The sequence below is a fragment of the Daucus carota genome, chromosome 6 (genome assembly GCF_001625215.2).
Source record: "Daucus carota subsp. sativus chromosome 6, DH1 v3.0, whole genome shotgun sequence".
Taxonomy (NCBI): Eukaryota; Viridiplantae; Streptophyta; class Magnoliopsida; order Apiales; family Apiaceae; genus Daucus; species Daucus carota.
Window position 1 is genome coordinate 18,175,001 of NC_030386.2, and position 144,179 is coordinate 18,319,179.

General features: G+C 34.0%; 3 protein-coding genes and 2 long non-coding RNA genes across 7 annotated transcripts; 2 read left to right on the forward strand and 3 right to left on the reverse strand.

The window, feature by feature from the left end:
• Positions 1-56,656: 56,656 nt before the first annotated feature.
• On the reverse strand, positions 56,657-57,136 carry LOC108225981 (zinc finger CCCH domain-containing protein 39-like). Its single transcript, XM_017400933.1, has one exon. It carries the CDS (start codon positions 57,134-57,136, stop codon positions 56,657-56,659), a length of 480 nt encoding a protein of 159 aa, XP_017256422.1.
• Positions 57,137-67,548: 10,412 nt separating this feature from the next.
• Positions 67,549-69,531, reverse strand: LOC108213276 (uncharacterized). The gene is made up of 4 exons (XR_001805253.2): positions 69,229-69,531; positions 69,095-69,136; positions 68,478-68,561; positions 67,549-67,832 (listed from the first exon to the last, which is right to left on the reverse strand). It is a non-coding gene; the product is annotated as an uncharacterized LOC108213276 (long non-coding RNA).
• An 11,698-nt stretch (positions 69,532-81,229) lies between these two features.
• On the forward strand, positions 81,230-87,941 carry LOC135147233 (uncharacterized). The gene is made up of 3 exons (XM_064080111.1): positions 81,230-81,412; positions 87,724-87,797; positions 87,839-87,941. Exons 1-3 carry the CDS (start codon positions 81,230-81,232, stop codon positions 87,939-87,941), a joined length of 360 nt encoding a protein of 119 aa, XP_063936181.1.
• A 26,492-nt stretch (positions 87,942-114,433) lies between these two features.
• Positions 114,434-116,610, forward strand: LOC108227976 (uncharacterized). Of its 3 annotated transcripts, none has more exons than XR_001808150.2 (6): positions 114,447-114,609; positions 114,871-115,193; positions 115,286-115,419; positions 115,495-115,595; positions 115,684-115,930; positions 116,207-116,610. It is a non-coding gene; the product is annotated as an uncharacterized LOC108227976 (long non-coding RNA). The 3 variants fall into 3 exon arrangements; XR_010284720.1 differs by having other exon boundaries at positions 115,149-115,193; XR_001808151.2 differs by lacking the exon at positions 114,871-115,193 and having other exon boundaries at positions 114,434-114,609.
• Positions 116,611-117,864: 1,254 nt separating this feature from the next.
• Positions 117,865-118,767, reverse strand: LOC108227975 (protein BPS1, chloroplastic-like). Its single transcript, XM_064080112.1, has one exon. It carries the CDS (start codon positions 118,765-118,767, stop codon positions 117,865-117,867), a length of 903 nt encoding a protein of 300 aa, XP_063936182.1.
• Between the last annotated feature and the right edge of the window lie 25,412 nt (positions 118,768-144,179).

Genomic DNA, 144,179 nt, shown 5'->3' on the forward strand with positions numbered 1-144,179 from the left:
ACGTTAAAACCAATTACACTCAACTACTATTAGACACGCGCTAGCTAGTCCTAGATTCTAATTAGATAAAACAAACTGAGGCATAGAATTCAGAAGAAATATAATTCAATTATTCCGATGAAATTTTCAAGGCTCAACCTAGGGATGGTGCAGCAAGTCAAGTGTTAGAGATTTATAGTATTATTTCAAGACATGTCTTCTTGTATAACTCAATCCCCCCGTCTACTAATAACACACACACACACACACACACACTTAGTGTTAGAGATTTATTGAACTTATTTCAAAACACGTCTTCTCGTATAATTCTATCTACTCGTCTTCTAAATAGCATAGATATGTTCTGTGTTAGAAGAACTTATTTCAAAACACGTCTTCTCGTATAATTCTATCTACTCGTCTTCTAAATAGCACATATATGTTCTGTGTTAGAGACTTGTTCAGTTTATTATGTATTAAGTTATCTTTGTGATTTTCAGACAATTTTTCCTATTTACATTATGCCCCTCCTTTCATCAAATCCTCCTTCAGCCACTGTGATCGTGTATTGCGATTTTGTTTGTCGTTTATTAACGATTGTGTCATTTTTGATGACTTGGTTTCGGTGCCTGGCATTCTTTCGTGCTTGTTTCTTTCTTTCTTTCCTCCTTTTTTCCTCTCCCTCTTTAGTTTCTTCCTTTCCGCGGACTTTTGTCTTTCATTCGGGTTTTCTTTTCAGTCTTTAAAGTTTTATTGGCTAAATTTCCGGGACCATCTTGCATAACCTTTGGTTAGTCAGTAGACTTTTTGAATGAAAGTTTTCCTTTCTTATTAGTTGCGCGGATTTTGCTTTTTTTTTCGAGTGTTTTTCAGACATCAAAACTGTTATCTAATTTTGCTAGGGTTTTCGACATGTCCTTTGGTTAGATGAAAGTTTTTCATGTATGAAAAAGCTCTCCGATTCTTAAGAAAGGACCCTCACTATCTAAAACCGGCTTGATTCTCTCCTTATCTTGTTTCGTGGCTTCCCTGAAGAATATTTCACTCCAAATATGATCTTCCCCCACAGTTCATCAACCACTAATTTTGTTTCAGCCAAAAACTTGGGATAATCTGCAAAATATGCATCGCTAAATATTATAAAAGGACTGGTAGCAGAGAAGGCACGAGTACTATTAAGTAGATTAATTTTAAAAATTTTGTTGCCATATATATGCACCAAATTGTAAATGCAGCGTGCTTTTCATCGACAAATATAATGCATCTTACTCTCTTTATGCTAATGAAGTTGCCAAAAAAACCAAAAAGGAAACGTTACAGAGAAATGAGGGAAAAGTTGTGAGGACGGGATATCTCTCTACTGTAATCGAATACAAGTTTACAGCAGATAAAAGGGTTATATATAAAAATTGCGGTGTTAGGGTTTGGCTTGGGTTCTTGCATATTTTAATGTGGGAAATGGCAATTAGTTTTAATTTCGGAATTTTTTGAAGGTGTCTGGTCCGCATTTGCTTCGTTGCACAACATATAAAGATTCATAATCATACTGACAAGAATAATCTTACTATTTAGATATACTTGTAACTCACTTAAGTGACCAATTTGAGACCGTTTTGAGTTCGTTGACCAACTTGATATATGGAGCTCAATTTAGTGACCTACTTGATTATTAACCATATATATATATGTATGTATATATATGTGTGTATACATACATACATACATACAAAATAAAATAAACCTTTAGCGTCGGTATTGTAAAATATAACCGACATTATAAGGTATAACTTTTATTTTAAAGCGGACTTTAGGCAATGGCATTCTACAAACCCGATGTCATAAGTCAACCCTTTAGCGTCGGTGTTTTTCAACCTGACTGTATAGGCCAATCCTTTAGCATCAGTTAACAAGTCTTTTGCCTCGCAGTTTAGCCGTGATAAAGTAGACTTTAATCGTCGGCTTTTTAACCGAAGCAAGAAGAACATACCTATTAAATTTTCACCTTCGAACTGCAAGGGCAGATCTTGATTGTTCTTGGAGCATCTTCTTCATTGTTTACAACATCGAAGAACCACATACTGTCCATTTGAATAAAAAATTCATCTGTAAAATAAAGATAATACGAATGAAATCTATGTTCTATATCTAATTTTGATTTTAGTTCAATTTAAATATAATTCAAAATTTTGAAGATGATGAAATTTAAGATTTATGTATAATCACTTCTAATCATATCAAAATGAAATAGATATCCATGGTGTATGTGTGTATATAAGAATGCTTAAAAAACTTATTTAGGCCATCACCTACCAATTTAATATGTGGTTGAAAGTTACGTATATATCATTCATATCAGGCAAACAATTTAATCACTTGTGAAAATAAGACATATATGGAATGGGACCATAAAAAAAAGAGAAAAGAAGATAGGAAAGATGATGGTATGGAATGAAAGTGAAGAATATAAGATTAGTTTCTTTTATACAGTGGTATGGAAGGATGTAGAATTATCTAGAAATTTCCCGAGTATGTGAGTGTTGGATATAAAGAAATATATATATGTCACACAAATGTTACAAAATAAAACGCTGGCAATTAGAATGACCTCGAGTGTTTCCTAAATAAAAATTAAACTATGTTTTATTTTACTCAAACGCATTACGTTTCTCTTTAATGCACACTTAGCGAAGGCAAAGGAAACCGAATTACGAAAAAAAAAATATAATAAAATTAAATTTACTTTTGCATACATTCTAAAAAAGACTAAAGTCATATATTCTCATCCACCAAAAAATCACTAAAACATGACCTTGGACAATGAATTAAGATAATAAATGTAAAATTATAACATGCAATTGAAGAAACTGAGAATATAGACCTACATAAAAACGAGAAAAGAAGATGTGTTATGAAACCCCAAAATCCAATTCATCTATTCAAAACCCTAAAATCCAATCAAACCAATCGGGTTACAAATTCACCCGGGTCAAAGCTAGGTCCCAAAGTTGTGATTTTTCAATCCAGGTCTAAGTTGAGACTCCAATAAAGAATAGTTCTTCAAGCTACCAATTGAATTGAGCTATAAACAGGACGGACTCAAAGTCACGTAAGATTGTGAGGGAATCTAGATCTAAGTTGGGATTCCAATAAATGTTAGTTCTTCAAGCTACCAATTGAATTGAGCTAAAACAGGATAGACTCGAAGTCACGTAAGATTGTGAGGGAGGTTAGATGGTTAGATGGAAGAGAGAAGGTTATAGAGGGATGGTGAAAGGGATATGGTTATAGAGAGAGATGTTGCGGGGAGAGAAACTATTGCGAGAGAAATGGGGTAAAAGAAAATGCGGAAATTAAATTATTATTTCGTTATGTATGTGGGATGTTTTGTGTAGGGGGCCGGAATTCTATCTTTTAACAAAGTTGTAGTAAGATATATATTGTTTTAATAATTAATGTCGAAAAATATATTTTAACACGGCTCTTATAAATAAGTATATATGGTGGAAACACATTTAACATGAGTGATTTGTATAAGTGATGGTAAATCCCTTTATAATGAATATAACTAGTTTTTTCATTTATTTAATATATTAATGAATCTTTTTTGTTTACGAGATTTCTCTTATAAATAATTGAAAAAACTAGTTATATTCATTATAAAGGGATTTACCATCACCTATACAAATCACTCATGTTAAATGTGTTTCCACCGTATATACTTATTTATAAGAGCCGTGTTAAAATATATTTTTCGACATTAATTATTAAAACAATATATATCTTACTACAGCTTTGTTAAAAGATAAAATTCCGTCCCCCTACACAAAACATCCCACATACATAACGAAATAATAATTTAATTTCCGCATTTTCTTTTACCCCATTTCTCTCGCAATAGTTTCTCTCCCCGCAACATCTCTCTCTATAACCATATCCCTTTCACCATCCCTCTATAACCTTCTCTCTTCCATCTAACCATCTAACCTCCCTCACAATCTTACGTGACTTCGAGTCTATCCTGTTTTTAGCTCAATTCAATTGGTAGCTTGAAGAACTATCATTTATTGGAGTCCCAACTTAGATCTAGATTCCCTCACAATCTTACGTGACTTCGAGTCCGTCCTGTTTTTAGCTCAATTCAATTGGTAGCTTGAAGAATTATCATTTATTGGAGTCCCAACTTAGATCTAGATTGAAAAATCACAACTTTGGGACCTAGCTTGCACCCGGCTAAATTTGTAACCCGATTGGTTTGATTGGATTTTAGGGTTTTGAATAGATGAATTGGATTAATTTTGGGGTTTCATAACACTTCTTCTTTTCTCGATTTCATGAAGGTATATATTCTCAGTTTCTTCAATTGCATGTTATAAGTTTACATTTATTATATTAATTAATTGTCCAAGGTCGTGTTCCAGTGGTTTTTCAGTGGATGAGAACATGTGAATTTAGGGTCTTTTTTAGAATGTCTACAAGATTAAATTTAAGTTATCATATTTTTTCCGTAATTCGGTTTCCTTTGCCTGTGCTAAATGCATTTGAGTGAAATAAAACATTTTTTAATTTTTATTTAGAAAACACTTGAGGTCATTCTAATTGCTAGTTTTTTATTTTGTAACATTTGTGTGTCATATATTTCTTTATATTCAACACTCACATACTCAAAAAATTTCTAGATAATTCTACATCCTTCCATAGCACTCTATAAAATAAACCAATCTTATATTCTTCACCTTCATTCCATACCATCATCTCTCTTATGTTCTTTTCTCTTTCTTTTATGCTCACATTCCATATATGTCTGATTTTTGCAAGTGATTAAATTTTTTGCGTGATATGATCGATATACGTAACCTTCAACCACATATGAATTCATAAGTGATGGCTTAAATAAGTTTTTGAAGCATTATTATATACACACATACACCATGGATATCTATTTCATTTTGATTTGATTAGAAGTGATTATACATAAATTCTTGAATTTCATCATCTTCAAAATTTTGAATTATATTTCAAATTGTACCAAAATCAAAATTAGAATAGAACAGAGATTTCGTTTGTATTATCTTTATTTTATACATGAATTTTTTTTTTCAAATGGAGTATATGTTGTTCTTCGATGCTAGTAAACATCCTTCTCGTTCGAAGGTGAAAATTTTACAGGTATGTTCTTCTTGCATCTAATAAAAAACTGATACTTAAACTCTACTTTATCATGGCTAAACTACGACGCAAAAGTCTTGTTAACCGACGCTAAAGGATTGGCCTATAACGTCGGGTTTGACCTATAGGATTGGGTTGGCAGAATGTTGTTGCCTAAAGTTTGGTTAAAAATACTATATGCGTCGCTAGTCAAACAGCCGACGCTAAAGGTTAGCCCTATAGTATGGGATGGTCAAAATGCCTCCTTAACTTAAAGTTATACTTTTAGTGTCAGTTATATTTACGAAATGCCGACGCTAAAGTTTTTTTTAATTTATATATATTAGCTATTGAGCATTATTGAATTATACACAGACACACACACATATTAACATGCACTTTCTTTAATCATGTAAATAAATCCAACAAGAAATACCCCAAGTCAACAACACTAAATTAAACTATCAATTAGGAATCATATTAAAATTAAAATGTATCCATATATACTTGCTTCTAGACAAATAATATTCCTACAAACCGCAAACACTTTTCTTTTAACATAAATCTAAATCTTCAAACTATTATATCTGCGCAAGCCAAATAAAAGAAATCTTTGTGTATCAGTGCACCTCCGGAGATGAACCTTGCACATTTTCTTCTTTAACAACATCTGGTTGTGCGTCTCTTTGTAATATTAATATAGATGTTTACAAAAGTGAACTCGAGCACCGCCTGCATTTAAACAACTGAAAGATATAGTCAATTATAATCAGTCACAGGTACACAATTATTGAGCATAATTGCAACTTTGATTCGAAACAAAATCAAATATAGTTAACATGTTATAATAATCCCACAAAAAATGATGGTGACTCATGAGCTGCCTTCTCATTCTACAATCTAGGCCTATCAGTAGCCTCAGCTTTCTTCAGCTGCTGATCCACTTCCGTTAGTTTCTCTTTTTGCTCTCGACAGATCAAAACCGCAGTTTTAGTTCATTCATAATCGCTATGAAAAGTGATGAGCTACAATCAATTGCACCATCTAAACTCAACATTATGATTACAATTGCACAATATAAGTACTAGAAATATTAAACAATCACCTTTTACACAGCAGCAAAACTGAGTCATGAGTTCCCCTGCGAGAAATGTGGAGAGCTCCAAGCTTCTATTTCAACCGGGTAAGGAACGTTCTGGTTCTCGTTCAGGATCTCAGCATGGGCCTTCTCCCTTTAAGAGACCAACGTTCCAAGACGAGCAAAGGATAAGCCAGTCTACAAAAAATCCTCTGATAAATAAAGAAACTAAAAATATTTTTTACAAGACCCGGTTGTGCAAGAAAAAAATGCAGGGTAATTGCCCAAAAGGGGAGAAATGTACCTTTGCTCATGGCCTGGAAGAGCTGCATGATCCACCGTCCAATTGGGAAGAATTGGTGCATGCTAAAAGCAAACGGGCATTGGATAATTATCCAAAAACACCATGTGGGCTGGAAAATACCCGTATGGGAAAAACTGCTCTTACCTACATGAAAGTCCAAAAGAAACTAAGATGGCAAGGTCCCCTGCCTATCAATTAATTTGCACCAATCAATAAAGCCACCGGACCAATGTTGGAGATGAAAAATGATACTGGGAAATCAGGTATGTGTTTGTTGTTGAAGGAAGTGATGGCCTAAATATGTTTTTTAAGCATTCTTATATACACACATTCATCATCGATATCTATTTCATTTTGATTTGATTAGAAGTGATTATACATAAATTCTTGAATTTCATCTTCTTCAAAAAATTTAATTTTATTAAAAATTGAGCCAAAATCAAAATCAGATATAGAACATATTCCATTGGTATTATCTTTATTTTATAGATGAATTTTTTTTATTCAGATGGAGTGTATGTTGTTCTTCCATGCAGTAAACAATGAAGAAGATGCTCCAAGAACAATCAAGATCCATAAAAAACCCCTTGTATAGTTCGAAGGTGAAAATTTTATTCATTTTAGGGGGTACTTTTGATGTTATGTTTGTCTGTATTTTATCATGTAGCTAGCATGTTAATATTGTAGCATTAGTTTTATTCATACTTCCTAATATATGTTAAGCTCAAATATACAATAAACATAAAACTTGAGTTTGCATCCATGTACATGTGTTTGCTTTTATTATGTGGCTGCTGAAGTGCTCTGCTTTAATGCTCCAAAGAGGGTGTGACCAAGGATATGGTCAACATGAATGAAAAACAATCATTCATGGATGGAAGAAAGCTAATTGCTATTATTTGTGTGGCTCAATCTGCTGGCGAATCATTGCAAGCCGATAGAAGGGCAACAAATGAGCTATAAAATAGTTGACAACTTTATGCCTGACATGCCAACTGTCTTTTCCGTTTGTATAAATTGATAACTTGTTATATCAGTGCAGGGTACATTTCACCCTAGAATTACCCTGAAGTGTTGATTGCGCTATTCAGCAGTTGGGAAGACCTCACTGTTCAAATCAAGCTTCTGCACCAGAGTATATATAGGTAGAAATAAATCTCTTTTGTAGACATTCATGTATAGCAGTAATTGTTGGAAAAATAATCTTAAACTTTTTTTAATTGTTTTATTTGTTTAATTATTTTAAATAAATTGTTTTGCTTATTTGTAATATAGTCAGGCATCGGTTAGATCGTTGAGCTGGTCTTTGGTGTCGTGGAGTCAATGTAGAAACGGAAGAGATAAGTCTCAGACGTGTAGTTGGATTAGGAGAGTTAGTTTTCAACATGGCCCTTGTTTTTAGCCACTTTAGTTGATCACCTTCTATTTATTTGTATTGCTTCTGCATTGAGAAAATAGAACAATACGCTGTTAGAATTTCAAACTCTCCAGCTAGCAATATATTAATTATAACAAATGGGTTTAAATAGTAAACAAGTGGCATCAGAGCTAGGCTATTTCGGAGAAGAAACAATGTCAATTATGATGGCGCAACCACAAATCCCGATGTTGACGGCAACAAATTACGGGAACTGGAGTATCCAAATGAAGGTATTACTCGGTTCATATGATAATTGGGATATTGTCGAAAATGGGTTTGACGAGCCCGATGATGAAGATGTTCTTTCTGATGCGGAGAAAACGGCGTTTAAAGATTCCAAGAAAAAAGACCAAAGGGCGTTATATACAATTATTCAAGGAGTTGATGAATCAACCTTTGAAAAAATTTCAAATGCAAAAACGGCGAAAGACGCGTGGGAGATTCTGCAGAAATCATTCCAGGGTATCGAGAAAGTCAAAAAGGTGCGGCTCCAAGTTCTACGTGGAGAGTTCGAAAATTTAAAGATGAAGAGTTCAGAAAATATTGGTGAATTTGTTACGCGTTTGAAAACGGTGACAAATGAGATGAAAAGAAATGGAGAAAGTGTCGATGATGTTCGGGTCATGGAAAAGTTGCTCCGTTCATTAACAAGAAAATTTGATTATGTTGTGACATCCATCGAGGAGTCAAAAGACTTGTCCACAATTTCTATTGATGAGCCCGTAGGTTCTCTTCAAGCCCATGAGCAGCGAATGAACCAGTATGATGATGCAAGCCATTTGGAAAAGGCGTTGCAAAGTAAGGTGTCTATTGGTGACAGTTCTGGCAGTAGCAATTCTGCACGTGGAAGAGGTGGTTACCGTGGTGGACGAGGACGTGGAAGGCAGTCCTTCAATAGAGGCCAGAATTCTGAAGGCTATCAACCATCTGGTCGTGGTCAAAATTTCAGAGACCGAGGACGAGGCGGATTTCAACAACAAGGTGACAAGTCTCAATATCAGTGCTATAATTGTAATAAATTTGGCCATTTTAGTTATGAGTGTAGAGCCCCAAAGATGGAAGAAAGAAGCCATTTTGCTGAAGCAAAAGAAGATAAAGATGTTGGCTCTGCTATGTTTCTCACTTACAAAGGAGATGAAGGAGGCAAGAAAAATACATGGTATCTTGACTCGGGAGCCAGCAATCACATGACCAGTCTTAAGGAATTATTCACGGAGATAGACGACACCATCAGCAGAGAAGTTACTTTTAGTGACTCGTCAAAGATTCTGGTCAAAGGAAAAGGTACCGTCACAATCATGTCAAAGAAAGGTGAAAAGAAATATATAAATGATGTTTATTATATTCCTGCATTGAAAAATAATATCATCAGTCTTGGCCAACTTGTGGAGAAAGGATATAATATACAGATGCAGGACAATTCCCTCATATCAGAAATCAAGCTCGTGAATTGATTGCAAATGTGGAGATGTCAAAGAATCGTTTGTTTACGCTTGATATGCAAACGAAGGTTCAGAAGTGTTTAAAGCCGATCATTAAAAATGACTCGTGGTTGTGGCACTTGAGATATGGCCATCTTGGATTTTCTGGCTTGAAATTATTGTCAAAGACAAAAATGGTGAACGGTTTTCCAGAAATCAACGAACCAGAAAATTTGTGTGAAGCATGTATAAGGGGGAAGCAACATCGACAAAGTTTTCCCGTTGCAAAATCATGGAGAGCCAGGAGGCCATTGGAGATAGTTCACACATATATTGCTGGTCCATTTGATATCTCATCACTGGGAGGTAATAGATATTACCTAACATTTATTGATGACTTTAGCAGGAAAAGTTGGGTGTATATCATCAAAGAAAAGTTGGAGGCTCTTGATAAATTCAAGGAGTTCAAAGCACTCGCAGAAAAGCAAAGTGGTCCTTATTTGAAGGTACTCAGATCAGACAGAGGAGGCGAGTATACTTCTAATCTGTTCAGAAGTTTTTGCTGAGCACATGGAATCAATCATCAGTTGACTACGGCGTATACTCCTCAACAAAACGGCGTTGCAGAAAGAAAGAATCGAACTATTCTTGACATGGCAAGGAGCATGGTGAAAGTAAAGCACTTGCCGAGAACTTTTTGGGCCGAAGCCGTTTTATGTGCCGTTTATTTGTTGAATCGCTGTCCAACAAAAAGCGTCAGAAAAAAAACTCCAAATGAAGCATGGAGTGGTAGCAAACCATCAGTGGGACATCTCAGAATTTTTGGGTGTATTGCATATGCCCATGTTCCTGATCAGAAAAGGAAGAAGTTGGATGATAAAGGCGAGAAGTGCATCTTTACCGGATATGACAAAAGGAGCAAGGCGTACAGACTCTATAATCCCCTTACAAAGAAATTAATCATTTCTCGAGATGTTGAGTTTGATGAATCAAATTACTGGAGATGGAGAGAGGAGGAAAGAAAAGTTGCTAGTTTATTTTTCAACGATGATGATGATGATGATGATGATGATGATGACGGTGATGATAATGCCAACATTAAAGATGGGGGAGATGATGATCCAACTCCTCCACAAAGTCCGAATCAACAAACTCCCGCATCAACACCATCTGATTCAAGTGGAAGCAGAAGTTCAGGGGGAGCACCAAGAAAAATGCGGAGTTTGAATAATATCTATGAAGCGACAAGTCTGGTACAATCAACCTTTGATTATTCATTATTTTGTTTGATGGCTGAATGTGATCCAGTTACATTTGAGGAAGCTTCTGAAGAAAGCAAATGGAACAGAGCCATGGATGAGGAAATTGGTGCAATCAAGAAGAATGATACTTAGGAGCTCACAGATCTTCCACAAGGACACAAAGCAATTGGTGTCAAATGGGTCTATAAGACCAAGACGAATCAGGATGGAGAAGTGGAAAAATACAAGGCGAGGCTGGTGGCTAAAGGCTACAAGAAAAGATACGGAATTGACTATGATGAGGTGTTTGCTCCAGTTGCACGAGTTGACACCATCAGACTTCTTACAGCAATTGCCGCTCAAAATGAATGGAAGATTTTTCAAATGGACGTGAAGTCAGCATTTCTAAATGGTTATCTCGAAGAAGAAGTCTACATCGAGCAACCTCCAGGATATGTTCAGAAAGGCCAGGAAGATAAAGTCTACCGGCTAAAGAAAGCATTGTACGGTCTAAAACAGGCACCAAGAGCGTGGAACACAAGGGTTGATGAGTATTTTCAGAAAAATGGTTTTGTGAAGAGTCCGTACGAGCATGCACTCTACACGAAAACAAATTCAGGGGGAGATATTATGATCGTATGCTTATACGTGGACGACATGATATTTACCGGAAATAATCCTGGTATGTTTGATCATTTTTAAGAAAGTTATGACTAATGAATTTGAGATGACAGATATTGGTCAAATGTCATACTTTCTTGGATTCGAGGTGAAGCAAAGCAAAGATGGGATTTTTATGTCTCAGAAAAAATATGCCGAGCAGATTTTGAAGAAGTTCAGAATGGAAGAGTGTAAGCCAGTAAGCACGCCAGCAGAAGCAAGCATAACGCTCAGAATTGATTCAACAAGGGAGTCGGTAAATGCGACGTTGTTCAAGAGTTTGGTTGGAAGTTTAAGGTACCTAACTTTTACTCGTCCGGATATTATGTATGCAGTTGGACTGGTTAGTAGGTACATGGAGAAGCCGAAGCAAGATCATTTAAAAGAATTTTGAGATATATTAAAGGTACACTTAATAATGGTTTGTTTTACACGCATTCTCAAGATTCAAAATTAGTTGGCTATTCAGATAGTGATTATGGTGGAGATTTGGATGACGGGAAAAGCACATCGGGATATGCTTTTCATATTGGATCGGCGATATTCTCATGGTCATCAAAGAAGCAACAGACAGTCGCTCTCTCAACATGTGAGGCAGAATACATTGCAGCAGTAGCGTGCGCATGTCAAGCTATTTGGTTAAACTATATTTTGAGCGAGTTAAATCTTGTCAAGGAAGAACCGGTTACTATTTACGTGGATAATAAATCCGCTATTTCACTTGCGAAAAATCCGGTGTCACACAGTCGAAGAAAGCACATCAATATTAAATATCATTTTCTTCGAGAACAGGTGAACGACAAAATTGTGGAACTGGTGCACTGCAGGACAGAAGAAAATTTGGCGGATATTTTCACGAAGCCGTTGAAGCCGGAGATGTTTTATAAAACGAAAGAGAAGTTTGGAATGGAAACTCGAGTTTGAGGGGGAGTGTTAGAATTTCAAACTCTCCAGCTAGCAATATATTAATTATAACAAATGGGTTTGAATAGTAAGCATGCAGCAGAGGTAAATGCAGCAGAATAGATTCCAGGTCTTCTGGGATATAAATGGAAGCAAGCAGCAACCTAGTCAAATACAGCTAGCAGGATTAAAACAACAGATGTACGTGCATGGGAAAGTTAAACCATAATATATATATATATATATATATATATATATATATATATATATATATATATAGCTAGATAAGAATGAAGCAGGATAATATTAATAGTCTAAGCTTGTGAAAGTCAAAAACGGCATATATATATATATATATAGCTAGATAAGAATGAAGCAGGATAATATTAATAGTCTAAGCTTGTGAAAGTCAAAAACGGCAACAAGGTCAGGTGTATATGCATTGATGCAACCCTGAAATAAGGTAGGCTGAAGTTAATATCTTTCTTGGATATTAGAGTCGCTGACCAGAAGGTCTGCCGGGTGTTTATTATGTTGATGTAAGGAATTAGGTCAGCTGTGTGTATTGTATCCTATAAATACAACCTCATGCATGTACGTTAAATAGACGCAAGTAGCTTGTTGTAACAAGATAGAAAAAGGGAGCAGAAGCTCTGTGTTTGTGAAACAAAAAAAGGCTGTAGCCTAAGTACTCTGTGTAAGGCAAAATTCAGCCATAACCTTATTTCACATATATATAATAGTGTGCTTGTGTTTAGATTTCTGTTTTTATTTCCCACCATACAGTAAACATATAAAGCCTATTCACGTTTCCAACATCGCTAGTTTTTGTTCTCCCTTCTCAGGTTCATATTTTGTTTCTCTGTTATATATAAATATAGGTCCATCAGTAATTAATGACTTCTCATACTAATTTTCACTTCTTTTCTCAAATTTGCTTCCACTGCTATTCTAATCCACGAAGATCTAGGCAGCCATTGATATATGAATGGAACAGTTAAATATGTTGCATTTCATGTGCTTTCACCCGAGGGTGACCGGGGTCTTACAATATTCGAAGTTGCAGACAAGATTCAAGTAAGTCTACATGGTTTACATAGGTGGTATTGAACTTTGTAAGTGCAATTACTATAATAGACTGCTGGTCTTCCAGATCTGACAACAAGCATGACACCAGAAGCCTCAATTGCTGCTGCCTTTTCAAGGGTTCCAAGCTTTTTGAGAGGACAGCTACATCAACTTGTTACAAGAATGGAATCTTAGGTGGAGAAGTTGAGGATTTTGATAAAGATGAAGCAGACAGCAGAGATGGAGACTGAAGGTGATAATGAACATATATATTCTTAAGTTGATAATAAATATATATACCAAAGTTGGGATACACTTCATTTCCACCCTTTATATTTTGTTTGTGTATATATATATATATATATATATATATATATATATGTACAATGACTTGATATAAAGATTAGTTAGTGATGGTACACATATTTCATTTCATTTCGCAGAGACAATGACGTATATGCTCCAAGACGGATCAAGACCCTCCTCAGATGAACCTTCTAGTTTAAGTTAAGTAATATTTGCCCTGTATATATATATCTCTTGTACTAGCTAGCAATTAAAATATTAAAATTTATTATCATGTCAGTGTTTGATATGTTTTACGGCCTCTTTATTTTAAAAACTATTTTGAAGGACGTGTTATATATATGATTACTAAAACGTATTTATACATTCGATTTCAAATACACCTCTCATTAAGATACCCCCTCTCCAGGCAGAAAACCTCTCATTGAGTCATCAAGTAATCTATCTAAACCACTAAATTTGCCATAATCTTTAGTTGTTAACAATAGATGAACCCTCAAAACATTCTAGCTAGGAGTGAGCAGGAATTCCAATCCCCCGGTCTGAATTCAAGATGATGTTTATCATAAAATTCAATACATTGGAGGGAAAAGCTTGAAAGAAAACAACAAGGCTTCAAACAAGGAACTTGAAGTCATTTTTGAAGTATTACTACAAAATGTATGTGTGTATAATAAGTTAAAAATCGACTTAATGAGTCAAAAACCGACTTCATGTTATAAATATAAGCAAAAAACGACTTCATGTCACAAGTTGTTTTGAGTCATGTCCTAGCTTTTAGTTTTTTTTGTTTTGGAGTCTATCTATATATTGTACTGCTCTCAGAAATAAAAGACAAGTTTATTGACAAGCATATATTATGTGTTCTATTTCTATACCTTTCCAGTTTAATATTTAATAGTCAATACATTTATATCATATAAATTACTAACGAGCTGATTTGGTAACAGTTCCTAGAGGTTCTCTTGTGCCAAAGATATGGATGATGATTGATATGAATAAGATCAACGGAGAGTCGATTAGCCTGAGTTATCAGATGTTGGCTAGAAGTAATTATATAGCTTTGGCTTTCAAGATGATAGTGTTTGTGCTAGCATAGGGAATTTGGAGGATGGTAGAACCGAGTGATGCAGATTCACCTGTTGAATAAAAAAGGGACAAAGTTGCCTTGACCATGATTTACTCATACTTGTTGATACTGTTGGATAAGTAAACTAACTCTTGGACTTAGAGGAAGAATCTGGAACTCTGTTATATTCAGTGAATTTAGGAATATGTGAGAACACAATAATTATGATTCATAGAACTTGGAAGATGTATCTATTTTGATTCATGTATGATGTTTTATATTCTCCTATTATATAAAGTAGAAGATTGTATTGTTTTGAATAAGATTAAGAATACAGAGATATTTAGAAACACAAAACATTTCTTTGTTTGATTCACTATTCTGTTCTGCACCTAGTATACTGAAATTATACCTAAATTTTATACACAAACTCAACAAATTGGTATCAGAGCCAACAACCATGAATAATTCTTTTACTGTTCAAAAACTTACCAAAGAAAACTATGGCCACTGGTGTATCCGAATGAAAGCTTTGCTTGGATCGCAGGAAGCATGGGAAATTGTTGATAAGGGCTATGATGAACCTGAGAATGAGGGAGCCTTGAATCAGGCTCAGAAAAATAATCTACTGAAAGCACGGAAACAAGATCAACAGGCTTTGTCAATTATACACATGGGCTTAGATGAAGCCATGTTTGAAAAGGTGGCATCAGCATCAAAAGCAAAGGAAGCCTGGGAGATTCTGCAGAACAAAATTTTAAGGGTGTTGATAAAGTAAAAAAGGTACGATTACAAACCCTACGCGGTGAGTTTGAAGCATTGCAAATGAAAGAAACGGAATCAGTCCCAGATTATTTCACAGGGGTTTCTTCTGTTGTAAATCAAATGAAGAATTATGGAGAAAAAATTGAAGATGCTCGTGTTAATGAAAAGATACTGAGATCTTTGAATACAAAATTGCAACTTGTTGGAATTTCTATTGAAGAATCAAATGATACAGAAACCATGACAACTGATCAACTCATGGGATCTTTGCAAGCATATTAAGAAAGATTGTTAAAGAAGGAAGAGATAGAATCTCAAGTGCTGAAATCTAGTGTTTCTATGGAAGAGAAGGATAAGGTGTTATACACACAATACACTAGAGGAAGAGGACGTGGCCGTACCAATCAGAATTTCTCTCGAGGCAGAGGACGTGGTCCTGGAAGCAACAGATATGAAAATGTGCAAACAAATCAACAAAATTGGCGCAGACAAGGACGTGGTCGCGGCAGAGGTGGTAGATCAACCCATGGCAGAGGTGGCAGATCAAATGAATGCTACAATTGTGGAAAATTCGGACACTTTGCCAAAGACTGCTGGTTTAACAAGAAGGTAGAGGAGAATGCAAATTTTGTCGAAACGGAGGAGCAACAAAATAATGGTGTTCTGCTAATGGCCTACAAAGATATGATTCCGGAAGATAATGTTCTTTGGTATCTTGACAGCGGTGCCAGCAACCATATGTCAGGACTCAAGCATCTCTTTACTGATTTAAAAGAAATCGATTCTGGATTTGTTTCTTTTGGTGATTCATCAAAAATTGAGGTTAAAGGAAAGGGTGAAATATGTTTTTCTCAGAAGGATGGCAAACAAGGCAGAATTGAAGATGTTTATTATGTTCCAGACATGAAGAACAATATTCTTAGCCTTGGACAACTGGTTGAAAAAGGATACTCAATTTTTATGGAAGAAAAAGCTATGTTCTTGAAGGACAAAAGTGGCAGAACAATAGCTCGTGTAGGAATGTCTCAAAATCAGATGTTCAAATTAAACTTGAGAAATATACAGGAGACATGTCTGCAAGTGAAGATGGAAGACAAAGCATTTTTATGGCATAGGCGATTGGGACACTTACACTATGGTGGTTTAAAGGAGCTGGCAAATAAAGGAATGGTTCATGGAATACCAAGCATGGATTATACAGGAAGGTTTTGTGAAGAATGTGTGCTAGGAAAACAAACAAGAAATTCCTTCGAGAAGAAGGCAATATATCATGCTGCAAAGCCTCTCGAGTTGGTGCATACGGATATTTGTGGTCCTATCACACCCATGTCATGCAGTTCTAAAAGGTATTTCATTACCTTTATTGATGACTATTCTCGAAGAACATGGGTTTATTTCTTGAAGGAAAAATCTGAGGCCTTAAAAGTATTCAAAAAATTCAAAGTGTTGGTGGAGAAAAAGACTGGAATGCATATCAAGGCATTGCGTTCAGATAGAGGAGGAGAATATACATCAAATGCTTTCACGGAATACTGTGAAGAACATGGCATTAGAAGATTCTTAACAGCTCCATATTCACCACAACAGAATGGTGTGGCTGAGAGAAAAAATCGGACTATTCTGGACATGGTTCGAGTGATGTTAAAAAGCAAAGAACTACCAAAAGAATTCTGGGCAGAAGCTGTGCAGTGTTCTGTCTATATTCAGAATCGCTGTCCACATTCGAAATTGGGGAATAAAACACCTCAAGAATTATGGAATGGAAGGAAGCCCACTATATCACACCTAAAGGTTTTCGGGAGTGTGGCATATTCACATATACCAGATCAAAGAAGAACAAAGTTGGATGACAAGAGCAAGAAGTACATTTTCATCGGATATGATGAAAAAACAAAAGCTTACAGGCTTCTAGACCCGGTTACTATGAAGGTAGGTGTAAGTCGGGATGTTCAAATACAAGAAGATGATGCATGGAACTGGAGTAAAGCACCAGAAGCGGAAACACAAGAAGGTGTATTTCCAATTTCTAAAATCTCACCTGCAAATATTGATGCTCAAGAAGATGATGAAGTAAATGAGGATGAGCCCCAGAATCCTAGAATACGAAGTTTGCAAGACTTATATCAAACAACAGATGAGGTGCATCTGGTGTGTTTGGTGGCAGATGCAGAGAATGTTAATTTTGAAGAAGCAGTGAAAGACAAGAAGTGGAAGGATGCAATGGATGAAGAAATCAAAGCAATTGAAAAGAACAAAACTTGGGAGCTAGTGGAACCTCCAGAAGGTTGTAAGCCCATCGATGTTAAATGGGTTTATAAGAAGAAGATGAATGCTCAAGGAGAAATAGAAAGATATAAAGCGCGGTTAGTTGCAAAGGGCTACCGACAAAAGGCTGGAATAGACTATGATGAAGTTTTTGCACCCGTGGCCCGAATGGAGACAATAAGACTTCTGATCTCTCAAGCAGCTCAATGTGGGTGGCCTATTTACCAGATGGATGTAAAGTCTGCTTTCTTAAATGGCATGCTCGAAGAAGAAGTGTACGTGAGCCAACCTCATGGATATGAAAAGGCTGGAAAAGAAAGAATGATGTTAAAATTGTATAAGGCATTATACGGTTTAAAACAAGCGCCTCGAGCATGGAACACCCGTATAGACACCTATTTTAAGAAGAATGGATTCATACAATGTCCTTATGAGCCTGCTCTATATGTCAAAGAAAAGCAAGGTAATATATTACTTGTTGCACTTTATGTGGATGATATTATTTTTATGGGCAATAATGAGGAGATGATTACAAATTTTAAAAAGGAGATGACTCAAGAATTTGAGATGACTGACTTGGGCTTGATGAGATTCTTTCTTGGCATTAAGGTGAAGCAAGACAAGTCAGGTATTTTTATTTCACAAGAAGCATATGCAAACAATATTCTCAAGAAATTTCGAATGGAACACTGCAATCCAGTAGGAACTCCAATGGAACTGGGCACAAAACTTTCTAAATTTGAGGGAGGAAATTCAGTAGAAGCAAATTTATATCAGAGTTTGGTTGGGAGCTTGAGATATCTTACATGCACAAGACCTGACATTGCATATAGTGTTGGAGTAGTGAGCAGATTCATGGAGGCTCCAAAACAATCACATTGGAAAGCAATCAAAAGGATTCTGCGGTATATTCAAGGAACAAAATCACTAGGATTGTTCTATTCTAGAACAACAGACTACAAATTGTTGGGATATTCTGATAGTGATTGGTGTGGAGATGTGGATGATCGTAAAAGCACGTCTGGATACTTATTTTTTATGGGAGACACAGCATTTACGTGGTATTCTAAGAAGCAGCCTATAGTTTCATTATCAACTTGTGAGGCGGAATATGTAGCAGCTTCTTATTGTGTCTGTCATGCTATTTGGTTAAGAAGGTTGCTTAGTGAATTGAATTGTCCACAGCAGAAATCTACTGAAGTTCGAATTGATAATAAGTCAACAATAGAGCTCGCCAAGAATCCAGTACATCATGAAAGGAGCAAACATATTGATGTTAGATTTCATTTTATCCGGGAACATGTGAAGGAAAAGAATGTCCAGTTGCGTCATGTTGTTAGTCATGACCAGATAGCACATGTGCTCACCAAACCACTGTCCAAACCTATGCTTGATACATACAAAAGGCTGATGGGAATGAAGGATCGGAAAGAGTTAGTTTAAGGGAGGAATATGTTGGATAAGTAAACTAACTCTTGGACTTAGAGGAAGAATCTCGAACTCTGTTATATTCAGTGAATTTAGGAATATGTGAGAACACAATAATTATGATTCATAGAACTTGGAAGATGTATCTATTTTGATTCATGTATGATGTTTTATATTCTCCTATTATATAAAGGAGAAGATTGTATTGTTTTGAATAAGATTAAGAATACAGAGATATTTAGAAACACAAAACAGTTCTTTGTTTGATTCACTATTCTGTTCTGCACCTAGTATACTGAAATTATACCTAAATTCTATACACAAACTCAACAGATACGACAACGGCCAAACAGGCCTGGGATGCAATCAAGACTCTTTGTCAAGGTGTTGATTGAGTAAAACCAAGGATTCAAACGTTAAGACTGAATTTTAGTCGCTGAGTACAAAGATAGTGAACAACTAGATGATTTTTGTATAAAGTTGAATAGGTTTGTAACAAACATACCAGCTCTATATTATTTATAAGAGAAATCTCGTAAACAAAAAAGATTCATTAATATATTAAATAATTGAAAAAACTAGTTATATTCATTATAAAGGGATTTACCATCACTTATACATATCACTCATGTTAAATGTGTTTCCACCGTATATACTTATTTATAAGAGCCGTGTTAAAATATATTTTTCGACATTAATTATTAAAACAATATATATCTTACTACAGCTTTGTTAAAAGATAAAATTCCGGCCCCCTACACAAAACATCCCACATACATAACGAAATAATAATTTAATTTCCGCATTTTCTTTTACCCCATTTCTCTCGCAATAGTTTCTCTCCCCGCAACATCTCTCTCTATAACCATATCCCTTTCACCATCCCTCTATAACCTTCTCTCTTCCATCTAACCATCTAACCTCCCTCACAATCTTACGTGACTTCGAGTCTATCCTGTTTTTAGCTCAATTCAATTGGTAGCTTGAAGAACTATCATTTATTGGAGTCCCAACTTAGATCTAGATTCCCTCACAATCTTACGTGACTTCGAGTCCGTCCTGTTTTTAGCTCAATTCAATTGGTAGCTTGAAGAATTATCATTTATTGGAGTCCCAACTTAGATCTAGATTGAAAAATCACAACTTTGGGACCTAGCTTTGACCCGGCTGAATTTGTAACCCGATTGGTTTGATTGGATTTTAGGGTTTTGAATAGATGAATTGGATTAATTTTGGGGTTTCATAACACTTCTTCTTTTCTCGATTTCATGAAGGTATATATTCTCAGTTTCTTCAATTGCATGTTATAAGTTTACATTTATTATATTAATTAATTGTCCAAGGTCGTGTTCCAGTGGTTTTTCAGTGGATGAGAACATGTGAATTTAGGGTCTTTTTTAGAATGTCTACAAGATTAAATTTAAGTTATCATATTTTTTACGTAATTCGGTTTCCTTTGCCTGTGCTAAATGCATTTGAGTGAAATAAAACATTTTTTAATTTTTATTTAGAAAACACTTGAGGTCATTCTAATTGCTAGTTTTTTATTTTGTAACATTTGTGTGTCATATATTTCTTTATATTCAACACTCACATACTCAAAAAATTTCTAGATAATTCTACATCCTTCCATAGCACTCTATAAAATAAACCAATCTTATATTCTTCACCTTCATTCCATACCATCATCTCACTTATCTTCTTTTCTCTTTCTTTTATGCTCACATTCCATATATGTCTAATTTTTGCAAGTGATTAAATTCTTTGCGTGATATGATCGATATACGTAACCTTCAACCACATATGAATTCATAAGTGATGGCTTAAATAAGTTTTTGAAGCATTATTATATACACACATACACCATGGATATCTATTTCATTTTGATTTGATTAGAAGTGATTATACATAAATTCTTGAATTTCATCATCTTCAAAATTTTGAATTATATTTCAAATTGTACCAAAATCAAAATTAGAATAGAACAGAGATTTTGTTTGTATTATCTTTATTTTATAGATGAATTTTTTTTTTCAAATGGAGTATATGTTGTTCTTCGATGCTAGTAAACAATGAAGAAGATGCTCTAAGAACAACCAAAATCCTTAAACAGCCCTTCTCGTTCGAAGGTGAAAATTTTACAGGTATGTTCTTCTTGCATCTAATAAAAAACTGATGCTTAAACTCTACTTTATCATGGCTAAACTACGACGCAAAAGTCTTGTTAACCGACGCTAAAGGATTGGCCTATAACGTCGGGTTTGACCTATAGGATTGGGTTGGTAGAATGTTGTTGCCTAAAGTTCGGTTAAAAATACTATATGCGTCGCTAGTCAAACAGCCGACGCTAAAGGCTAGCCCTATAGTATGGGATGGTCAAAATGCCTCCTTAACTTAAAGTTATACTTTTAGTGTCAGTTATATTCACGAAAAGCCGACGCTAAAGTTTTTTTTAATTTATATATATTAGCTATTGAGCATTATTGAATTATACACAGATATTAACATGCACTTTCTTTAATCATGTAAATAAATCCAACAAGAAATACCCCAAGTCAACAACACTAAATTAAACTATCAATTAGGAATCATATTAAAATTAAAATGTATCCATATATACTTGCTTCTAGACAAATAATATTCCTACAAACCGCAAACACTTTTCTTTTAACATAAATCTAAATCTTCAAACTATTATATCTGCGCAAGCCAAATAAAAGAAATCTTTGTGTATCAGTGCACCTCCGGAGATGAACCTTGCATATTTTCTTCTTTAACAACATCTGGTTGTGCGTCTCTTTGTAATATTAATATAGATGTTTACAAAAGTGAACTCGAGCACCGCCTGAATTTAAACAACTTAAAAATATAGTCAATTATAATCAGTCACAGGTACACAATTATTGAGCATAATTGCAACTTTGATTCGAAACAAAATCAAATATAGTTAACATGTTATAATAATCCCACAAAAAATGATGGTGACTCATGAGCTGCCTTCTCATTCTACAATCTAGGCCTATCAGTAGCCTCAGCTTTCTTCAGCTGCTGATCCACTTCCGTTAGTTTCTCTTTTTGCTCTCGACAGATCAAAACCGCAGTTTTAGTTCATTCATAATCGCTATGAAAAGTGATGAGCTACCATCAATTGCACCATCTAAACTCAACATTATGATTACAATTGCACAATATATAAGTACTAGAAATATTAAACAATCACCTTTTACACAGCAGCAAAACTGAGTCATGAGTTCCCCTGCGAGAAATGTGGAGAGCTCCAAGCTTCTATTTCAACCGGGTAAGGAACGTTCTGGTTCTCGTTCAGGATCTCAGCATGGGCCTTCTCCCTTTAAGAGACCAACGTTCCAAGACGAGCAAAGGATAAGCCAGTCTACAAAAAATCCTCTGATAAATAAAGAAACTAAAAATATTTTTTACAAGACCCGGTTGTGCAAGAAAAAAATGCAGGGTAATTGCCCAAAAGGGGAGAAATGTACCTTTGCTCATGGCCTGGAAGAGCTGCATGATCCACCGTCCAATTGGGAAGAATTGGTGCATGCTAAAAGTAAACGGGCATTGGATAATTATCCAAAAACACCATGTGGGCTGGAAAATACCCGTATGGGAAAAACTGCTCTTACCTACATGAAAGTCCAAAAGAAACTAAGATGGCAAGGTCCCCTGCCTATCAATTAATTTGAACCAATCAATAAAGCCACCGGACCAATGTTGGAGATGAAAAATGATACTGGGAAATGAGGTATGTGTTTGTTGTTGAAGGAAGTGATGGCCTAAATATGTTTTTTAAGCATTCTTATATACACACATTCATCATCGATATCTATTTCATTTTGATTTGATTAGAAGTGATTATACATAAATTCTTGAATTTCATCTTCTTCAAAAAATTTAATTTTATTAAAAATTGAGCAAAAATCAAAATTAGATATAGAACAGATTCCATTGGTATTATCTTTATTTTATAGATGAATTTTTTTTATTCAGATGGAGTGTATGTTGTTCTTCCATGCAGTAAACAATGAAGAAGATGCTCCAAGAACAATCAAGATCCATAAAAAACCCCTTGTATAGTTCGAAGGTGAAAATTTTATTCATTTTAGGGGGTACTTTTGATGTTATGTTTGTCTGTATTTTATCATGTAGCTAGCATGTTAATATTGTAGCATTAGTTTTATTCATACTTCCTAATATATGTTAAGCTCAAATATACAATAAACATAAAACTTGTGTTTGCATCCATGTACATGTGTTTGCTTTTATTACGTGGCTGCTGAAGTGCTCTGTTTTAATGCTCCAAAGAGGGTGTGACCATGGATATGGTCAACATGAATGAAAAACAATCATTCATGGATGGAAGAAAGCTAATTGCTATTATTTGTGTGGCTCAATCTGCTGGAGAATCATTGCAAGCCGATAGAAGGGCAACAAATGAGGTATAAAATAGTCGACAACTTTATGCCTGACATGCCAACTGTCTTTTCCGTTTGTATAAATTGATAACTTGTTATATCAGTGCAGGGTACATTTCACCCTAGAATTACCCTGAAGTGTTGATTGCGCTATTCAGCAGTTGGGAAGACCTCACTGTTCAAATCAAGCTTCTGCACCAGAGTATATATAGGTAGAAATAAATCTCTTTTGTAGACATTCATGTATAGCAGTAATTGTTGGAAAAATAATCTTAAACTTGTTTTAATTGTTTTATTTGTTTAATTGTTTTAAATAAATTGTTTTGCTTATTTGTAATAGTCAGGCATCAATTAGATCGTTGAGCTGGTCTTTGGTGTAGTGGAGTCAATGTAGAAACGGAAGAGATAAGTCTCAGACGTGTAGTTGGATTAGGAGAGTTAGTTTTCAACATGGCCCTTGTTTTTAGCCACTCTAGTTGATCACCTTCTATTTATTTGTATTGCTTCTGCATTGAGAAAATAGAACAATACGCTGTTAGAATTTCAAACTCTCCAGCTAGCAATATATTAATTATAACAAATGGGTTTAAATAGTAAACAAGTGGCATCAGAGCTAGGCTATTTCGGAGAAGAAACAATGTCAATTATGATGGCGCAACCACAAATCCCGATGTTGACGGCAACAAATTACGGGAACTGGAGTATCCAAATGAAGGTATTACTCGGTTCATATGATAATTGGGATATTGTCGAAAATGGGTTTGACGAGCCCGATGATGAAGATGTTCTTTCTGATGCGGAGAAAACGGCGTTTAAAGATTCCAAGAAAAAAGACCAAAGGGCGTTATATACAATTATTCAAGGAGTTGATGAATCAACCTTTGAAAAAATTTCAAATGCAAAAACGGCGAAAGACGCGTGGGAGATTCTGCAGAAATCATTCCAGGGTATCGAGAAAGTCAAAAAGGTGCGGCTCCAAGTTCTACGTGGAGAGTTCGAAAATTTAAAGATGAAGAGTTCAGAAAATATTGGTGAATTTGTTACGCGTTTGAAAACGGTGACAAATGAGATGAAAAGAAATGGAGAAAGTGTCGATGATGTTCGGGTCATGGAAAAGTTGCTCCGTTCATTAACAAGAAAATTTGATTATGTTGTGACATCCATCGAGGAGTCAAAAGACTTGTCCACAATTTCTATTGATGAGCCCGTAGGTTCTCTTCAAGCCCATGAGCAGCGAATGAACCAGTATGATGATGCAAGCCATTTGGAAAAGGCGTTGCAAAGTAAGGTGTCTATTGGTGACAGTTCTGGCAGTAGCAATTCTGCACGTGGCAGAGGTGGCTACCGTGGTGGACGAGGACGTGGAAGGCAGTCCTTCAATAGAGGCCAGAATTCTGAAGGCTATCAACCATCTGGTCGTGGTCAAAATTTCAGAGACCGAGGACGAGGCGGATTTCAACAACAAGGTGACAAGTCTCAATATCAGTGCTATAATTGTAATAAATTTGGCCATTTTAGTTATGAGTGTAGAGCCCCAAAGGTGGAAGAAAGAAGCCATTTTGCTGAAGCAAAAGAAGATAAAGATGTTGGCTCTGCTATGTTTCTCACTTACAAAGGAGATGAAGGAGGCAAGAAAAATACATGGTATCTTGACTCGGGAGCCAGCAATCACATGACCAGTCTTAAGGAATTATTCACGGAGATAGACGACACCATCAGCGGAGAAGTTACTTTTAGTGACTCGTCAAAGATTCCGGTCAAAGGAAAAGGTACCGTCACAATCATGTCAAAGAAAGGTGAAAAGAAATATATAAATGATGTTTATTATATTCCTGCATTGAAAAATAATATCATCAGTCTTGGCCAACTTGTGGAGAAAGGATATAATATACAGATGCAGGACAATTCCCTCATATCAGAAATCAAGCTCGTGAATTGATTGCAAATGTGGAGATGTCAAAGAATCGTTTGTTTACGCTTGATATGCAAACGAAGGTTCAGAAGTGTTTAAAGCCGGTCATTAAAAATGACTCGTGGTTGTGGCACTTGAGATATGGCCATCTTGGATTTTCTGGCTTGAAATTATTGTCAAAGACAAAAATGGTGAACGGTTTTCCAGAAATCAACGAACCAGAAAATTTGTGTGAAGCATGTATAAGGGGGAAGCAACATCGACAAAGTTTTCCCGTTGCAAAATCATGGAGAGCCAGGAGGCCATTGGAGATAGTTCACACATATATTGCTGGTCCATTTGATATCTCATCACTGGGAGGTAATAGATATTACCTAACATTTATTGATGACTTTAGCAGGAAAAGTTGGGTGTATATCATCAAAGAAAAGTTGGAGGCTCTTGATAAATTCAAGGAGTTCAAAGCACTCGCAGAAAAGCAAAGTGGTCCTTATTTGAAGGTACTCAGATCAGACAGAGGAGGCGAGTATACTTCTAATCTGTTCAGAAGTTTTTGCTGAGCACATGGAATCAATCATCAGTTGACTACGGCGTATACTCCTCAACAAAACGGCGTTGCAGAAAGAAAGAATCGAACTATTCTTGACATGGCAAGGAGCATGGTGAAAGTAAAGCACTTGCCGAGAACTTTTTGGGCCGAAGCCGTTTTATGTGCCGTTTATTTGTTGAATCGCTGTCCAACAAAAAGCGTCAGAAAAAAAACTCCAAATGAAGCATGGAGTGGTAGCAAACCATCAGTGGGACATCTCAGAATTTTTGGGTGTATTGCATATGCCCATGTTCCTGATCAGAAAAGGAAGAAGTTGGATGATAAAGGCGAGAAGTGCATCTTTATCGGATATGACAAAAGGAGCAAGGCGTACAGACTCTATAATCCCCTTACAAAGAAATTAATCATTTCTCGAGATGTTGAGTTTGATGAATCAAATTACTGGAGATGGAGCGAGGAGGAAAGAAAAGTTGCTAGTTTATTTTTCAACGATGATGATGATGATGATGATGATGATGATGATGATGATGATGACGGTGATGATAATGCCAACATTGAAGATGGGGGAGATGATGATCCAACTCCTCCACAAAGTCCGAATCAACAAACTCCCGCATCAACACCATCTGATTCAAGTGGAAGCAGAAGTTCAGGGGGAGCACCAAGAAAAATGCGGAGTTTGAATAATATCTATGAAGCGACAAGTCTGGTACAATCAACCTTTGATTTTTCATTAATTTGTTTGATGGCTGAATGTGATCCAGTTACATTTGAGGAAGCTTCTGAAGAAAGCAAATGGAACAAAGCCATGGATGAGGAAATTGGTGCAATCAAGAAGAATGATACTTAGGAGCTCACAGATCTTCCACAAGGACACAAAGCAATTGGTGTCAAATGGGTCTATAAGACCAAGACGAATCAGGATGGAGAAGTGGAAAAATACAAGGCGAGGCTGGTGGCTAAAGGCTACAAGAAAAGATACGGAATTGACTATGATGAGGTGTTTGCTCCAGTTGCACGAGTTGACACCATCAGACTTCTTACAGCAATTGCCGCTCAAAATGAATGGAAGATTTTTCAAATGGACGTGAAGTCAGCATTTCTAAATGGTTATCTCGAAGAAGAAGTCTACATCGAGCAACCTCCAGGATATGTTCAGAAAGGCCAGGAAGATAAAGTCTACCGGCTAAAGAAAGCATTGTACGGTCTAAAACAGGCACCAAGAGCGTGGAACACAAGGGTTGATGAGTATTTTCAGAAAAATGGTTTTGTGAAGAGTCCGTACGAGCATGCACTCTACACGAAAACAAATTCAGGGGGAGATATTATGATCGTATGCTTATACGTGGACGACATGATATTTACCGGAAATAATCCTGGTATGTTTGATCATTTTTAAGAAAGTTATGACTAATGAATTTGAGATGACAGATATTGGTCAAATGTCATACTTTCTTGGATTCGAGGTGAAGCAAAGCAAAGATGGGATTTTTATGTCTCAGAAAAAATATGCCGAGCAGATTTTGAAGAAGTTCAGAATGGAAGAGTGTAAGCCAGTAAGCACGCCAGCAGAAGCAAGCATAACGCTCAGAATTGATTCAACAAGGGAGTCGGTAAATGCGACGTTGTTCAAGAGTTTGGTTGGAAGTTTAAGGTACCTAACTTTTACTCGTCCGGATATTATGTATGCAGTTGGACTGGTTAGTAGGTACATGGAGAAGCCGAAGCAAGATCATTTCATGGCGGCTAAAAGAATTTTGAGATATATTAAAGGTACACTTAATAATGGTTTGTTTTACACGCATTCTCAAGATTCAAAATTAGTTGGCTATTCAGATAGTGATTATGGTGGAGATTTGGATGACGGGAAAAGCACATCGGGATATGCTTTTTATATTGGATCGGCGATATTCTCATGGTCATCAAAGAAGCAACAGACAGTCGCTCTCTCAACATGTGAGGCAGAATACATCGCAGCAACAGCGTGCGCATGTCAAGCTATTTGGTTAAGCTATATTTTGAGCGAGTTAAATCTTGTCAAGGAAGAATCGGTTACTATTTACGTGGATAATAAATCCGCTATTTCACTTGCGAAAAATCCGGTGTCACACAGTCGAAGCAAGCACATCAATATTAAATATCATTTTCTTCGAGAACAGGTGAACGACAAAATTGTGGAACTGGTGCACTGCAGGATAGAAGAAAATTTGGCGGATATTTTCACGAAGCCGTTGAAGCCGGAGATGTTTTATAAAACGAAAGAGAAGTTTGGAATGGAAAGTCGAGTTTGATGGGGAGTGTTAGAATTTCAAACTCTCCAGCTAGCAATATATTAATTATAACAAATGGGTTTGAATAGTAAGCATGCAACAGAGGTAAATGCAGCAGAATAGATTCCAGGTCTTCTCGGATATAAATGGAAGCAAGCAGCAACCTAGTCAAATACAGCTAGCAGGATTAAAACAACAGATGTACGTGCATGGGAAAGTTAAACCATAATATATATCATAATTGTAAACTAAGCCATGAAAATAAAGCTTGAATAGAATCAGAGAGATTTGTATTTACAGAGAAAATGAAAGCTTACAAGAGAAGATAGCTAGTCTATGTATATATACAGATCTAACACTATTCTAGAATCCTCTACCATCTTCTGATACAGCTCAGCAATACAGCTCAGCTCTAACAGACTGCAATTAACTCTAACTGACTCTAACTTGCTTCACGAGCATGTGGTTTGTTTTGATCCTGTGTGGTGATGTGTTGCTCAGCTTCCTGTGTTGCACACTCCTGTTGTGATTCTTCCTTTATATCTGTAACATCCCCCATCAAGTTGGAGGTTTGAAAAAGATTACAAACTCCCAACTTGGAAAGAAGGTGTGTAAGCTGAGATGAAGATAATGCTTTAGTGAATAAATCTGCAGGTTGTTCAAGTGATGCAATGTGAGAAGTTTTAATGATCCCAAGTTGCATTTGTTCTCTGACAAGGTGACAATCAATATCAATATGTTTGGTGCGTTCGTGAAAGACAGGGTTACTAGCTATATGTAGTGCAGATTTACTATCACAGCATAGGGTTACTGGTGTTAAGTTGTGATAGCCAAAAGTTTTGAATAAGCTAAGTAACCATGTAATTTCACAACATGTATCTGCCATGCATCGATATTCGGCTTCGGCTGATGAACGTGAAATAGTATGCTGCTTTTTACTTTTCCAAGAAATCAGGGAAGATCCAAAAAGAACACAGTAACCTGTAAGTGAGTGTCGAGTTTATTGACAGCCACCCCAATCCGAATCACAAAAAGCAGCTAATGTGGGTCTAGCATTGGCAGCTAAAAACAATCCTTGACCTGGAGATTGTTTAAGGTATCTAAGCACTTTATATGCAGCACTGAGATGATCAACTCGTGGTTTAGCTAGATATTGAGAGAGCACCTGAACAGAGTAAGAGATATCAGGACGCATAACTGTTAAGTATATAAGTCTGCCAATCAGTCATCGATAAAGAAATGTATCAGAATCTGCTAATGGCAAACTGGTATTGGCATTGAGATTGTGATTTTGTTCCATTGGAACTTTGGAAGGCCTAGCAGCAGTGAGGCCAGTATCATTTAAGATATCAAGTGTATATTTGCATTGATGCAAATAAATTCCAGAAGTAGAACGAGCGGCCTCAATGCCCAGAAAATAACGTAAATGACCAAGATCCTTTACTTTGAATGCCTTGGCCATGCATTGCATAACTTCCTGGATAATATCTTTGCTAGTTCCTGTTATGAGGATATCGTCGACATACACTAGAACAGCAATGAAATGTGATCCTCTGTGATATGTGAACAGACTATTGTCTGCATGGCACTGGATGAACCCAAATTTGAGAAGAGTGGCCCAAAATTTGGTGAACCAGCAACGTGGAGCTTGACGAAGCCCGTAAATGGATTTGATGAGTTTGCACACCCATGCCCCAATATCTGTAATAGCATTAACTGCAGGAATTGATGATAATTGTGTATAACCAGGAGGAATGCGCATATAGACATCTTCATGGAGATCACCATGAAGAAATGCGTTGGTGACATCCAATTGTGTTATAGGCCAGTTGTGTGAAGCAGCCACTGCAATGAGGAGACAGACTGTTGTCATCTTCGCAACGGGGGCAAAGGTTTCAAAAAAATCCAAGCCATATGTTTGAGTGAAACCTTTGGCCACGAGACGGGCTTTGTATCTATCAATTGTACCATCAGGTAAGTACTTGATCCGGAATACCCATTTACAATCCACTATATGTTTATTTGCAGGTCTGGGAACCAATTCCCATGTATTAGTTGACTCCATGGCATGGATCTCTAATTTCATTGCTTTGAGCCAATTTGAGTCCTGGCTTGCCTGTTTGTATGTATACGGGACAGGAATAGCAGCAGTGGCACATAGAAATTTTGTATAGGATGGAGAGAAATGTTGATATGACATGTAATCATTAAGTGGGTAAGTGCAGTTTGCTGCTAAATGTTTACCTGAAACAATGTCAGCAGATGGAAGAGTAGAGATTGGTAAGCCAGTGTAATCTTTAAATTTCTCAGGTGCCTTTCTGATGCGAGTAGGTCTGGATATTGGAATATTCACAAGCTCTGTAGAAGGCTGCTCTGTAGAATTATGATAATCAGGCTGTGCAGAGTCACTAGACTGGGACTCTAACTCAGGCATGTTCAAACTATTGTCTGTGGGAAATAACTCATGAAATGGAGAGCAGGGAAACATGTGATGAGTACTGGATTTAGGATTAGCATGTATGTCATGAAATGGGAATTGATTTTCGACAAATTTGATGTCACGAGACACATAACATTTCTTTGTGGATAAATCCATGACTCTGTAACCTTTCTTGTTGAAAGGGTATCCTAAGAACACACATCTCATTGTTTTAGGTTGAAACTTATCAGGCATAGAATATAAATCTGAGATGTAACATAAGCACCCAAATGCTTTCAAAGAATTATAGTCAGGAGGTTTTTGAAATAAAACTTCATAAGGAGATTTGTAATTGAGGACTGGAGTAGGTAGCAAATTGATAAGATGTGTGGCTGTTAGTACACAGTCGCCCCAAAATGAAATAGGTAGATTTGCTTGAAAACGAAGGGATCTAGCAACATTAAGTAAATGTTGGTGCTTCCTCTCAACAGTACCATTCTGTTGAGGGGTGTGTGTGCACATGAAAACTGTTGTAGGGTGCCTGTGTTCGAACAAAAAGTTTTCAAAACATGATTTGTGAATTCTGATTCGTTATCAGACCTGATAATCTTCACAGTTTTATGAAATTGTGTAAATGCATATTTCACAAAATCTATGATTAGTTGTGGAATCTGGGATTTTGAAGAACAAAGAAATATCCAAGTACATTTGGAATAGTCATCCACTATAGTCAAGAACTTAGTACAATTTCCATGTGTAGGAAATTTGTAGGGACCCCTTACATCACAGTGAATGACTTCAAACAAAGCAGTACTCTTAGACTCTCTAGGTGGAAAAGGCAACCTAACTTGTTTAGAAAGATGACAGACATCACAACTCTGTAGACTACTAGTAGGCAGAATAGACAAAGACTTAATATGAGACATTACAGTGACTGAAGGATGACCCAAACGCCAGTGCCATTGCTGAATAGTGGAATCCTGAGGACTAGTAACAGTGAGGGCTTGTATAGGTAGATAGGACTTTGACTTGAGAGTAGCAGAACTGAGTTTTTATAATCCATCTGACAAGTTAAAAATCTCTTTCTCCATCATCAACACATGGTCCTGTAAAATACATTTAGCAGCAGAGAAATATATAGTGGCAGATGTGTTATGTGTGAGCTGAGGAACGGATAAGAGATTACAGTGAAATAAAGGCACAACAAGCACATTTCTAAGTGTTAATTCAGCAGTAAGATGAATAGTGCCAATGTGTGTGACTTCAAACTTAGCCCCATTTGGCAAATGTAATTGTGAATGAATCGTCACTGGATTAGTGACTAATTCTAAGTATGGTGTAATGTGGTGTGTTGCCCCGGAGTCCAAAATCCACATATCTTTAGTTTTGCTTATTAAGATAGGAGAAGCAAATATGACAGAATTGGTGCTGTAGAAATTTGAACCTGAGACAGAGTTGGTGCTGTTTTGTATCCATGGAGCATAAGTGGAGGGAGTAAGTTTGGACTGAAGCATGGAGATAATCTGCTGGCACTGTGCATCTGAAAGATTATCTGTGCAAGAACCTGAGGTAGAAAGCTCTGGAACATTGATATCAGATGCTCTTGTTTGAAGAGTATTACCAGTTGTAGCAACAACATTAGCAGATGTAGTTTTAGGAGTATGTTTCACTCTAGGCTTGGGCTGACCATACAACTTGTGCCATTCAGGATAGCCATGGAGAGCGAAACATTTATCCTTGATGTGACCAGATAGATGACAGTAATCACAAACCTGTCCTGTATTCAGTCCTTTGCGATCTTCACGCTTAGGCTTAGCTTTGTTCGTGTTGGTAGTGCTTTGGAAACGTGCATTCATTGCCAAACTGTCAGTAATACTAGTCGTGACATTAGTGCTATTTCTTTGATTCTCATCCTGTAAAAGCATAGCATATGCTTGACTGATATCAGGCAGAGGTTTCATCAATAAGATATGACCTCTTGTGGTAGTGAATTGCTCATTGAGCCCCATGAGAAACTGACTCAGAGTGACTTGTTTCTCATATTCATCTAGTTGTGCATTTATACCACACGGACAGTTACTGATCTTGCATCTAGGTATAGCTCCTAAATTATCCAATTCATCAAGTAATCCTCTGAACACTGTGAAATAGGTAGAAATAGATTGAGTACCTTGAGTAAGAGATACCAGATCCTTCCTGAGATTAAACAAGCGCGGCACATTACTTTGAGCAAAACGTTTGAATAGATCATCCCAGATCTGTTTGGCAGTGTTCATATAGACAATACTCTTCCGAATTTCTGAAGAGACAGAGTTTAGGATCCAAGATATGACTAGATCATTACTGCGTTTCCACAGCACAAATTGTGGTGAAGTAGAAGCAGGTGCTACAAGTGAGCCATCAATAAACCCTAACTTGAGCTTGGTAGAGAAAGCTATCTGGACTGAGCGACTCCATTGATGATAATTCTGATCATTGAGAGCCTCAGTAACTAGTGCAAGACCTGGATGATCTGCAGAACTGAGAAAGTATGGATGATTGATGTCGATCGGTTGAGATTGAGTCGCCATTGTTGATGAGCTTAATGAACCAGAACGTAGTGCGGAAGCATACGAGTGCATTTACAACTAATATATACTTGTGTTTGGCTCTGATACCATATCAGAATTGTAAACTAAGCCATGAAAATAAAGCTTGAATAGAATCAGAGAGATTTGTATTTACAGAGAAAATGAAAGCTTACAAGAGAAGATAGCTAGTCTATGTATATATTCCTCTACCATCTTCTGATACAGCTCAACTACAGCTCAGCTCTAACAGACTGCAACTAACTCTAACTGACTCTAACTTGCTGCACGAGCATGTGGTTTGTTTTGATCCTGTGTGGTGATGTGTTGCTCAGCTTCCTGTGTTGCAATATATATATACAGCTAGATAAGAATGAAGCAGGATAATATTAATAGTCTAAGCTTGTGAAAGTCAAAAACGGCAACAAGGTCAGGTGTATATGCATTGATGCAACCCTGAAATAAGGTAGGCTGAAGTTAATATCTTTCTTGGATATTAGAGTCGCTGACCAGAAGGTCTGCAGGGTGTTTATTATGTTGATGTAAGGAATTAGGTCAGCTGTGTGTATTGTATCCTATAAATACAACCTCATGCATGTACGTTAAATAGACGCAAGTAGCTTGTTGTAACAAGATAGAAAAAGAGAGCAGAAGCTCTGTGTTTGTGAAACAAAAAAAGGCTGTAGCCTAAGTACTCTGTGTAAGGCAAAATTCAGCCATAACCTTATTTCACATATATATAATAGTGTGCTTGTGTTTAGATTTCTGTTTTTATTTCCCACCATACAGTAAACATATAAAGCCTATTCACGTTTCCAACATACGCTAGTTTTTGTTCTCCCTTCTCAGGTTCAGATTTTGTTTCTCTGTTATATATAAATATAGGTCCATCAGTAATTAATGACTTCTCATACTAATTTTCACTTCTTTTCTCAAATTTGCTTCCACTGCTATTCTAATCCACGAAGATCCAGGCAGCCATTGATATATGAATGGAACAGTTAAATATGTTGCATTTCATGTGCTTTCACCCGAGGGTGACCGGGGTCTTACAATATTTGAAGTTGCAGACAAGATTCAAGTAAGTCTACATGGTTTACATAGGTGGTATTGAACTTTGCAAGTGCAATTACTATAATAGACTGCTGGTCTTCCAGATCTGACAACAAGCATGACACCAGAAGCCTCAATTGCTGCTGCCTTTTCAAGGGTTCCAAGCTTTTTGAGAGGACAGCTACATCAACTTGTTACAAGAATGGAATCTTAGGTGGAGAAGTTGAAGATTTTGATAAAGATGAAGCAGACAGCAGAGATGGAGACTGAAGGTGATAATGAACATATATATTCTTAAGTTGATAATAAATATATATACCAAAGTTGGGATACACTTCATTTCCACCCTTTATATCTTGTTTGTATATATATATATAAATGTACAATGACTTGATATAAAGATTAGTTAGTGATGGTACACATATTTCATTTCATTTCGCAGAGACAATGACGAATATGCTCCAAGACGGATCAAGACCCTCCTCAGATGAACCTTCTAGTTTAAGTTATGTAATATTTGCCCTGTATATATATATCTCTTGTACTAGCTAGCAATTAAAATATTAAAATTTATTATCATGTCAGTGTTTGATATGTTTTACGGCCTCTTTAATTTAAAAACTATTTTGAAGGACGTGTTATATATATGATTACTAAAATGTATTTATACATTCTATTTCAAATACACCTCTCATTAAGATACCCCCTCTCCAGGCAGAAAACCTCTCATTGAGTCATCAAGTAATCTATCTAAACCACTAAGTTTGCCATAATCTTTAGTTGTTAACAATAGATGAACCCTCAAAACATTCTAGCTAGGAGTGAGCAAGAATTCCAATCCCCGGTCTGAATTCAAGATGATGTTTATCATAAAATTCAATACATTGGAGGGAAAAGCTTGAAAGAAAACAACAAGGCTTCAAACAAGGAACTTGAAGTCATTTTTGAAGTATTACTACAAAATGTATGTGTGTATAATAAGTTAAAAATCGACTTAATGAGTCAAAAACCGACTTCATGTTATGAATATAAGCAAAAAACGACTTCATGTCACAAGTTGTTTTGAGTCATGTCCTAGCTTTTAGTTTTTTTTTTGTTTTGGAGTCTATCTATATATTGTACTGCTCTCAGAAATAAAAGACAAGTTTATTGACAAGCATATATTATGTGTTCTATTTCTATACCTTTCCAGTTTAATATTAAATAGTCAATACATTTATATCATATAAATTACTAACGAGCTGATTTGGTAACAGTTCCTGGAGGTTCTCTTGTGCCAAAGATATGGATGATGATTGATATGAATAAGATCAACGGTGAGTCGATTAGCCTGAGTTATCAGATGTTGGCTAGAAGTAATTATATAGCTTTGGCTTTCAAGATGATAGTGTTTGTGCTAGCACAGGGAATTTGGAGGATGGTAGAACCGAGTGATGCAGATTCAGCTGTTGAATAAAAAAGGGACAAAGTTGCCTTGACCATGATTTACTCATACTTGTTGATACGAAGACGGCCAAACAGGCCTGGGATGCAATCAAGACTCTTTGTCAAGGTGTTAATTGAGTAAAACCAAGGATTCAAACGTTAAGACTGAATTTTAGTCGCTGAGTATAAAGATCGTGAACAACTCGATGATTTTTGTATAAAGTTGAATAGGCTTGTAACAAACATACCAGCTCTTGGGAAAGACAGTGAATTCTACGTGGCAAAAAAATTGTTGGGTAAGGTTCATTGAAAAATTCTCTAGATTACGTCTATATTTCAAGTCTTTGTAATAATATTATTGGTGTACGATGAATAAGAAATATCGTCAATGAAGGTTAACAGGTCACCTAATAGATTGTATAAACATCAAAGTTCCATTTTGGAACTTTATAAGTGAGGAGACGTAGAAACTGTTGGTGAGAGTATTTGTAATTATAATGGAGATTTCACCTAACTATTCAATTTTAAACAATAATACCTCTCCAAATTATATTCTTTAAAGAGTATAGATTAATATTTAAACTTAATCTTTTAAAGGAGTTTTGGGTAATGATAGTGAAAAAGAAAAAATAAATAAATAAAAAGTAGTGATCAACAAATTTATTATACACTTTTTATATAAAGTGACAAATGAATAAAAAAGGAATTAGATATTTAATCTAATCGATGAAATTAGATTTTACTATATAGTAACAAACATGGATCTAGTGCCACATATCACAAAACACCATATTTAGACCATAAATTAATTTATCATGTTATTCTCTAGGGTGAGCATAAAAATTCTCTAGATTACGTCTTACAAGTTACCATGTTGGTTTAGGTCTCTTGAACTCAGCCAAAATGCTATCTTATACCGTAGTTGTTACGGCGGTAAGGTTATAGTTGAATGCTCACGGAGACGGTTGTTTGGTTATTTGTTGAAGCTGATTTGTACTCAACTACTTATCCTACTTGCTTTTCTTTTTATACTTATAAAAATAGTAAAATTAATCGTGACAAACTTGTTAAATCAGAAAATAATATATATTATTTTTAAAAAATACGGGATCCGGACTACTTGCTTTTCTTTTTATACTTATAAAAAAAGTAAAATTAATCGTGACAAACTTGTTAAATCAGAAAATAATATATATTATTTTTAAAAAATACGGGATCCGGATAATCCATTTTCTGATCCGATTTAAGAGGATATCTGAATATCCGGATATCCGGTTAAACCGGAACCGGAATGAAAATTTAATGGTCCGAAAAACCGGATATCCGGTTTATAATTCACAACCGGACCGGATATCAGGTTTTGCTCACCCCTATTATTCTCTATATGCCATATTTTTTTAATTTAATTATTTTTGTGTTTCTCCTTTGTTTGCTATGCAATTTTTTTATCATAATAGTTTATACCCATCCGAGGCTTGCACCTTATAAATCTTCTGTATTAGTGTATTTGTTCAAATCATACCAAATTTTTCATATAATATTGTATTTGTAACTTCACAAAACTTGATTATTGAAATAGATAAATCATAGTTTTTGATATATATATATATATAGGGGAGGGTTCTGGTACAAACTTACAAAAAAAATTTGTTCAACACGTATATAACTCGAGTTCAACATTTTTTAACATATTTTGTTGAACATCGATTAAAATTGTGTTATAGAAGTACGTAAACTAAGTTTTTAATGTAATAACTAAGTTAAACATATTATATAACCAATATTTATCTTTGTAGACCCTACCTAAACCCAGAGGTATAGTTTAAACATATTTATAGATATATTCAACACAATGATAATTAGTGTTCTACACCCGATGTTGAACCCCAGTTACAAATGTGTTGAATGCACGATTTATTTTATAACACGGTGAGAGAATAAAAAAAATTACAAAAAAAGTTTGTAAGTTTGTAACTTAGAAAATTTTTTATTTGATCCTATCCCTATATATATATATATGTATATATCGGCTCATGATCAAATAGAAACCACCCTTAAAATAAAAACTAAAAACCAATTCATTTATACTCCCCAACAACTCCACTTTATCTCTTTCATCAACCCCACTTCATCTCTCTCCTCTCCTTCCACCTCTATTACCACAACTCTGCCCACACACCTCTACCAACGCCGCCACCTATGTCATTATTTTAGATTTTACCATCATCATCACCACCTTATGCCGATATGTTTCGAAAATCCGTTAATATTCTGATATACTATTTAGTGATATCAGCTATACATTTTAGTGATATTCGCTTTAGAGTTTAGTGATATTCGTTGTAGAAATTAGTGATATTCGTAAAATCTCCATAACTTGATGCAAACTTCCAGATCTGTTTTTATATGTTGATTCTGGTGATGATGGCGGTGATGAATATGGAGGTGGTGGACGTGAAGGGGGCGGGGGCATGGAGGATGCGGGGGGTGAGGGTGGAGATGGTGGAGGTGGAGGTCGAGGTAGAGTTATGGCGGAGGTAGGGGCTGAGATAGCACGCGGATGAAGGTGGTGGCGGTAATAGTTTCGAGGTGGAGGTGATGATGATAGAGGTCGAGATGAAGGTGGAGGTGTGGTGGACGTTGGCGGTAGAGATGGTGGAGGAGGAAGGGAGGGATGGTGGACATGAACGGGCCGGCAAGAGGCGACAAATGTGGAGGGAGCAACGGATATGGTGTTGCCGGAAGTGGAGGCGTCGCCGGAAAAGATGGAGGTTGGTGGCTTGGAGAAGAAGGAGAAAGTGGGGTTGTTTGAGAATTTAGTGATATTCTCTTAGAAATTTAGTGATAGTTTCTAGTTTGTAGAATAAAGAGGTTTGTATTGGAGTAAGACTCTCTCTCTCTCTATATATATATATATATAGTCTTACTCCAATAGAAACCTCCTTATTCTATAAACTGATGGTGGTGGTGGTTATGGAGGAGGCGACGATGGAGGTGGTGGCAGTGGCTGATGTGGAGGTGGGGTTGGTGAAGATGGAGGTGGAGATGTGGTTGTTTAAGAATTTAGTGGTATTTGATTCCAGCTTGGTTTTTAGTTTTTAAAATAAGGAGGTTTCTATTGGAGTAAGACTATATATATATATATATATATATATATATATATATATATATATATATAGAGAGAGAGAGAGAGAGAGTCCTGCTCCACTACAAACTTCCCTTATTCTACAAACTAAAAACCAAACTGAAATATCACTAAATCCTAAAGAAAAAATCACTAATTTCTTCAACAATCGCATCTCCACCTCCATCTTCACCAACCCCACCTCCACATCCGCCACTACCTCCACCTCCGTCATCACCACCTCCCCCTCCATGTCGCCCTCCCCCTCCATAACCACCACCTCCATTATTTATATCACCACCGAATCCGACCCACCTCCACAGCCCCTCCATCTCCGTCTCCACCTCCACCTTCGGCCTCACCTCGGTCATCCACACTTCCGGTAAGATCTGCTACAATTTCGAATTTGTATCTTCGTGAAAAACTGCCGAACAAAGTAAAAAACTCCTTCCATGTCCACCACCTCCTTCTCCACCTTCACCTCAACTATCTCCACCATCACCACCACCAGCTGAATCGGAAACGAAAACAGATTTAGAGATTCTGAGCAGTTTGTAAAACAGATCTGGAGATTCTGAGCATTTTGTGAAACGGATCTGGAGATTCTGAGCAGATTCTGGAAGTTTTCACTAATTTATGTAACACAGATCACTAAATCCTAAAGAGAATATCACTCAATGCTAAAGAGAGTATCACTAAATTAGACCAGTTTTTAGTTTTTATTTTAAGGTTGGTTTGTATTTGATCACTAACCTATATATATATATATATATATATATATATATATATATATATATATATATATAGTCTCACTTAGTAGAAATTTCCTAAAAATACAAATTACAAACAAAAATAAAAAATTCTAAATCATATTGAGATATAGCACATATGGTATGCAAATTAATCGGTTGAAAGAAGAATAAAAATAAAGTGAAGTTAGAGTTTAAAAAAGTATTCTCTGATTAACGGAAAAAATCAAATTAAAAACGGATGGATTGAATGGGAACACATGTAAGAGGGTTAATTATAATTATGGGGGGTGACTTGTAGGGTCCATTAGATTAGATTTATCAAAGAGCATTTTTAATTTTGTTTGTCTATGATCCAACAATATATATTAATTTAATAAAACAAAAAAATCTTAAAATAATATCAAAATTCATAAGAAATGGGAAAATGGTAATTTATGAATCTTTTATATAAAAGTGCGTATGTATCTTAGAATTGCATATTACATATCATTTTATTTTTTATATATCATATATGTATATGTGGTTTTGCAAAGACAAAAATAATCTCACCTTACTATAAATGTCAAGTTTTAAAAACTCTCTTCTTATCTCTAATGATCATTGGGTGATTGGCTCAAATTTTATCTTTTTTGTTTATGAGATTTCTCTTATAAATTAAACATCACGAATTTGCGTGATTCAAAATTCATAAGTTGTCGCATGCGCTACTTTTTCAAACTCTCGTGCACACACATATATCATGAAAATATGTTCTATTTTTGATTTGATCGGATCAAATTATATCTATATTTTGAATTCTATATTCTTCTCAACTTTTGAATATATATGTGTGAAATCAATTGGAAATAAAAATTTGGTCCAAATTTTTATGCTATATATATAATCAAAGAAATAGTTTAATTTGAGATTAGATGTATTACTATTTCAAACTTTGGGTTAAGGATGATCTTAAAATCATAATTACCTATGATATGTATTTAGCTTAAAAACTACGTAGATTTATTATGTTTATGAATATATGTTTGAATTTAAGTGTTAACACCAATTTTATTTTATATTAGTTTAGTTTCTTGTATAGTCTTAAAAATTATATTAGATATTTCGTTTGTTATTTCATATATTATACCAAGATTCATTAATATATAGAATAATTAAAAAAACTAGTTATATTCATTATAAAGGGATATACCATCACTTATACAAATCACTCATGTTAAATGTCTTTCCACCATATATAATTATTTATAAAAGCCGTGTTAAAATATATTTTTCGACATTAACTATTAAAACAATACAGCTTTGTTAAAAGATAAAATTCCGACCCCCTACACAATACATCCCACATACATAACGAAATAATAATTTAATTTCCACATTTTCTTTTACCCCATTTCTCTCGCAATAGTTTCTCTCCCCGCATCATCTCTCTCTATAACCATATCCCTTTCACCATCCCTCTATAACCTTCTCTCTTCCATCTAACCACCTAACCTCCCTCACAATCTTAAGTGACTTCGAGTCCATCCTGTTTTTAGCTCAATTCAATTGGTAGCTTGAAGAACTATCATTTATTGGAGTCCAAACTTATATCTAGATTCCCTCACAATCTTACGTGACTTCGAGTCCGTCCTGTTTTTAGCTCAATTCAATTGGTAGCTTGAAGAATTATCATTTATTGGAGTCCCAACTTAGATCTAGATTGAAAAATCACAACTTTGGGACCTAGCTTGCACCCGGCTAAATTTGTAACCCGATTGGTTTGATTGGACTTTAGGGTTTTGAATAGATGATTTGGATTAATTTTGGGGTTTCATAACTCATCTTCTTTTCTCGATTTCATGAAGGTATATATTCTCAGTTTCTTCAATTGCATGTTATAAGTTTACATTTATTATATTAATTAATTGTCCAAGGTCATGTGAATTTAGGGTCTTTTTTAGAATGTCTGCAAAATTAAATTTAAGTTATCATATTTTTTCCGTAATTCGGTTTCCTTTGCCTTTGCTAAATGCTTTTGAGAGAAATAAAACATTTTTTAATTTTTATTTAGAAAACACTTGATGTCATTCTAATAGCCAGTTTTTTATTTTGTAACATTTGTGTGTCATATATTTTTTTTATATTCAACACTCATATACTCAAGAAATTTCTAGATAACTCTACATCCTTCCATACCACTCTATAAAATAAACCAATCTTATATTCTTCACCTTCATTCCATTCCATCATCTCTCTTATCTTCTTTTCTCTTTCTTCTATGCTCACATTCCATATATGTCTGATTTTTGCAAGTGATTAAATTTTTTGCGTGATATAATCGATATACGTAACTTTCAACCACATATGAATTGATAAGTGATGTACATCATGGATATCTATTTCATTTTGATTTGATTAGAAGTGATTATACATAAATTCTTGAATTTCATCATCTTCAAAATTTTGGATTATATTTCAAATTGTACCAAAATCAAAATTAGAATAGAACAGAGATTTCGTTTGTATTATCTTTATTTTATAGATGAATTTTTTTTATTAAAATGGAGTATATGTTGTTCTTCGATGCAGTAAACAATGAAGAAGATGCTCCAAGAACAACAAAGATCCTTAAACAGCCCTTCTCGCTCGAAGGTGAAAATTTTTCAGGTATGTTCTTCTTGCGTCTGATAAAAAATTGATGCTTAAATTCTGCTTTATCATGGCTAAACTACGACGCAAAAATCTTGTTAACCGACGCTAAAGGATTGGCCTATAACGTCGGGTTTGACCTATAGCATCGATCGGGTTGGTAGAATGTTGTTGCCTAAAGTTCGGTTAAAAATACTATATGCGTCGCTAGTCAAACAGCCGACGCTAAAGGTTAGCCCTACAGTGTGGGATGGTCAAAATGCCTCATTAACTTAAAGTTATACTTTTAGTGTCATTTATATTTACGAAATGCCGACACTAAAGTTTTTTTTAATTTATATATATTAGCTATTGAGCATTATTGAATTATACACAGACACACACACATATTAACATGCACTTTCTTTAATCATGTAAATAAATCCAACAAGAAATTCCCAAAGTCAAGAACACTAAATTAAACTATCAATTAGGAATCATATTAAAATTAAAATGTATCCATATATACTTGCTTCTAGACAAATAATATTCCTACAAACCGCAAACACTTTTCTTTTAACATAAATCTAAATCTTCAAACTATTATATCTGCGCAAGCCAAATAAAAGAAATCTTTGTGTATCAGTGCACCTCCGGAGATGAACCTTGCACATTTTCTTCTTTAACAACATCTGGTTGTGCGTCTCTTTGTAATATTAATATAGATGTTTACAAAAGTGAACTCGAGCACCGCCTGCATTTAAACAACTGAAAAATATAGTCAATTATAATCAGTCACAGGTACACAATTATTCAGCATAATTGCAACTTTGATTCGAAACAAAATCAAATATAGTTAACATGTTATAATAATCCCACAAAAAATGATGGTGACTCACGAGCTGCCTTCTCATTCTACGATCTAGGCCTATCAGTAGCCTCAGCTTTCTTCAGCTGCTGATCCACTTCCGTTAGTTTCTCTTTTTGCTCTCGACAGATCAAAACCGCAGTTTTAGTTCATTCATAATCGCTATGAAAAGTGATGAGCTACCATCAATTGCACCATCTAAACTCAACATTATGATTACAATTGCACAATATAAGTACTAGAAATATTAAACAATCACCTTTTACACAGCAGCAAAACTGAGTCATGAGTTCCCCTGCGAGAAATGTGGAGAGCTCCAAGCTTCTATTTCAACCGGGTAAGGAACGTTCTGGTTCTCGTTCAGGATCTCAGCATGGGCCTTCTCCCTTTAAGAGACCAACGTTCCAAGACGAGCAAAGGATAAGCCTGTCTACAAAAAATCCTCTGATAAATAAAGAAACTAAACATATTTTTTACAAGACCAGGTTGTGCAAGAAAAAAATGCAGGGTAATTGCCCAAAAGGGGAGAAATGTACCTTTGCTCATGGCCTGGAAGAGCTGCATGATCCACCGTCCAATTGGGAAGAATTGGTGCATGCTAAAAGTAAACGGGCATTGGATAATTATCCAAAAACACCATGTGGGCTGGAAAATACCCGTATGGGAAAAACTGCTCTTACCTACATGAAAGTCCAAAAGAAACTAAGATGGCAAGGTCCCCTGCCTATCAATTAATTTGCACCAATCAATAAAGCCACCGGACCAATGTTGGAGATGAAAAATGATACTGGGAAATCAGGTATGTGTTTGTTGTTGAAGGAAGTGATGGCCTAAATATGTTTTTTAAGCATTCTTATATACACACATTCATCATCGATATCTATTTCATTTTGATTTGATTAGAAGTGATTATACATAAATTCTTGAATTTCATCTTCTTCAAAAATTTCAAAAATTTCTCCCAAAAGGGGAGAAATTTTGAGCCAAAATCAAAATTAGATATAGAACAGATTCCATTGGTATTATCTTTATTTTATAGATGAATTTTTTTTATTCAGATGGAGTGTATGTTGTTCTTCCATGCAGTAAACAATGAAGAAGATGCTCCAAGAACAATCAAGATCCATAAAAAACCCCTTGTATAGTTCGAAGGTGAAAATTTTATTCATTTTAGGGGGTACTTTTGATGTTATGTTTGTCTGTATTTTATCATGTAGCTAGCATGTTAATATTGTAGCATTAGTTTTATTCATACTTCCTAATATATGTTAAGCTCAAATATACAATAAACATAAAACTTGTGTTTGCATCCATGTACATGTGTTTGCTTTTATTATGTGGCTGCTGAAGTGCTCTGCTTTAATGCTCCAAAGAGGGTGTGACCATGGATATGGTCAACATGAATGAAAAACAATCATTCATGGATGGAAGAAAGCTAATTGCTATTATTTGTGTGGCTCAATCTGCTGGCGAATCATTGCAAGCCGATAGAAGGGCAACAAATGAGGTATAAAAGAGTTGACAACTTTATGCCTGACATGCCAACTGTCTTTTCCGTTTGTATAAATTGATAACTTGTTATATCAGTGCAGGGTACATTTCACCCTAGAATTACCCTGAAGTGTTGATTGCGCTATTCAGCAGTTGGGAAGACCTCACTGTTCAAATCAAGCTTCTGCACCAGAGTATATATAGGTAGAAATAAATCTCTTTTGTAGACATTCATGTACAACAGTAATTGTTGGAAAAATAATCTTAAACTTGTTTTAATTGTTTTATTTGTTTAATTGTTTTAAATAAATTGTTTTGCTTATTTGTAATAGTCAGGCATCAGTTAGATCGTTGAGCTGGTCTTTGGTGTCGTGGAGTCAATGTAGAAACGGAAGAGATAAGTCTCAGACGTGCAGTTGGATTAGGAGAGTTAGTTTTCAACGTGGCCCTTGTTTTTAGCCACTCTAGTTGATCACCTTCTATTTATTTGTATTGCTTCTGCATTGAGAAAATTACTATAATAGACTGCTGGTCTTCCAGATCTGACAACAAGCATGACACCAGAAGCCTCAATTGCTGCTGCCTTTTCAAGAGTTCCAAGCTACATCTACTTGTTACAAGAATGGAATCTTAGGTGGAGAAGTTGAGGATTTTGATAAAGATGAAGCAGACAGGAGAGATGGAGACTGAAGGTGATAATGAACATATATATTCTTAAGTTGATAATAAATATATATACCAAAGTTGGGATACACTTCATTTCCACCCTTTATATCTTGTTTGTATATATATATATATAAATGTACAATTATGACTTGATATAAAGATTAGTTAGTGATGGTACACATATTTCATTTCATTTCGCAGAGACGACAATGACGAATATGCTCCAAGACGGATCAAGACCCTCCTCAGATGAACCTTCTAGTTTAAGTTATGTAATATTTGTCTTTTGTACTAGCTAGCAATTAAAATATTAAAATTTATTATCATGTCAGTGTTTGATATGTTTTACGGCCTCTTTATTTTAAAAACTATTTTGAAGGACGTGTTATATATATGATTACTACAACGTATTTATACATTCTATTTCAAATACACCTCTCATTAAGATACCCCCTCTCCAGGCAGAAAACCTCTCATTGAGTCATCAAGTAATCTATCTAAACCACTAAGTTTGCCATAATCTTTAGTTGTTAACAATAGATGAATCCTCAAAACATTCTAGCTAGGAGTGAGCAAGAATTCCAATCCCGGGTCTGAATTCAAGATGATGTTTATCATAAAATTCAATACATTGGAGGGAAAAGCTTGAAAGAAAACAACAAGGCTTCAAACAAGGAACTTGAAGTCATTTTTGAAGTATTACTACAAAATGTATGTGTGTATAATAAGTTAAAAATCGACTTAATGAGTCAAAAACCGACTTCATGTTATAAATATAAGCAAAAAACGACTTCATGTCACAAGTTGTTTTGAGTCATGTCCTAGCTTTTAGTTTTTTTTTGTTTTGGAGTCTATCTATATATTGTACTGCTCTCAGAAATAAAAGAAAAGTTTATTGACAAGCATATATTATGTGTTCTATTTCTATACCTTTCCAGTTTAATATTTAATAGTCAATACATTTATATCATATAAATTACTAACAAGCTGATTTGGTAACAGTTCCTGGAGGTTCTCTTGTGCCAAAGATATGGATGATGATTGATATGAATAAGATCAACGGAGAGTCGATTAGCCTGAGTTATCAGATGTTGGCTAGAAGTAATTATATAGCTTTGGCTTTCAAGATGATAGTGTTTGTGCTAGCACAGGGAATTTGGAGGATGGTAGAACCGAGTGATGCAGATTCACCTGTTGAATAAAAAAGGGACAAAGTTGCCTTGACCATGATTCACTCATACTTGTTGATACGAAGACGGCCAAACAGGCCTGGGATGCAATCAAGACTCTTTGTCAAGGTGTTAATTGAGTAAAACCAAGGATTCAACTGTTAAGACTGAATTTTAGTCGCTGAGTATAAAGATAGTGAACAACTCGATGATTTTTGTATATATAAAGTTGAATAGGCTTGTAACAAACATACTAGCTCTTGGGAAAGACATGGTGAATTCTACGTGGCAAAAAAATTGTTGGGTAAGGTTCATTGAAAAATTCTCTAGATTACGTCTATAGTTCAAGTCTTTGTAATAATATTATTGGTGTACGATGAATAAGAAATATCGTCAATGAAGGTTAACAGGTCACCTAATAGATTGTATAAACATCAAAGTTCCATTTTGGAACTTTATAAGTGAGGAGACGTAGAAACTGTTGGTGAGAGTATTTGTAATTATAATGGAGATTTCACCTGATTATTCAATTTTAAACAATAATACCTCTCCAAATTATATTCTTTAAAGAGTATAGATTAATATTTAAACTTAATCTTTTAAAGGAGTTTTGGGTAATGATAGTGAAAAAGAAAAAATAAATAAATAAAAAGTAGTGATCAACAAATTTAATATACACTTTTTATACAAAGTGACAAATGAATAAAAAAAAGGAATTAGATATTTAATCTAATCGATGAAATTAGATTTTACTATACACTAACAAACATGGATCTAGTGTCACATATCACAAAACACCATATTTAGACCATAAATTTTTTTATCATGTTATTCTCTAGGGGTGAGCATAAAAATCCGAAATTTGGATTATCCGATTTTTCGGTCCGGTATCCTATTTAAAATATCTGGAAATTCGGATATCCGATCTGAATAAACCGGACCGGATATCTGATCCGTGTTTTTTCTATAAATTCGGATTCGGATCCAGATCACATATATATATGTAAGAAAGCGGATATCCGGATCCGATCCGGTTTTATTATTTTTAATTAAAAAATATATTTATTAATAATATATTGTTATTTTGTTAATTTTAATATAAAATATTTTAAAAATCTGTTAATATTACTTAGTCTGTTACAGACTTACAAGTTACCATGTTGGTTTAGGTCTCTTGAACTCAGCCAAAATGCTATCTTATACCGTAGTTGTTACGGCGGTAAGCTTATAGTTGAATGCTCACCAGAGAGCGGAGACGGTTGTTTGGTTATTTGTTGAAGCTGATTTGTACTCAACTACTTATCCTACTTTCTTTTCTTTTTATACTTATAAAAAAAATAAAATTAATCGTGACAAATTTATTAAATCAGAAAATAATATATATTATTTTTAGAAAATACGGGATCCGGATAATCCGTTTTCCGATCCGATTTAAGAGGATATCTGAATATCCGGATATCCGGTTAAACCGGAAGCGGAATGAAAATTTAATGGTTCGAAAAACCGGATATCTGGTTTATAATTCACAACCGGACCGGATATCCAGTTTTATTCACCCCTATTATTCTCTATATGCCATAATTTTTTTTTTTGACAAAAATGCCATAATTTTTTAATTTAATTATATTTGTGTTTCTCCTTTGTTTGCTATGCAATTTTTTTTATCATAATAGTTTATACCCATCCGAGGCTTGCACCTTATAAATCTTCTGTATTAGTGTATTTGTTCAAATCATACCAAATTTTCATATAATATTGTATTTGTAACTTCACAAAACTTGATTATTGAAATAGATAAATCATAGTTTTTGATTTATATATATATATAGGCAAGTGATCAAATACAGACCAACTCTTAAATACAAACTAAAAACCAGTTTCTCTACCACTATATATAACTACGGGTATCACTAATTTATACTGCATTAATCACTATTTTTATACAGTATGTAAACAGCGATTTTTATTATCAAAATTGAGAAAATCTACTTATCTAAACTATTGATAATCGATTATAGATGATCAATTTCATCCGTAGAAGGTTCTTGGCGGTCGAAAGTCGCAAGAGAAGTTTTATGATGATAGTAAGTAGTCGTTAGTTTTTGTAAGTTATGATGGAAAGTGTATGTGACTATTGGTGATTGTAGACAATGGTGGCAAGTCATGAAAACGTCTGGTTATGGTGGTAAGAGGTTTATTATTACAGTTTGGGTGAAGATGATGGTCATATACATTGCATATATGTGTGTATATATATATCTATATTCGGGAGATATGTTATATATAAATTAGTGATATTTTATGTACAAATTAGTGATTTTTGTAATTAAAAATAGTGATAAAAACTGTCCAGAAACTGATTTTTAGTTTTTAGGCTAATTTGGTTTCTATTAGAGTCCTACTCCAATAGAAACCTCTTTATCCTGGAAATTAGAAACTATCACTAAATTTCCAAGAAACTATCACTAAATTCTCAAACAACCCCACTTCTCTTTCTTCTTCTCCAACCCACCAACCCAGCATCTGCCTCCACTCCACTTCCGGCAGCTTCACCCCGCCAAGTCTCCACTGCTCTCTCTACCTCCGTGCCGCCCGCCCCGCCATAACCACCACCTCCAACTCGGCCTCCATTATTTATAACTCCACCAAATTCAACCGCCCTCCACCGCCCCTTCCATTCCACCCCCACCTCCACCTACACCTTCGTCCTCACCTCCACCTCGGTCTTCCTCGCCTCCAGCACCGTCTGCCCAGCTCAATGCCGATTTCAATTCCAAATCTTTGCCAAAAACTACCGGACATAGCTAAAGGCTCCTTCCATGTCCACCACCTCCATCTCCACCTTCACCTCCACCATCTCCACCACCGTCTGAATAAAAAACGTGAACAGATCTGGAGATTCTGGGCAATTTCTATAAGTTTTCACTAAAACCCGCGACACACATCACTAAATCCTAAAGAGAATATCACTAAATTATACTGAGAACATCACTAACTTGTATTGGTTTCTAGTTTTTATTTTAAGAGTGGTTTCTATTTGATCATGAGCCTATATATATAAATATATATATAGAGTCTTACTCCAATACAAACCTCCTTATTCTACAAACTAGAAACTATCACTAAATTTCTAAGAGAATATCACTAAATTCTCAAACAACCCCACTTTCTCCTTCTTCTCCAACCCACCAACTTCCATATTTTCTGGCTACGCCTCCACTTCCGGCAACACCATATCCGCTGCTCCCTTCACATTTGTCGCCTCTTGCCGTCCCGTTCATGTCCACCATCCCTCCCTTCCTCCTCCACCGTCTCTACCGCCAACGTCCACCACACCTCCACCTTCATCTCGACCTCTATCATCATCACCCTCCACCTCGACACTATTACCGCCACCACCTTCATCCGCGTGCTATCTCAGCCCCTACCTCCGCCATAACTCTACCTCGACCTCCACCTCCACCATCTCCACCCTCACCCCCCTCCCCCCGCATCCTCTATGCCCCTGCCCCCTTCACGTCCACCACCTCCATATTCATCACCGCCATCATCACCAGGATCAACAAATAAAAACAGATCTGGAAGTTTGCATCAAGTTCTGGAGATTTTACGAATATCACTAATTTCTACAACGAATATCACTAAACTCTAAAGCGAATATCACTAAAATGTATAGCTGATATCACTAAATAGTATATCAGAATATTAACGGATTTTCGAAACATATCAGCATAAGGTGGTGATGATGATGGTAAAATCTAAAATAATGACATAGGTAGCGGTGTTGGTAGAGGTGTGTGGGAAGAGTTGTGGTAATAGAGGTGGAAGGAGAGGAGAGAGATGAAGTGGGGTTGATGAAAGAGATAAAGTGGAGTTGTTGGAGAGTATAAATGAATTGGTTTTTAGTTTTTATTTTAAGGGTGGTTTCTATTTGATCATGAGCCTATATATATATATATATATAGTACTACTCCAATACAAACCTTCTTATTCTACAAACTAAAAACCCAGCTAGAATATCACTAAATTCTAAAAAGAAAATCACTAAATTCTCCTACCACCCCACCTTCTCCTCCAATCCAGCAACTTCATGCCGCCACCCCATCCATGTCTGCCGACCCTCCATGTTCGCCTCCACCGTATCTACAACCAACGAATCCAACCCACTTCCCCTTTCTCCTTCTTCATCTTTTCCTCGTCGACGACCTCCATCTTGTTGCTCCATTCACTCCTTCCATGTCCAACACCTTCATCTCCACTGCCACTACCACCAGAATCAAGTACAAGACAGGATCTGCATATTTTCCCCAATTTTCGGGAGTTTTCACCAAGTTTTGCAACACACATCACTAAATTACAAAGAGAATATCACTAATTTCTGAAACTCATATCACTAAATTTGTACAGCAGAATTCATCGATTTTTGTAAATATATCAACGGGTATATCAAAACTTAACAACATTATTATCCTTGACAGAGTCTAGTCGTATGTCCACGAGATTGAGAGGGAGAGATCGTCGAAAAAAGAGCAAGGGAGGGGAAGGGAAAGGACGGAGGTGGTGATGACGGAGAAAAGACGGAGTTGGTGATGGCGGAGAGAGAGAGAGAGAGAGCAAGGATATTGATGACGGGGAGAGGAAGGGAGGAATAAAGTTAGTGCAGATGATGGTGAGATGATGGTGAAATCAAGGTGGTGAGGAGGTGAGTGGTAGTATTGGTTTCCTGGGTAACATTTGATCGGGGCAGATGAGCTGGGTGGGTGGGCTTTACTCATTAAATATTTGTTTTAGTAGAGTGCATTTAGTAATTATAAGAGTTCAAATAGTGGTTTTTAGTTTTTATTCTAAGAGTGGTTTGTATTTGATCATTAGCCTATATATATATGTGTGTGTGTGTGTGTGTGTATGGGTTGCACTCCACACAAACACTATCATAACACTTTTTCTTTCATAAAAAATGATTTGTTATAATTATAATTACATAGTTAAGCACTAACTAAACTTAATATATGAAATCCAACATCCAAATCTATCCAAATTATTAATATGAAATATTATAGAATCCAGAACTGAATCCAAAACAGAATCCAGAATAGAATCATGTATATATTCTTTACAAGATTAATATCACATAGAATCATGTTATTTTTAATCCATAATTGTTGTTAAACATGCTAGATACTATTATTAATCATAATAGATGGTTAATTAGCTTAAAGTTAGAATTTAATTGAAGTTTTAGATGAGATTCTAGGTTCGATTCCAAAGTATTCTTCTTTTAAGGGTGTTCTATTTTGAGCAATGCCCTATATATATATATATATATATATATATATATATATATATATATATATATATATATATATATATATATATATATATATATATTTTCGGATCGGTTCGGTTTTCTCCGGATCAGTTCCTAGCTATAACCGGAACTGAATAATCGGTTACGGATTCGGTTTTTAAGTTTTTGGTTCGGTTTTATACGGTTCGGTTTTTAATGATTTTTAGTGGTTCTGGTTTCGGATTTGTTCAGTTTTTTGCTCACCCCTAATTTGTACAATTGATGGTAAACCCCTTTATATTAAATATAACTAGTTTTTTCAATTATTCTACATATTGAATCTTAGTATAATATATAAAATAACAAACCAAATATCTAATATCAATATTAAGACTATACAAGAAACTAAACTGATACAAAACAAAATTGGTGTTAACATTTAAATTCAAATGTATATTAAAAAACATATCAAATCTACGTACTTTTTAAACTAAATACATGTCATTGGTAATTATGATTTTAAGATCCTTATAACAAAGATCCTTAACCCAAAGTTTGAAATAGATTGTAATAAATCTAATTTCAAATCAAACCATTTCTTTGACTATATATAATATTTAAATTTAGATCGAATTTTTATTTCGGATTGATTTCACACATAAAAAATATTCAAAAAGTGAGATATTATAGAATTCAAATTATAGGTATAATTTGATCCGATCAAATCTAATTAATACATATTTTCATGATATATGTGTGCACGAGAGTTTGAAAAAGTAGCGCATGTGACAACTTATAAATTTTGAATCACGCAAAGTCGTGATGTTTAATTTATAAGAGAAATATTATGAACAAAAACGAAATAAAATAGAATTTGAGTGAATCACCCAATGATCATTCGAGATAAGAAGAGAGTTTTTTAAACTTGACATTTATATGAAGGTCTGTTGTTGAGGTTATTGTTAGGAATATGTTATTCTTGATGATACAAAGTACTTTAATTTTGTACTTAGTTAATTTGCAATGTAGATGATCAATGGCTAGCATACTCATTGTAGTAGCCATTGATCACATAACTCATCAACGACTGATGTGGTACTATAACAAAACTGTAGTATCCTAGCAGTTGATAGTTGTAATAGTGATCAACCTATATAGCAATTGTTCTATGAATGTATGTATAGATAGGGTGACATAATTGTAAATGTTTGAAGTCATGTAATCAATACAATTAAAGTGAAGATCAATGGCTAGTTAGAGCATCAACGACTGAATAAAAGCACTATCAACGCTGCATCAATCCATTAATGGCTAACCAGTGTAGTTAGCAATTGATGATTCAATAAGCTATCAACGGCTACATTTCATCTAGCAGTTGATGACTATCAATCGACAGCTACAATTCAAGTAAAGGATAAAAATCACATGGGTTGATGTGAAAGCTACTGCACTAGTTTTGGAAGCTAAACCAAAAAGAGTTTAGTGAAATATTCAGAACCTCGAAGCCTACCATTTCCAGCAAAGCAACAATAATTTCAAGTTGCCAATAGTACTATCAAGTCCAAGAAATTCTATATTTGTAAATGTTAAAAAAAGAGTAGGTGTATGGTTTTGGAGACTAGCTTACTTTGTATTAGTATATATTAACATTGTAATTTTCATTTCAATGTATCCAATACACTAAGAACTGAAGAGCAAAGTAGAAGAGATAGCAAGAAAGAAACTGTAAGCTTCTGCTCTTCATTCTTTTGTAAGCAGGCAGCTAAGTAATTTTTATTTGGGAGGTTCTTAATAAAAAAATCTCTCAGGTGGACAAAACAACCCACCTGAAAATTTTAAGATCCTTGTTCCTTTAAATTTCAGTTTAGAAATTGATATCTGTTGTGCTTTGAATATAATCTGTTTAGCAAAAATATATTGAAATTTTTGTAGATTGTATTCAACCCATTTCTACAATCTAACTTATTATTTGCATTGTCAAATAACAGTTATTTCTGTCTTTGCCAAACCACATATACATATATGATATATAAAGAATGAAATGATATGTAATGTGCAGTTCTAAGATATATACGCCCTTTTATATAAAAGATTCAAAAATTATCATTTTCCCATTTCTTATGAATTTTGATATTAATTTAAGATTTTTTTGTTCTATTAAATTAATATATATTGTTGGATTATAGACAAACAAAATTAAAAATGGTCTTTGATGAACCCAATCTAATGGCCGGTACAAGTCACGGCTCATAATTAAAATACACCCTCTCACATATGTTCTCATTTAATCCATCCGTTTTTAATTTGATTTTTCCCGTTAATAGGAGTTTTTTTTAAAAACCCGAACTTCACTTTTTTTTATTCATCTTCCAATGATCAGTTTGCATACCATTTGTGCTATATTTCGATATGATTTAGATTTTTTATTTTTATTTATAATTTGTATTTTAAGGAAATTTCTACTCCTGCCGTCCCATTTTAGTTGTCACCTTTGGTTTTGTGCCAGTCAAATTGACCAAAGTTTGACTGAAATTTATTAATAATTTATCAATTAAAAAAATAAAAAAAATATGTTATTAGAAATAACTTTTAATCTACTTTAAGATGTAATTTTCAGTTTTTCAAAATGATGAAAGAGTAGTTTATAATCTTTGGTCAAAAATTAGTCAATTTGACCAACAAAAATAGAAATGTGACAACTAAAACGGGACGGAAGGAGTACTAGAGTAAAACCATATATATATATATATATATATATATATATATATATATATAGGCACTTGCTCAAATAAGAACTTTCTTAAAATGAGAACCGTGAGAACTTTATTAATTTATCAAAATTTCATTCATTTGAAGGGCCCCGCCAGGGGCACCTTCACAAAAATTGTATATCATTAAGGTCTCCACCTAGCTAACCGAAAAAAAAAATTAAAACAAAATCACTGATGACGTGACAGTGGACTTTTTTTTTGAATTTTTTTTTTGACTAGCTAGGGAGAGACTAGTTTTATATACATTTTTTATATTGGGTGCCCACTAGTTTGATGTTTAAATTAGTCAAAATATGATAAATTAAGGAAGTTGTCACGGTTCTTATTTTAAGAAGTTCTCACTGGAGTAACCCTCTATATATATATATAGGGTATCCCATTATTTCATAGAGTACCACCTTATATAGGCGTGGAGTTGAGAAGGCACAAACAGGGATTGAAGGCGCAGTGGATCTGATGTTCTCATATGTGTTGACAGTGAGGAAAGAATTGATTAATACCCTCAGGCAGCGAAAGCAATAGCAAGAATTTGAGTTTCTTTGTATATAAATTGTACAATAGTATATAAAGTATACATATATTAAGAATATAATGTAATGTAGTGAAATAATGTAATGTAGTGTGACATGTCTGAAATATTTCACAATGTCTGGAATATGATATAACAGAACAAAATATGCACAAACAAGCCAGGGCAGGAATCACATAAGAATCCAACTTTCCAAAATTGGAATAGAGGTTCTTATTCAACACTTTCCTTCTCTGGTTCTCTTTGTGCAAATGAAAATATGTATACAACCAATTATGCTCATTTTCCCGCATAACATAGACTCATAGGTTTCAAACTTATTTATAAATAATCAGCCGCGAACCATTTGATCATTTACATACACACACTTACATAAGGCATCCCTTGTTGATATCTTGTACTAATCAGCACATCAAACACTCTGTATTCCAGAACAAGCCAGTAGTTTTGGAACTTCTACGTGCAACCTCCTCGGCAAAAACTCAGTTGTTAATTTTATTTTAAAATGATATTCTTGGTTCACAAACTTGCCTTCCTTCACCACAGCAACCACCATTCATCATAAGCGTTGTTGTTTTCATTCATAAGAGGCTTTAAAACATATCAAATACTGACATGATCAAAATTTTTGATATTCTAAATTTGCTAGTACATGAGATATAAATATAAATTTATGTACTCGATTGGGATTTAAAATTAATTTAAATTTATTTGCTCCCATTTTACTAGTGTCAAAAACATTATATATTACAAGGCCCAAAAAAGAAGATATACCATGGGCAAATATTGCATAACTTAAACTAGAAGAGCCATGTGGAGGAGCGTATTGATCTTTCTTGGAGCATATTCTTCATTGTCTGCGAAATGAAATGAAATTTTTGTACCATCACCAACAATTTTTGTAGCAAGTCATTGTAGATTTATATATAAACACAAACTTGATATACAGGTTGGAAATGAAGTGTATCATAACTTCTGTATTATATATTTACTATCAACTTAAGAATATGTTTATTATCACCTTCAATCTCCATATCTGTTTGCTTCATCTTTATCAAAATCCTCAACTTCTCCATCTAAATTCCATTCTTGTAATAAGTTGATGTAGCTGTCCTCTCAAAAAGCTTGGAAACCTTTACAAGGCAGCAACAATTGATGCTTCCGGTGTCATGCTTGTTGTCGGGTCTGGAGGACCAGCACTCTATTATAGTAACCACACTTACAAAGTTGAAAACATACATCACTAAGTTCAATACCACCTATTTAAACCATGTAGACTTACTTGAATCTTGTCTGGAACTTCTAATATAGTAAGAACCCAGTCACTGCTGAATCGCGTGATCAGCACTCCAGGGTAATTCTAGGGTGTTCTTGGAGCATCTTCTTCATTGTTTACTGCATCAAAGAACAACATACACTCCATTTGAATAAATAAAAATCATCTCTAAAATAAAGATAATACCAACGAAATCTTTCTATATCTAATTTTGACTTTGGCTCAATTTTAAATAAAAATCAAAATTTTGAAGATGATGAAATTCAAGAATTTATGTGTAATCACTTCTAAATCAAATCAAAATGAAATAGATATCAATGGTGAATGTGTGTATATAAGAATGCTTAATAAACATATTTAGGCTATCACTTCCTTCAACAACAAACACAAACCTGATTTCCCAGTATCATTTCTCATCTCCAACATTGTTCCGGTGGCTTAAATGATTGGTGCAGATAAATTCATAGGCAGGGACCTTGCCATCTCCGTTTCTTTTGGACTTTCATGTAGGTAAGAGCAGTTTTTCCCATATGGGCATTCGTTTCCAGCAAAAAAATACCTATAAAGTATCAGCCCACCTGGTGTTTTTGGATAATTATCCGATGCCCGTTTACTTTTAGCATGCACCAATTCTTCCCAATTTTGCGGTGGATCATGCAGCTCTTCCAAGCCATAAGCAAAGGTACATTTCTTCCCTTTTGGGCAATTACCCTGCATTTTTTTCCTGCACAACCGGGTCTTGTAAAAAATATTTCCAGTTTCTTTATTTATCAGAGGATTTTTTGTAGACTGACTTATCCTTTGCTCGTCTTGGAACGTTGGTCTCTTAAAGGGAGAAGGCCCATGCTGAGATCCTGAACCAGAACCAGAACGTTCCTTAATTACCTGGTTGAAATAGAAGCTTGGAGCTATCCACATTTCTCGCAGGGGAACTCATGAATCAGTTTTACTGCCATGCAAAAGGTGATTGTTTAATATTGCCACTAGGTGCAATTGATGATAGCAACATATTTTGCCACTAGGTGGTCAATTTCTCTGAAGTTCCCAACAAATTAGTGTACGGATATATAGCTCATCACTTTTCTAGTATTTACACATTTGTGCACTAAGCTTTGTGAATGCACAAGAAACAGAATTTCATAGCGAATTATGAATGAACTAAAACTGCGGTTTTGATCTGTCCAGAGCAAAATGAGAAACTAACAGAAGTGCAGCAGCAGCAGCTGAAGAAAGCTGAGGCTACTGAGAGGCCTAGATTATAGAATGTGAAGGCAGCTCGTGAGTCACTAGCATTTTTTGTGGGATTATAACATGTTAACTATATTTGATTGTGTTTCGAATCAAAGTTGCAATTATGGTGAATAATTGTGTACCTGAGACTGATTATAATTGACTATATCATTCAGTTGTTTAAAGGCAGGCGGTGCTCCGGTTCACTTTTGTAAACATCTATATTAATATTACACTTAATCAATTGATTGATGTCGCCATCTATCAAGTATTTTTTACCATTCCAAATATACAAAGAGACGCACAACCAGATGTTGTTAAAGAAGAATATGTGCAAAGTTCATCTCCGGAGGTCCACTGATACACAAAGATTTCTTTTATTTAGCTTGTGCAGATATAATAGTTTGAGGATTTAGATTTATGTTAAAGAAAATTGAATATTTTTTCTCTAGAAAAAGGTATATATGGATACATTTTAATTTTAATATGATTCCTAATTGATAGTTTAATTTAGTGTTGTTGACGTTGGGTATTTCGTAAAATTAAAAAATGTTTTAGCGTCGACATTTCATAAAATATAACTAACACTAAAAGTGTAACTTTAAGTTAAGGCATTTTGACCACCCCACGCTATAGGGCTAACCTTTACCGTCGGATGTTTTACTAGCGACGCATATAGTATTTTTAAGCGAACTTTAAGCAACGGCATTCTACCAACCCGATGCTATAGGTCAAACTCGACGCTATAGGACAATCCTTTAGTGTCAGTTAACAAGTCTTTTGCGTCGCAGTTTAGCCATGATAAAGTAGACTTTAAGCGTCGACTTTTTAACAGACATAAGAAGAACATACCTATAAAATTTTCACCTTCGAGCTAGAAGGGTTGTTTATGGATCTGGGTTGTTCTTGGAGCATCTTCTTCATTGTTTACTGCATCGAAGAACAACATACTCTCCATTTGAATAAAAAATTTCAACTATAAAATAAAGATAATACCAACGAAATCTATGTTCTATTCTAATTTTGATTATGGTACAATTTTAAATGTAATTCAAAATTTTGAAAATGATGAAATTTAAGAATTTATGTATAACCACTTCTAATCAAATCAAAATGAAATAGATATCCATGTTGTATGTGTGCATTAATGCTTCAAAAACTTATTTAGGCCATCACTTACCAATTATATGTGGTTGAAAGCTACGTATATATTGATCATATCACGCAAACAATTTAATCACTTGCGAAAATTAGACATATATGGATGTGAGCATAAAAGAAAGAGAAAAGAATATAAGAGAGATGATGGTATATGGAATGAAGGTGAAGAATATAAGATTGGTTTCTTTTATAGAGTGGTATTGAATGATGTTGAGTTCTCTAGAGATTTCTAGAGTGTGTGAGTGTTGGATATAAAGGAATATATGACACATAAATACAACTGGCAATTAGAATGACCTCGAGTGTTTCCTAAATAAAAATTAAAAAATGTCTTATTTCACTCAAACGCATTTATCGAAGGCAAAGCAAACCGAATTACGAAAAAAAAATATATGATAATTTAAATTTAATTTTGCATACATTCTAAAAAAGACCCTAAAGTCACATGTTCTCATCCACTGAAACACCAGTAAAACATGACCTTGGACAATTAATTAAGATAATAAATGTAAAATTATAACATGCAATTGAAGAAACTAAAAAGACATACCTTCATAAAATCGAGAAAAGCGGATGTGTTATGAAACCCATAAATCCAATTCATCTATTCAAAACCCTAAAATCCAATCAAACCAATCGGGTTACAAATTTAGCCGGGTCCAAGCTAGGTCCCAAAGTCACGATTTTTCAATCTAGGTCTAAGTTGGGATTCCACTAAAGGATAGTTCTTCAAGCTACCAATTGAATTGTGTTATAAACAGGACGGACTCGAAGTCATGTAAGATTGTGATGAAGGTTAGATGGTTATACGGAAGAGAGAAGGTTATAGAGGGATGGTGAAAGGGATATGGCTGGTTATAGAGAGAGATGATGCGGGGAGAGAAACTATCGAGAGAGCATCAGGGAAACTGAAAATGCGGAAATTAAATTATTATTTGGTTTTGTATGCGGGATGTTTTGTTGGGGGGGGGGGGGGGGTTGAATTTATCTTTTAACAAAACTGTAATAAGATATAAATTGTTTTAATAATTAATGTCGAAAAAAAGTTTTAACACGGCTCTTATAAATAACTATATATGGTGGAAAGACATTCAACATGAGTGATTAGTACAAGCCATGGTAAATCTCTTTATATTAAATATAACTAATTTTTTTTAATTATTCTATATATTGAATCTTGGTATAATATATGAAACAACAACAAACCAAATATCTGATATAATTATTAAGACTATACAAAAAACTAAACTCATATAAAATAAAATTGGTGTTAACCTTTAAATATAAACTTAAATTTAAAAACATATCAAATCTACGTAGTTTTTAAGCTAAATACATATCATAGGTAATTATGATTTTACGATTCTTAACACAGATCCTTAACCCAAAGTTTGAAATAGATAGTAATACATCTAATTTCAAATTAAACCATTTCTTTGATTATATATATATATATATATAACATTAAAATTCTGACCAAATTTTTATTTCGAATTGATTTCACACATAAAAAATATTCAAAAGGTGTGAAGAATATAGAATTCAAAATATAGATATAATTTGATCCGTTCAAAATAAAAATAAAACATATTTTCATGATATATGTGTGTGTACGAGAGTTTGAAAAAGTAGTGCATGTAACAACTTATGAATTTTGAATCACGCAAATTCGTGATGTTTAATTTATAAGAGAAATCTCATAAACAAAAAAGAAATAAGATAAAATTTGAGCGAATCACCCAATGATCATTCGAGATAAGAAGAGAGTTTTTAAACTTCGACATTTATATTATGGTCTTTTGTTGAGGTTATTTTTGTCTTTGCAAAACCAGCTATACATATATACATAGATGATATATAAAAAAGTTATGTAATGTGCAATGCTAAGATTTACACTTCAAGAAAAGATGGAGAAGGTTCGGAGGATGATGTCGAAGAAGAGCATGTATATATACTTAAATTGAATTTGTTTTTACTTTTCAATCATTGTGTATGTGTAAATCACAAGTCTGTGCCGGAAAGTTTAAGTTATTAAAGCATGGTTACAAATGGGCTATCATGTTTCACACACGCATATGGAATATGAGTATTTGAGTGGGGTAGATTGGACACTTCTGGCCATAATTGATATTTTGGGCAATCAGCTATTAAAATTATGATATATGTGGCAGTTTCTTTCGTTTCTTAGTGTGTTGTAAAATTTAATTTCATCTATTGGATTAAATATTAATTTTTTTTTTATTCACTTGTCACTTTATATAAAAATTGTATGTTAAATTTGTTGATCACTACTGTCTACTTTTTAATTATTTATTTTTTCTTTTTCACTGTTACTACCCAAAACTCCTTTGAAAAGATTAAGCTTAGATACTAATCTATATACTCTTTAAAAAATATAAATCGGGGACGTGTCATTGTTAATTTAAAATTGATTAATTAGGTGAAACCCCATTGTAATTAAAAATACTCGCACCAACAGTTTCCAGCCACGTCTTCTTGAACTTGGTCATTGACAAAGGTTTTCAAAGGTGTACGTACTTAACAGCTAGCTAGTAGTCCCCACTTAAATGTTTGAGCATAATCTCTCCAAGTTCCACAGTTTGGAACAAAGTGCTACCACCCTTTCCGCGTTGAGAAACATCTAACCTGATTCCCTTCTCATATTTCGCTAATAATTAATAAGGCAGATTCATCATGTTATAGTTGTTCAATGTTCAATATTCGCCTCCAGCTATTATTCAATAGCCCCCCTTTGTTTGCGACAGCAAATGAAATTAGATGTTGCAATTATAACATTTGATTTTACTCTTGTCACGTTATGCTCGATTCTTGACATTCAATGAACCATCCATTCCTCCTTTGATTGTCGGCCTCAACCACCCTTCTTGAGTAAGCATTAGCTGACCCTCACTTGTTTCTGTCTTCCCTTAAATGAGCCTATAAATTCTTTCAAAAACATGGTTTCAACATTGCCAAATCATTCCAAAATAGACGTAACCTAAAGAATTTTCGAATGAATCTTGTCTTCCCTTAAATGAGCCTACAGATTCTTTCAAAAACATGGTTTCAAACATTGCCAAAATCATTTCAAAATGGACGTAACCTAGAGAATTTTCGAATGAACCTTACCCAACAATTTTTTCATCACATAGAATTCACCCATGCATGTATTTCCCAAGAAGTCGTATGTTTGTTACAAGCCTATTCAACTTTATACAAACCGAGTTGCTCACTATCTTTATACTCAACGACTAAAATCTACTTATATATATAATAGCCCAACAGGTTCGTGTCAAGCCTCTCCTGAGCAAATAAATTAGAATTGAACCCTGACTCTCTTATTCATGAGCTCCACTTAAACCACTTGAGCTACACAATCGATAATATTGTTATTCAAAAGCATTAACCGCATACATTAAAACAATTGTAATTATATTCTTTTCAATATCTTATTTATTTCAGATAAGTTATTATTTCAGCTAAGTCTCATATATTGGAAAAGAATCTGAATAATAGGGCTCGAATCATGATTCCACTTTAATTCATATCTGAATAAAAATGAACAAATTCAAATCTAACTTAATAGTTTAAACGAGTACCGATACAATATTACAGAATTTTAAGAAATGAATATGAGAAATAAGCTCAAAAACTAAGATTTCAGTGAGAATATCTGAAACAAAAGGTTGATGGGCTTTTCAACATGGACTATGTCATATTAAAAAATTTTATATAAAAGATAATTTATAAAGAGATTACAATATTTTGGAGAACACTAAATAAGGTAACTAAAAGAATATCCTTATTTAGAATATTTTTTTTTATATTGAACTAATGAATTCAGAATTGGACGTGTAACTAAATCTGTTTTTAAAAAAAAATATAGATATAAGAATAATGTCAAAGACATCAAATTTGGTGTCATAATATGTATTTAAATGATGTAATTTTAATGATATATGAATTTGAAATATTATAACTTGTGATATAAAGTTGATTTTAGGGAAATTCTATATTGTTAATCAAAAGTCAATCAGATAATAATAAAAAACGTATACGAGACCTACTAAAAAGAATTGAGTTATAAATCTTATTTGGTTTTTCTTTTTTAAATTACTTAGCTAAAATAAAATAACACAGAGAAATAAGCTATATATATTAAAGTCTTAAAACTGTAATTTTTAATATGCCATCGATCAATATGTAACATACCAGTTAAATAAAATGATTCAAACTACAATTAAATTAACTAATCATTTACAAATTAATCTAAAAAAATATAATTAATTTTGAATCGGATAATCTGACGCGATATGGTGAAAACTAATATCTGATTAAACGGAGCTAGAACAAGAATAGTTTTTTTTTGTAATCCAGAATACTGGATATCGAATATTTGAAGTAATCTTTAACAAATGAACATGATATGCTACATTTCTCACCCCTAACAAATACGAGTATCAAAATATTTAAAAATTTAAGTTTGCACAAAGCTAAAAAAATCAATACACAACTAATTGAGCTAAATATTTCATGTATTTGTGAACTTTATGGGGGTGTGACTTATATCTACTCTGTTTTTGCTATTTCCAATTCCAGGAAATCATTGTTTGAGATCTGGTTTATAACAATTACATGAAAAATCATTAAAAGTCTTAATCATCAAGCTTAGAAAACTAATTATAAAAAATTAAAATTTAACAACAAGCCGATATTATAAACTATGACGACAAATCTAGGCTCAGAAAAGAAAAAATAAATGTAAAACAATGCACGTAACACATATTCTTCTAATGACGATTTAAGATATCGTAATTCAACATATCAAGAACAAGTATCAAAATCATGTTATGTTAGGTGAAATAATTTAATAAATTTCTACAATAAACTACAGATACTTTTAATGAGGAATAATATATAGATAATATGATGATGACCTCTATATCCTCACGAATTTGAATATAGAAAAATCAATTTAGTTGTAGTTTTTGATACATAAATTTTTAAAAAATATAGTGCTTATTATTGTTATTGTTATAATTATTATTATTATTATTATTATCATCATCATTAATGCTATTAGGTTGCAAATATAATATTTTCATATCCACTTATTTGGTCAAAAAATAAAAAATTCGTCAATATTATTTAATTTTCATATTTGCTATTAGGTTGCTCGAAAGAATATTATTTAAAACACGACATAAACTAGAGGCATGTGGCTTTTATGCTAGTTCAGTCTTAATGTTTAAATCCTTGTTTTATTACTCAATTAACACCTTGACGCAAAGTCTCTGCATCCCAGGCCTCTTTGGCCGTCTTCTTATCAACAAGTATGAGTAAAATACCTTCTGTTACCCTTAGACCAAGGCAACTTAATTTGTCCGTTTTTTATTCAACAGCTGAATTTGCAAAACGACTATCATCTTGAAGGCCAAAGCTATATAATTACTTCTAGACAACGTCTGATAACTCATGGACTCTCGGTCGGTTTTATTTATATCAATCATCATCGGTCTTTGGCAGTCACAAGAACCTCCAGGAACTGTTACCAAATCTTGTTGATAATTTATATGATATAAATGTATTAACTATTTGATATTAAACTTGAAAGGTAAAACACATAATATATGCTTGTCCATAAACTTTTCTTTTATTTCTGAGAGTAGTACAATATATAGATAGATTCAAAACAAAAAAAATCTAAAAGCTAGGACATGACTCAAAACAACTTTCCTAAACAAAGAGTACCTCAACGACTACGGACTCGCTACTATTGCACGACCAGGTCATGCTGACAAATATGTGCTCTGCAAAAGCACCAAAAATATTCTGAACATTAACATATTTAAAGACAAGTTCTAAGTGTGCAACTTAGATTAAATTGGTTGTTTGGCTAATTTTATATTATAGGTGACTTATGATTATTAAAAATGTAATAAAAAAATTATTTAATAGGTTATTTATATGTATTGAAATTGACTTTTAATAAAAAAAATTATATAAATAAAATAAGTTAGTCAAAGTATATTATATCAACTTGTCATGACATGGAACCATTTTTTTTTTGCTTATATTTAACATGAAGTCGGTTTTCGACTCATTAAGCAGATTTTTGACTTATTATAGACACCTACATTTTGTAGTTAAATTTCAAAAATGACTTTAAGTTCCTTGTTTGAAGCCCAACAAAACCACCATTCATCAGAAGCCTTGTTGTTTTCTTTCAAGCTTTTCGCTCCAATTAATGTATCAAATTCTATGATAAACATCATGTTGAATATTATTGAGACCGGGGATCAGAATTCTTTCCCATTCCCAGAAAGTTTTGAGGTTTCACCTGTGGTTAACAACTAAGGTGCCGGCAAAGTTATGAAATAGAATGTATAAATACGTTTCAGTAGAAATTTAATTTATCCTTCAAGATGGATTTTAAAATAAAGAGGCCCTAAATTTATCAAATACTGACATGATATTTTTTTTTTTTAATATTACAAATTTGCTAGTACAAGAGATATAAATATAATATGTATTAAATTGGGATATAAAATTAATTTGACTTTATGTGCTCCCATTTTACTAGCGTCAAAAACATTATATATTTCAAGGCCCAAAAAAGAAGATATACCACAAATATGCATAAATTAAACTACAAGAGGTATTGATCGCACATTTTTCATTGTCTGCGAAATGAAATGAAATTCGGTACCATCAATAACTAATCTTTGTATCATGTCAGTGTAGATATATATAAACACAAACTAGATATAAAGGTTGGAAAATTTCTCTCGTAAATACCCAAAATTGTTGTAGAGTGTCCGTATATATATTTATTAGCAACTTCAGAAACTGTTTATTATCACCTCCAGTCTCCATCTCTGTTTGCTTCATCTTTATCAAAATCCTCAACTTCTCCATCTAAGATTCCATAAGTTCTTGTAATAAGTTGGTGTAGCTGTACTCTCAAAACGCTTGGAAACCTTGACAAGGCAGCAGCAATTGATGCTTCCGGTGTCATGCTTGTTGTCGGGTCTGGAAGACCAGCAGTCTATTATAGTAATCACACTTTAAAAGTTAAAAACATACATCACTAAGTTCAATACCACTTGTGTAAACCATGTAGACTTACTTGAATCTTGTCTGCAACTTCTAATATAATAAGACCCCGGTCACCCTCCGCTGACCATGAAATGCAGCATTCTAAATGTTCCATTCATACTTTGGCTGCCTAGATCTCTGTGGATTAGAATAACAGTGGAAGCAAATCTGAAACAAAAGAAGTGAAGACTAGTATGAGAAGTCATCCACTTGCAATGATACGCCAGCAGATGCAGCCATAGAAATGATAGCACTTAGCTTTCTTCCATCCATGAATGGTTGTTTTTCATTCATGTTGACCATATCCCTGGGCACATCCTCTTTGGAGCATTAAAACAGAGCACTTCAGCAGCCACATAATAAAAGCAAACACTTGTACAGGGATGCAAGCACAAGTTTTATGTTTAATGTATATTTGAGCTTAACATATATATTAGGAAGTATGAATATAACTAATGCGACAATATGTACATGATACCTGATACATGATACATGATAAAATAAAGACAAACATAACATCCAAAGTACCCCTAAAATGAATAAAATTTTCACCTTTGTAAGTGGTGTTTATAGTTTTTGATTGTTCTTGGAGCATCTTCTTCATTGTTTACTGCATAGAAGAACAACATACTCTACATTTAAATAAAAAAAAATTACATCTATAAAATAGAGATAATACCAATGAAATCTATGTTTTATATCTAATTTTGATTTTGGTTCGATTTCAAATATAATTCAAAATATTGAAGATGATGAAATTCAAGAATTTATGTATAATCACTTCTAATCAAATTAAAATGAAATAGATATCCATGGTGTATGTGCCTATATAAGAATGCTTAACTTATTTAGGCCATTACTTGACGATTCATATGTGGTTGAAAGTTACCGTGTATATCGATCATATCACGCAAACAATGTAATCACTTGCGAAGATGAGACATATACGGAATTTGGGTATGATGGTATGGAATGAGATGGTGAAAAATATCGGATTGGTTTCTTTTATAAAGTGGTATGGAAGGATATAGATTTATCTAGAAATTTCTGGAGTATGTGGGTGTTGGGTATAAATTACAGGCCCGGCCCAAAAGGTGCGCATCCAGGTGGACTGTCCGGGGCCCAAAAATAGATATATATGACACAAATTTTACAAAATAAAAAACTGGCAATTAGAATGACCTCTAGTGTTTCCCAAGTAGAAATTAAAATATGTTTTATTGCAAACGAAAACCGACCGAATTTGTACAATTCGGTTCGGTTTTTAGAGTACGGTTCAGTTTTGCACGGCCCTAGTTATGATTGTGTTAGATGCACACTTAGAGAAGCCAAAATTAACAACCAAATTACGAAAAAAATATGATTAAATTAAATTTAATATTACAAAAATTCTGAAAAGCCCCTAAAACCACATGTTCTTAATATTCTTAATATTACAAAAATTACGCCATATATGGCCTATGACAACATCAAAAAAATGATGCCATAACCCCAAAATATGTTGCCATAGCCCGAAAAAGGGCTATTGCAACATAAAATTTAAGTTGCATTTTTTCATGTTGCCCTAGGCTTCTATTGCAACATTTGGGTAACCTACTGCAACACGGCTTTTTATGTTACAATAGACGTGATATTGCAACATCTGACTACCCTATAGCAACAAATATATTATGTTACGTTAGACCTCCTGATTTCAAAAAAAGTGGGACCCACACGTGGGTCACACATGTGGGTCCTATGTTTGGACACCTGTTTTTCAGTTGCATGTTTGCAACATTTTTTGTTATAAATTGAAACATATATATATTAGCTACTACAACATATATGTGCTAATGCAAGACTAAATTAACAACTTTGCAATATTTCACTATATCCACTGAAACATTAAACTATTCTTTCATACAAATCAAAGTTTATAACAAATCCAACCAAACAAAACTACCTAACAAATCCAACCAAATCAAAGTATTAAACGAATCCAACCAAACATCCCACTACACTACACTATTATATATAAACATATTCTTGCATTTGCTCGCACTTCTCAAGTTCGGAAATTTCCAAATTCTGGAACAGTCAAGTCTTTGACTTTGTTAAGTTGATCCATTAACGGCTTAAGCTTCTCCTGCAACAATACAATGCAACTACTAAGCTGAGCTCCAGTAAAGAAGCATGCTTTATTTTAAACTCAAATTATGTGTACTTAGTTGGGCAGTGCACAGATAACACAATAAAGTTGCAGCAGATAATGAAATTAATACTAAACAGGGTAAGAACTTCGTCCATGATCAATATTTGTATAGTGGCTGAAACATGGGAAATATTAATTCTTACTAACTAAAGATATAAGACATGGCAGAGGATGACTTGTGCCAATTAGGTCATGCTACAAACTATATGAATTCAAAGACATATGCCAACTTATTATAAATGCCAAACCAGAAGTCCAAAACAATAGTTGTAGATAACTAGAGCATGCTATGTGAAATATTTATAATTCGTTTTCCTTTTATTGTCACTATGCCATTATGATTGAGGCATAACAGGTACAACGAATATAACCAATTAGCAATGAATAAATCTATAGTCCCCGGCCATCAGCAAGCTAGTTAGATACCTCATTGAACAAATATTGTATCCAATGTATACATTATAATGATAGAACACTTGAGCAACCAGCTAGTATGTACATTAAAACAACTCAATGTTAAAGAGGAAGAAATAGTAAGAGCCTCCCTTATAAGGATTATCAACTGAGCATTATTTTTACCTGGTTATATACCACCGGTAGTCACTAGCATCTTCCATAGAATTCTTTACTGCTCACTCACACCAAATACAAAACTGTGTTGTACTGTGACGAGCATAAAATATGTGAGAATCATAATGAAATGAGAAAGTCTTATTGTCACACTAAACTGAGTTGACTACATGTCTTGAACATTAAGCAGGCCAACAACAAAAGCACCATTTTCATGTAAAATATATCCATATATGCAAAGCACTGACATTGAGACAAATGCAAAAGAATCGGAATATTTGCTCTTTACTAAAGATTGCGCACGAAATCTGGTCTAGAAAAAGGATGCCCCAAGGTAGCTTAATAATATACAGAAAAGAAAAGACATACAAGATATTATACAAAACAGGGACCTCTTCCTCGTGATAGATCTTTTATAATTAAGAAGAATATTGTTGTTGAACACTTTTAAGCAACAAAAAAATTAACACAAAAACAGAGTATTGCAATTTCACAAAACAAATGAAAAAAAAAACAAAAAATCAAAGGAAATAAACTAGATAAAGATAATAAACCAAATAAACATAAAAACAAAGAACACTAAATGCAAATAAACTCATAACATGAAGCCCTAAATTCAAAAATACCTTATAATAAAGTCTTGGAGTGCAAACCCAAACTAAGAACACCTGAAATCAAAGAGAAAGAGATATCAGATGAAGTTTAAGAGATTATATGTAAGTAATTGAACCCTAATTGAAGTTTAATGAAGAACCAAAACCCTGATTGAAAAGCCAAAACCCTAATTGAAGAATTGGAACCTCGACCCACAAATCAACTGTGCTCCAACTATAAATGCAAATCCAAGTTAATTAAAAGTGATGGCGAGATTGAGTGAAAATGGTGGCCAGAGAGAGATTAGCTTCAGAGAGATTAACAAGAGAGAGAGAGTAGAGAAGGGAGAGAGAGTTGAGCGAGGGAGAGAGTGTAGTGAGTGTTGAGGGTATTCAAGGAGACTCGAGCGTGTATAGTGTATGTGTGAAAATTTCAAACTTGGCTGAAAATTTGGGCGGCTGTAAGCCTAATTTTTACCCGCTTTGAGCTCGATATTTGCCCAGTTCAATAAAGTCAAATAATGTACTGCACGTCTGCACCTATACTTTATTATTTTAACAAATAAAATTCATGTAATTATTTTAGGAACAAAATTCATTATATGTATTTATTACTACTTATAATTCGTATATCTATATTTTTATTTTTGAAACTTATATATCAGTTCTGATATCAAAACAAGGGGAATTTAATTATTTTTACTTTTCATTGCTTTTAAAAAAATTAATTACTTTTAAAATTCCTATTTTAATTTTTTTAATTATTATGAATAAAATTTGCATATCATCGCGTATCTTATTTATTTAATTTGCATATCACTTTAAAATATTGTTAAAATAATTTAAATTATTATTTAATGTTAAAATAATATTATAATACTTTAAGCTAACACTTTTACAAGTATATTACAAGCTGCAACACATAATGTTTGCTATTGCAACATATAATTGACATGAATGGTTATCGTTGCGGTAGATATGGATCAGTGTCTCTATTGCAACATAATTTTGCAACACTCGCGTTCATACCATTGCGATAGATCATATATGGCGTAGTGGGGGCCCAAAAATAGATATATATGACACAAATTTTACAAAATAAAAAACTGGCAATTAGAATGACCTCTAGTGTTTCCCAAGTAGAAATTAAAATATGTTTTATTGCAAACGAAAACCGACCGAATTTGTACAATTCGGTTCGGTTTTTAGAGTACGGTTCAGTTTTGCACGGCCCTAGTTATGATTGTGTTAGATGCACACTTAGAGAAGCCAAAATTAACAACCAAATTACGAAAAAAATATGATTAAATTAAATTTAATATTACAAAAATTCTGAAAAGCCCCTAAAACCACATGTTCTCATCCACCTAAAAACTAGTAAAACATGACCTTGGACAATTAATTAAGATAATAAATGTGAAATTACAACACGCAATTGAAGAAACTGAGAATATATACCTACATAAAATCGAGAAAAGAAGATGTGTTATGAAACCCCCAAAATCTAATTCATCTATTCAAACCCTAGAATCCAATTAGACCAATCGGGTTACAAATTTAGCCGGGTCCAAGCTAGGTCCAAAAGTTGTGATTTATCAAGATAGGTCTAAGTTGGGAATCTAATTTCACCTCGTTCTTCAAGCTAAAAATTTAATTGATCTATAAACTGGACGGATTCGAAGGCATGTCAGATGGTGAGGGAGGTTAAATGGTTTGATGCATGGAAGAGAGAGGATTAGAGAATGGGGAAACAGAAAATGCGGAAGTAAAATTATTATTTCGTTATGTATGTGGGATGTTTTGCGGAGGAGAGCTAGAATTTTATCTTTTTACAAAGCTGTAATAGACATAAATTCACATGGGTCTTATATATAAATAACCTTTTATATTAAGTATAAAAGCGTAGCACTAGCAGGAATTAGGTTTAATAGATATGTTTTGTTGTGGTATATGATTGACCCGGCCCATGCAGCAATGATTATCCACACGCTTATTTAAATTGATCAGATTTTCAGAAAGCTCTACATACTAATGTCACAAAACTTCATTATGACTTCATCATGCATGTGTATATATTGCATCAATCAATCTGCTCAACACATGGATGCTAGCACATATAATATATGTATATCTACATATAGTTCATTTATAATACATTGAGGACACTAATGTAAGGATACCACTTACTTCTGTCAAATACTCTCTTATAATAAAAATCTGAAATAAAAAGTTTCTTGGCATTTTTGGCTAGTTGATCAGCAAGTAACCATATTATAACCTATCTAACTATATTATCATAAAATTGTATATTATGCACCGACAACATTCACGAGTAAACTATATATTAGTCTGTGTCTATTTATACAATGCATCCGTCCTTTAATGTCTAACTAATTGATTATGCAATTTGGTTTGTATTGTGCATGTTTGGAGGGTATAAACGAATTTAGAATATAAACTTGACATTCATAACAATGGGAGGCGCAGGACATCAGATACCGAGTTATGAGCCAAGAAGATCTCTTTTACTTTTCGTTGCACAAAACTAACCCCCCAAGTGAAACAACCAAATAATTTATGCTAACAGAGTTCCACATTTAAAATTTGATGTCTGAATATAGGATAAAATAAGTGCTCCCAAATCCAAATTCAGATATATTATTGCATCTTCTTTTACCTCGACAACTTTAGGATCTATTTCACCAGAATTATTGAATTACTCCCCCAATTTATCCACCAACACATTCTTCTTAGTTAAAGCAGCTTCTAACGATCCCAAACAAACACAAGGGCTGCATTAGATTTAAGCAACACGTAGGAGAACATTCACGAATTGAAATCAGAGGTAAAAAAATATTTCCAATTCAAAATTCGTTCAACTTTATTAATAGGTATAAACAAAAATCCGACTAAATCATTTCAAATAATAAACCATATCATAATGGCGCTCTAATTATAATTTTCGATAAAACCATTAGCCAAATATATATCTGAACCAAATGTTTGTCACTACCACAACTGGATGAAAGATTTAACCATTATAACAAGATTTCGGTTTGTTAAACATAGATTACAGCAAAAAACTCCTACACATCTGTTATCACCTCAATGGAATCTTCGTCTCTGGTGAAAAAATTGTATTCAACTACCCACAGCAAAATTCGAGACATATACACTTAACCCTCTGAATTACTGCGTTCTGGAGAGGGCACCCCTAAAATTTTTACTTGAACTCCACAGTGCAGAGCATCTTCTATGATGCGACTTTAATTTTTACAGAAGGTTGCAGTAGGATGTCATCTTTACAGGTTACTGAAACAGTGAATGGCTGTCTACAGGTATAATGCTATAATTTTCTGCAAAAAAAAAAAAAATGCAAACCATGTCGGCAAAACAGACACGCTAGTGGTTAAAACAACATTTTCATGCCATGTCATGGATTAATACCTTGTTTCAAGAAAAGGTTTGCACAATATTTTCAGATTCGTCAAGAAAAGGTTTGAATAAAATTTGAACTATAATTCAGTTGAATGTTTGATAATTTCATTTCATCCACCATTCCATTGCTGTCACCCTTAACTAGAGCTCAAACCCTCCACTTTGTGAAGGAATACTCTCCATTCCTTATCATACCTATTTTCTACGACCCAAATCTCATCGTACAATTATTGTTTTTCCGAAGTCCTCCCTCCTACCCTCAATTATTTCCTTTGATTTTCACTCTTTCCATTCCATTCACCCCAACCAAACACAACATTAGAGGTTCAGTTTGGAAGCAAGTAACATAACAATGAAGGTATAGACTACAATTTTTCAGTTCATAGAAACTTCTTTTATATACTAAACTTTAAAGTGTTAACATATATGATTTGGGTTCACTAAGTATACCAGAACATAGTACCTTGTCTTCTTCAAAGCATTGAGGTCAGGTATACTGATCAAGCTTCGGTCAGCTGTAACACATGAAATATGCTTGTCAATAAACTTGTCTTTTATTTTTGAGAGCAGTACAATATATAGATAGACTCCAAAACCAAAAAAGCTAAAAGCTAGGACATGACTCAAAACAACTTGTGACATGAAGTCGTTTTTTGCTTATATTTAACATGCAGTCGGTTTTCGACTCATTAAGTCGATTTTTGACTTATTATACACACATACATTTGGTAGTTATATTTCAAAAATGGCTTTAAGTTCCTTGTTTTAAAGCCCAACAACCACCATTCATCAGAAGCCTTGTTGTTTTCTTTCAAGCTTTTCCCTCCAATTTATCGAATTCTATGATAAACATCATGTTGAATTCAGACTGGGGATTGAATTCTTGCTACTTGATGACTCAATGAGAGGTTTTCTGCCAGGAGGGGCAGTGGCGGAGCCAGACAAAATATTCAAGGGGGGCACTTTTAATTTTTCGATTATTCTCAAAATATGTTACTTAATTAGATTTACAAATCCGAACAGCAACTACTACAAACTGGAACAAACAGACCTGACTAAACATCCTAGCCTTCAAATCTTATTTAAAAACCAACCTACTACCACAACTGATTTAAACATACAAATCCTAGAGAAGCATGACCATGCTGAAACTACTGCTAGAACTGAAATAGACTGAAGTTGAGATGATTTCATGAAGAGATTTAGTAATTTATCCGGGACACAAATGACAAAACATACGAAAACATACGAGTATTACTAATATGTGGGGCCCACAAAGGGAAACCTGTGGGGGCACGTGTCCCCCCGGCCCCAGTGTGGCACCGCCACTGAGGAGGGGTATCTTAATGAGAGGTGTATTTTAAAATAGAATGTATAAATACATTTTAGTAATAATATAGCACGTCCTTCAAAATAGCTTTTAAAATAAAGAGGCCGTAAAACATACTCCCTCCGTCTCATTTTAGTTGTCACATTTCTATTTTTGTTGGTCAAATTGACTAACTTTTGACCAAAGATTACAAGTCACTCTTTCATTATTTTGAAAAACTGAAAATTACATCTTAAAGTAGATTAAAAGTTATTTCCGGTGACATATTTTTTTTATTTTTTTAATTGATAAAATATTAATAAATTTGAGTCAAAGTTTGGTCAATTTGACCGGCACAAAACCAAATGTGACAACTAAAATGGAACGGAGGGAGTATAAAATACTGACATGATAAATAAATTTCATATATTAAATTTGCTAGTAGAAGAGATATAGATATAAATTTACGTACTTGATTGGGATATATAATTAATTTGACTTTATGTGATCTCATTTTACTAGTGTCAAAAACATTATATATTTCAAGGCCCGAAAAAGAAGATATATCATGGGAAAATATTGCATAACTTAAACTAGAAGGGCCATGTGGAGGAGGGTATTGATCCTTTCTTGGAGCATATTCTTCATTGTCTGCGAAATGAAATGAAATGAAATTTCTGTACGGTCCCTAACTAATCTTTGTATCAAGTCATTGTGGATTTATATATAAACACAAACACGATATAAAGTTTGGAAATGAAGTGTATCCCAACTTCAGTATTATATATTTTTTATCAACTTAAGAATATGTTTATTATCACCTTCAGTCTCCATCTCTGTCTGCTTCATCTTTATCAAAATCCTCAACTTCTCCATCTAAGATTCCATTCTTGTAACAAGTTGATATAGCTGTCCTCTCAGAAAGCTTGGAAACCTTGGCAAGGCAGCAGCAATTGATACTTCGGGTGTCATGCTTGTTGTCCGATCTGGAAGATTAGCAGTCTATTCATGTAGACTTACTTGAATCTTGTCTGCAACTTCGAATATTGTAAGATCCCGGTCAGCCTCGGGTGAAGAATATGAAATGCAGCATATCTAACTTTTCCACTCATCAATGGCTTCCTAGATCTCCGTGGATTAGAATAACAGTGGAAGCAAATCTGTAACATGAGAAGTGAAGATTAGTATGAGAAGTCATTAATTACTCTGGTGCAGAAGCTTGATTTGAACAGTGAGTTCTTCCCAACTGCTGAATCGCCTGATCAGCACTCCAGGGTAATTCTAGGGTGAAGTGTACCCTCCACTGATATAACAGTTATCAATTTATATAATATAAATACAAATGGAAAAGACAGTTGGCATGTCAGGCATAAAGTTGACTACTATTTTATACCTGCTTTGTTGCCCTTCTATCGGCTTGCAATGATACACCAGCAGAATGATTGTTTTTCATTCATCCGTGGGCACACCCTCTTTGGAGCATTAAAACAGAGCACTTCAGCACCCACATAATAAAAGCAAAGACATGTACAGGGATGCCGGATGCAAGCCCAAGTTTTATGTTTAATGTATATTTGAGCTTAACATGTTAGGAAGTATGAATAAAACTGATGCTACATGATGAAATAACGACAAACATAAGTAACCCCTAAAATCAATAAAATTTTCACCTTCGAACTATAAGGAGTGTTTATCTGGGAAGCACGGGTGCGGGAGTGCGCGGTGCGGGGATACGGGAATTCGGCAAATTTCTAAAAATGGGGATACGGGTGCGGCGGGGTACGGCAAATAATAAAATATTAAAAAATATATATTTATATATATATATATATATAAATTAACAAAACTAAATATAAAACATCAAATATCTAATTATAAGAAGTAGCTCACTTGCATATTTATATGTTATTTAATTAAAACAAATAACTAAGCATTGTTGCTTTAACAACAGCCAAGCCCGTATCACAAACTGAAGCAGCCAAGCCCAAATCCAATACAAGCCCAAGCCCAATATTAATATTAGAGAAAAGTGCATTTTGTGTACCTGTACTATGGCCTATACAGCACTTGCAATACTGTAGTTTCAAATTCTGCACCCGTGGTACTGGACTATCTAATTTTATGCAGTGAGTGTATCACCGTCAGTTTAACACTAACGCCGTGAGTTTAATTAGGTATCACCAACAAAACAAACCTCCGCCACTGCTTCTTACCCCCTTCTCCCTTTGTCCTATGTCAACGGCGATGCTGACCCAATAAGCTACTAACACTCCATCAACAGCAAGAAGTAGTTACAATACGCACCTCTGTTACAACCCCAATTCCGAATCAACCCACTTACCTCCGTCGCCATACCCACAAACAACCACTCCCCTTTCAATTCGTCGCCCATCACCCACAACTGCCCAGGAGGTCGCGACCACTTGAACAAGCTCCAGTCGCCTGGCTCCTTACTTTCTCAGCCCTCGGGAACCAACTCACCGGCGGCCAATCACCGCTGCCTGTCTTCACAGTCACCGTCGCCCCTCCAACAGCGGCGACCTCCGTATTCAACCCCACCATACAACGATCGATATGACCACCCCCGGCTTCAACTCATCTCTCCGTCTCAACCCCCGGCGGCCACCCTCTCCTCGACCCCAGACCATCTCTGAATGGCGGCAACGCCGCCGCCTCCCCAACCTTTGGTTTCGAACTACCGCAACTCAATCAACAACAACACATATATATACATACAGATGCCACACAACTCGAATTCTTCCCTGCGGCTAGTTTGAATCGATCGAATTGATTGAGTTGAAAGGGATGAGAGAAACCCTAACTGGCTCGATCCCCAATTCTTTCTCTTGCGCCGACTGTGTCTGTGTATATCTGCTACTTTTTGTGTACCTGACGCCGACTGAAATAACCATGGCTTAAACTAATTAAACTCACGGCGTTAGTGTTAAACTGACGGTAATACACTCACTGCATAAAATTAGATAGTCCAGTACCACGGGTGCAGGATTTGAAACTACAGTATTGCAAGTGCTGTATAGGCCATAGTACAGGTACACAAAGTGCACTTTTCTCTTAATATTATCACTACGACCAACACTCTGATATACATACAGTAACGTAAATATATATACACGCAGTCGGGGGAGCGTTTTATAATTCATCAGAATCACAGCTGCTCGTCGGAATGGAGTCGCTTCTCGTCGGAACGGAGTCGCCGCCCGCCGGATATTGTCCTTCCCGCACCGCATCTCCCGTATCCCCAAGTATCGGTCACCGAGATTCGCCGCCACGCCACCTGGCAGCGGGGTGCGCGCACCGCGCCGCACCGCTGCGCACCCCCGCACGGTGCGCGCACCCCGCTGCGATTCTTTGGCAGTCCGGCGTATCCCTGCTTCATAGGTGTTTATGGATTTTGATTGTTCTTGGAGCATCTTCTTCATTGTTTACTGCATCGAAGAACAACATACACTCCATTTGAATAAAAAAAATCATCTATAAAATAAAGATAATAACAATGAAATCTATGACGTTCTATATCTAATTTTGATTTTGGTTCAATTTTAAATATAATTCAAAATTTTGAAAATGATGAAATTCATGAATTTATGTATAATCACTTCTAATCAAATCAAAATGAAATAGATATCCATAGTGAATGTGTGTATATATAAGAATGCTTAAAAACATATTTAGGCCATCACTTCCTTCAACAACAAACACATACTTGATTTCCCAGTATCATTTCTCATCTCCAGCATTGGTCCGGTGGCTGCAGATAAATTCATAGGAAGGGACCTTGCCATCTCAGTTTCTTTTGGACTTTCACGTAGGTAAGAGCAGTTTTTCCCACACGGGAATTCGTTTCGAGCAAAAAAATACCCGCAAAGCATCAGCCCACCTGGTGTTTTTGGATAATTATCCGATGCCCGTTTACTTTTAGCATGCAGCAATTCTTCCGAATTAGGCGGTGGATCATGCAGCTCTTCCAAGCCATGGGCAAAGGTACAGTTCTCCCCTTTTGGGCAATTACCCTGCATTTTTTCCTGCACAACCAGGTCTTGTAAAGATATATAGTCAAGAACATAAACAAACAACTCCAAATATCTAAAGTTCATGTATCTTTTGTTAAATTGTTAATCAATTTTCATGAATATTTTTAAGACTATTTACACCGGTCAAAAAGATTAAACATCAAATAAATATACTCTCACACACACACACACGCTCAAATAAGGAACAATTGAAAGAAATGTAGATAACATAGAACAAGAAATGACGTACCTAAGAATTCAATTGGCGGGTGAAGCTTGTAAAAATATTGTGCTTGAAGCACTTTGGCAAAATATCTCTCTCGAATTACTCTAGATTCTGGTTTCTTTATTATCAGAGGATTCTTTGTAGACTAGCTTATCCTTTGCTCGTCTTGGAACCTTGGTATCTTAAGGGGAGAAGGCCCATGCTGAGATCCTGAACCAGAACCAGAATGTTCCGTACCTGGTTGAAACAGAAGCTTGGAGCATCTTCTTCATTGTTTACTGCATCGAAGAACAACATATACTCCATTTGAATAAAAAAATTAATCTATAAAATAAAGATAATACCAACGAAATCTATGTTCTATTCTAATTTCGATTTTGGCACAATTTTAAATATAATTCAAAATTTTGAAGATGATGAAATTCAAGAATTTATGTATAATCACTTCTAATCAAATCAAAATGAAATAGATACCCATGGTGTATGTGTGTATATAAGAATGCTTCAAAAACTTATATAGGCCATCACTTACCAATTCATATGTGGTTGAAAAGTTACGTATATATCGATCATATCACGCAAACAATTTAATCACTTGCGAAAATCAACATATATGGAATGTGAGCATAAAAGAAAGAGAAAAGAAGATAAGAGAGATGATGGTATCGAATGAAGGTGAAGAATATAAGATTGATTTCTTTTATAGAGTGGTATGGGAGGATGTAGAGTTATCTGGAAATTTCTTGAGTATACGAGTGTTGGATATAAAGAAATATATGACACACAAATGTTACAAAATAAAAAGCTGATAATTAGAATGACCTCGAGTGTTTTCTAAATAAAAATTAAAAAATGTTTTATTTCACTCAAACGCATTTAGCGAAGGCAAAGGAAACCGAACTATGGAAAAATATATGATAATTTAAATTTAATTTGGCAGACATTCTAAAAAAGACCTCAAATCACATGTTCTCATCCACTGAAAAACCAGTAAAACATGACCTTGGACAATTAATTCATATAATAAATGTAAAATTATAACATGCAATTGAAGAAACCGAGAATATATACCTTCATAAAATCGAGAAAAAAAGATGTGTTATGAATCCCCAAAATCCAATTCATCTATTCAAAACCCTAACATCCAATCAAACTAATCGGGTTACAAATTTAGCGCGGTCCAAGCTAGGTCCCAAAGTTGTAATTTTTCAATCTTGATCTAAGTTGGGACTCCGATAAAGGATAGTTCTTCAAGCTACCAACTGAATTGAGCTATACTCGAAGTCATGCAAGATTGTGACGGAGGTTAGATGGTTAGATGGAAGAGAGAAGGTTATAGAGGGATGGTGAAAGGGATATGGTTATAGAGAGAGATGATGCGGGGAGAGAAAATATGGCGAGAGAAATGGGGAAACAGAAAATGCGAAAATTAAATTATTATTTCATTACATAGGTAGGATGTTTTGTGTAGGGGGCTGAATTTTATCTTTTAACAAAGCTCTAATAAAATATAAATTGTTTTAATAATTAATGTCGAAAAATGTGTTTTAACACATCTCTTATAAATAACTATATATGGCGGAAAGACTATTAACATGAGTGATTTGTACATGTGATTGTAAATCCTTTTATATTGAATACAACTAGTTTTTTCAATTATTCTATATATTGAATCTCAATATAATATATGAAATAACAAACCAAATATCTAATATAATTATTAAGACTATACAAGAAACTAAACTGATATAAAACAAAATTGTTGTTAACATTTAAATTTAAACTTATTTTCAAGAACATATTAAATCTACGTAGTTTTTAAGCTAAATACATATCATAGGTAACTATGGTTTTAAGATCCTTAACACAGATCCTTAACCCAAAGTTTGAAATCGATAGTAATATATCTAATTTCAAATTAAACCCATTTCTTTGAATATATGTATAACATTAAAATTTGGACCAAATTATTATTTCGAATTGATTTTACACATAAAAAATATTAAAAAGGTGAAAAGAATATAGAATTCAAAAATAGATATAATTTGATCCGATCAAACTAAAAATAAAACATATTTTCATGATATATGCGTTTGTACAAGATTTTGAAAAAGTAGCGCATGCGACAACTTATGAATTTTGAGTCACGCAAATTCGTGATGTTTAATTTATAAGAGAAATCTCGTAAACAAAAAAGATAGAATTTGAGCGAATCACCCAATGATCATTAGAGATAAGAAGAGAGTTTATTAAACTTGACATTTATATTAAGGTGAGATTATTTTTGTCTTTGCAAAACCACATATACATATATGATATATAAAAAAATAAAATGATATGTAATATGCAATTCTAAGATACATATGCACTTTTATATAAAAGATTCATTAATTATCATTTTCCCATTTCTTATGAATTTTGATATTATTCTAAGATTTTTTTTGTTTTATTAAATTAATATATATTGTTGGATTATAGACAAACAAAATTAAAAATGCTCTTTGATGAATCTAATCTAATGGACCCTGCAAGTCACCTCGCATAATTATAATTAACCCTCTTACGCGTGTTCCCATTTAATCCATCCGTTTTTAATTTGATTTTTTCCGTTAATCATAGAATACTTTTTTAAACATTAACTTCACTTTATTTTTATTCTTCTTTCAACCGATTAATTTGCATATCATATGTGCTATATCTCAATATGATTTAGAATTTTTTATTTTTGTTTGTAATTTGTATTTTTAGGAAATTTCTACTAAGTGAGACTATATATATATAGGTTAGTGATAAAATACAAACCAACCTTAAAATAAAAACTAAAAACTAGTCTAATTTAGTAATACTCTCTTTAGCATTGAGTGATATTCTCTTTAGGATTTAGTGATCTGTGTTACATAAATTAGTGAAAACTTCCAGAATCTGCTCAAAATCTCCACATCTGTTTCACAAAATGCTCAAAATCTCCAGATCTATTTTACAAACTGCTCAGAATCTCCAGATCTGTTTTCGTTTCTGATTCAGCTGGTGGTGGCGGTGGTGGAGATATTTGAGGTGAAGGTGGAGAAGGAGGTGGTGGACAAGGAAGGAGTTTTTTACTTTGTTCGGCAGTTTTTCACAAAGATACAAATTCGAAATTGTAGCAGATCTTATGGGAAGTGAGGATGACCGAGGTGAGGCTAGAGGTGGAGGTGGAGACGGAGATGGAGGGGCTGTGGAGGTGCGTCGGATTTGGTGGTGATATAAATAATGGAGGTGGTGGTTATGGAGGGGGAGGTGGTGATGACGGAGGTGGAGGCAGTGGCGGATGTAGAGGTGGGGTTGGTCAAGATGGAGGTGGAGATGCGGTTGTTAAATAAATTAGTGATATTTTCTTTAGGATTTAGTGATATTTCGGTTTGGTTTTTAGTTTGTAGAATAAGGGAAGTTTGTAGTGGAGCAGGACTCTATATATAAAGGGTCCTACTGCAGTACAAACTCCTTATTATACAAACATACAAACCCGTGATTATGACAAAAATATTTAGTGACTCGTAGTTTTTAATTTAACAAATACATACATCCATCCATCACCACCACAACCACCCCACCCACCACCACCACGCACGAGCGCCACAAAGCAGCGTCATTACCGAACACCATCTCTCTCTCACCACTGCCGAACACCATCTCTCCCTCCCTCTCTCCCTGTCCCTCGCTGCCGCCACCATTGGTGCTTATTCATCTTTTCCGACCAGTGCTATACACACGCACACAATATCACGACTGCTTTTCTCGTCTCCCTCAATCGTGTCTCTCTCCCTCAACCGTGTTTCTAGCATTGCAGGCCGTGCCGGCATCGCGGCTGCCGCCGACTGCGCTGCACCACCACGATATAAGATATAAATTGTTAATTTTAACAAAGTTGTCATAAGATGTAAATTGTTTTAATAATTAATGTCGAAAAATATGTTTTAACATGTCTATTATAAATAACTATGGGGAAAAGATATTTAACATGAGTGATTTGTACAAGTAATGGTAAATCCCTTTATATTAAATATAACTAGTTTTTTTTAATTATTTTATAATCCTGGCCGTCAGATATTCATCCAACGGCCACGGACCTGTATGTTAGTATATAACTAGTCCTTGGCATACATATTCCAGGAACTGGACCCATGTTTAATTTAGCTTATATTTTGTCTGTTGAACCAAACACTCTTTATAAGTTATCAACACAGAACACAGTGTAAAGATGTCATCTAACCCATTAATTATGATATATTCTTATATTTTGCTTCTTCCTTTTTGAAAGTGCTCAACATCCGGTGTTTTCGATGTAAAGATGGATTCTGGTTTTGATTTTTAATAGGTTAATTAGGGATTTTATATATGTTAATTTACAGGGGCTCAGTGAATATAAACTCTTGTTATGGTGCTGGTTGGGTGGGGGGGTGTCTTTTATCATCATCTACTTGATTTAAAGGTTTATGTGCCCTACTGCTGATGCAGTTAACACTTTTGAAAAGTGTACCTCAAAATATAATCTAGAGTTTAAAAAGCGAGCTGACCATATATTTATGTAACTTTCAGCTGGATCACGTAAACAATAATAAGAGTGGATCTTCCTCGCTCAGCACATAATAGAATACTAGTTGTCGGTGCTGAATTAAACATGACTTCGAGTCCGTCCTGTTTATAGCTCAATTCAATTGGTAGCTTGAAGAACTATCCTTTATTGGAGTCCCAACTTAGACCTGGATTGAAAAATCACAACTTTGGGACCTAGCTTTGACCCGGCTGAATTTGTAACCCGATTGGTTTGATTGGATTTTAGGGTTTTGAATAGATGAATTGGATTTTGGGGTTTCATAACACATCTTCTTTTCTCGTTTTTATGTAGGTCTATATTCTCAGTTTCTTCAATTGTATGTTATAATTTTACATTTATTATCTTAATTCATTGTCCAAGGTCATGTTTTACTGATTTTTTGGTGGATGAGAATATGTGATTTTAGGGTCTTTTTTAGAATGTATGCAAAAGTAAATTTAATTTTATCATATTTTTCTTTTCGTAATTCGGTTTCCTTTGCCTTCGCTAAGTGTGCATTAAAGAGAAACGTAATGCGTTTGAGTGAAATAAAACATATTTTAATTTTTATTTAGGAAACACTCGAGGTCATTCTAATTGCCAGCATTTTATTTTGTAACATTTGTGTGACATATATATATTTCTTTATATCCAACACTCACATACTCGGGAAATTTCTAGATAATTCTACTTCCTTCCATACCACTCTATAAAAGAAACTAATCTTATATTCTTCACCTTCATTCCATACCATCATCTTTCGTATCTTCTTTTCTCTTTCTTTTATGGTCCCATTCCATATATGTCTTATTTTCACAAGTGATTAAATTGTTTGTGTGATATGAATGATATATATTAAATTGGTAGGTGATGGCCTAAATAAGTTTTTTAAGCATTCTTATATACACACATACACCATGGATATCTATTTCATTTTAATATGATTAGAAGTGATTATACATTAATCTTAAATTTCATCATCTTCAAAATATTGAATTATATTTAAAATTGAACCAAAATCAAAATTAGATATAGAACATAGATTTCATTGGTATTATCTTTATTTTACAGATGAATTTTTCATTCAAATGGACAGTATGTGGCTCTTCGATGCTGTAAACAATGAAGAAGATGCTCCAAGAACAATCAAGATCTGCCCTTGCAGTTCGAAGGTGAAAATTTTATAGGTATGTTCTTCTTGCTTCGGTTAAAAAGCCGACGATTAAAGTCTACTTTATCACGGCTAAACTGCGAGGCAAAAGACTTGTTAACTGATGCTAAAGGATTGGCCTATACCGTCAGGTTGAAAAACACCGACGCTAAAGGGTTGACTTATGGCATCGGGTTTGTGGAATGCCATTGCCTAAAGTCGGCTTTAAAATAAAATTATACCTTATAGTGTCGGTTATATTTTACAATGCCGACGCTAAAGGTTTATTTTATTTTATATGTATGTATGTATGTATGTATGTATGTATGTATGTATGTATACGCACACACACACATATATATATATATATATATATATATATATATGGTTAATAATCAAGTAGGTCACTAAATTGAGCTCCATATATCAAGTTGGTCAACGAACTCAAAACGGTCTCAAATTGGTCACTTAAGTCAGTTACAAGTATATCTAAATAGTGAGATTATTCTTGTTAGTATGATTATGAATCTTTATAGTTTGTGCAACGAAGCAAATGCGGACCAGACACCTTCAAAAAAATTCCGAAAATGAAACTAATTGCCATTTCCCACATTAAAATATGCAAGAACCCAAGCCAAACCCTAACACCGCAATTTTTATATATAACCCTTTTATCTGCGGTAAACTTGTATTCAATTACAGTAGAGAGATATCCCGTGCTCACAACTTTTCCCTCATTTCTCGAAAACGTTTCCTTTTTGGTTTTTTTGGCAACTTCATGAGCATAAAGAGAGTAAAATGCATTATATTTGACGATGAAATGCACACTGCCTTTACAATTTGGTGCATATATATGGCAACAAAATTTTTAAAATTAATCTACTTAATAGTACTCGTGCCTTCTCTGCTACCAGTCCTTTTATAATATTTAGCGATGCATAATTTGCAGATTATCCCAAGTTTTTGGCTGAAACAAAATTAGTGGCTGATGAACCGGGGGAAGATCATATTTGGAGTGAAATATTCTTCAGGGAAGCCACGAAAAAGGATAAGGAGAGAATCAAGCCGGCTTTAGATAGTGAAGGGTCCTTTCTTAGGAATCGGAGAGCTTTTTCATACATGAAAAACTTTCATCTAACCAAAGGACATGTCGAAAACCCCCGCAAAATTAGATAAAAGTTTTGATGTCTGAAAAACACTCGAAAAAAAAAAGCAAAATCCGCGCAACTAATAAGAAAGGAAAACTTTCATTCAAAAAAGTCTACCGACTAACCAAAGGTTATGCAAGATGGCCCCGGAAATTTAGCCAATAAAACTTTAAAACCTGAAAAGAAAACCCGAATGAAAGACAAAAGTCAGCGGAAAGGAAGAAACTAAAGAGGGAGAGGAAAAAAGGAGGAAAGAAAGAAAGAAACAAGCACGAAAGAATGCCAGGCACCGAAACAAAGTCATCAAAAATGACACAATCGTTAATAAACGACAAAGAAAATCGCAATACACGATCAAAAAGCCATCAACTATGACACTCCGACGAAAGGGGCACAATAATAAAAATCAAAGAAACAACATGTCTTATAAACCTTATTATAAAACTAATCATAAAAATCAAAAACTAAATATATAACCAATTACAAAGGACGACATATAAGACAAATATATTTAAATCATTGAAACAAAAGATTTCGAACTCATACCATTGTCATGGGGTCAATTCACACGATACTTACCTTATCGAATATAAATATATATAATCACTGCTATGGCTAAGATTGAATCGCAATCGCTTAACCCGTCATTGACTCATCTCAATTGATTTATTACCAAATCAAAATCTTAAAAATCGAGTATATCTAATATCTTGGAACGGATCCGGTAGGGAGTATTATTGAGAAAATGAGAACAAATTAAGAGAAATAAACTAATTCAGAGTTTTTCATCGGAAAAAATCGATGAAATCTCGACGACGGTGGGAAAAAGAAGGGAGAGAGGAGGCTAGGGTTTGACATAGTCTCTATGGGCCACTGAAATTGTTTGAGCTAAAAGATAATGATCTCAAATCGCCCCAAATCGTTTTTATTGTATAAAGATGTATGTTGGCCAAACTCCTGGTGAAACCCTACACTCGGACTGCATCCCGGGAGGCTCAATTAAATTTGGGGTCCTAAGTAAAACTTAAAAATGAGACCCATACATATTTATTATAATTTTTTTGATGTAATATAAATTTATTATTATAAAATCCTTACCTCAATATTGGATGTTGAATGATGAAGATGAGAAAAGTATCAAAAAGGATTATAATAGTTCATTATCTTACATTAGAGCCGTTGAGGAAGAGTTATGAACTGATGCACATAGTGAAAGCTGAAAAGACAAATTGAAAGAGTAATTTTTTGTTCTTAATATTTTATCATTTATATAGACAAAAAAAAAGACCTTAGTAACTTTAATATTGATAATTAATATTTACTATAATAAACTTGATATTACAGTTAATTAGCAAAATTATTTAAGACACATATTTGTCTTTAGACTTCTTTTTACTATTATTTTTTATATTTGGTTCTATACATTTTGTACATGAAATAAATTAATAAATGGAATAATATTTTCATCACAATTATTCATGATATATATTTTAATTTTTTTTGAAAAAATATTTATAGAAATATGATAAATATTATTTATAGAAACATAATAAAATAATTTAAATTTCAAAAATCTTTCAATTAAATGAATATATTTAATTATTCTGATTTTTAAATAATAAGTCATTCTTTATTATTAATTAAATATATTAAATAAATTAAAATTGTTTGATAAAATTTTGTTTTCAATAAATTTTTTAATAAAACAAATATTAATATTTGTGTATGCATATATATAAAGGGGTTTTAAAATTTTGGGTGCCTTTTTTGTTTGGAGGCCCTAAGCAACTGCTTAGTTTGTTCTAAGATAGAGTCGGCCCTGCATCCCCCATCAAATGATTTATGATTTATGAACATGGACTACATGTCCAAAAATATATATTAAATATATATTTTCTGAACCTACACTAAATGTCCAAAAATATATATATTTTATAAATAAATTTTTAATTGTATCTAAAATTATTATATGAATCAAATAAAACTAGGTCTAAATTCATTTTGAATTTACTTAATTATATCGATCAGATGAAATACATCTTAAAATTCTAAAGATTGATTGGAATTCAGTCCATTTAATTCAAATAATAAAAAATTGAATTTTGAAAATTCGTGAATTGTTACATATTTGTTAAAGTTAATAATAAAATATCAATAAATAACAAAATCTAAATGGACTAATTTTTAAAACATCTATTATTATAACCAAAAGTCCAAAACACACGTGTAATCCGATTGAAAGCAATAATAAATTTGAGTATGAAAATTAAAAATAGAGTTTGTATTAATAACCAAATTTCAAACTCAAACACCACCACCATTATTTATATCATCACCGAATCCGACCCACCTCCACAGCCCTTCCAAGGTCTCCACCTCCACCTCCGGCCTCACCTCGGTCATCCTCACTTCCGGTAAGATCTGCTACAATTTTGAATTTGTATCTTTGTGAAAAACTGCCGAACAAAGTAAAAAACTCCTTCCATGTCCCCCACCTCCTTCTCCACCTTCACCTCAACTATCTCCACCACCGCCGCCACCAGCTGAATCGGAAACGAAAACAGATCTGGAGATTCTGAGCAGTTTGTAAAACAGATCTGGAGATTCTGAGCATTTTGTAAAACGGATCTAGAGATTCTGAGCAGATTCTGGAAGTTTTCACTAATTTATGTAACACAGATCACTAAATCCTAAAGAGAATATCACTCAATGCTAAAGAGAGTATCACTAAATTAAACTTACAGAAACTGCCCAGAATCTCCAGATCTGTTCACGTTTTTTATTCAGACGGTGGTGGAGATGGTGGAGGTGAAGGTGGAGATGGAGGTGGTGGACATGGAGGGAGCCTTTAGCTATGTCCGGTAGTTTTTGGCAAACATTTGGAATTGAAATCGGCATTGAGCTGGGCAGACGATGCTGGAGGCGAGGAAGACCGAGGTGGAGGTGAGGACGAAGGTGTAGGTGGAGGTGGGGGTGGAATGGAAGGGGCGGTGGAGGGCGGTTGAATTTGGTGGAGTTATAAAAAATGGAGGCCGACTTGGAGGTGGTGGTTATGGAGGGTCGGGCGGCACGGAGGTAGAGAGAGCAGTGGAGACTTGGCGGGGTGAAGCTGCCGGAAGTGGAGTGGAGGCAGATGCTGGGTTGGTGGGTTGGAGAAGAAGAAAGAGAAAGTGGGTTTGTTTGAGAATTTAGTGATAGTTTCTTGGAAATTTAGTGATAGTTTCTAGTTTCCAGGATAAAGAGGTTTCTATTGGAGTCCGACTCCAATAGAAACCAAATTAGCCTAAAAACTAAAAACCAGTTTCTAGACAGTTTTTATCACTATTTTTAACTACAAAAATCACTAATTTGTACATAAAATATCACTAATTTATATATAACATATCTCGCGAATATAGATATATATACACACATATATGCAACGTATATGACCATCATCTTCACCCAAACTGTAATAATGGACCTCTTACCACCATAACCAGACGTTTTCATGACTTGCCACCATTGTCTACAATCACCAATAGTCACATACATTTTCCATCATAACTTACAAAAACTAACGACTACTTACCATCATCATACAACTTTTCTTGCGACTTTCGACCTTCAAGAACCTTCTACGGATGAAATTGATCATCTATAATCGATTATCAATAGTTTAGATAAGTAGATTTTCTCCATTTTGATAATAAAAATCGCTGTTTACATACTGTATAAAAACAGTGATTAATGCAGTATAAATTAGTGATACCCGTAGTTTATAAATAGTGGTAGAGAAACTGGTTTTTAGTTTGTATTTAAGAGTATGTTTGTATTTGATCACTTGCCTACACACACACACACACTAGCGACCTCTGTCATTCACTGATTTATAATATTTGTAATTTTATCATCTAAAAATCGTTAAAAATCGAATCGTATAAAACCGAACCGAAAATTTAAAAATCGAATCTGAAACCGATTATTCGGTTCCACTTATAGCTAGGAACCGATCCCGAGAAAACTAAACCGATCTGATTTTTAGAATAAATATTTTATGTATGATATATATATATATATATATATATACTTGCAATTTATATAAAATTTTATATTCTAAACTGCTGCATGTGTTTTCTTTTTTTGGTCCTACTACGGTTGATATGGTGAAGCAAAGCTTGCTCTGCTTTACTAAGTTTAATGTTTAGTGTTTCCTAGTGCAAAGTGTTTATTAAGGGGCCGTTTGGGCAAACTTAAAAGAAGTGACTTCTTGCTTAAATTAGAGAAGTGGAGCAAAAGTGAGAAGTAAATAAGTGAATAAAGTGTTTGGAAAAGAAGCAGAAGTTGTGAGAGAGAAGCTAGGATTCTCAGCTTCTTAAAAGTGCTTCTGCTTCTTTACACAAACGGGTCAAGAAAAGCAGAAGCCAGAAGCAGCTTCTGCTTCTGGTAAACAAACAGCCCCTAAGTTTGTTATCTAATCTATTGCAAGTGTATGATAAACATGTTTTCTTCACTTGCCTTGAACTTGAGTAGTCTACAAATAATGGATATCAGAATTCTATTCAAAAAGGTTGAATGTTTGTTCTTCCTTTTTCTCATGCGGTTTTTTAACCGAAACCGAATCCATAAAAACCGATCCGAAGTTTTTAAATCGAAACCGACGATGAGGTTGCGGTTCAAGTTTTTTATTTTTAAAACCGAGGACATGCAGTTCTGGTTGCGGTTTTATCCAAAACGCGCACCGAACCCACATCTGTTCTCTCCTGGTACAAAATCACTCATGTTAAATATCTTTCCGCCATAATTATTTTTAAGAGCCGTATTAAATCATATTTTTTGGCATTGATTATTAAAAGAATTTATGTCTTATTACCGCTTTGTTAAAAGATAAAATTCCAACTCCCCCTACACAAAACATCCCACATACACAATGACATAATAATTTTATTTCCGTATTTTCTTTTTTCCCATATCTCTCGCAACAATTTCTCTCCCCACAACATCTCTTTCTCTATAACTATATCCTTCTTCGATTAATTATTGAAACAATTTATATCTTATTACAGCTTTGTTAAAAGATAAAATTTCGGCCCCTACACAACATCCCACATACATAACGAAATAATAATTTAATTTCCGCATTTTATGTCACCATATTTCTCTCGCGATAGTTTCTCTCCCCGCATCAGCTCTCTATAACCATATCCCTTTCACCATCCCTCTATAACCTTCTCTTTTCCATCTAACCATCTAACCTCCCTCACAATCTTACATGACTTTGAGCCCGTCCATTTTATAGCTTAATTCAATTGGTAGCTTGAAGAACTATCCTTTATTGAAGTCCCAACTTAGATCTAAATTGAAAAATCACAATTTTGGGACCTAGCTTGGACCCAGCTAAATTTGTAACCCGATTGGTTTGATTGGATTTTAGGGTTTTGAATAGATGAATTGGGTTTTGGGGTTTCATAACACATCTTCTTTTCTCGATTTTATGAAGGTATATATTCTAAGTTTCTTCAATTGCATGATATAATTTTACATTTAGGGTCTTTTTTAGAATGTCTGCAAAATTAAATTTAAATTATCATTTTTTTTCGTAATTCCGTTTCCTTTGCCTTCGCTAAATGCGTTTGAGTGAAATAAAACATTTTACAATTTATATTTAGAAAACACTCGAGGTCAGTCTAATAGCCAGTTTTTTATTTTGTATCATTTGTGTGTCATATATTTCTTTATATTCAAACACTCACATACTCAAGAAATTTCTACATAACTCTACATCCTTCGATACTACTCTATAAAAGAAACCAATCTTATATTCTTCACCTTCATTCCATACCATCATCTCTTTTGTCTTCTTTTCTCTTTCTTTTATGCTCACATTCCATATATGTCTGATTTTCGCAAGTGATTAAATTGTTTGCGTGATATGATCGATATATACGTAACTTTCAACCACAAATGAATTGGTAAGTGATGGCCTAAATAAGTTTTTGAAGCATTCTTATATACACACATACATCATGGATATCTATTTCATTTTGATTTGATTAGAAGTGATTATTCATAAATTCTTTAATTTCATCATCTTCAAAATTTTGAATTATATTTCAAATTGTACCAAAATAAAAATTAGAATAGAACATAGATTTGGTTGGTATTATCTTTATTTTATAGATGAATTTTTTTTTATTCAAATGGAGCATATGTTGTTCTTGTTGGGTTTCGAGGCATCAAACGCAGCGGATAATCGACGTAAAATCAAAATTTTCCGAAACCCTAACCGAGGATCCATCTATAAAGTATGGCTGATCATGGAGATACGAAATAATACCTTATTGAAGCTTTACGTTAGCGAAAGATGGAGGTCCGGAACAAGCAATCACCACGCAGCCCTCGGTCTAAGGATCGCGTCTCTAAGCAGTCCACACGAACGTCTGATCGCCAAAGATCACCGGAGCCGATACTAGCCGAATGCAGCCTCTCTCTCTCTCTCTAGCCTCTCTCTGATGTAGAGCTGCTAGGGTTTTAATAAAACGAATTTTATAAGCCCTTGACCCTAAAACAATACATCATTATGTATTTATAGGGAAGAGAGATAGATGGGCCAAACCCTAATCGGATTTGGGCTTCTCCAAACCTAATCCGATTTTGGTTTTAATATTAAATTCGAAATTCTAATTACTTAATTAAGACCGGCTCAATTAAACAATTTATTTCGAACTTAATCATTTAATTTAAATTCAGAATTTAAATCAAAACTCCTTTAAACGTTCTAAGTGTGTGACCCTTTAGGTTATTATTACGTTGGCAATAATTTTAATATCCAATAATAAAATTATAAACAATGAGCGGCATCTAATAATACATCATTGCTACCCAAGTAATAATAATAATTGGTGATTCAATTAAACCTTTTGTGAATAATGTACAATGTAATATAATCCCTTTAACCTTATATTATAGATCAAACTCAAGGCATGTATTGTGTCATCCTCTTCATCGTTTAATCCGAATTTCCTTGATCAATGAGTAGACTATGAAACAAATCAATATTTGAGCACGGCCATGCATTTTATAGTCTCACTCAATCAAGAGGCCAATAATATCACTCCTAAAATAGGAGGGTTAAATCCTTTCTAGATCATTCATATTTCTCATACGATTCATAATATACCCAATGTACATTTCATCATCACCCGGTCAAAGGTAACTTTTAGTGCAACCAAAGTATATTAATTCTTATATAGAAATATAATGATATCAAGTCATAGGATCATTACATCATTATCACAGTGAGAATTTCCAATGACACTTATTAACATGTAAAATCTCACGGTGGGTCATTCCAGTGCCATGTGTCGATACATGCACTTATGTTCTTGACTTTAGCATCACTATACCTATGATCAATGAGATGTGATCATCAGTCAACAAACATACTAGTCTTAATGCATCATTATTGTCCCTTTACAATAATACTCGACTAGGGACATTTAGAAATATTGATATTATTCTCATAATCTCATTTCTAAGTCACGTACTTAGAGATATAGAATTACATATAATATTCCAAGGACATTTATTATGCTTTCAATTTATTACGCAGTAAATAAAGACATAATAAATATTTATTCAATAATCAATAAAACATAATCCATAAATGTCTACGATAGAACACAATAGTATTGTCTCTAGGACACCAATACTAACAGTTCTTCGATGCAGTAAACAATGAAGAAGATGCTCCAAGAACACTTCACCTAGAATTACCCTTGAGTGCTGATCACGTGATTCAGCAGTTGGGGAGAACTCACCGTTCAAATCAAGCTTCTGCACCAGAGTATAGGTAGAAAATATATCTCTTTTGTGGACATTCATGTAGTTAGCAGTAATTAATGACTTCTCATACTAATCTTCACTTCTTTTGTTTTGTATCCATTGATGAATCGAACAGCTAAATATGCTGCGTTTCATGTGCTTTTCAACGGAGGGTGACTACATAAAACTACATACATGTCTCCTTAATTGTTCCATTCTTACCACTAGAACATATAATTGCGACTATGACTCAAACTTAAAATATTGCAGATGACTACGAGCCCGGTGCACATTCTACTTCAGGAAAGTTGGAGTGATTCCATTGCATCCCACATTGTGTTTGCCTCCACTGAAATTGGCAGTATATATAGATGTGATACTAGGTGGCAGCAGTCTTAATTCCCTAGCTATTCTTCCTTCCGGTTTCACAATACCTCCTCATGGATCTTCATTGTTCACACAAGGCTCCAGTGGCACTCTCTTGACCGCGTCGTTCCAGGCACTGACCAAGGAATCTCCTGTGGACGCCGTAAATTGTGAAGATGTCTCCACAGCAGTAGGATATCTCAGATGCAGCTGTCAAAATATTAAGAATGCATTTGGTGTAGTTGATGCTAATACCTCAACTTAAACTAGTGCCAGAAGAGAGTATTTGTGATGCCAGAAGAAAGTTTCATTAGAAACTTGCAAGTCTATAGCTCATAGTCTGATGGAGTAATAGTTTAGGGAAGTAGGTAAGAAATTGAATTCTCATGTATGAGAAAATATTATCTGTATTCCACAGGAACTTATAAGTACTTTTGAATATTCTGTCAAGATATTTTTGACAAATTACTTTTATTTTCTACTGATATTCAGCATCACGGAAGGTATGAGTTCCATAAATTACTTTTATAAGTATGCGGGCATACAAACATATTAATAGAGAAGTTATGATACACTTCATTTCCAACCTGTATATCAAGTTTGTGTTTATATATAAATCTACAATGACTTGATACAAAGATTAGTTGGTGATGGTACAGAAATTTCACTTCATTTCGCAGACAAAGAAGAATATGCTCCAAGAAAGATCAATACCCTCCTCCACATGGCTCTTCTAGTTCAAGTTATACAATACTTGCTCATGATATATCTTCTTTTTTGGCCTTGATATATATAATGTTGGCTTAATGACCTTTTAGCCTTCGAAGTTTGGATGGATGTTCCGATGCGGCCTCGATGTTTAAAGTCGTTCGATTCAACCCTTAAAGTTTCACTATTGTACCTTTTAGCTCTTTTTTCAGTTAACGGTATATAACGGAGGGTAAACTTGACAGTTCATATTCAAGATAAAGTTTGGGCATACCTTTAAGCCCTTAAAGTATACATCTCGTTCCTTTTAACCCATAAAAAATACATTAAAATACATTAGATGTTCCTTTTAACCTTCGATGTTTAATACTTTTTTAACCCTCACGTGTGAAATGTCAACTTTGTCCACCCCCTTATATACCGGTATACGCCATAAGGGCTAAAAGGTACATTCGGAAAATTTGGAGGGTTGAATCGAATGACTTTAAACATCGAGGCCGCATCGAAACATTTATCCAAACCTCAAGGGCTAAAAGGTCATTAAGCCTATAATGTTTTTGACACTAGTAAAATGGGAGCATATAAATTTAAATTAATTTTAAATCCCAATCAAGTACATAAATTTTTATTTATATCTTTTGTACTAGAAAATTTAAAATATTAAAAATTTTGATCATCTCAGTATCAAAACCCTTCTGATGCATGGTGGTTGCTGTGGTGAATGGTGATGGAACGCAGTGAACCAAGAATGTCATTTTAAAATAAAATTAACAGCTGAGTTTTTGCTGAGGAGGTTGCACGTAGAAGCTCCAAAATTACTAGCTTGTTCTTGAATACAGAGTGTTTGATGTGCTGATTGGTACAAGATATCAAGAAGGGAGGCCTTATGTAAGTGTGTGTATGTTGATGATCAAATGGTTAGCGGCGGATTATTTATATATAAGTTTGAAACAAGCAGTATGGTTGATTATTATCCTCTTTGTTGCAAATTGGTTTGAAGTTCTTAAATGTCAATTCAAGGATAAATATACATTAATATTATATATGTAATACATCTCTAGATTTATAGCTCAGAACTAAGTCAAGTTCATTGGACTCCCCATTTATTTGGAGCTTGGAGTCTACATATGTTCTGCACGTAAAATATAGCTAAAAATATTATAATATATATTATTTTTCGAATGTTCTACAAAATTTTCAATAAAATAATGATGTTTGTGGAACATCATTCGAAAAAATAATATATTTTGTAATATTTTAACCTATATTGTACGTGCAAAACATGTGGGGACTCCAAATAAATGGGGGACTTGACTCATTCTTGTAGTTATATTATATTAACAAAGTCCAACCAATTTGTGATACTCATAATCTTTTTGGCGTTCTCAACTCTTGTTTTAATAAAATAAGTCTTCGGAGTTTGCATATTCTCGAAAAAGATGTTTCATTGTTTCCCGTCCGTTTCATTGATGGTCCTTCTTACTATGACACTATCTTCAGGTTAAGGAGCTACACAGTTGTTGCTGGCAAGTTTTATATCAGTGTGACAGTGTAAACTTTTACTGTAAATTTATGGCGGCGAAATAGTAAGTTTTATATCTTACTATTTTGTTCTGTTATATCATATTCCAGACATTGTGAAATATTTCAGACATGTCACTACATTACATTATATCACTTATATTCTTAATATATGTATGCTGTATACTATTGTACAATTTATATACAAAGAAAGACCAAGATTAGCTCAGTGAATTTGGGTCATACTATAACAAAAATACACTAGCTGCTCTCTGTCTTTCCAAATTGTGAGAATAAACTCAAATTCTTACTATTGCTTTCGCTGCCTGAGGGTATTAATCAATTCTTTCCTCACTGTCAACATATATGAGAACATCAAGTCGACAGCACCTTTAATCCCTGTTTGCGCCTTCTCAATCGCCTCCAGTCTTCCCTGCAATTCTTTGGAGAAGTCAGCACCTTTACCATTAGCTATAGCTAAAACATGGCCTTTCACTGCATCATTGACTGCTTTCATTTCCTTCACAATTTCTTTTTTCTGGACTATCTTCTCATTAACAATCGAATCAAGAGCAATTAGCGGAGACAAAACGTATTTTTCAGCTGATTTCTTCATCTTCAAGTAGGGCTCAGCATCACTACATAAGCCTAATGCCACTACACTGCATACCCATGATCCAATATTCTTTAAGACCAATAATGCTTCATGAAGAACCAACTCTTTTCGGTGAACACCCTTTCTTCTGCTCTCTCCGGCCACATTAATAACTTTCAGATCATTACCAAAATTTTTGTAAATAATCCTAGTTAATGGCTTAAATTCGACAGAAGTATTCTGATTGACGCTTAAGGCATGAGACAACAAAATACGGGCATGACTTAGTTGAGACAAAGCAGAGCTTATTGAATTTAACGAATCCAACAAGGTCGAGCTGTAACGAAGATACTCCTCCATGCTCGAAACCTCCCACTGAGTCATGGGATAATCTATCTCAACCACGAACTTTGCAAAAGCTGATCTGTTAATAACCGGTAAAACCTCAAAACATTCTTGGAGCCATTTGATGGATAAGAATTATGGTCCAGGGTCTGAATTCAAGATGAGCTTTGCCAATGAATTCGATACCTCTGACCGAAAAGCTTGCAAGGAAACCAACAAAGCCTTGGACGGATGATGATTGTGGTGGTGATGGAAGGCCAGTTTGTGAACCAGGAATACCATTTCAAAATAAGATGAACAAGTGAGTTTCTGCTGGCGAGGTTTGTAAAAGTTTGAAAACTACTAGCTTGTTATAAAAAGGAATGCTTTATGCAAGTTTGTGTGTGTAATTGAATAACTTGGTGCTGGTTGTTTATATAGGAGTTTGAATTCCAGCAGACTGTTTATTCAAGCAACTGGGGTGGGGGGTTAGTCAAATGTTCTTATCCTGGTTTCAGCAAATTGTTTAGAAGCGGTGTCATTACACACGCATTTGGAGACCAAGTGGATCTACTGGCTGGTGCTTGCTGCTAAAGTTATGGATTAATAAAATGAATCAGGGGGAAGGATAAAGGAAACTGTTTTAGTCAGTAGGGACGTCGTGTTTGATAAAGGAAATTATCTTATTATCTGGGGATGGAGGTTAATCAGAGAGATGGACACATTGAACTCAGGCAGACTGCTTATGCAAAGAAAGTAATAGAAAAGGCTGGAATGACAGGTTGCTTACTATTTTTCTTGCTTAATTTCATATTTTTACAGGGCGATTAAACTCATTTGAAATCTCTCGTTTTTCTTTAATTCCCTCCATTCTCACCAAACATTTCAGACCCCGCTTTAATTTAGTTAAAAAAGCTCTCTCCAGAACAGACTGCCTGGAGTTTGTTTTGGTAATAAAGCGGATTTTAATGTGTGTATTTATCGTATTTTATGTATATATAAAGTACCAAGACTGGATAGGTAGTAATAAATTTATTTTTTCCAAAAGAATGTTTTGTTCTTAATTTTGTACTTACATTTTCCTCCTGCAGTTCCTTGCAGAATGTACAGTGATATTGTACTTAAAACCTGCTTAACCATCTATCAAATCCATGGCATATAAACAAAATAAAAATTAATATACAGAAGATATGAGCACTATAGTCTATAATTGCATAAATTTTTATCATGTAGTTTGGTTCATCTAAATGTAAGACAACATTATGTACATTAACTCCTTTGTGTCTGAAAATTCTATTCTGAAATTGAAAAGGCTTAATGAAGCTGCCTGAATCGACGGCAGTGTGAAGGAATTTCCAAGGACATGTTAAACTAGAAACGAGCTCGTCTTTTCACTTGAGTAGCCTTCTTTGGAGGGCGTGTTTTGCAGTTCTTGACCTGAGTCTAGTCCTCGGTCCACCTTCCGACTTTTCAGTGCCATGGTCCTGGTTCTGTTCAGGCAGAGGAGTCTCCTCCTGGACTGCCTTTACCTTCTGCTTATTCTTGTAAGTCCTTTTGTATACAATGATACGTTGATCTTTCGGTGCCTTCACAGATTCTTCAGCTACAGGAGACTTGCCCCTTGATGTAGGCTCCATATCAGCAAATCTCTTCCTCTTCAATGTGGCTTTGGTTCTCTAGAGGATACACAAATTGTGTGACTTCTTGATGATTTGCTAGGCGTTACATCAGCTGAAGTATATTGACTTAGGTTGGCACTGCAAGAAAGATTTGCCCCCAGCTTTGCAGCCCAGTCAGCGTTCCCAGGAAAGAACCCTTCACTATCTAAAGCCGACTTGATTCTCTCCTTATCTTGTTCCGTGGCTTCCCTGAAGGATATTTCACTCCAAATATGATCTTCCCCCGGTTCATCAGCCACTAATTTTGTTTCAGCCAAAAACTTGGGATAATCTGCAAAATATGCATCGCTAAATATTATAAAAGGACTGGTAGCAGAGAAGGCACGAGTTCTATCAAGTAGATTAATTTTAAAAATTTTGTTGCCATATATATGCACCAAATTGTAAAGGCAGTATGCATTTCATCGACAGATATAATGCATTTTACTCTCTGTATGCTAATGAAGTTGCCAAAAAAACGTTACAGAGAAATGAGAGCAAAGTTGTGAGCACAGGATATCTCTCTACTGTAATTGAATACAAGTTTACAGCAGATAACAGGGTTATATATAAAAATTGGGGTCTTAAGGTTTGGCTTGGGTTCTTGCATATTTTAACCTGGGAAATGGCAATTAGTTTCATTTCCGGAATTTTTTGAAGGTTTCTGGTCCGCGTTTGCTTCGCTGCACAAACTATAAAGATCCATAACCATACTGACAAGAATAATCTCACATAATTAAGTACTAATTATCAAAACTAATAATTTATCTGGATGACAAAGGAGTAACATATGCATGCCCCCAAGCGCATCCAGTTTCTGTTTCACTTCTAAGCATGTTGAAGACAGAAAACATGCCATCGAGAGGAATCCTCATCAAAGGGGGATACTGGTGAAACTTATCTCAGTTTCAGAGTCGGAGGCATCCTCATAGGTCAAAGCTATATATAAGAGCAAGTGAGGATAAATTCTTTGGGGGTTAATAATCAAGTGACTCACCAAAGTGTGGACTCAATATATAAGGTTGGTCACTAAACTAAAACGGTCTCAAATCGGTCACTTAATTCAGTTATACATACATACATACATACATACATACATACATACATAAATATAATAAAAAAATCATTTAGGGTCGGCATTTTGTAAAATATAACCAACACTAAAAGGTATAATATTAATTTTTAAGTGAACTTTAGGCAATGGCATTCTACAAACACGGTGCCATAAGTCAACCCTTTAGCGTTGTTGTTTTGCAACCTAACGCTATAGGCCAATCCTTTAGCGTCAGTTAACAAGTCTTTTGTGTCGCAGTTTGGCCGTGATGAAGTAGACTTTAAGCGTCGGCTTTTTAACCGACGCAAGAAGAACATACCTATAAAATTTCCGCCTTCGAACTGCAAGGGCTGTTTATGGATCTTGATTGTTCTTGGAGCATCTTCTTCATTGTTTACTGCATCGAAGAACAACATACTCTCCATTTGAATAAAAAAAATCATCTGTAAAATAAAGTTAAAGCCAATGAAATCTATGTTCTATATCTAATTTTGATTTTGGTTCAATTTTAAATATAATTCAAAATTTTGAAGATGATGAAATTTAAGAATTTATGTATAATCACTTCTAATCATATCAAAATGAAATAGATATCCATGGTGTATGTGTGTGTATAAGAATGCTTAAACTTATTTAGGCCATCAGTCACCAATTTAATATGTGGTTGAAAGCTACACATATATATCATTCATATCACGCAAACAATTTATCACTTGTGAAAATAAGACATATATGGTATGTGAGCATAAAAGAAAGAGAAAAGAAGATAAAAGTGACGATGGTTTGGAATGAAGGTGAAGAATATAAGACTGGTTTCTTTTATAGAGTGGTATGGAAGAATGTAGAATTATTTAGAAATTTCCCGAGTATGCGAGTGTTGGATACAAAGAAATATATATATGACACACAAATGTTACAAAATAAAAAACTGGCAATTAGAATGACCTCGAGGGTTTCCTAAATAAAAATTAAAATATGTTTTATTTCACTCAAACGCTTTATGATTCTCATTAATGCACACTTAGCGAAGGCAAAGGAAATCGAATTACGAAAATTTTTTGATAAAATAAAATATTTTTTTGCATACATTCTAAAAAAGACCCTAAAGTCACATGTTCTCATCCACCGAAAAATCAGTAAAACATGACCTTGGACAATGAATTAAGATAATAAATGTAAGATTATAACATGCAATTGAAGAAACTGAGATTATATACCTACATAAAACCGAGAAAAAGAAGATGTGTTATGAAACCCCAAAATCCAATTCATCTATTCAAAACCCTGAAATCCAATCAAACCAATCGGGTTACAAATTCAGCCGGGTCAAAGCTAGGTCCCAAAGTTGTGATTTTTCAATCCAGATCTAAGTTGGGACTCCAATAAAGGATAGTTCTTCAAGCTATCAATTGAATTGAACTATAAACAAGACGGAATCGAAGTCATGTAAGATTGTGAGGGAGGTTAGGTGGAAGATAGAGGGTAATAGAGGGAGGGTGAAAGGGATATGGTTATAGAGAGGGATGATGCGGGGATAGAAACTGTCGCGAGAGAAATGAAATGGGAAAATGGAAAATACAGGAATTAAATTATTATTTCGTTATGTATGTGGGATGTTTTGTGTTGGGGAGACGGCATTTATCTTTTAACAAAGCTACAATAAGGTATAAATTATTTTAATAAATAATGTCAAAAAATATGATTTAACACGGCTCTTATAAATAGCTATATATATATATGGTGAAAATACATTTACCTCCCTCCTCTCTTCCTCCTCCATTAGAGTTTGTCCTTTTTCAAGTAAATCGAGGGGCTTCTACTGGTTTTCTCCGATGGAAAGTCCAAACCCTTCATTATCTATCTTTTACTCTCGTTAATTTCTTTTCAATAAAACCCAAGTTTTTAGGTGTTTGTGTGTCTCTCCTCTTGGAGTATATGTTTTGTCTCTCTTTTTGGAGTGTTTGTTATGTTTTTGTTTAGTCATGATTGGGTTTATTTCGTGTTGGATCTGTTGAGAACGAGTTTATTGATATTTTTGGTGATCTACAAAAACTGTATCGAATCTGGGACGGTAGTGATAATTCAAGAACTCACCTTTCACAACCAAAGATTGTTCATCATTCACGTGTTTACACTTTCGGCATGTCTATAGCTGTTATCCGGCATGTAGAAAGCTGGGGTGACTTCGGCAGGTCTATAGCTGGTATTCGGCATGTAGATAGCTGTGGTGCCACTTCTCCAATCTCGATTTATGCGATTGGTGCTTCTGAACATTGGGCTAACAATAGTTTTTATGTGATATGGTCAATTGTGATGTTACTGTAACCAAAGATTTTGGTGCAATTTGGATCGCTGGGGATGTCTTTGATTTCGTTTTTAGCTTCAAAAATTTTGAATGTGTTAAACGATCAGGAAACAAATCATCTAATTGTTTTTAGTATGTTATTTGTTTTACCACGGGGTTGTATCGATAATTGGGGGTTTGTCCCGACTGTATTATATTCAAGTTAATGAAATCTTCTTGCATTTGTAAAAAAAAAAAAAACACATGAGTGGTTTGTACAAGCTAGTGATGGTAAATCCCTTTATATTAAATATAACTAGTTTTTTTTAATTATTCTATATATTAAATATTGGTAATATATGAAATAACAAACCAAATATCTATTATGATTATCAAGACTATACAACAAACTAAACTGATATAAAACAAAATTGGTGTTAACATTTAAATTCAAACTAATTATATTCAAAAACATATCAAATCTACCTAGTTTTTAAGATAAATACATATCATAGGTAATTATGGTTTTAAAATCCTTAACACACATCCTTAACCCAAAGTTTGAAATAGATAGTACTCCCTCCGTCCCCTTTTACATGTCCACTTTTGAAAAAAAAAATTGTCCCAAATTATTTGTCCACTTCTCTTTTCAAAGCAACTTTTTGTATGTTTTTTCAAAAAGTAACAACTTCCAATGTTTGACTAGCATATATATATACACAACTCTATCTAATTCATTACATTTATTAGGGATATGTATGAAAACAAGATATCCAACTAACATTTTCTTAAGAGGACGGAGGGAGTAATACATCTAATTTCAAATTAAACCATTTCTTTGACTATATATACAACATTAAAATTTGGACCAAATTTTTATTTCAGATTGATTTCAAACATAAAAATAATATTCAAAAGGTGAGAAGAATATAGAATTCAATATATAGGTAAAATATGATCCAATCAAATCAAAAATTAAACATATTTTGGTCGGTCGGTGGGTACTTAGGCCAAATTATGGCTTATTTATATAATCAATTATCTTTTTTGGACAATGTTAAAACAAAGTTGCCAACTTGAATAGCTAAATAGAAATGGAGCATTTACAATTTATTTTTTCCCCAAAATATAGATTATGTTTACTTGCAAGGCACAAATCATTTTTATTCCTTAAAAAGATGGAAATATAAGAATTTATATATAGAAACTTTATTAATACTTCTCAGATCTCCTGGATAGATAAAATATGCAATTGAGAGAGTGAGATTTTATTGATTAAGCAATGTGAACTTATTATGTAGTGACCTTCAAATGTTTATTCACTTTACTGATTCAGTTTTATGTTAATAAAAAATACAACCAGATGTGTTGTGGTTTAGAATTTGGGTACTGATCACTAATTTTCGTCCGTTATTATTGTATGCTTAGGCTTCGGCTAAACAATTCCGGGTGACTAGAAGGGGATAGATGATAAGGAGAAAGAGATGCTACTTTTGCTTGTAAAGAAGAATAACAAGAGGAAATTGAGACTTTCGAAAATGGTATGTGTTGTTTTTCTCACCTTCAAGGCTTTAATGGATTATTTACTAGATTGTGTGTTGGAAACTCTGTGGTTGTTAGACTATTTTGCTATTGATCAACTCAAAATTGAGTCAGTATGGAAGAGTTGAGCAAAACGAAATAAGGTTCAATTCTATAATATTGGCTTATCCTTAGAAAAAATAAGCACTTTCTGATTCCCTGTTATGAAGCTATACTGGTGATTAAATTTCCGTAGTCTTTTGCATTAAAAATAGCTGATGTTAGAAATATTCAAACAGAATGACAAGGTTCATTTTGGCATATTGGTGACAATTCTATAATCAGATTAATGTCGAGAATGCATATATGATATATGAAATTAGTTTGGGCAATTTTATCATGATAATCTATAATTGTGAGTAATTGACACTCTGCTAATGCTGATTTTTTGAAAGTGCTAATGCTGATTTTAATAATAAAAATTATACTGGTTAGTATTTGTATTTATGGGGTAGAAAAAGTAAGCTAGTTTTATGGAAGGATTAATGTCTTATAAATAGATTTTAGAAAAAGTATACTATGAAGAAAATTTTGGATGAACCAAGTAGGGTATTAGTGATTTTATACCTTCTGGTTAGTGATAATTTATGCTTGAACTCAAGCTTTTTGCACAATTATCATCTTGAGTATGCTGTTTTTCTTGATTTGTCATTTCTAGAGATGGTCCAAGAGCGAGTGACAATATAGATTATACCTGAGCAGGCTTATAACCAAACGGATAAGGAATAGGCCCGGCAGGCTGTAATGACATAGGATTTGAGAAAGAAGAGAGGAGCAATCGGCTCTGGTTCGGGATCCGAGCTTTCCTCAATAAGTTTATATAATTCAGGCGGATGGTAGTAAGAGCCAATCAGATCATTGTTTTGGCCAATCCGATGGTCTGCTACTGCCCCAAAATTAACTTTACTGGTAGCTTTCCTTCGGTTTATATCTAAGTTGTTTGTGTTGAGGGTTTTCCGTTTAGTGCGGTTTATCTGCTACAAACATATGCTTTAGAGTTATTACACTACACTGGACAGAGTCTGTTCCGTTTTCAAGACACAATAAAAAATGACAGCTTTGGGTTTAAGAGAAGGATACGATCTTTCGTATAATAAACAAGGTCTGAATCCCCTTATCTCTAGAAATGAAACAGTCAGATTTGCGTTGTTGAAAAACAAGAAAAAGTACTAAAATATGATGGCTTTGTAAAAAATTAAAATAAGTTATGTCAATTGGCCATAAGTGCCAAGTAGAATTTTATGGTAGTTTTATTTGTTTGAAAGACTACACAATTCTGATATCATATCCTAGATCATTTTACTCTTCTCTTCCTTCTGCAGCTATGGGTTTTACACATACTTCTCAGTGCACAAACTAGAATACGAGAATGCAAATTGGAAGTAAAGGATGCGGCAACTTGCAAGTTACAGTGTTGCAATATTTAGATTCGTTTGTGCTAGCTTCTGGTATGGGGATAAATCGATTGTAATAGCTGCTATAGCCAGGCATAACTCTCTTTAGTCACTGATCCCATTTTATTGCTATACAATAAATCTCTAGTCCTTGTTTCAGCTTTGTAAAAGCATTTAAAATTAATGTTATTAAACGAAAACCAGTTGTATAAGTAAAACAAAATGAATTTTGATGTGAATCAAGAAGTGGTACTGCAGGTTGCTATCAAATTCTGTATTCTATTAGTTTAAGCACCGCTTGTAGTAATATGCCTACTTCGAGACGAAGGTTGAGACAATGGACCATCCTAAGTACGTACCAAGCAGTAGCAGCAAGTATAGCACCCACAGACCACAACTCTGAAAGCTTTTCCAATACAGGAATCAACTGCAGCAAGCTCATGTTGGGAAAGGTGGAGGTATTCAATATATAACAAACAACTAACAAGCCATCTCTGATTAAATGATCGATGCAAATAAGCAAACAGGGTCATGTACTCGGTAAGCACCTCAATTTTTAGCTCAATCATAGGCGTCGTGATAAAGACATTTACTGAGGTGCGCAAAATATAAAGCTTAATTGTATAGAACTTTCAGAATGAGATCAAGTAGTTAAATAAAGTCCTGAGTTAACCTCAAGAACTTCCCATAATCTAACACCACATAATTCTGTAATAAAAACTCAAGAACTACGTTCATAAAGAGACTAATTTCTTCAATAGGAAAACAGTTTGAATTATAAAAAAGAAACATGTTTGTCAGAAATCAAATTGAGTTATATGAAAAATTTTGTCCAAGATATGAGATTTATATTTTTGTATTAAGTCTTCAGTATCTAACCAAAGAGATTTCATTATCTCTTTGGTGTAGATTTTATAATTATTTTACTTCTTCTATGTCCTTATTCTCTAAGAATCCCTATATATTTTATTAGTTGGTTGGTGTGCTTTTCTTTCTGCAGTTTTAATTGATTTTATGATTTATTTTGTATATAAAAACTTCTTATGATTCTTTTATTTGTGTTTGCTTTTTCAGGGTACTTGACAGGAATAAAGAACGAAAAGGAGAAAGGACCACTTATGGGTGTTTTCTTGTCGAGCATTAAAGTTTTATTGTCTAAGTGTCCTCGGTCATCTCTGCATATCTGAGAATTAGATGGTAAACTTTCTCTTCATGTCAATTCATGGATAAATATACATTAATATTATATATGTAATACATCTCTAGATTTATAACTCAGAACTGAGTCAAGTTCATTGGACTCCGCATTTATTTGGAGTCTTGGAGTCTACATATGTTCTGCACGTAAAATATAGCTAACAATATTAGAATATATATTATTTTTCGAATGTTCTACAAAATTTTCAATAAAATAATGATGTTTGTGGAACCTCATTCGAAAAAGTAATATATTTTGTAATATTTTAACCTATATTGTACGTGCAAAACATATGGGGACTCCAAATAAATGGGGGACTTGACTCATTCTTGTAGTTATATTATATTAACAAAGTCCAACCAATTTGTGATACTCATAATCTTTTTGGCGTTCTCAACTCTTGTTTTAATAAAATAAGTCTCCGGAGTTTGCATATTCTAGAAAAAGATGTTTCATTGTTTCCCTTCCGTTTCATTGATGGTCCTTCTTACTATGACACTATCTTCAGGTTAAGGAGCTACACAGTTGTTGCTGGCAAGTTTTATATCAGTGTGACAGTGTAAACTTTTACTGTAAATTTATGGCGGCGAAAGTCAAGAAACTGGATGTGAAGGCATGGCTGAGAACAAGCCTTGCAACTAAGGTACTCTATGTTATGGGGGAAATGAGCATAATTGGTTGTATACATATTTTTCATTTGCACAAAGAGAACCAGAGAAGGAAAATGTTGAATAAGAACCCCCATTCGAATTTTAGAAAGTTAGATTCTTATGTGATTCCTGCCCTGGCTGGTTTGTGCATATTTTGTTCTGTTATATCATATTCCAGACATTGTGAAATATTTCAGACATGTCACTACATTACATTATATCACTTATATTCTTAATATATGTATGCTGTATACTATTGTACAATTTATATACAAAGAAAGACCAAGATTAGCTCAGTGAATTAGGGTCATACTATAACAAAAATACACTAGCTGCTCTCTGTCTTTCCAAATTGTGAGAATAAACTCAAATTCTTCCTATTGCTTTCACTGCCTGAGGGTATTAATCAATTCTTTCCTCACTGTCAACACATATGAGAACATCAAGTCGACAGCGCCTTCAATCCCTGTTTGCGCCTTCTCAATCGCCTCTAGTCTTCCCTGCAATTCTTTGGAGAAGTCAGCACCTTTACCATTAGCTAAAACATGGCCTTTCACTGCATCATTGACTGCTTTCATTTCCTTCACAATTTCTTTGTTCTGGACTATCTTCTGGTTAACAATCGAGTCAAGAGCAATTAGCGAAGAAAAAACGTATTTTTCAGCTGATTTCTTCATCTTCAAGTATGGCTCAGCATCACTGCATAACCCTGATGCCACTACACTGCATACCCATGATCCAATATTCTTTAAAACCAATAATGCTTCATGAAGAACCAACTCATTTCCGTGAACACCCTTTCTTTTGCTCTCTCCGGCCACATTAATAGCTTTCAGATCATTACCAAAATTTTTGTAAATAATCTTAGTTAGTGGCCTAAATTCAACCAAAGTATTCTCATTTACGCTTAAGGCATGAGATAGCAAAACACGGGCTTGACTTAGTTGAGACAAAACAGAGCTTATTGAATTTAACGAATCCAACAAGGTCAAGCTGTAACCAAGATACTCCTCCATGCTCGAAACCTCCCACTGAGTCATGGGATAATCTATCTCAACCACCAACTTTGCAAAAGCTCTGTTAATAACAGGTAAAACCTCAAAACATTCTTGAAGCCATTTGATGGATACCTCTGAGCTTTGCCAAGGAATTTGATACCTCTGAGCGGAAAGCTTGCAAGGAAACCAATAAAGCCTCGGACGGATGGTGGTTGTGGTGGTGATGGAAGGCCAGTTTGTGAACGAGGAATACCATTTCAAAATAAGATGAACAAGTGAGTTTCTGCTGGCGAGGTTGTGTAGAAGTTTGAAAACTACTAGCTTGTTATAAAAAGGAATGCTTTATGCAAGTTTGTGTGTGTAATTGAATAACTTGGTGCTGGTTGTTTATATAGGAGTTTGATTACCAGCAGACTGTTTATTCAAGCAACTGCAGGGTGGGGGGTTAGTCAAATGTTCTTATCCTGGTTTCAGCAAATTGTTTAGAAGCGGTGTCATTACACACGCATTTGGAGACCAAGTGGATCTACGGGCTGGTGCTTGCTGCTAAAGTTATGGATTAATAAAATGAATCCAGGGGAAGGATAAAGGAAACTGTTTTAGTCAGTAGGGACGTCGTTTTTGATGAAGCCAAGAGCTGGCCGTGGGACTCTCAGCTACAGGGCAGTACACATGTACATGCTCATAGACCCAGATGAGTCCGCAAATTTCAGTGGAGAGTGAATCAGAGTCACCGACTAGTAAGCCTAAGCAAATGAGACTCCTCAGTGACATATACAATTAGGCACCAGAAGTTGAGTTGATAGATGATGAGCTAATGATGATCACAATTGATGAACCAACCACTTATAAGCAAGCTGCAGAAAAGGAGGAATGGAGAAAGGCGATTAAAACAGAAATAGATGCTATTGAACACAACAAGACATGGGGCAGTTGACTGAATTACCAGCTGGCCACAAAGCAATCGGATTGAAGTGGGTTTTCAAACTAAAAAAGGATGCTGATGGTAATATTGTAAAGCATAAAGCATGCACGGTTAGTCGCAAAAGGTTGCGTACAACAACAGGGTGTGGTTTATGAAGAAGCGTTTGCCCCGGTTACCAGACTTGAAACGGTGAGACTCTCACTTGCACTAGCAGCCAAAAACGCCTGGGAAGTGCATCATTTGGATGTCAAATCGGCATTCCTTAATGGAGAGCTTCAGGAGGAGGTTTATGTAGTGCAACCAGAGGGTTTTCTGAAGAAGGGACAAGAGTACAAGGTGTATAAGCTGATAAAAGCTTTGTACGGCTTGCGTCAAGCACCCAGAGCATGGTACGCTCGTTTAAGCAAGTGTTTAGGAGAGTTGGGATTTGTTAAATGTCCTTATGAGCATGCTGTTTACACAAGGCGAGAGGGAGGAGAAGTTTTGGTGGTTGCAGTTTATATATGTAGACGATCTGGTTGTCACTGGAACTAGTGTCGAGAATATAAATAAATTTAAGAAAGAAATGAGCAGGATTTTTAATGTGTGTATTTATCGTATTTTATGTATATATAAAGTACCAAGATTGGATAGGTAGTAATAAATTTATCCAAAAGAATGTTTTGTTCTTAATTTTGTACTTTTACAAGATATACATATACATTTTCCTCGTGCAGTTCCTTGCAGAATGTACAGTGATTCTGTACTTAAAACGTGCTTAACCATCTATCAAATCCATGGCATATAAACAAAACAAAAATTAATATACAGAAGATATGAGCACTATAGTCTATAATTGCATAAATTTTTGTCATGTAGTTTGGTTCATCTAAATGTAAGACAACATTATGTACATTAACTCCTTTGTGTCTGAAAATTCTATTCTGAAATTGAAAAGGCTTAATGAAGCTGCTTGAATCGACGGCAATGTGAAGGAATTTCCAAGGACATGTTAAACTAGAAATGAGCTCGTCTTTTCACTTGAGTAGCCTTCTTGAGAGGGTGTTTTGCAGTTCTTGACCTGAGTCTAGTCCTCGGTCCACCTTCCGACTTTTTAGTGCCATGGTCCTGGTTCTGTTCAGGCAGAGGAGTCTCCTCCTGGACTGCCTTTACCTACTGCTTATTCTTGTAAGTCCTTTTGTATACAATGATACATTGATCTTTCGGTGCCTTCACAAATTCTTCAGCTACAGGAGACTTGCCCCTTGATGTAGGTTCAATATAAGCAAGTCTCTTCGTCTTCAATGTGGCTTTGGTTCTCTTAGAGGATAAACAAATTGTGTGACTTCTTGATGATTTGCTAGGCATTACATCAGCTGAACAAATTGTGTGACTTCTTGATGATTTGCTAGGCGTTACATCAGCTGAAGTATATTGACTTAGGTTGGCACTGCAAGAAAGATTTGCCCCTCGCTTTGCAGCCCAGCCAGCGTTCCCAGGAAAGGACCCTTCACTATCTAAAACCGACTTTATTCTCTCCTTATCTTGTTCTGTGGCTTCCCTGAAGGATATTTCACTCCAGATATGATCTTCCCCCATTTCATCAGCCAATAATTTTGTTTCAGCCAAAAACTTGAGATAATCTGCAAAATATGCATCGCTAAATATTATAAAAGGACTGGTAGTAGAGAAGGCACGAGTACTATCAAGTAGATTAATTTTAGAAATTTTGTTGCCATATATATGCACCAAATTGTAAAGGCAGTATGCATTTCATCTGACAGATATAATGCATTTTACTCTCTGTATGCTAGAGCTGAACAAAAAGACCGGGCTCAGAAAGCCTATCTGGATTGGCCTGATAAAAAGCTCAGATAAAGCCTGGATATAAAAAGCCCGGACCGATCTAGGACTGGCCTGCAAGTCCTTACAAGTCCTTGGTTTTATGATAAAAACCTGACCCGACCCGGCCCGAAAAATAATCTGGCCCGGCCCAGATAAAAGCCGGGATAAAGTCTGACCACCGGTCCAGATAAAAGCCTGTTTATCCTAGACAAAAACCCGATGAATCTGCGCATCTTCATATCAATTTGTATATCCATAAAGGGAAAATGAATTTTTTTGTCATTCAACTATTACTCCTTTTAGAAATTTACCACCCATCTATTATGTTTTTATTTTTTATCACTAACGTTATATGGGCACTAGAAGTTTACCACTCTGTTAAGTTCCGTTAAATTGGGATGCCAGTGTAGTTTTATTTTGCTGATGTGACTCGCTGACATTGCTGATTTATAAATGAGTTAAAATAAAAAAGAAAATGTTGAAGCATAAAAACTACAGCTAAAGAGTGAGATGGGGGGAATTTAAAAATTAGTGTTCTAAAACGATCTACTGTAAATGCACCTAAATCTAATCGGTATACCTCTCATATAGTAATATATACCTTGTTTCTTCTCAAATTCACCTTCATGATGATTCTCCGCTCTAATTTCAAGCATTGCACCTCGTAGCCAGTATTCTAAAAATCCTCAATTTGACCGATAAATCCCCGATTAATCTATTGTAAAGTTGTTGACCGATCCAATTTTTGAAACCCGATTAATTTTTACAAATTTTTCTCAATCGAAATATATATAATAAATTATTAAAATAAGATACAATATTATTTTAAATATGAACAATCATAGAATTTATGATATAATAAATATATTTGTTATTAAATAACTACTATAATAATAACTAAATATTAAATATAATATTTTAATATTAAAAACAACTGATTTTCACTCCGACTAAATATTAAATATAATCTTTTAATATTAAAAACAAGCGGTGTATTAAATTTATTCTTATTTTGATCGTATTCTCGAATTATAATTATTTTTTATTTCTTTTTGTCAGCCATTTGTATTACTGCATCCACACGGACAAAATAGTTAACGTCCGTTTAGAAAATTGACGGAGTGACTAAGATCAAATATTTTAATTAGTTCAGTGTTAATTATGAGTCAATTAAAAGATGAGTGGTAGATTTCTAAAAAAAGTGATAGTTGAATGATAAAAAAATTCATTTTCCCATCCATAAAGATCAAAATCAACTTAAAGGATGATGAGGACCTAAAGTACAAAAAACAAAATCAAAAAGTAGTTCTACAGAGCTAATCAGATTATGAAAATAACATAAACCCAAAATCAGAAATCCACGAAACATGGATTGAAACCGAATAGCAAGCCCATTTTTTCCTAACAACCTTGAAATTTTTAGGAGGAGCTCTAATTACAGTAGCAACTACAGTGGTGAAAACAGGAACACTACCATTAAGCGATGGTGAATCCGAACCGTCCGAGTAAGTAAGAGATCTATGATATTGATTTCCTTTAAATCCCTTCCAAGCTGATGATACCAAATCATCAGATGAGCTTCCATTTCTTGTTATTTCTCCCACTTTTTTCCTCCACAAAACATTAACTTTTTAGCTAACTTCTAAAATTGAGGGAAGAAGAGATTTTTATGTAAGATTTGGGTAGAGATTTTCTAGAGAGAATGTGAGGGTTTTACATAGACAGATGATGAGAGAGAGAGAGGAGTTACTAGGAATAAGTAATAACACGGTATATAAATTATTTCTGTATAACTGATTTATAAAGGAAAAGCCCGGGTCAAAGCCCGGTTAACCTGGGCTGATCTATCAGGCCTGTTGCAGTCCACCATTTTATACAATTTATCAGGCCCGGCCCGGCCCGATTATTAAAAAGCCCGGTCCAGTTAATTAAGAAAAGGCCTGGACTTTTTAAGGATCAGTCCTGGGCCTAGCAGGCTGGTCCTTTTGTTCAGCTCTACTGTATCCTAATGAAGTTGCCAAAAAAAAACCGAAAAGGAAAGGTTACAGAGAAATGAGGGCAAAGTTTACCGCAGATAACAGGGTTATATATAAAAATTGCGGTCTTAAGGTTTGCCCTGGGTTCTTGCATATTTTAGCGAGGGAAATGGCAATTAGTTACATTTCCGGAATTTTTTGAAGGTGCCTGGTCCGCGTTTGCTTCGTTGCACAAACTATAAAAATCCATAATCATACTGACAAGAATAATCTCACTATTTAGCAAAATAAGAAAGGAATTATCTCATTAATTAGACCAGACAACAGAATCACAAGTATTTACTTTAACTCACATAATTAAGTACTAATTATCAAAACTAATAATTTACCTGGATGACAAAGGAGTAACATATGCATGCCCCCAAGCGCATCCAGTTCCGCTTTCGAACTGCAAGGGCTGTTTATGGATCTCGATTGTTCTTGGAGCATCTTCTTCATTGTTTACTGAATCGAAGAACAACATACTCTCCATTTGAATAAAAAAAATTCATCTGTAAAATAAAGATAAAACCGGTGAAATCTATGTTCTATATCTAATTTTGATTTTGGTTCAATTTTAAGTATAATTCAAAATTTTGAAGATGATGAAATTTAAGCATTCTTATATACACACATACACCATGGATATCTATTTCATTTTGATTTGATTAGAAGTGATTATACATAAATTCTTGTATTTCATCATCTTCAAATTTTGAATTTATTTCAAATTGTACCAAAATCAAAATTAGAATAGAACATAGATTTCGTTGGTATTATCTTTATTTTATAGATGAATTTTTTTATTCAAATGGAGTATATGTTGTTCTTCGATATGCAGTAAACAATGAAGAAGATGCTCCAAGAAAATTTCACCCTAGAATTACCCTGGAGTGCTGATCATGCGATTCAGCAGTTGGGAAGAACTCACCGTTCAAATCAAGCTTCTGCACCAGAGTATAGGTAGAAAATATATCTCTTTTGTGGACATTCATGTAGTTAGCAGTAATTAATGACGTTTCATGTGCTTTCACCGGAGGGTCACTACATAAAACTACATACATGTCTCCTTAATTGTTCCATTCTTACCACTAGAACATATAATTGCGACTATGACTCAAACTTAAAATATTGCAGATGACTATGAGCCCGGTGCACATTCTACTTCAGGAAAGCTTGAGTGATTCTGTTGCATCCCACATTGTGTTTGCCTCCACTGAAATTGGCAGTATGGATGTGATACTAGGTGGCAGCAGTCTTAATTCCCGAGCTATTCTTCCTTACGGTTTCAGAATACTTCCTCATGGATCTTCATTGTTCACACAATTTCCAACCTGTATATCAAGTTTGTGTTTATATATAAATCTACAATGACTTGATACAAAGATTAGTTGGTGATGGTACAGATATCAAGTTTGTGTTTATATATAAATCTACAATGACTTGATACAAAGATTAGTTGGTGATGGTACAGAAATTTCACTTCATTTCGCAGACAATGAAGAATATGCTCCAAGAAAGATCAATACCCTCCTCCACATGGCTCTTCTAGTTTAAGTTATGCAATATTTGCCCATAGTATATCTTTTCTTTTGGGCCTTGAAATATATAATGTTTTTGACACTAGTAAAATGGGAGCATATAAATTTAAATTAATTTTAAATCCCAATCAAGTACAGAAATTTATATTTATGTCTCTTGTACTACCAAATTTAAAATACTAAAAATTTTGATCATGTCAGTATTTGATATGTTTAAGGCCTCTTATGAATGAAAACAACAAGGCTTCTGATTAATGGTGGCTGGCGTGGTGATGGAAGGCAAGTTTAAGTTTGTGAACCAAGAATATCATTTTAAAATAAAATTAACAACTGAGTTTTTGCTGAGGAGGTTGCACGTAGAAGTTCCAAAACTACTAGCTTGTTCTTGAATACAGAGTGTTTGATGTGCTGATTAGTAGAAGATATCAAGAAGGGATGCTTTATGTAAATGTGTGTATGTTAATGATCAAATGATTCGCGGCTGATTATTATCCTCTTTGTTACAAATTGCACTACACCATAGATTGGCTTTCGCAACCAGATTTCAAAAAATTCTTTGAAAAACGTTGCTACTGGGACATGAGTTCATGTCTATTGCAAGGGGTTTTATAAACATTGCAATTGAACCAACAAATTTTTTGGGGTGTTACAAAATGCATGCTATTGTAATGCTTTACATAACCATTGCAATATATAGAAGATTTGGACCGATGAATGGAGCGGGCTTTTTGAAAATTTCAGTGGACTTGCAAAATTTTAAGCGGGCTTTATATACTCCCTCTGTCCCGGTCAATTGTATACGTTTCTTTTTCACTGCTCGACACGCTTTTTAAGGCTCTTATAAAACATAGTTCCACAACTTATTTTTAAGATTTTCTTTTTTTGTATAAAAATATAAATGTTATACTTTTATACAAAAAAAGAAAATCTTAAAAATAATTTACAGAACTATACTATATTGAAGCATTAAAGTCTGTGCCGCGCCCCCGTCCCCCAATGTATACCATTGACTGGGACGGAGGGAGTATTTTTTTCCCCGGCTAAACAAAAAAAGGAATAAACAAATAAAACACACACTTAAACACAAATATTACTCTAACTCCCCCGATAACCGCATACTCTCAGACACACAAACACACACTCAGACACACGAACTGAGAAGAACACGACGAAGGAAGAGATTTAAAGCTCGGAGGAGATAACACGCAGCTCAGAGAGGTTTAAAGCTCGAAAGGTTCGTTCATTTCCCAAATTTTCTTCTCTAAAAACGTTTGTTTTTTTGTAGATGGGTGTTCGATTATTGTTAGATGGGTCTCAATTCTTGCTTCTTTGTGTATGTTTAATTGATTGTCAATTATTGAGTGTTAATTAGGGTTTCATTTCATTTCATTGTTAATTAGGGTTTATTTGGGCATTTTTACTCTCGGTGGTTCTTTCTTATTCTATTAATGACGATGAATGTTATCATTGAAACAATCTGTAATTTGTGCTATAGGGATTGCGAGAATCTCTCCAGGTTTATTGTTCTTGAATTGACATTGAAATTGACTAGACTTGCCCTTGCTCTGCCTTTATTGTTGCCTGGCCCTTTACATGAGGTGTATTGATAGATAAGACAAATGTTAGATTCTGCCATATTAATGGTTGAAGCAAACAAGTTGTGTGGATTTAGCTGAAGAAAAATATCCTTTGATTTCGCTTGGTCATTTTACCGATATACTAATTTTATGCCCAAATTTTTATTGTAAACGTTTTTTATTGTATTTATGCTAGAGATTCATGTGACCAAAATCTCAGCTTCTTAAGTTCGGGGTGTTGGTATGTTTTTATTACAAATAAAAATTGGTGAAGAAACAAGAAACACTGTGTGATTTTGTAATTTCTATTTTTTTTATGTTTTTTTATTATAGATTAAAACAGATTTGGAAATGCAAGGGGATCTAATAATTAGGTTCTTGATCAAAGAAGTTGAAAATGCTGCATTTACAAACATTCAAGATATTGTGCTTTGGTGAAATGGCTTGATGATGAGATTTCTTACGTGGTAAAGTTTTTTAGCTCAATCTAATATTCATCAACCAATTTTAATGGAGAGAGCTGATATAGTTTTCGTTTCCAGGTTGACTAAAGAGTAGTGCTTAAGCATTTCTAGTGGCCAGCAGCAGAACAAAAGGCTCGTGCACTTAGATTTAAACATGGCCCAAGCTGACAAACATAATTGTATAAAAATGTCGTTGTCTGTTGGAAATAACCGTAGAAATTAAATCATTTTCGATGGTCTCTTAACACACTATGATGACATTTACAGGATAAAAGCTAGGCTGCTATAACTGATGTTTTCCATATCTTGCCGGGAATGATGAAAACACCTGCAGAGAGGTGCTTTCTATGGCTTGGTGGATTTGATCAACTTCTAAATACAGCTGATGTCAACAATCGTGTTATATATGCGGAGGTGTGGGGGTGGGGGTAAATCCCAATCCCAGTAGCTCATCTTCATTTATGTGAGATGCTATATTACAGAAAATATAGCCACCACAACTAGATTATGACAGGTGAACACAAGGTTTCCAAAACATAGATACGGTGGACTTTAACTTTGGTTATCATACTTATTTGAATATAAAAATGCCTCTGAAATCTTCTTATACAGTTATACTTTGATTATTTGATTGCTGCGTTCAGTTGTACTTTATTAATGTCCTTAATACATACTTTCTTTAGCTCTTGAGATGCTTATTTGTTATAACTTATACCTTCTTCATATTCTAGGAATCAGGCAAAATTATAGGTTCATCAAATACTGAACCATCTATGATTTTTCATTTCAGGTTACAATGCAAGTGACTCTGATTCAGATGATATGTTAGATGGCTCTTAATGACTATTGGACATAAAATTCTGTTCAATTGTCTATAAAAATTTCTGTTCAATTCCCTACAGAAACCAAGAAAGCTGCCATGGAAATGGAGAAGACAAAATCTTCAGAAGTACTACAAAAGTTAGGAGATGAGTTAGGTTCTCAAATGGAGGACAAAATGAAGAAGTTGGAGAACGCATATGTGCAAACTTTAGCCTTATTTTGCTTGAACTTTTGTGTTTTTATTAGACTTGGTTATGTACTCATGTTGAAACAGCAGTAATAGGACTATAGTACTGCTTGTTGAATTTTTGGATTGGTGAATGTTGGATTGTGTTTTGATATATCAATTAAATTTGGTGGCTTTGAATGAAACGTAAAGGTCATGCCAATTTTTTTTTAAAATTAGCGTTACAGTAGGAGGGTAAATAGTTGCCATATAATTCATATTTGCTATAAAAGTTGTTGCAATTAACTCACAATACGTTGCCACTGCACACAATATGTTGCCTTTCCTACACATTACTCCATGTACAGCAACAAATTATAACAAAAACTCGTTGCAAAACAGCGTTGCCACAGATATCCTAGGTATTGCAATGCTATTTTATGCGTTGCTGTATTATTAAAAATGTTGCCATAAGCTGATTTTGCAATTGCAAAACTGCATTGCAATATGGCCCCAAATTAGTTGCCATAAGGCCTTATGGCAACCAGACCAAATATAACGCCTAATTTTTGTATATTCGTTGCCATATACCTTATTGCAATGGATTTGTGCCATATAGCAATGAGTTTTTTGAGTTGCAATAGTCAATCTATGGTGTAGTGTTGGTTTGAAGTTCTTATATTTCATTTCAAAGATAAATATACATTAATATTATGTAATACATATCCTAGATTTATAATTATATTGTATTAACAAAGTCCAACCAATTTGTGATACTCATAATCTTTTTGGTTTCTTAACTCTTGTTTTAATAAAATAAGTCTTCGGAGTTTGCATATTCTAGAAAAAGATGTTTCATTGTTTCCCTTTTGTTTCATTGATGGTCCTTCTTACTATGACACTATCTTCAGGTTAAGGAGCTACACAGTTGTTTGCTGACAAGTTTTATATCAGTATCAAGCTATATTGTGTACTTTGGAAAAGAAACTTTTACGGTAAATTTATGGCGGCGAAAGTCAAGAAACTGGAGGTGAAGGCATGGCTGAGAACGGACCTTGCAACTAAGCTACTCTATGTTATGCAGGGAAATGAGCATAATTTGGTTGTATCCATATTTTCATTTGCACAAAGAGAACCAGAGAAGAAAAATGTTGTATAAGAACCCCTATTCGAATTTTAGAAAGTTGAATTCTTATGTGATTCTTGCCCTGGCTGGTTTCTGCATATTGTGTTCTGTTATACCATATTCCAGACATTGTGAAATATTTCAGACATGTCACTACATTACATTATATAACTACATTACATTATATTCTTCATATATGTATACTGTATACTATTGTACAATTTATATACAAAGAAAGACCAAGATTAGCTCAGTGAATTTGAGTCATACTATAACAAATATATACTAGCTGCTCTCTGTCTTTCCAAATTGTGAGAATAAACTCAAATTCTTGCTATTGCTTTCGCTGCCTGAGGGTATTAATCAATTCTTTCCTCACTGCCAACACATATGAGAACATTAAGTCGACATCGCCTTCAATCCCTGTTTGCGCCTTCTCAATCGCCTCCAGTCTTCCCTGCAGTTCTTTGCAGAAGTCAGCACCTTTACCATTAGCTAAAACATGGCCTTTCACTGTATCATTGACTGCTTTCATTTCCTTCACAACTTCTTTGTTTTGGACTATCTTATGGTTAACAATCGAGTCAAGAGCAATTAGCGGAGATAAAACGTATTTTTCAGCTGTATTTTTCATCTTCAAGTATCGCTCAGCATCACTGCATAACCCTGATGCCACTACACTGCATACCCATGATCCGATATTCTTTAAAACCAATAATGCTTCATGAAGAACCAACTCTTTTCCGTGGACACCCTTTCTTTTGCTCTCCCCGGCCACATTAATAACTTTAAGATCATTACCAAAAATTTTGTAAATAATTTTAGGTAGTGGCCTAAATTCAACCAAAGTATTCTCATTTACGCTTAAAGCATGAGATAACAAAACACGGGCTTGACTTAGTTGTGACAAAGCAGAGCTTATTGAATTTAACGAATCCAACAAGGTCAAGCTGTAACCAAGATACTCCTCCATGCTAGTAACCTCCCATTGAGTCATGGGATAATCTATCTCAACCACCAACTTTGCAAAAGCTCTGTTAATAACCGCTAAAACCTCAAAACATTCTTGGAGCCATTTGAAGGATAAGAATTCCGGTCCATGGTCTGAATTCAACATGAGCTTTGCCAATGAATTCGATACCTCTGACCGAAAAGCTTGCAAGGAAACCAAGAAAGCCTCGGATGGATGATGGTTGTGGTGGTGATGGAAGGCCAGTTTGTGAACCAGGAATACCATTTCAAAATAAGATGAACAAGTTTCTGCTGGCGGGGTTGTGTAGAAGTTTGAAAACTACTTGCTTGTTATAAAAAGGAATGCTTTATGCAAGTTTTTGTGTGTGTAATTGAATAACTTGGTGCTGGTTGTTTATATAGGAGTTTGAAAACCAGCAGACTGTTTATTCAAGCAACTGCAGGGTGGGGGTTAGTCAAATGTTCTTATCCTGGTTTCAGCAAATTGTTTAGAAGCTGTGTCATTACACACGCATTTGGAGACCAAGTGGATCTACAGGCTGGTGCTTGCTGCTAAAGTTATGGATTAATAAAATGAATCCGGGGGAAGGATAAAGGAAACTGTTTTAGTCAGTAGGGACGTCGTGTTTGATGAAGCCAAGAGCTGGCCGTGGGACTCTCAGCTATAGGGCAGTACACATGTACTTTCAGTTTAGTTGGATTGGAAGCTGAAGCAGAATTCATAGATATGGGTAATAATTCTGGGGGAGGTGAATTAAAGTCAACACCACCGCGTACACCTGGGAGTCTTACAAGAAATTCATGTAATTCTGCAGGGAGCTCTGGAAACTCCGCAAAGACCCAGATGAGTCCGCAAATTTCAGTGGAGAGTGAATCAGAGTCACCGACTAGCTGTAAGCCTAAGCAAATGAGACTCCTCAGTGACATATACAATGAGGCACCAGAAGTTGAGTTGATAGATGATGAGCTAATGATGATCACAATTGATGAACCAACCACTTATAAGCAAGCTGCAGAAAAGGAGGAATGGAGAAATAGATGCTATTGAACACAACAAGACATGGCAGTTGACTCAATTACCAGCTGGCCACAAAGCAATCGGATTGAAGTGGGTTTGTTGAACAAAGTAGATACTTGCAAACCCTAACAAGATTGATACACCACACACACGAGAATTTTACTGAGAAACTCACTCTTTTTATTTCTCTTTTATCCTCCTCTTTCTGCTCTCTTACAAAACTACACTGGTTTACAGATTTATATATTGCGTCTGTGAAGCTTCTAGTACATTGATAACTAAAAAGTGATTATGCTGAACAGCTGGATATTTTAATGCCTAGAAAGTAGAAAGCACTTATTTAATTATTTCAAAGAGTAAGCTGGAAGCTTCTGGATAGAGAAAGAGGTGCTGATGTTTAACACTCCCCCTCAACACCTACTTTCTCTTTTAACATCGCCAGTGTAGTCAAACCGATTTTCCTTCGAAATTCTGCAAACTTGAATGAGCTGAGACTTTTTGTGAATGTGTCTGCAATCTGATCTTCTGTCCTGATCGATAGCATCTTGATTTCTCCTTTTAGCACCTTCTCCTGAATATAATGATAATGCACTTCCACATGCTTTGTTCGAGCATGGAATACAGGATTTTCAGCTAAACGTAGTGCTGACAGATTATCACAATAAAGTTGCACAGAGTACTTATTTGGTTGATTTAGGTCTTTCATCAGTCGCATCAGCCATGTAATCTCCTGAGCTGCGGTTGCTGCTGCTCTATATTCGGCTTCTGTTGTTGACAATGTGACACCGTAGGTTGTCTTTTGCTACACCAAGATATAGCTGTCGAGCCAAGTGTAAATACGTATCCAGTAGTTGAGCGTCGAGTGTCACAATCTCCTGCATAATCTGCATCGCAGTAGCCAGCAAGCTCACAATCCTCATTCTTCTTGTATAGAAGACCATAGTCAATGGACCCTTTGATGTAGCGAAGTATTCTTTTAGCTGCTTCAAAATGTGGCTTTCTAGGATTCTGCATAAACCTGCTTATCACCCCAACGGCATATGATATATCAGGTCGTGACAAAGTCAGGTAAATAAGACTACCCACTAATTGTCTATACACAGTTCCATCTTTTAGCTCCTGCCCTTCTTCTGAACATAACTTACTATTAGGAACCATCGGGGTAGGGACCGGCTTACATTCCAGCATTCCAAATTTTCCCAGTAGATCCCTTGCATATTTGAGTTGACAAAGAAATAATCCATCTTTTGTTTGCTCAATTTCAAGCCCAAGAAAGTGCTTTAATTCCCCTAATTCTTTCATTTGGAATCGCACTGACAGATTGCTCCGTGTGCGTTCTATTTCATCTATGTCATCACCAGTGATGATTAAATCATCTACGTACACAAGCACAATGGTAAGTTTGCCTTGTTTAGACTTCACAAACAGGCTTGAATCTGCAGAAGTTACCTGATATCCACTCTCAACCAGAAATTCTCCGATCTTTCCGTACCAGGCTCGTGGAGCCTGTCTTAGCCCATACAATGCCTTTCGTAGCTTGCACACATAATCTGATCTTTCCTTGCTTTCAAATCCACGAGGCTGCTCCATGTATATTACTCGATCTAGTTCTCCGTGCAAAAACGCATTTTTTACATCCATTTGCCAAAGTTTCCAATTGTTGCTGGCAGCTAGTGCTAATAACACACGAATTGTGGTAAGTTTTGCCACAGGACTGAACGTTTCGTCGTAATCTATTCCATATTGTTGTGAGAATCCCCGAGCCACAAGACGAGCTTTATATCGTTCAACTGAGCCATCTTGATGCGTCTTTATCTTGTAAACCCATTTGAAGGAAATAGGTTTAATTCCAGGAGGTTTTGGTACCAAATCCCAAGTCTCATTTTGTTTTAATGCTATAATCTCTTCTTCCATTGCTTTCAACCATTTGCCATCTCTAGATGCTTCCTCGAATGTATGAGGCTCAAATGTGTTGCTTTCTTCAATCAAAGCAGCATTTGCATACCTTGGATTTGGCTTTTTACTTCGGGTGGATCGTCTTAGTTGTGGTGGTTCCACATCTTGTGTATGATCTTCAACTTCATCTTCTGGTAATTGGTAGATATCTTCTGAAACGTGATCAAATATATTAGTCTCCCAATTGTCGGTGGCCTTTTCTGCAATGTTAGGTGAAGCTGAATCCTCCTTGTTGGATAATGGAGACTCCACTGCACTTTCTGTACCTGATTGGTCTTTTCTCGTCTCCCCCATCTTCTCTTGCACTTTATCTTCAATCTCCTTGGTGTCTGGTAGTTTCACCTTCTGTGTTGACCACCATGATGATGCCTCATCAAATACAACATTCCTAGATACATGACAGCGGCCTGTGATAGGATCACAACACCTCCATCCTTTTCTTTCACTATCATAACCCACAAATATGCATCTAATAGCTTTCTTGTCAAACTTTGTACATAGGTTATCTGGTACAAAGACATAACAAATACAACCGAAAACTCGAAAGTGACTTACCGTAGGCTTTTTATGCCACAACAACTGGAATGGTGAAAGAAACTGAAGCCTAGCCTGAGGTAGCCTGTTGATTACATGGACAACAGTTTTCATGCATTCCGCCCAAAATCTTGCAGGCACATTTTTGGCATGTAACATGCTTCGACATGTTTCTGCAAGATGTCGATTCTTTCGCTCGGCGATCCCGTTCTGTTGTGGCGTGCCCGAACAAGTTAATTGCCTTCTTATTCCACATTCTTTTAAGTAGTCAGAAAATTCATCAGAGACATATTCTTTTCCATTGTCTGTACGCAGACATCTTATTTTTTTTCCGAGCTCTTCTTCGACCTTCCTTTTGAATTCCTTGAACTTCATAAGAGTCTCAGATTTTTCTTTCATAAAGTATATCCAAGTATACCTAGAAAAATCATCGATAAATGTTACCATGTAATGCATTCCCCCAATCGACGATTGCTTGATTTTTCCGAGAAGAACTGAATGAACAAGTTCAAGAGGTTCCTTGGCTCTGTACTTTGACTCTTGATATGGTAGTTGGTGTGCCTTCCCGTATTGACACCCTGCACAGATTGTGTCTGCACGGATATCTAGTTGTGGAAGACCTTTAAGCATCATCTTCTTTAACATCACCTTCAATTTGTGGTAGCTCACATGTCCTAGACGAGCATGCCAAAGGTCGGATGTTTCACTTTGTCGAGTCTTATCAATATAAGCTGCTTCCGCTGACATTACATATATAGATTCTGATCTTGTGCCTTTCATTATTGGCGTGCCTTTAATTTCTATGTCTTGATATACTTTTACAACTTTTGGTCCAAAAACGACATAGTTACCAGGAGCTTTTAGTTGTGAGACTGATGACAAGTTTTTCTTCATACCTGGAACATGAAAGACATTATGTAACTGAACTTGTGAACTTGATTGAGGTTGAGGAGCAATCATTGTGTTTCCGATGTGAGCAATTGGTAATTTTGAGTTGTTTGCTGTGACCACAACACGACCTCCTTTGTATTCAGATATACTTGTGAGCTTTCCTTCATCGCCGGTCATATGATTTGAGCACCCTGAATCAACAATCCAGTTTTGTTGGTAGTCCACCTTACTTGGGTTGGATGCATAAAGTGCTGGTTCTGGTTCTTTTGTTGTTGCATATGCAGCTTCTAGATTCCATTCATCTTCACTACTTTCCAACTGCTTGCTTAAAGTTACCGCGTTTCCTTCCACAGACCTCTTTTGATATCGACAGTCTCTCGCAAAGTGGCCCTTTTTACCGCAGTTGTAGCATCCATTATTACGCCACTTGAGGTCTTTATCGGTGCCTGTTCGCGAGCTTTCATGTCGTTGCATTCGAAAATTATCATACAGCTTTGTTTTGCTGGTTTGTCGTCTTTCTTGACCTCTCTTACTAAAGAGTGCCTCTTCTGTATTTTGTAAAGAGACTCCAGCTAGTTGTTGAGCCAACGATTCTTGGTTGCACAATAAATTCTCTAACTCGAGTAAGGAAGGTTGCACTGGCCATCCTTGTATAGCCGCTATAAAACTATTATATTCTGATTTTAACCCGTTTACAATGATCCTCCTAACTCTATCATCACCAAATTTGCAATCCGGGTCCAGTTGTTCTATATCACGGCACAAGGTTTTAACCTTAAGAAAGTACTCTGAAACAGTCATCGTACCTTGTGAGAGATTCATAAGTTCTCTTTCGAGAAGCTGTAGACGAGCAGCATTTTTCTTGGTATAAAGTGTTGCAAGAGCATCCCATGCTTCCTTTGGTGTATCCAAGTCCTCGATACGCGCCAGTAAGCTTTTGTCGATAGTAGTCTTGATTGCGAACAGAGCCTTCCCAGCCTTTATGTCCCAATTCTTGTATGCCTGAGCATTCTCCTTCGAGGGCGGTGAGGTTTCTGTGCCATCAACAACATCCCATAAATCTTGACCTCTTAGGTAGGACTTGATGCATGTCTTCCAATCTCGATAGTTATAGTCGCCGAGTTTCTCCATTGCACTGGTTGTAAGATCCACCATATTGTATTTCTGACCGCTTGGCTCTGATGCCAAATTGTTGAACAAAGTAGATACTTGTAAACACTAACAAGATTGATACACCACACACACGAGAATTTTACTGAGAAACTCACTCTTTTTATTTCTCTTTTATCCTCCTCTTTCTGCTCTCTTACAAAACTACACTGGTTTACAGATTTATATATTGCGTCTATGAAGCTTCTAGTACATTGATAACTAAAAAGTGATTATGCTGAACAGCTGGATATTTTAATGCCTAGAAAGTAGAAAGCACTTATTTAATTAATTCAAAGAGTAAGCTGGAAGCTTCTGGATAGAGAAAGAGGTGCTGATGTTTAACATGGTTTTCAAACTAAAAAAAGGATGCTGATGGTAATATTGTAAAGCATAAAGCATGCACGGTTAGTCGCAAAAGGTTGCGTACAACAACAGGGTGTGGTTTATGAAGAAGCGTTTGCCCCGGTTACCAGACTTGAAACGGTGAGACTCTCACTTGCACTAGCAGCCAAAAACGCCTGGGAAGTGCATCATTTGGATGTCAAATCGGCATTCCTTAATGGCGAGCTTCAGGAGGAGGTTTATGTAGTGCAACCAAAGGGTTTTCTGAAGAAGGGACAAGAGTACAAGGTGTATAAGCTGATAAAAGCTTTGTACGGCTTGCGTCAAGCACCCAGAGCATGGTACGCTCGTTTAAGCAAGTGTTTAGGAGAGTTGCGATTTGTTAAATGTCCTTATGAGCATGCTATTTACACAAGGCGAGAGGGAGGAGAAGTTTTGGTGGTTGCAGTTTATGTAGACGATCTGTTGGTCACTGGAACTAGTGTCGAGAATATAAATAAATTTAAGAAAGAAATGAGCAGTGTTTTCGATAAGAGTGACTTGGGAAAATTATCTTATTATCTGGGGATGGAGGTTAATCAGAGAGATGGACACATTGAACTCAGGCAGACTGCTTATGCAAAGAAAGTAATAGAAAAGGCTGGAATGACGGGTTGCTTACTATTTTTCTTGCTTAATTTCATATTTTTACAGGGCAATTAAACTCATTTGAAATCTCTCGTTTTTCTTTAATTCCCTCCATTCTCACCAAACATTTCAGACCCCACTTTGATTTAGTTAAAAAAGCTCTCTCCAGAACAGATTGCCTGGAGTTTGCTTTGGTAATAAAGTGGATTTTTAATGTGTGTATTTATCGTATTTTATGTATATATAAAGTACCAAGATTGGATAGGTAGTAATAAATTTATTTTTTCCAAAATAATGTTTTGTTCTTAATTTTGTACTTTTACAAGATATACATATACATTTTCCACCTGCAGTCCTTGCAGAATGTACAGTGATTGTGTACTTAAAACCTACTTAACCATCTATCAAATCCATGGCATATAAACAAAACAAAAATTAATATACAGAAGATATGAGCACTATAGTCTATAATTGCATAAATTTTTATCATGTAGTTTGGTTCATCTAAATGTAAGACAACATTATGTACATTAACTCCTTTGTGTCTGAAAATTCTATTCTGAAATTGAAAAGGCTTAATGAAGCTGCCTGAATCGACGACAATGTGAAGGAATTTCCAAGGACATGTTAAACTAGAAACGAGCTCGTCTTTTCACTTGAGTAGCCTTCTTTGGAGGGTGTTTTGCAGTTCTTGACCTGAGTCTAGTCCTCGGTCCACCTTCCGACTTTTCAGTGCCATGGTCCTGGTTATGTTCAGGCAGAGGAGTCTCCTCCTAGACTGCATTTACCTTCTGCTTATTCTTGTAAGTCCTTTTGTATACAATAATACGTTGATCTTTCGGTGCCTTCACAGATTCTTCAGCTACAGGAGACTTGCCCCTTGATGTAGGCTCAATATCACCAAGTCGATCTCTTCCTCTTCAATGTGGCTTTGGTTCTTTTAAAGGATAAACAAATTGTGTGACTTCTTGATGATTTTCTAGGCGTTACATCAGCTGAAGTATATTGACTTAGGTTGGCACTGCAAGAAAGATTTGCCCCCAGCTTTGCAGCCCAGTCAGCGTTCCCAGGAAAGGACCCTTCACTATCTAAAGCCAACTTGATTCTCTCCTTATCTTGTTCCGTGGCTTCCCAGAAGGATATTTCACTCCAAATATGATCTTCCCCCATTTCATCAGCCATTAATTTTGTTTCAGCCAAAAACTTGGGAAAATCTGCAAAATATGCATCGCTAAATATTATAAAAGCACTGGTAGCGGAGAAGGCACGAGTACTATCAAGTAGATTCATTTTAGAAATTTTGTTGCCATATATATGCACCAAATTGTAAAGGCAGTATGCATTTCATCGACAGATATAATGCATTTTACTCTCTATATGCTAATGAAGTTGCCAAAAAAACCGAAAAGGAAACGTTACAGAGAAATGAGGGCAAAGTTGTGAGCACAGGATATCTCTCTACTGTAATTGAATACAAGTTTACAGCAGATAACAGAGTTATATATAAAAAGTGCGGTCTTAAGGTTTGGCTTGGGTTCTTGCATATTTTAACGTGGGAAATGGCAATTAGTTTCGTTTCTGGAACTTTTTGAAGGTGCCTGGTCCGCGTTTGCTTCGTTGCACAAACTATAGGCCAATCCTTTAGCGTCGGTTAACAAGTCTTTTGTGTTGCAGTTTAGCCGTGATAAAGTAGACTTTAAGCGTCGGCTTTTTAACCGACGCAAGAAGAACATACCTATAAAATTTCCGCCTTCGAACTGCAAGGGCTGGTTATGGATCTTGATTGTTCTTGGAGCATCTTCTTAATTGTTTACTGCATCAAATAACAACATACTCTCCATTTGAATAAAAAAGATTCATCATAAAACCAATGAAATCTATGTTCTATATCTAATTTTGATTTTGGTTCAATTTTAAATATAATTCAAAATTTTGAAGATGATGAAATTTAAGAATTTATGTATAATCACTTCTAATCATATCAAAATGAAATAGATATCCATGGTGTATGTGTGTATATAAGAATGCTTAAAAATCTTTTTTAGGCCATCAGTTACCAATTTAATATGTTGTTGAAAGTTACGTATATATCATTCATATCACCATTCATATCACGCAAACAATTTATCACTTGTGAAAATAAGACATATATGGTATGTGAACATAAAAGAAAGAGAAAAGAAGATAAAAGAGATTATGGTATGGAATGAAGGTGAAGAATATAAGACTGGTTTCTTTTATAGAGTGGTATGGAAGGATGTAGAATTATCTAGAAACTTCCCGAGTATGTGAGTGTTGGATACAAAGAAATATATATATGATCACACACAAATGTTACAAAATAAAAAGCTGGCTATTAGAATGACCTTGAGGGTTTCCTAAATAAAAATTAAAATATGTTTTTTTTCACTCAAACGCATTATGATTCTCTTTAATGCACACTTAGCGAAGGTAAAGAGATCGAATTGCGAAAAAAATATGATAAAATAAAGTTTAGTTTTGCATACATTCTAAAAAAGACCCTAAAGTCACATGTTCTCATCCACCGAAAAATCAGTAAAACATGACTTTGACAATGAATTAAGATAATAAATGTAAAATTATAACATGCAATTGAAGAAACTGAGAATATATACCTACATAAAACCGAGAAAAGAAGATGTGTTATGAAACCCCAAAATCCAATTCATCTATTCAAACCCCTAAAATCCAATCAAACCAATCGGGTTACAAATTCAGCCGGGTCAAAGCTAGGTCCCAAAGTTGTGATTTTTCAATCCAGATCTAAGTTGGGACTCCAATAAAGGATAGTTCTTCAAGCTATCAATTGAATTGAGCTATAAACAGGACGGACTCGAAGTCATGTAAGATTGTGAGGGAGGTTAGGTGGAAGAGAGAGGGTAATAGAGGGAGGGTGAAAGGGATATGGTTATAGAGAGAGAGAGAGATGATGCGGGGATAGAAAATGTCGCGAGAGAAATGAAATGGGAAAATGGAAAATGCAGAAATTAAATTATTATTTCGTTATGTATGTGGGATGTTTTGTGTTGTGGAGACGGCATTTTATCTTTTAACAAAGCTGCAATAAGGTATAAATTGTTTTAATAATTAATGTCGAAAAATATGATTTTACACGGCTCTTATAAATAGCTATGTATATATATGGTGAAAAGACCTTTACCTCCATCCTCTCTTCCTACTCCATTAGGGTTTGTCCTTTTTCAAGTAAATCGAGGGGCTTCTACTGGTTTTCTCCGATGGAAGGCCCCAAACCCTTCATCATCTATCTTTACTCTCGTTATTTCTTTTCAATAAAACCCAATTTTTTAGGTGTTTGTGTGTCTCTCCTCTTGGAGTGTATGTTTTGTCTCTCCTTTTGGAGTGTTTTTTATGTTTTTGTTTAGTCATGATTGGGTTTATTTCGTGTTGGATATGTTGAGAACGAGTTTACTGATATTTTTGGTGATCTACAAAAACTATATCAAATCTGGGACGGTGACGATTATTGCAAGGGCTCACCTTTCACAACCAAAGATTGTTCATCATTCACGGGTTTACACTTTCGGCATGTGTATAGCTGGTATCCGGCATGTAGATAGTTGGGGTGACTTCGGCATGTGTATAGCTAGTATCCGGCATGTAGATAGCTGTGGTGCCATTTCTCCAAACTCGATTTATGCGATTGGTGTTTCTGAACATTGGGCTAACAATAGTTTTTATGTGATATATGGTCGATTGTGATGTTACGGTATCCAGAGATTTCGGTGCAATTTGGATCGCTTGAGATGTCTTTGATTTCGTTTTTAGCTTCAAAAATTTTAAATGTGTTAAACGATCAGGAAACAAATCATCTAATTGTTTTTAGTATGTTATTTGTTTTACCACCTGGTTGTATCGACAGTTGGGAGTTTGTCCCGACCGTATTATATTCAAGTTAATGAAATCTTCTTGCATTTGTAAAAAAACACATGAGTGATTTGTACAAGCTAGTGATGATAAATCCCTTTATATTAAATATAACTAGTTTTTTTAATTATTATATATATTGAATCTTGGTATAATAATGAAATAACAAACCAAATATCTAATATAATTATCAAGACTATACAACAAACTAAATTGATATAAAACAAAATTGGTGTTAACATTTAAATTCAAACTTATATTCAAAAACATATCAAATCTATGTAGTTTATAAGATAAATACATATCATAAGTAATTATGGTTTTAAGATCCTTAACACACATCCTTAACCCAAAGTTTGAAATAGATGGTAATACATCTAATTTCAAATTAAACCATTTCTTTGACTATATATATAACATTAAAATTTGAACCAAATTTTTATTTCGGATTGATTTCAAACATAAAAATAATATTCAAAAGGTAAGAAGAATATAGAATTCAATATATAGGTAAAATGTGATCCGATCAAATCAAAAATTAAACATATTTTGGTCGGTCGTGGGTACTTAGGCCAAATTTTGGCTTATTTATATAATCAATTATCCTTTTTAATTAAAATCATTATCTTTTTTATATTTTCCAAGTAAGAAAACTCAATTTTCTAAAAATATCATTGGACAACATAGCAACTACACCTTTTTAACTAAAACACATTATCTTTTTTAAATTCATAACTAAAAAACCGATTTTCTAAAAACAAAACATGCAAAATACATATAAAAAGATAATCTTTTAATATATAATTATTAATATAATTTTAGCTTATTTATATAATCAATTATCCTTTTTAACTAAAATCATTATCTTTTTTATATTTTCCAAGTAAGAAAACTCAATTTTCTAAAAATATCATTCGACAACATAGCAACTACACCTTTTTAACTAAAACACATTATCTTTTTTAAATTCATAACTAAAAAACCGATTTTCTAAAAATAGAACATGCAAAATACATATAAAAAGATAATCTTTTAATATATAACTAGCACTGTAGCCCGTGCAAGGCACGGGCCTGTGCTTATATGCGTGATGATTTTTATTGTTCCGACATTCGAGCTGTATGGACACGTTTCTAGTTTAAAGTAATGCATTATGAAGAACTAATTTATGTATTTTTTGTAATTATCATTTCATATTAAAACTTAAGATCACCATTCTGTGTCTTGTGGAGAAACTTTGGCATCCAGTCCAAACTTACTTTGTTTTATTGAAATTTTTTAGCGTAGTTCCATTTCAACTATTTGTTACTGTTCGAAGGTATAAATAAGTTATTTCTACACCCTTTAATCGACCTGAACAACATATACGGACCCCCACCCCCACCCCCACCCCCACCCCAACCCCAACTCCAACCCTCATTACTAATGGAATATCCTTCACTATTTTATTAAAAATGGAACGAAATGATTTTGTTTGATAATTTCAAACACGTAAGCTGAACAACTAATAATATCATATTTATCTTGTACATATCACTGCCAATCAAATTATTTTAACCAAAAATTTTGATCCCACTTCAAATATACCCCCCTTTCCAACTGATGGTCTGAACTTACGAATGGGCATTATTCATCCTGTTGAAAAGATGCATCATAAATATCACACTGATATTCCTATATCATTGGAGTATCACCTAATATACAACTGGTTGTGACATATGATCATCATGATACTCCTCCTACAGTGGAGTATCCTGTGGTATTTAAGGCACTTATTACTTAATATTCATATTTTGGTCCAATATTGCTGAAAATTGGCTATTTTCACAAACATTGATCCAATAATTTAATTTGTCATATAAATATATATATATATATATAAATATATATATATATATATATATATATATATATATATGTGATGAATTATCAGAGATTACTGGAACGAATCATCAAAAGGTTCAAAAGAATCATATATAAACAGAATAGGCAAAATATAAATATCATATCTTAAACTTAAACCATCCGTAGGTTGGTGAAACCAGCCAAATAGGTGGATATAACTAACAAAAACCAGCCATGAAGGCGGATATAACTAACAAGATTTATTTTTACTAAAAATATTTTTCAATATATATATGGAAGTTACTTACAAGATCAGCAGAGCATGTCTTGCTTGACTGGGTTCTCACTATTACAATTGTATTGTTCAAACAAAATACAAATGTAACTCAGTATTGGTTTCTTTCTTCAGACGCTTCAGACGCTTCAGCAAAGATGTGTTTACAGTATGAAAGTATGAAAACTCTCTTCCTCAATTTCAATCTGCCTTCTTCTGAAGTTCAGACCTCTTTAAATAATCAAAACTAGATCACTGTGGACACAAGCGTCCAGAATTGAATTATTACAAAGTAAATAGAAAATTACTTTTACAAAAGTAAAATTACAAAAGTAAAATTCGGGTGAAATGAATAGTAGAATTGCCTTTTCACTGTTTGTCTTCTTCCGCATTATCATATAGCAAAAGGATCTTGTGAATCTTGAAATAACTCGCTGTTATATGGATCATTATTGTTTATTGAATTTTGACTGGAGCTTGTCTCTTCTTTGTCGGAGGCATCTTCTTCAATATTGCTTACTCTCGCATTAATTACTTGAATCAAGGATTTCAATTCATCATTAGATAATTTACTGACTGAATCAAAATCCAAAGATGTTGAAGGACCAGAAGGACTACTACAATGTTCCTTTTCTTTGGAGATAGCTTTACTGATTTGAATTGGAGGGAATTCCTTCTGAACTTGACCAACAATCCGATTTACATCAAACTTATCCCACCATTTAATGAAAAATGTTCTGGAGACATGACTAATCTGACTATGTTGACTGATTATTGCTTCCGACTGCATTGTGGAAACAATTGTTGACTGAACTGGAGTCTTCAGGTTATATTGCCATTTTAAAATCCAAGGGATTTTATATTTGCTACAAAATTGAAGCAATATTGGGATACCTTCAGATTTAGGGTTTACTTTTTGTTTACTAAAATGGGTTATTTGGGCTTTAAGTTGATCTGGAATAATGGCATCTGAAGGGCCAAATCTAGACCACCAAAGGGTAAACCATAGAGGAATCTGACTTTTGAATTTATGATCAAATTGGATAAACCAGGAATGACTAAAAGTCTGATTCTGGTATAAGAATACTTTACTCCATGCTTCAATGTAGTCATAATAACAGAAATGGTTATTTTCTATTAAATGAAGATCTGAAGGATGATCACAAAATTCTGATTGAGAAATAATCTGTTTAATATACAGAGAATGATACAAAACTTTGGTATCATCTTTTCTGTCTAAAATGGGCTTGATTACTATGGAATCAGTTTGAATTAAAATGTCTTTATAATAGGATAATGACTTATATGGAGCAAATGGAATAAAATGCCAACCCTTAGGAAAGAACTGGGCAGCAAGTTTTACTGGATTATTTTTTGGTTCCATGAAATGTTCCACAAAAAATAAGTTTACTTCAAAATTAACAATATAGTCTGAAGTAGAACTATATTGACTAAATATGGGTTTTTGGGGTATTTTACTAGCAACATTTGAAGGCCCAAAAGGGTCAAAAGCTGGAGGTTTACTAGCTAAGACTGAATTAAAAGGCCTAGGGACTTGGCCCAAAATCTGATATCTGTTTACTATGTCCACAGCTTGGACTGGGTTTACTGGATGGGGAACAATCGCTCCTCTGATAGAACTAGCATAACTAACTGGAGAAGATTTTCCTCTCCCTCTTGAATTACTGCCACCTCTAACACTCATTTTGACTCTCCTGTTTGTAAAAACTCTCTGGTTAGGAAATCAGGGATAGAATTTTCACTTCCTTTAATATACTCAATATCAAAATCAAAAATACTCAATAAAGCTTGCCATCGAGCAAAAATTTGTTTTGAAGCTATATTTTCAACATCTTTTTCTAAAATATATTTTGCTGACTTACAGTCTATTCTTACTAAGAATTTTTGATTTAAAATATCATTTTGGAATTTATTAATACATAAAACTAAACTTAAAATCTCTTTTTAATAGTTGAATAACTTTTCTGAGTAATATTCCAAGCACCTGAGTGAAAACAAACAATTTGTTCACGAGAAGTAGGAGTTAATTTTTGCTTGAGGATTCCTCCAAATCCAATTTCAGAGGCATCTGTTTCAACAATTTTGAAAGCTAGAGGATTTGAAATACCAAGACAGGGTAAAGTTTTAACATATTTTTTAATATCTTGGACTATAGAAGTATGAATTGGAGTCCAAGGGGAAGGGTTACTTTGTAGACGTTCAAATAAGGGTTTGCATTGTTTCCTCAAATCTTTATAAAATTCTCCTATGTAATTAAGAGACCCTAAAAACCTTTGGAGTTGGGTTTTGTCTAGAATTTCATCTGGGAATTTATCTGCAAACTCAATAGCTCTGTCAATGGGTTTAATATGACCATATTGAATATTATGACCAAGAAACCTAACTTTGGTTTGGAATAGCGAGCATTTACTGGGAGAAAGAACTAACCCATTGGTTTTGATTGTTTTGAAAAAAGAATTCAAGTGTTTCCAATGTTCTTCAATTGAATTCGAATAAATAAGAACATCATCAATATAAACAATTGTGAAATGGCTGAACTGGTTTAGAATATCGTTCATAATATTTTGGAATTCACTAGGGGCATTCTTAAGACCAAATGGCATAACACACCATTCAAAATGACCAAAAGGGGTAGTAAATGCTGTTTTATACCTATCTTCCTCAGCTATTTGAATTTGCCAAAATCCGCTTTTTAGATCAAATTTACTAAAGACTACTGCTTGACTTAACCTATTAATTAAATCTTTCTTTATAGGTAATGGATATCTAATCCATTCAATGACTTTGTTTAATGGCTTATAATTAATTACTAATCTGGGGACACCTCTTTCTTTTTCAGCATTTTTGTTAACATAAAATGCTGCACAAGACCAAGGGGACTTACTTTTCGTGATTAATCCTTTTTTTAATAAATCATTTATTTCTTGTTTACATAGTTCCATCTGTTCATGACTCATCTGGATAGGTCTAGCTTTAGTTGGTATTAAATGTTCTTTAAATTCTTTAGCATAAGGAATTTTTACAACATGCTTTTTTCTATGCCAAAAAGCATGGGGAACATCAGAACATACTTCTTTAATTAATATGTCATTAAAGATTTTTATTTTCTTTTGTAAATAATTATCTTTTAATTGTTCTTCAATTCTCTTATATCTAATTTCAGTTTTTAAATATTTTAAATGGTTTCTTTTATTATTTAATATATTAAGGGTTTTAGAAATTGATTGTTCTTGAATAATTTTTAAATCTCTTTCTCTAGGTTCAGTAGTAAATTTAAACGTTACTTTTTGTCCTAAATGACTACTTATTAATCCTTTAGTAGTGGTTGTAAATGGGTATAATAAATATATAAACGGTAATCCTAAAATCAACTTATCAGTCATATTTTTTATTAAAACAAAGGACGTTTTGAAACATACGTTGTCTTGACAAATATGAACTTTAGATAATTTATATTTAATATCCATTTGACTACCATTAGCAGAGCTTAATCTTTCATTAGTTTTTTCATAATAACTAGTTGGGATTAACCCTTCTTGGATACAATTTAAATCAGCACCAGAATCAATTAAAGCTGGGAGTTCTATGGTGAATGATTTATTAATAACTAATTTAACATTGATATACCATTTTTGGATAGTGATATCCTTTAATCTTTTTAAAGAATGTCCTAGGCTTACTAGATTGTTTTCTGTATCATTTTTAGAAGTTTTCTCTCTTTCTTCTTCTGACGAAGAATCATGGATCTTTAAATTTGGTTTAATATCTTCAATTTCCTGTCTTAATTTAGGAATTTCTTGTTTTAAATTAAATATTTCTTTCTTTATATTATTAACTTCTTGATTTAAATTGGCTAAAGTAACTTCTTTAATAGGACTTTTAAATCTTTCAAGAGTTTTATTAAGACTAACCATTGGTTTTTCTAATTTTTTATTATCTTTAAATTCTTTATTATCTGTTAATAATATTTTGAGTTTATTTATGTATTGAGTCTTTAGTTCAGGATCTGTTATTTTACTAATTAACTCAATTAATAAACTTTGTTCTTCTTCTTCTTTAGTTAAAACATTTAATGTTTTATTTTTTGTTAGAACATTTACTGTTTTATTACAACAATCTTTATTGCAATTATCTTTACATCCTATGGTTATATTTGGTTCACTATTACTATTATCATCAGTATCACTAGTGTTGTGGGAAGGTATTCCAGAATAATTATCAGAACTATAATTATTCTCAATTCGCATTAAATTTAAAATTATATCAGTGTTCTCATCTGATATATTTAATTGGTTAAGTTTTTCTTTAACTCTACATTCATTTTTATAATGACCAAGTTTACCACAACCATGACATACTACTTTACTTTTGTCAAATTTTTTATTAAATTTAGGATGACTCTTAAAGTTTCTTTTCTTAAAAGTTTTTGGTTTTTTATAATACTCCATATTATTTCTTTTATGACTTCTTGTTTTAATATGGTGCTTAGTTTTTCTAGAAGGTGCTATTGGTGGTAAGCCATATTGTTCACAAAAGGTTCCCAACTCATATTTAGCTTTATCCTTATCTTTATTAATTTGTTTATTGATCTTAGAATCAATGCACATTTTTAACCCTGTCTTTTGAATTTGACTTATTATATCACCATATGTTAAATTATCATAGTCAATGAATCCTAAGTTTTTACTTAATTCTTCTCTAATTTTGTGTGCAAAAAGATTTGGTAATCCATTAACAAATTTTTCTTTCCAGAAAGAATTATTACTGTCATCTCTCATCATTACTCTTGAGGTAAAAACATCTTTATACCATCTAAAATCACTTAAAGTAGGACAAGTTAAATTACTTAACTGATCATGAATTCTTTCTGTGATATTACTAGGTGTTCCTATAAAATGTTTTATTATAGTGTATATTAATGTATTTATTCCATCAGGTGGTCCCATTCCTATATCTATGTCGAATATAGGATTCCCTTCATCATCTTTCTGAATAGCATACATAATGCTATCTCTAGTTTCTGTAGTAAGATGCTTATCCCACCATGCTCTAATAGTTCCAGTAAATCCTCCGGCTAGGATTGCTACTATTTCTGGTTGTCCTAGGTTATTAAAAGATGTCAAATAACTGTTAGCTACCATGGACATGTGATTTAGTTTTATTAATAATTCGTGTTCGCTAAGACCATCTATATTCCATTCGTAAGTTTGACTAGAGGAAACAGAAAATTGATTATCTAAATTTCTTTCTTCAAACTGTAGATCTGGGGGAGTTGGTCTAGAGTACCAATTTTTTGTTAAACTAGTTGGATTAGGATTTTTAAAACTTAATTTTTTAAATTGATTTTCAATGTTACTAATAATAGACTCATCACTATCACTACTATCTTCATTTCTTCCTAAAACAGCTACGGTTTTAGTTTCTGGTTTATCTAATTTTTTAATTAACCTATCAATAGATTTTACCAGTTCTTGGTCTTTGTTGGGTAATCCCTTACCATATCTATTATTTGTTAAATTTAATAGAGGTTTTTCTAGTTTAATTTCTTGGTTTTGGATTAAAGTTTTATCTTCAAATTTTTCTTCAATTTTGTCTAATTGTTTTCCTATGGTTATTAAACATTGATTAGTATAATTATTTTGTTCAATGATTTTCTTTTCTTCACTATTATTCCCATTAGATATTTTAAAAGGGGAAGCAGTAACAAAGTCATTTTTTACTGGAATAATTATGTTTTCTACAGGTGGATGGCTAGAAGTTACTTTTGATCTATCTTCTTTATTCCATTGAGTTTTAGTAATTACATTACACTTACCATAATATTTTTCATACCATATATAAAATGTAATATTTATTTTTTCTTTTATTATAATTTTTTTCCATTTATTAACTATTTTTTCTCTATCGTTATGATTGTGGTTATTCCTAAATTGGTGTCTTTTTTCTTTATTATTTTTTGAATTAAAATCTTCATTTAAATTTTCCCAATTAACTGTAAATTCTTTATTAATAACAAGAAGTTGGTTATTAGTTGGTTTTGGTTCAAAATCTGAATGTGTAGGAGATAAATTTTGTTCATCTTCTTCTATTACTTGACTGTTGGTAGAATAAAAAGGACAACTTGTTTGACCTTCATTTATTATACCTTTTGTTCTTATTTCTCTAAGTTTATGTTTACTTAATAGTTCTGAATCTTTCCTGGAGGCTGTTGATGAATCAACTAACTCTTCTAAGATTAGAGGTCTATTTGGATTATCAAAACTTATTCTAACTGTACCATCTAAATATTGTCTAACATTTTCTAAATTCATTATATTATTATTTATTGGTCTTTGGGGTGTTTCATTTTCTAAAATCCATTGACTGGGGAGATTAATATCTTTCCAAAGGATTGTTTTTGGAACTTGAATATTAGCTTCACTAGTACTTCCTTGAATTAAAACAGTTTTATCTTTAGGACTTTTGTTTAAAGAATGAATATTTAAATCTGTTTTCATAGTTTTATAATGGATTCTATATATTAAAGCTAAAGGTTGTGACCCTTCAATCATTTGGGTTATCTCTCCTGCAGTTTTAATATTTAGTGTTAAAGCTTTTAATAAATGGGGATCATTAAGACTTAAGGTAAAGTCAAGGAAGCAATTAAAATGGATTGGTCCATTATGAAGGCTAGATTCCATTATTCCTAATATACTAGGAACATAGTTTAAAAATCTCGCATCTCTTAAGCATAATAATATACTATAATTAATACCTTTAATAGTTAATGGTTTTACCGCAACTTGAATTAATCCTATGTGAATATAATTGTAACCTTTTTTTCTATATTTTTTAATTATTTCTTTATCTAAGAGAGAACAGTTTTCATGTTCTTTGTTAATAGCATAAATTCTTTCAACAGTTTTAACATTATAGTTTGTTTTAAAGTTATCAGTAAATGTTGACTCATAAATTTGTTTTGGATTAACACTAGGAATATTCCAATTCCCTAATTCTTGACTTATATTTTCATAACTATGTTCTTCCTGATTAATAAAATCTGGGATAGGAGGGATCGAAGACATAGATGACCTTGAGCTTACTGAAGAACTAGTTCTAAAAAGTTTATTCATTAAAATCTAGACTGAACTTATTATCTTTCTAATTTCAGTTTTTAAATGCATACCCTCTTACCTTAAGTAGGCTCATACCTATGTTTTAAATGCCCTTACCTAAACTGCTCACTCTCTTGAGACTTACAAAGGCTCCTGGCTATGACAAACAAGGTGGACTACAGCAAGATAGGTGACTAAAAACTGGATTATAAGGATAATGAGATAGATCTGAGAATTTCAACAAATTAACTGGATAGATTACTAGATCAACAAAAGCACAATAATCACTATGAGTCTATAACTGATGGTCTGAACTTACGCCTGGGCATTATTCATCCGGTTGAAAAGACGCACCATAAATATCACACTGATATTCCTATATCATTGGAGTATCACCTGATATACAACTGGTTGTGACATATGATCATCATGATACTCCTCCTACAGTGGAGTATCCTGTGGTATTTAAGGAACTTATTACTTAATATTCATATTTTGGTCAAATATTGCTGAAAATTGGCAGTTTCGCAAATATTTATCTAAGAATTTAAGTAATCTTATATATATATATATATATATATATATTTGTGTGTGTGTGTGTGTTAATCCACTCCCAGTGGGATATCACACTGATACACCTCTACCGATGGAATATCACCATGATACGATACTCCACTAATTGTGGCGTATCTTCATGTGAATCTTCTTGTCGCCAAATATTTTATGGATATTTATGACCCTTTATATTGACTATTCATATTTTGGTTTGCTGAGGCAAGAGCTAGTATGATGGGTATTTAGGGCATTTGTTATTAAATTTTCATATTTTGGTTAAATGTTGTTGAAAATTGATTATTTTTTATGCAACCGACGTATTACTATGATATTACTCTACTAGCGGAGTATCATATTGATATTCAATTGGTTATATCGTATCATCATGAAACACCTCTAGCGATGAAGTATCTTGTCGGTATATAGGTACCTTATTATTAAATATTCATATTTTAGTCATATAATGTGTTTTTAAATATTATTAAAAATTTATATTTTGACTGTAAATTAATTATTCAGTTGTAAATGTTTGATGATATAATTAATTAATTAGCCATTAATAATCAACATATTATTTAGAAATCTGGGTCATGTTCAGCTTAGGACCCTTAACCAAAAAACTGTTGGAACCCTTGGCCTTATTTCTGGTATTATTAACGTTCTATAGTAGAACTGCACATGCAAAAACGTCGTGTTTATGTATTATATTTCAAAATTATTTTTGAGCACACAATGATGCAAAAAAACATATATTTAGATTTAGATTCTAAAAATTCATTTAAAATTCAGGGTTCTGCAACAGAACTTTAATGGTTCTATGTATCAACGCGACCCTAATATATTACTCCCTCTGTTTTTTATTATTTGACACTAAAGTAATGCATTATCAAGAACTAATTTATGTTTTTTTTGTAATTATCATTTCAAATTAAAACTTAAGATCACCACTCTGTGGCTTGTGGAGAAACTTTGGCATCCAGTCCAAACTTACTTTGTTTTATTGAAATTTTTTAGCGTAGTTCCATTTCAACTATTTGTTACTGTTCGAAGGTATAAATAAGCTATTTCTGCACCCTTTAATCGACCTGAACAACATATACGGACCCCCCCCACCCCCACCCCCACCCCAACCCCACCCCACCCCAACCCTCATTACTAATGGAATATCCTTCACTATTTTATTAAAAATGGAACGAAATGATTTTGTTTGATAATTTCAAACACATAAGCTGGACAACTAATAATATCATATTTATCTTGTACATATCACTGCCAATCAAATTATTTTAATCAAAAATTTTGATCCCACTTCAAATATACCCCCCTTTCCAACTGATGGTCTGAACTTACGCCTGGGCATTATTCATCCTGTTGAAAAGATGCATCATAAATATCACACTGATATTCCTATATCATTGGAGTATCACCTGATATACAACTGGTTGTGACATATGATCGTCATGATACTCCTCCTACAGTGGAGTATCCTGTGGAATTTAAGGCGCTTATTACTTAATATTCATATTTTGGTCAAATATTGCTGAAAATTGGCTATTTTCACAAATATTGATCCAATAATTTAATTTGCCATATAAATATATATATGTTACTCCACTCCCAATAGGGTATCACACTGCTACTCCTCTACCCGTGGAGTATCACCATGATACGATATTTCTCTAGTTGTGACATATCATTATATGAATCCTCTTACAGACAAAAATTTTATAGATATATTATCATCTTGCCTACAAGAAACCTTTTTTGTAAAAGATATGATTGACTGTATAAATGAAAAAAACAAATCTGATTTGATTACTTTAAGCATCTAATTTGATAATTTCAAACATGTAAGCTGAACAACTAATAATATCATAATTTTCTTGTGCATATCACTACCAACCAAACTACTTTAACCAATAATTGTGATTCCACTTCAAATATACCCCCCATTTCTAACTAACGGTCTGAACTTGCGCTTGGGACATTAGTCTTCCTATTGAGAAGAAACATCATAAAGTATCAAACTGATATTCTTCTATCATTGGAGCATCACCTTTACATACAACTTATTGTGACGTATCATCTTGATACTCCTCCAACAATGGAGTATTTTGTGGGTATTTAAGGCCCCTTCTTACTTAATATTTATATTTTGGTCAAATATTGCTGAAAATTGGCAGTTTCGCAAATATTTATCCAAGAATTTAATTAATCTTGTGTGTGTGTGAATCCACTCCCAGTGGGATATCACACTGATACTCCTCTACCCGTGGAGTATCACCATGATACGATACTCCACTGATTGTGACGTATCTTCATGTGAATCTTCTTGTAGCCAAATATTTTATGGATATTTATGACCCTTTATATTGACTATTCATATTTTGGTTTGTTGAGGCAAAAGCTAGTATGATGGGTATTTAGGGCATTTCTTATTAAATTTTCATATTTTGGTCAAATGTTGTTGAAAATTGATTATTTTTTAATGCAACCGACGTATTACTATGATTTTACTCTACTAGCGGAGTATCATATTGATATTCAATTGTTTATAGCGTATCATCATGAAACACCTCTAGCGGTGAAGTATCTTGTCGGTATATAGGTACCTTCTTATTAAATATTCATATTTTAGTCATATAATGTGTTTTTAAACATTATTAAAAATTTATATTTTGACTGTAAATTAATTATTCAGTTGTAAATGTTTGATGATATAATTAATTAATTAGCCATTAATAATCAACATATTATTTAGAAATCTGGGTCATGTTCAGCTTAGGACCCTTAGCCAAAAAACTCTTGGAACCCTTGGCCTTATTTATGGTATTATTAACGTTCTACAGCAGAACTGCACATGCAAAAACGTCGTGTTTATATATTATATTTGAAAATTATTTTTGAGCACACAACGATGCAAAAAAACATATATTTAGATTTAGATTCTGAAAATTCATTTAAAATTTAGGGTTGTGCAACAGAACTTTAATGGTTCTAGGTATCAACGCGACCCTAATATATTACTCCCTCTGATTTTTATTATTTGACACTTTGGCTTTTGACACACACTTTTAAATCCTTTGATCGGGTAATTAAAACTATTATTTTTAATTACTTTATTCTGATTAAAAATATATAATCAAAATTTTAATTCACAAAAAAAAATCAGTCAAAAATAATATTTTTAACTACCCGGTCAAAACACTTGTATGTGTTAAAAGTCAAAATGTCAAATAATAAAAAAAAAACAGAGGGAGTAGATACTATATATATTAATCATATATACTAATCATAAGCTATTAATTATATATATTAATCATGCATATTAATTACAATCATTAAGTGCAAGCTATTAAATATTTGTTTTAATGAAATAGAGGGTTAAAAAGTAATTTCATATGAGGATTAAAATGTTGATGTTGGGCTATTATATATATAAAGATTATTAATATACAACTGATACGTTTCAACTAAACACGTTAATGTTATTTTTTACTACTCTATATTATCACTTTTAAAGTATTTGTTTTTTTTATCTATACAATATATTTACACTATACTATACTATATATATATATATATATATATTATTATTATTCAATTGAAACTGAAATATTAATATTTTTATTGGTTGATCGAGTTTTGTGAGCCGGTGGGCATTATTCTACGGGTCTCCTTAATATATAACATGTTCTAATAAACTTTTTTAAATCAATTAAGCCAAAATAATTCGATGTTATCTATGCGATGACACACTTCATATCTATGCTATACTATTAAAGCCGAAACACCGAAACATTAAAAGTTTGGTCGGTCGGTACTTGGGCGGAATCTATGGGCCTATCTATATAATTACTTATTCTTTTTAACTAAAATATATTATCTTTTTTATATTTTCTAACTAAAAAAACTCAATTTTCTAAAATAATATTGAGCAACATAGTAATTACCTTTTTAACTAAAACACTTATCTTTTTTAAATTTTCTAACTAAAAAAACTGATCCTCTACAATTACACGGGCGACATATATATATAAAAATATATTATTGTTGTATATAATTGTTAATAAATAACCGGTGATATTTTTAAACCAAAATACATTAATATTATTTTAAAATACTCTAATGGTCTCACTTTAAAAGTAGTCCTTTAAATCAAGACCATACTATATATTATTATATGTGATACTATTAAAGTCGAAATATGAAAAATTTAGTTGATCGGCAGTCGAGTTTGGTGAGCCGGTTCCATGAACCTCCTTGATTTAAAACGTGGTAGTATAAATAACTTTTATTATCTATTAAATCAAAACATTAAATATTAGGTTAGTATGATGGGTCTGTATTTGGGTTTACGCGTCTCTTTAACTTATAATATGTTGTATACTATATTATCAACTATTAATAACGAAATATTAAAAGATTGATCGGTTGATTTATATCTGGGTTCATAGGTCTCCTTAAGTTATAACCAGTGTTGTAAAAAAACGGGAATCAAACTTAATCTGTGAAATTGTAGAACAACGATTAATCAAAGATTGAATAGACTGATCGGGGATTAATCATATAATTAATTGAATATTATATATTTAATCAGTTCGGCGAATTACAGAACAGAGGTTAATCAGTGATTTATTGTGATTAATCATCGATTTTTAGAACAAAGATTGTAACATGTAAAAAAAGTATTTTAACATTCTCATTAAAATATATATGTTCGACCTAATTTTTAATTAGCCATTTGATAACTTAACTATTAAAAAAATTATTCAGTTGTTAAATAAACAATTTATTTAACCACATTAATATCATAATTTTATTTTCACAATAAAATTAGTTAGTTCTAAAATATATATAATAAAATAATAAATATTATAACCGCCCGTGCGTTGCACGGATTATAAGCTAGTTTTTTTTATACCCATGTAATTATATTCTCATTCAAATAAAACATTATGTCTCTGGTCCTTCACCCCGTCATAAAGATGTCATGCTAAATCACAATAACCTCTAAAGATGACAAAGTGTAAAGTACCACCCTTTCCAGGTTGAGAAACATCTAACCTGATTCTCCCTTTTTATTCTCCCTTTTTATGTCATTCGCTAATAATAAAGCAGCTTCATCATCTAACCTGATTCTCCCTTTTTATAGTTGTTCAACATTCGCCTCCGGCTATTATTCAATAACCGTCTTTGTTTACGGGTTAATAATCAAGTAGGTCATTAAATTGAGCTCGATATATCAAGTTGGTCACCCGAACTCAAAACTGTTCAAATCAGTCACTTAAGTCAGTTACAGGTATATCTAAATATGTGTTCAAGAAGTAAAAATATGTTTACACATTATTCTTGAATGTTACCAAAACTAAGTACAAGGTTATGACTTTTAGTATTTATGATAATATATTTGGATGTTATCGTATTTTTTGAGCTTACTGTCAAAAAACCCATTAATCTTT

Coding starts and splice junctions, on each gene's coding strand:
- LOC108225981 (XM_017400933.1), bottom strand. CDS start 57,136: ATGTGGATAGCTCCAAGCTTCTATTTCAACCAGGTAATTAAGGAACGT.
- LOC135147233 (XM_064080111.1), top strand. CDS start 81,230: ATGACCGAGGTGAGGCTAGAGGTGGAGGTGGAGACGGAGATGGAGGGG. Junction 81,413..87,723: donor AAGATGGAGGTGGAGATGCG/GTTGTTAAATAA, acceptor TTTTTTATTCAG/ACGGTGGTGGAGATGGTGGA. Junction 87,798..87,838: donor GGAGCCTTTAGCTATGTCCG/GTAGTTTTTGGC, acceptor ATCGGCATTGAG/CTGGGCAGACGATGCTGGAG.
- LOC108227975 (XM_064080112.1), bottom strand. CDS start 118,767: ATGGTATTCCTGGTTCACAAACTGGCCTTCCATCACCACCACAACCAT.